At 40.8% G+C, this 139,909-nt stretch overlaps 13 protein-coding genes and 1 non-coding gene across 24 annotated transcripts; 9 read left to right on the forward strand and 5 right to left on the reverse strand.

The window, feature by feature from the left end:
- The first annotated feature begins 8,778 nt into the window (after nucleotides 1-8,778).
- LOC143134595 (SLAM family member 5-like) lies at nucleotides 8,779-29,974 on the forward strand. 3 transcript variants are annotated; one of them, XM_076295098.1, is made up of 6 exons: nucleotides 8,779-8,995; nucleotides 9,183-9,506; nucleotides 10,259-10,555; nucleotides 11,608-11,724; nucleotides 28,596-28,696; nucleotides 28,822-29,974. In XM_076295098.1, the coding sequence occupies exons 1-5, from the start codon at nucleotides 8,920-8,922 to the stop codon at nucleotides 28,667-28,669; spliced, it is 888 nt and encodes a 295-aa protein (XP_076151213.1). In that variant the 5' UTR covers nucleotides 8,779-8,919; the 3' UTR covers nucleotides 28,670-28,696; nucleotides 28,822-29,974. The 3 variants fall into 3 exon arrangements, with proteins under 3 accessions (XP_076151213.1, XP_076151212.1, XP_076151214.1); XM_076295097.1 differs by lacking the exons at nucleotides 28,596-28,696; nucleotides 28,822-29,974 and adding an exon at nucleotides 14,641-18,524; XM_076295099.1 differs by lacking the exons at nucleotides 28,596-28,696; nucleotides 28,822-29,974 and adding an exon at nucleotides 14,641-18,524 and having other exon boundaries at nucleotides 9,186-9,506.
- Nucleotides 18,600-25,362, reverse strand: LOC143134594 (L-amino-acid oxidase-like). Of its 2 annotated transcripts, none has more exons than XM_076295096.1 (8): nucleotides 25,081-25,362; nucleotides 23,666-23,749; nucleotides 21,246-21,445; nucleotides 20,978-21,090; nucleotides 20,569-20,770; nucleotides 20,381-20,449; nucleotides 20,107-20,243; nucleotides 18,600-19,993 (listed from the first exon to the last, which is right to left on the reverse strand). In XM_076295096.1, exons 2-8 carry the CDS (start codon nucleotides 23,694-23,696, stop codon nucleotides 19,222-19,224), a joined length of 1,524 nt encoding a protein of 507 aa, XP_076151211.1. In that variant the 5' UTR covers nucleotides 23,697-23,749; nucleotides 25,081-25,362; the 3' UTR covers nucleotides 18,600-19,221. The 2 variants fall into 2 exon arrangements, with proteins under 2 accessions (XP_076151211.1, XP_076151210.1); XM_076295095.1 differs by lacking the exon at nucleotides 25,081-25,362 and adding an exon at nucleotides 24,254-25,027.
- A 3,477-nt stretch (nucleotides 29,975-33,451) lies between the features above and the next one.
- tmem176 (transmembrane protein 176) lies at nucleotides 33,452-42,035 on the reverse strand. The gene is made up of 7 exons (XM_076295103.1): nucleotides 41,515-42,035; nucleotides 41,225-41,355; nucleotides 40,825-40,935; nucleotides 40,563-40,619; nucleotides 40,331-40,471; nucleotides 40,059-40,175; nucleotides 33,452-35,253 (listed from the first exon to the last, which is right to left on the reverse strand). The coding sequence occupies exons 2-7, from the start codon at nucleotides 41,345-41,347 to the stop codon at nucleotides 35,239-35,241; spliced, it is 564 nt and encodes a 187-aa protein (XP_076151218.1). The 5' UTR covers nucleotides 41,348-41,355; nucleotides 41,515-42,035; the 3' UTR covers nucleotides 33,452-35,238.
- On the forward strand, nucleotides 41,665-51,521 carry LOC143134599 (uncharacterized). Its single transcript, XM_076295104.1, has 6 exons — nucleotides 41,665-41,788; nucleotides 42,165-42,280; nucleotides 48,128-48,235; nucleotides 48,437-48,493; nucleotides 50,811-50,981; nucleotides 51,268-51,521. The coding sequence occupies exons 2-6, from the start codon at nucleotides 42,206-42,208 to the stop codon at nucleotides 51,379-51,381; spliced, it is 525 nt and encodes a 174-aa protein (XP_076151219.1). The 5' UTR covers nucleotides 41,665-41,788; nucleotides 42,165-42,205; the 3' UTR covers nucleotides 51,382-51,521.
- A 555-nt stretch (nucleotides 51,522-52,076) lies between these two features.
- vps37c (VPS37C subunit of ESCRT-I) lies at nucleotides 52,077-64,348 on the forward strand. 2 transcript variants are annotated; one of them, XM_076295102.1, is made up of 5 exons: nucleotides 52,077-52,201; nucleotides 53,098-53,206; nucleotides 56,994-57,165; nucleotides 61,912-61,994; nucleotides 62,179-64,348. In XM_076295102.1, the coding sequence occupies exons 2-5, from the start codon at nucleotides 53,114-53,116 to the stop codon at nucleotides 62,857-62,859; spliced, it is 1,029 nt and encodes a 342-aa protein (XP_076151217.1). In that variant the 5' UTR covers nucleotides 52,077-52,201; nucleotides 53,098-53,113; the 3' UTR covers nucleotides 62,860-64,348. The 2 variants fall into 2 exon arrangements, with proteins under 2 accessions (XP_076151217.1, XP_076151216.1); XM_076295101.1 differs by having other exon boundaries at nucleotides 52,133-52,524.
- A 2,052-nt stretch (nucleotides 64,349-66,400) lies between these two features.
- cd5 (CD5 molecule) lies at nucleotides 66,401-69,683 on the forward strand. Of its 2 annotated transcripts, none has more exons than XM_076295105.1 (7): nucleotides 66,401-66,614; nucleotides 66,915-66,978; nucleotides 68,111-68,500; nucleotides 68,746-68,862; nucleotides 68,964-69,014; nucleotides 69,235-69,306; nucleotides 69,395-69,683. In XM_076295105.1, the coding sequence occupies exons 2-7, from the start codon at nucleotides 66,921-66,923 to the stop codon at nucleotides 69,469-69,471; spliced, it is 765 nt and encodes a 254-aa protein (XP_076151220.1). In that variant the 5' UTR covers nucleotides 66,401-66,614; nucleotides 66,915-66,920; the 3' UTR covers nucleotides 69,472-69,683. The 2 variants fall into 2 exon arrangements, with proteins under 2 accessions (XP_076151220.1, XP_076151222.1); XM_076295107.1 differs by having other exon boundaries at nucleotides 66,404-66,614; nucleotides 69,398-69,683.
- Nucleotides 69,684-72,141: 2,458 nt separating this feature from the next.
- tmem132a (transmembrane protein 132A) lies at nucleotides 72,142-79,853 on the forward strand. The gene is made up of 12 exons (XM_076293287.1): nucleotides 72,142-72,856; nucleotides 73,012-73,226; nucleotides 73,488-73,697; nucleotides 73,954-74,462; nucleotides 74,541-74,693; nucleotides 76,919-77,114; nucleotides 77,220-77,363; nucleotides 77,510-77,712; nucleotides 77,975-78,200; nucleotides 78,417-78,608; nucleotides 78,810-79,200; nucleotides 79,840-79,853. The coding sequence occupies exons 1-12, from the start codon at nucleotides 72,721-72,723 to the stop codon at nucleotides 79,851-79,853; spliced, it is 2,589 nt and encodes an 862-aa protein (XP_076149402.1). The 5' UTR covers nucleotides 72,142-72,720.
- A 681-nt stretch (nucleotides 79,854-80,534) lies between these two features.
- On the forward strand, nucleotides 80,535-80,606 carry trnae-cuc (transfer RNA glutamic acid (anticodon CUC)). Its single transcript has one exon. It is a non-coding gene; the product is annotated as a tRNA-Glu (tRNA).
- Nucleotides 80,607-81,560: 954 nt separating this feature from the next.
- Nucleotides 81,561-88,190, forward strand: mier1b (mesoderm induction early response 1b, transcriptional regulator). 3 transcript variants are annotated; one of them, XM_076295108.1, is made up of 13 exons: nucleotides 81,561-81,577; nucleotides 82,416-82,440; nucleotides 82,522-82,667; nucleotides 82,840-83,034; nucleotides 83,909-84,029; nucleotides 84,629-84,693; nucleotides 84,776-84,848; nucleotides 85,107-85,258; nucleotides 85,521-85,602; nucleotides 85,807-85,901; nucleotides 86,447-86,574; nucleotides 87,294-87,421; nucleotides 87,777-88,190. In XM_076295108.1, exons 1-13 carry the CDS (start codon nucleotides 81,569-81,571, stop codon nucleotides 88,061-88,063), a joined length of 1,506 nt encoding a protein of 501 aa, XP_076151223.1. In that variant the 5' UTR covers nucleotides 81,561-81,568; the 3' UTR covers nucleotides 88,064-88,190. The 3 variants fall into 3 exon arrangements, with proteins under 3 accessions (XP_076151223.1, XP_076151225.1, XP_076151224.1); XM_076295110.1 differs by having other exon boundaries at nucleotides 86,528-86,574; XM_076295109.1 differs by lacking the exon at nucleotides 81,561-81,577 and adding an exon at nucleotides 81,710-82,267.
- Nucleotides 88,191-89,667: 1,477 nt separating this feature from the next.
- On the reverse strand, nucleotides 89,668-94,078 carry LOC143134603 (nucleotide sugar transporter SLC35D2-like). The gene is made up of 13 exons (XM_076295113.1): nucleotides 93,776-94,078; nucleotides 93,527-93,560; nucleotides 93,359-93,445; nucleotides 92,888-92,955; nucleotides 92,462-92,533; nucleotides 92,305-92,373; nucleotides 92,060-92,162; nucleotides 91,682-91,774; nucleotides 91,525-91,592; nucleotides 91,073-91,151; nucleotides 90,903-90,985; nucleotides 90,642-90,700; nucleotides 89,668-90,318 (listed from the first exon to the last, which is right to left on the reverse strand). Exons 1-13 carry the CDS (start codon nucleotides 93,871-93,873, stop codon nucleotides 90,308-90,310), a joined length of 924 nt encoding a protein of 307 aa, XP_076151228.1. The 5' UTR covers nucleotides 93,874-94,078; the 3' UTR covers nucleotides 89,668-90,307.
- Nucleotides 94,079-94,728: 650 nt separating this feature from the next.
- serbp1b (SERPINE1 mRNA binding protein 1b) lies at nucleotides 94,729-103,452 on the reverse strand. 2 transcript variants are annotated; one of them, XM_076295112.1, is made up of 9 exons: nucleotides 103,100-103,452; nucleotides 101,978-102,155; nucleotides 101,548-101,685; nucleotides 99,900-99,968; nucleotides 99,588-99,662; nucleotides 99,224-99,410; nucleotides 97,445-97,501; nucleotides 96,967-97,194; nucleotides 94,729-96,443 (listed from the first exon to the last, which is right to left on the reverse strand). In XM_076295112.1, exons 1-9 carry the CDS (start codon nucleotides 103,353-103,355, stop codon nucleotides 96,384-96,386), a joined length of 1,248 nt encoding a protein of 415 aa, XP_076151227.1. In that variant the 5' UTR covers nucleotides 103,356-103,452; the 3' UTR covers nucleotides 94,729-96,383. The 2 variants fall into 2 exon arrangements, with proteins under 2 accessions (XP_076151227.1, XP_076151226.1); XM_076295111.1 differs by having other exon boundaries at nucleotides 96,943-97,194.
- Nucleotides 103,380-110,452, forward strand: LOC143134604 (leucine-rich repeat-containing protein 52-like). Of its 2 annotated transcripts, none has more exons than XM_076295115.1 (2): nucleotides 103,380-103,506; nucleotides 109,899-110,452. In XM_076295115.1, the coding sequence occupies exons 1-2, from the start codon at nucleotides 103,434-103,436 to the stop codon at nucleotides 110,168-110,170; spliced, it is 345 nt and encodes a 114-aa protein (XP_076151230.1). In that variant the 5' UTR covers nucleotides 103,380-103,433; the 3' UTR covers nucleotides 110,171-110,452. The 2 variants fall into 2 exon arrangements, with proteins under 2 accessions (XP_076151230.1, XP_076151229.1); XM_076295114.1 differs by lacking the exon at nucleotides 103,380-103,506 and adding an exon at nucleotides 104,231-105,106.
- A 7,767-nt stretch (nucleotides 110,453-118,219) lies between these two features.
- Nucleotides 118,220-128,447, reverse strand: zyg11l (zyg-11 family member, cell cycle regulator, like). Of its 2 annotated transcripts, XM_076295117.1 has the most exons (16): nucleotides 128,072-128,447; nucleotides 127,654-127,690; nucleotides 127,067-127,232; nucleotides 126,127-126,896; nucleotides 125,907-126,047; nucleotides 125,309-125,485; nucleotides 123,457-123,521; nucleotides 123,267-123,366; nucleotides 123,003-123,053; nucleotides 122,685-122,846; nucleotides 122,549-122,596; nucleotides 122,158-122,361; nucleotides 121,980-122,032; nucleotides 121,703-121,800; nucleotides 119,506-119,656; nucleotides 118,220-119,371 (listed from the first exon to the last, which is right to left on the reverse strand). In XM_076295117.1, the coding sequence occupies exons 3-16, from the start codon at nucleotides 127,173-127,175 to the stop codon at nucleotides 119,362-119,364; spliced, it is 2,139 nt and encodes a 712-aa protein (XP_076151232.1). In that variant the 5' UTR covers nucleotides 127,176-127,232; nucleotides 127,654-127,690; nucleotides 128,072-128,447; the 3' UTR covers nucleotides 118,220-119,361. The 2 variants fall into 2 exon arrangements, with proteins under 2 accessions (XP_076151232.1, XP_076151231.1); XM_076295116.1 differs by lacking the exon at nucleotides 127,654-127,690.
- Nucleotides 128,448-136,200: 7,753 nt separating this feature from the next.
- LOC143133526 (phosphatidylinositol 3-kinase regulatory subunit gamma-like) lies at nucleotides 136,201-138,999 on the forward strand. Its single transcript, XM_076293288.1, has 9 exons — nucleotides 136,201-136,219; nucleotides 136,407-136,479; nucleotides 136,661-136,759; nucleotides 136,916-137,096; nucleotides 137,192-137,296; nucleotides 137,478-137,602; nucleotides 137,727-137,870; nucleotides 137,958-138,128; nucleotides 138,304-138,999. The coding sequence occupies exons 1-9, from the start codon at nucleotides 136,201-136,203 to the stop codon at nucleotides 138,500-138,502; spliced, it is 1,116 nt and encodes a 371-aa protein (XP_076149403.1). The 3' UTR covers nucleotides 138,503-138,999.
- The last annotated feature ends 910 nt before the right edge of the window (nucleotides 139,000-139,909 follow it).

A 139,909-nucleotide genomic window follows, 5' to 3' on the forward strand; every position in this document is an offset into this window, starting at 1 on the left:
ATCCCATGAGGGAAATTCGGTCTCTGCATTTTATCCCAATCGGTGAATTAGTGAAACACAAACAGCACACAGTGAACACACAGTGAGGTGAAGCACACACTAATCCCGGCGCAGTGAGCTGCCTGCTACAATGGCGGCGCTCGGGGAGCAGTGAGGGGTTAGGTGCCTTGCTCAAGGGCACTTCAGCCGCGGCCCACTGGTTGGGGCTCGAACCGGCAACCCTCCGGTTACAAGTCCAGAGTGCTAACCAGTGGGCCACGGCTGCCTCTGATCAGTCAAAGAGATAACCAATGAGGCCTAGGCTACATCACTTTCAGTGCTCCATGACAGTTGAAAATATATGCATATTTAAGGGTAATGCAAAGATTTTGTATTTAATTAGGTGTGCCGACCGATTTGAGGGCCGCTTGGGCCAAATATGCCAGGGCCGATTTTTGGTCCCAGTCCGCCCCTGATGGGAAACACAAAAGAAATTTGCATGTGAGATCATGCGAAGGCGAACCTGATTTTTTTCCCCGACAAGTCGCTAAATCCGGGCGTGGCACTGGAGTGCTATCAGGCCTGTCAAACTCATAAATATTTCAAGCGATGGGCATTAAGCGATAGGCATCAAGGTCACTAAGTGGGAATACTCAACACTCCCTCGTAAAACGTGTAATGTTTTAATCATTGTAAACTTAAAACGGGGACACTGTCCCAGGGGCATCACTAGACTAGATCTCCACAACCCCCCCTAGGGGGGTTTGGGGGCATGCTCCCCAGTAAGAAAATTTGGTATATTTTAACGTTTAAATGCATCAATCTGGTGCACTTTGAAAAGAAATTCAGAGGTTAGACTTCATTATTCTTATGGAAATATTTGTGCTGTAGCCTAAACTTCCACTTCAGAATTTTAACCATGCACACACAGTTGGAATAGTTATAATATTGCAATAAGTTATGATCCACAAAGCATATTTTCTTCACAGTTTCACAGTTCAGAAATGGTCCAAAATAGTATTGGCTACATTTCAGCATGAAATTATATCATAGTGGCAGTGCTGTTCAGACAGTTAATCTAGCTAGTTATCTTGGTCATTGTAATGCCTATCTTCTTTTTTTCAAGACAGTCTGTGCTTTACCCATATCTGAGAATGTATGATGTGATAATATTTGTCTTATGTAGCCTAATAGGGCCTATGTATTGTCAGTCTTATATCAAGAAAAAATAACTCACGTCTCATGCTTTTTTTCCTTTATATTTTTTTCTTAATGTCACTAGGAAGCATGCCAATAAAAATATAGGCTATATTCATATTTGTAGGTGATTGTCTGGAATCTGGCAATATGAGAACCATTATGGTGGGATAGGCCTACTCTGGCTAAACAATTTACAAAAATGTTTGTACTGACATAAATCGTTTACATGAGAATAGGCCTACATTATAATTTTGGCCCAAAGTTGTAGACCATGTAGTAACTTGTTGCAATTGGCCGACCGATGCTAGTTGTCACAGCTGTGCGCAGTTTCACGCGAGTCATCATTGCCATTGGACATTTTCAGCCGGTTGGAAATTGGACTAATTTTATTTTTAATTTTTATTTATTTTATTTATTAATTTGTTTGTTGTCTGTCTTGTATGTCTTCATAGTTCGAATTACAGGGGGTACTTTGGGGGGTCCCCAAAGAGACAGAAATATCAGTTTTTGGGGGGTCAGATAATTTTTCTGATATTGTGAAAAAATATCATTACAGTTGGCTACAATACAAGTCAACTCCTATTTTCACTAGGAAAAAAATAATGTAAAGTGATTTCAGACACCCCTATAATGGGCCGTACCATTTATAACCAGCGTGGCGCTAGAAGCAACGGAGATAGAGACTATGGATAGAGAACGACTTCAACTTCTCAAGCAAGTGTCAACTTTGAATGACAAAACGCTAGGTCGATTCCTCCAGTAGCCTAGCCTAAATTCGGTTTGCTGCTGACATGCATGGGTAAATGTAAGTTGCTAGCAGACGTCTAGCTTGTTGAAAATGTGCTATTTTACAACCTTCATGTATTAACGTGTTTTGTTCTTTCAGCTCATGTCACGTCTTCATACATTTAATTACCGGCTGCTTACCTGATACTTAGGCCTACCCACTGAGGCTAGTAAAGTGGACCTTGGTTAGTCACCAAGGTTAGTTAGCAAGAATCTCTATTTAAATAATTATTTTACATTGTTGTGAGGTAAAATTGATTGTAATTTCCAAGGAGATTAACTCCAGTCCATAACCTAGGTGTCCATTCTCATTTTATCTTGAATAAATGATTGTGCCCTTTTGAAATTAGTTTGGCACTGATCCTGTGTTGTTTTTATATTATGCACAAGAGGGTCTGATGTAGCTAAGCCTACATAACATCAGTGAAACCTGTGGAAACATAAAAAGAGCCAAGTAGCCTAGGCTAAATAGCAGGCCTACATGGTAGTATTTGAATTTGTTTTTAATTGGTTAGTATTGTTTTTACATTTTGGTTATAGGATTCTTATAGGTTATCGCTCTGTAGTTCTTCTGTGGTAGGCTAGTATGTTTTTTTCATAGTATGCTCCTTAGTCACATTAAAGATTGCTCAGGTTTCACATATCTCTAGACAATGTTGATTTGACACTGACTACCATAGACTATAATGGAAAATTGGTTTCTGTTTATACAGTAGGCCTAGAGAGGGTTGGATCTTACCTCCAGGTCTTATGAAATCTAAAAATAAACCAAATCAATATGTCATGAAATAGGCAATAGGCTTCTTGTAAGGTATTACTTTCACTAATTAGAATGGTATTTCAGTGCACTTAACTTCTAACTTTTGAGAGTTGATCAACACAGTTCTCTTTTGGATATATAATAACAATGAGATATTCTGTAACCTACTGATTATCAGTTTGTCGCATGTTTAGACCTTGTATGTGTGTTGCACAACACATGTTGCACTTGGCGATCACGATGGGGATTGATATGGTAGTGGATGATGGTCATAGAAGAAGTGAAGGAGCAGTACCCCCCAATTATGGTGGGGTAATTCGCACTCTGTATGTCTTGGTGTCACGGGTACGCTGGCGACTACGCCGCTCCGTCCAGCATCTTTTGCGTTTGTTATTTCTTAAATGTAGTTCTATGTCTTGGTGTCACGGGTACGCTGGCGACTACGCCGCTCCGTCCGCAATTGACCCACCCTTAGAACGCTGATAAGCCAATGACAGTCCAGCCTCAACGGGACTCGGACATCAGCTCGGACAACTCCATAGGAAACAACAGGGAGTAGCCATAAAATGACAAATGAATGGCTATTTATGGAGTTTATTAACTCAAAAAACCCCGACGGATAACCATGGTCAAACGTTTTGCATGGGGGTCGTGTAATACTGATAGCCGGTACCCCGAGAGACTAGAAAACGGGGTATATTTTCATCAACAGTAGTTTGCAACAGCTCGACATAATGTAGGCTACTAAGCCCACAACGTGGGCACAGGTTCCCTGTTAAATCCCAAGATGAAAATGCTCATTAACCAACTACTATATTCTTACTACATCAAATATTAACGTAACCTAACATATCTTAGTATCAATCTTCCACTAGCTAGCTAGCTAGCATTAACGTCAGTGGTTTTTGCACAGTGATTTGCACGGCTACTCGCCACAACTGCTTGTCACCTTGTATGTATTCTAAAGTTTTGAATACACCCCTCCATAGCATAATTAAGTCCCTTTTGATAGCTTCTGGAGGAAAGTAAATCTTTTTATCGATCAAAACGTCCTCAAAGCCTGCTTTCATATACTGTCAGCTGCCATTGTCCACAATGCATTTCTAATCAAGTCTGGTTTGTTTGTCCAAGTTTTCACACGGTAACAATGGGGGGCGGGGCTTAGCGACAGGTCAATTGTCTTTGTTAGTCTATGTGTCAATGACAATGTCTTAGCCCAGTGTTTTTCAACCTTTTTTGTGCCACGGCACACTTTTGACACTTATCCTGTGTGAAGAAAAAATAAACATACCATAGCCTAAAATTTCAAATAATACACAGATATGGCCTTATTATGGCTTCTATGCAAGACCTGCTCAATATAACAAGCACCCTCTGTTTCATTTGTAGGTGACTATATCTAATTTAATTGTTGTTTTGAACTGGATATGTGATGATTCTGTGAATACTGGATATGAGGCCCCCATTGTATAATGCCTGCATACCACAAATAGTGCAATCATACAATCAATGAGAGTATTATAAATTCTTTGATGCAACAGTTGCTTTTCTGGACCAGTGAGTGACATTTGGGTAATTTTCTGCGGCACACCTGATGATCTCTCACGGCACACTAGTGTGCCCCGGCACAGTGGTTGAAAAACACTGTCTTAGCCTATATGTGGAGCGCTTTGGGTTGCACTCTGTGCACGTTAAATGCGCTATACAAATAAAACTGACTTGACTTGACTTGACATAAGTTCATTGTTAATTTTCTCGCGAACCATTTATCACAGCAATTTGGCGCTAATATCATTGGAAAGCTTAGATTCCGGCCGTTCACATGATATCTGCGTATGATATGCTATCTGTGTGACGGGTTCTCCGCAATTTTAGTTCAACCTGGACTTGAGCAGCTGGCACGTTCGTGATGAATAGTTTAATAATTACCCCGCACAAGTGGTTTCATTTCAAAGATTCTACCGCGCTGCTATTCCACCAATCGAAATAGCCTACCAGAAATATGGGCATTCTAGAACATCTTGGAGGACATAAGAAACTACAAATTTGACTTGCATCTGATATCGCAATACACTTACTTTTATAAGTCATGCAAAATATTCTACCTTGTCTGTGGACATCGTTATTTGCAAAGCTGGTGCTGGATAAACAAATAGCGTGCATGCGACAGAGGGAAAGTTCTTTGGTGTTGCTTTAAGTTCATATTCTCTGCTATTTGTGTGTAACAATGGTCTGTTTATTATAGCCTAAGAGGTAATGCTTCGCAGAATCATCAGTAGGCTAATTGAAATCTCTTAGTGATGTGAGAATGAGCTGGGCATCTCATTTCTCATATCTGTCTATCTTTGATTCCTCCATCATTCTTACATTCCTTCATCGTTTCCTTCACAAAATGAATTAGTAGGAGGGGTTAGGACAGGAGGAAGGAAGGAAGAAAGGGCGGATGGACAAATAGAGAATTGAGTCAGAATCTGTCTACGGAGAGCCTTGGCACTTCCTATTAAGCCCCATTGTATCGAAATTGGTTGCAGTTCCATTAGAATTCCACTGGGGATGATCGCGGGCGAGCGCAGATTGAATGGGGTCTATACAGCTAAATTTATCTCTTTCACCAAGCCTGACGAGCCATACCCACAATAAAATGTAGGGTCTGGGCACTCACCGTTGGCAGTGCTCAGTCCGAGGGGCGGGATAATCGGTTGTCTTTCAAACTCCCTCTGCACGCAATAGGACAGCGCTATGAGTCCCATGCGTTTTCCCACCAGCGGAGCTAGTTGGCTCGTTCAAACTTTTGCCAACTTAAAGGGACACCAGGCAACGTTTTCGTGTTAATTACTCATCTTCGTAAGTCGGTATATGGTTAAATGACTCATTACAGGGCGAATGAAGACTCTCTCGCCCGCCCCTACTGCCTGTAGGAAGAATATCCCGCTTGCAAGTTCAGTGTATTGTACCCGCCGACCGAAGCAGGATCAGTTTACATCCTGCATACAGCACAAAGGCAGGCTAACGAAACGCTAGTGATTGTTGCAAACTTGTGTATAATGGCAGAGCCAGCAAAGAAGCAGCGAAAACCCTTGACGGAAGATGCAAATTAAAGGAAAAGAGCTTCAGACCGAGCGAGGGGGAGTTTCGTAGAGAAAAAGCATCAAGCTTGCCTGGTGTCCCTTTAAAAAAGCTTAACTCGTGTCACGTTGTTCGCCAACAGCAACATCCATCTTTGTTTTCGAGGAGCAGGGAATTCAAGCTAAACCTTGCAACTCTGCCATCAATCATTATGTTAAGCCCGCCTAACGTCTCTATACACGATGTGATTGGCCCTATCGAAGTTTAATTTTTCCAGCTTGCAAGCCAACAGAGAGTTGCTAGACTAGCCTGGCCAGCAAATTACATTTGCTGCCGCTAGGGTGCGTCTAGATTTCTAGGCTATCTTTCACCTGCTTGTCGTGGAAGAATCGGTGATTTTATTGTAGTTTATGCAAGTTCAGTATTAGCCTGGCCTTATTTGCCTTCCTACGTACTTCCGCTCGATTTTCATCTCCCTCCACCACTCCGTCTGGGATTCCGGCCATTGGCCGCGTTCGCAGCGGTAGATTCGACTCCGCGCCAATCAGCGAGCAGGAGGCGGGAGTTGTGAGAGACGACGTCGAGATTCTGCACTGTGTTTGAATTGTAGTCCTCGAGGAGTTTGGCAATGGCATAAGTTAATGAAGCAATTCAGTCCGTGCTGGCTACGCTTCCAAATATTCAGGAACTGAACTCCGAACAAAAAGAGTGTTTTACACATTTTATTTCGGGCAAAGATGTCGTGGCCCTACTCCCTATGGGATTTGGTTTGGAAACGTTTGATTTGTATCGCGCAGGAGCCTCGATATTAAATTACAGCATGTGCGGCAGACCCGGTATGAATGAAGCGGCGTGTTTTCAATGATGATCACATCTAGCTTTGACAATTGTGATGATATTGTATTGCCGAGGCTATTTGCCCCAGTGTTGGGCTTTCTGTGTTCCCGGCGTGTGCGTGTGTGTGTGCGCGAGTGTTTGTGTCTCCCTCTCCCTCCTGTGTTATGGAATGTGTCAATGAGTTCTGATGTGTTTTGATTGGGGGGAGGTGTCCGGGAGGGAATATTTAGGTGTATGGATAGGTTAGCGATTGCTAAGGGGAGGGAATAGAATAGGGGGTTCTAAGACGTCTAAGTTTAGTCAGAGTAGAAGTGGATTACGTGCGACTGAGTTGTGTTGCGTTGTGTTGTTGGCCGATGAGTGTGAATGACGAGTGATTGAGACCGTGATTTATCAGCGATCATTTTGTTGTTTTGTAGTGGACACCTCCTGTTGCCCGTGCACTAGCCTGTACATCTATAGGAAATAAACTACCGGAGTTTTGGAACGATATATCAGCCTCCCCGTCTCCTAACTTCTCATCATCGGCGTTACAATATGTTATCTTCAACCTTACTGTTGAATAGTTATTTGCTATTCTTCCACTAACTCTTACATTTGTATCGCAAAGCTGGCATGGTCATTTACATCCATCTTGTTCGCTTTGGTGGGGAATGATAATTGTTGTGGGCAATTTCTGAGTGTTGTAGTGTAGCTTACTTCACGATCGAGCTGGCGCATAACATACGTCACGGCCAAACTTTAGCGATTGGGTGAAATCAGATCCAATCGTTTCAAACTTCTACAGAGTCCACGCATCCACTTGCAAACGTTCGTCAATAGCCGAGATCCCAGACCCTTGTAGAAGCTAAGCGTACCAAGGGGATGGCAAATTGCCAGGCTAGTTCAGTATAGATTTTAGATCTAAAGTTGAATGAACAAATACTTATGTCCTTTTCATTTCTTACAGGTTGGGTCGTTGTTGCCCATAACACGCTAGCATTGTGACATCATATTGACATCATTGACATATTTGAAAGGCTTTTTAGAAGAATTATGTGATTTAAAAAAATATAATAATCAACAATGTGTATTTTCTTTGCCTCCCCTATCAAATGCAACATTCAAATTACTACTCAAAAAATTATATCCAGAGTGGATATTGAGGGGTAAAGCAGACCTCCATGCATTCTGCACTCGCCTGCGAGTGCCCTCAAGTGGAATCTGAGGAGGAACTGCAACCAGTCCAGAAACCGGAAGTAACAAGACGGTGTCAATTCTATTCCTATTAGACAATAGGCTTGTTCGACTTGATGCAGATCTGACTTGATGTGATGCATGGTGGGTTGAACACAATGCATACTGGGATGGACGCAATGCTTACTGGTTAGAAATCCTGTCCGACTTTTGTCAGCCAGGGAGGGACTTACCACTGTGTCACCATGTCACATGACCTTAAAATATTGCGGGAGTCTTAGCCTGCAGACAGATCTTGCAGTTGCCCTCCATGGTCTGCATGAGCTGAAACACGCCCTCCTGACGTCAGTTCAAAGACGTGATAGGGCCATTTGGGAGGAATCTCCTCATGACGATTTTGACAGGAGTCTCATGCTGCTTCCTTATGTTGGAATATGCGAAAATGAACAGAAATCGAAGGGATACCTTCTTATATGTGATTTCTGCAACAATGGTAGGCTAGCCTACTGAAAACGTTTGGATATTCTGTTATTTTCTGCTGTTGGTTAAATAGATAGACACACATATAAGGAAAACACTTGATATTGAATTTATGTGCTACAATGCAGGCCTGTTAACTGTATGACAATAGTGGTTTATTTAAACTACAACATAAGAATTTATTTCGTCAGTCATCATGCTCATTTTAATGAGTAAGAATGAAAGTTATGCTGTATTTATTGCAAACAAAATTCTGCGATGTCTCCCGCGAGTCACGTCAGGCAGACTGTAATCTGTCTGTCCAGTATGAGCTGCCCTCTGTTGTAGCTCCTCCCGGCTAGCCTCTGAAGATCACGTTGACGTAGAAAGCCAGACAAAGTCAGACGCAGTTCATCTCGAACGAGCCTATTCTCTGATTGAGTGCGCCTATAATTTCCTCCATTGGTTTAGCGTCCCCAGTGGCCCACTGTCGTATGCGCCGCATAGTTCACCAAGTAGGCTACCTACCCCGCTAGGGCTTCCCCATACGTTGCCATATCAATGCCATTTTTAACATTACAGTAGGCCTAATCGGACTCAAATGTGACAGCCCGAGAGTGAATTCTTATCTATCGATGAGTTAAATTCCTTGACCGATGGGCCCATTTTTGCTCATTACGAACTTCCTGACTGGATTGTGGTGCCTCAATCATTTTTTTTACGTCCGTTGTGGTAGGTAGCCTAGACTACAATTACTTCCCAAGACTTTTGACGAGCGAACGCTTTGTTGGTAGTCTATAGCCTAATTCCCAATAAACTGCAACCAAATTTAACATTAGCATAGGCCTACGTAATTTCTTGTATTTAATACATGTTTAAGATTGGCTGTAAACAATGTTACTTTTTTTTGTAATCCCAGCAGATTCTAAAGACATCATGCAAAACATCACACGAAGGAGAGGAGAAAATTGTACTCTGCAAACGGGTATTGACAGTCGTTCGAACATTATGATACTGTGGAGTTTCACTACTTCTGATAAAGAATTACCGTTTGCTATAGCCCAGCTGTATAAAGACGACGCGGAAATAATCCCTACTGAATTGTTCGGAAACAGACTGCACCTGGACATACAGACTGGGTCTCTTACTATCAAGGACATTACCTTCAGGGATTCTGGTGTTTATCAACTTCTAAAACGACAGAAACAGGATTCACACGAGAAATTCTATCTGCTCGTTTATGGTAGGTAGAACTAGGCTAAATCATTATAAGGGATAGGGACATTTGATGGAGATGGATCTTTGTATCACAATTTTGAGAATATTATTAATTTAAATGATTAATAATAGCACATTTGTTTTCATTATTTGCTCGCACATAACCCCAGCGAAATCCTCTTGAAGGCTGTTCTGTTGGTTCTGTTTTTTGCCCACAAAGGTTGATTTTTTGACAGTAAATAGGCTGTTGATTTGATGCTGTGTGAAATCCCCCAGTAGGAATTTTACATCTCCTGTGTGTATTTGACATCTCTGCATTAATTAATTTCATTACCTGAAACATTTTAAATACAGTACACCCACAAGTTGTGACAAAGCAGTACTTGGTTATACAAAAACGGCTTGCATTGTGGGAAATGTGAAACAAAATTTAATAGGCCTATATTAGGGTATAGCAAAATCTACAAATCTACAAAATTGTATATATAACAAAATTTGCACTCTGTTTTTGTCATCACAAGGTAAAAATCCATGAAATACCGTCGAAAGTGATCAGAGAGCAAAATCTAAACATTATTCGATACAGTGACCCTTGATTATTTTTTGCCTCATATGTTATACAACCTACATGTTTTAGGGAAGGATGAGGGGGATAAGTAGGAGTTTTTGTATGTTTCCCTTTAGATTTTGTATTATCATTTTATCTTATACTTGTTTGGCCACAGTCAAAACGATTGAGGCACTTTTTTCTATCATTTTTGTATTTGTGCTGAACAGGTGAAGTAGGTATACCCAAGGTGACTGTTGTACAACATTACCACAGCAGAAGAAAACTAAATACAAGCTGTTCAGTGGAGTGCACTGTGGAGAATGGGAGAGAGGTGACCCTGTCCTGGTACAGAGGAAATGACCTGTTGAACCTGACCAGCAGTCCTGATCTCAACATGACCCTCAGAGTCCCTCTGGAGGTTGAACACCATGACAACAGTATCTACAGCTGTGTGTCTGCAAACCCAGTTAGCAACCAGACAACTTTACTGAACATCACTGCCACCTGTTCTGACTTACCACCAGGTAAGTCAGCATCATGTTTCATTATGACTCCCCCGCCGAAAGGAGTTCTGAGAATATCTTGAGAACCATAGGGCCAAGGAGGAATACATTTTTGTATGCTGGTCTTAAGGGGCCATGTCAACCCATCCCATAACCACTCATTTGAAAAATAAAAAATAAAAAATGAGGTGTTGTAATCGCAGATGTCTCTGGCCGACATGGTCAAAACTGCACAAAATCGGAGGTGTAGGATCAATATGACACCCTCTGAATGCATGCCAAGTTTCGTGGAATTCCATTAATGTATTGCCATACAAATACATTTATGTGTACATTTAGTAACTGTACACCAACTGGCCTGTAGATGGCCGGACACAGTTTTCTGTGAATATCTCGAGAATCATAGGGCCTAGGGTGACAATTTTTGTATGTTGGCCTCCAGGGGCCATGTCAACACATTCCATATCCACTCATTTGATGTATAGCACCACCTAGTTAAAAATAAAAAAACAAAGTAAGGCATTGTAATCGCAGGTATCTTTGGCTGACGGGTTCAAAACTGCACAGAATTTGAAGTGTAGGATCATTATGACACTCTCTGAATGCATGCCAAGTTTTGTGTAATTCCATTCATGGGGGACCATACAATAACTTAATATACTGTATGCGTACCATTTAGTGACTGTACACTACGCATGCACACACACACGCACTCATGAACACACGCAAACACATGCACAGAAAGATATATGCACACACATGCAGGCACACAAAGACACATAAACACACACACACACAAGCACAGATACACACACACACACACAGACACACAGGTATGCACACTCACACACACACACACACACACACACATAAAGACACATGCACACACATACACACACAGTATGGCATATGCACGCACACACGCACATGCACACACACAGGTACGCATGCACAGACTCACACGCACACACAAACACACAAGCAAGAGACTTGCCTAAAAGGACTTTGAGTTATGCTGGTAGCTGCCTGGCCTGGAATCCTATTATGCTCATTTTTATATTTTCTTTTCACAGACTCTGTCAGGTCAAAGAGGAGCCATTCTTTCCTGATTGGATTGCTGCCCATTCTGATTCTGATATCATTCTGTGCTGTGTTGGCATTCTGCTTCAAAAGAAAGTTGAAGGCTGAGAGTGAGTATTGTTAAGGAGTATAGTCAAGGGAAATGTGTCTGCAGTATGAGATGCTCAAAAATGGATATACCTGTCAAATAAATTCACAGTGCTAATTCGGCCCTTGAGGGTATTTTTAATTGCGACAAACAACAACACTGATTAAAATAGACCATAGATCCAAGTAGGGTGACAAATCCCATTTGTACTCTCCTCCACTAGTTGCTAGACATCCAGACCTTCGATTCAAGCCCAAATTCGCTGCACAAAGTTTCAGGAAATACTTTTACACGCAAGAAACACGAAGACGTGCATTTGTTTGTAATGACGCAGAAGCAATGAGGGCCATAGTTTTGCACAAATTGAAGCAGAAATAGGCCTACACCAAATGTTGAAAAAACGTTCACGCGTGATAGAAGTCTTGAGTAGGTTATGTTATTCATCTATTCTGATTCTGAAGGAGAATATGCCTTTTGGAGATTATGATTGATCGTCTATTCACAGTAGTCACGGTGCATCTGTAAATGGAGGTGCGTCTTTGCGTGTATACGACGGCGTCCACTAAGCATATATGCTTATTTCGACCCTCTTCCCAACATAGCTGGAGGTGGTAGTAGTAATCGTGATGATAGTGTCCGTAATGGACGTGGTACAGACAGCAGGGGTAGTAAAAATAGGGCTCTGAAGAACTACAAAGTCACCCACGATAGGAACTGATTTGACCAGGCTACTTTATTGTAGGCCTATAATAACGGTTTGTGGTTATAGGCTAGTAATAGTTTACTGGTTTACATCTTAGGCCTATTGTTTTCCTGTTAATTTGTTATGTGGGTAATATGACAAAAAAGAAAGTAAACCTGCTCAAATATGTTCAACATCCAGTATTTACTGAAAGATGCATAATTTGAGGTGCTTGCCATCCAGTGGCAAATTAGATGGGTAAACATACCCCCTTCATCAACTTTTGTTTATACTTATAAGATTTTTACATTTACAGTAGGACTTTATCTCTGACCACTTTCAAGCCTTTTGAAACTTTAATGTCAAAATCCAATGGTGTTGTTTTCTTAACCCTGGCGCCTAAAGTTTGCCATGCAGGTTTAAATAAGTTATGAGAGGAAAGTATTTTTATTTTTTGTGAAACACACACATACCTGTTTTTATGTTTTTTTGTTTGTTTTTATAATTTGTATTAATATTTATTTTATCATTTTATTTATAATCTAAGGTTGTTAGCACAGGTGTCTAAAAAGAGATAAAAAATACTTTGCCCTTTCTGTTTGCAGTTTTGTGTACAGTAGTATTTGAATTTGTAGTATTATTCTTTAACACTGGCGCGGCCCTCCAATCAGATGACGTTGGCAGAAGTGGCCCCAAGCTCATTTGAGTTTGAGACCCCCTGCTGTAAACGGTCTCCTGTGCAGAAAGCTTATGGGTAAACTCCAAACAATTGTCAGGAATGGCAGCCGTTAGATGGGAAGATAAAGTAAAACAGTGAACCACATTGGGGATAGCATCATTGTTTAGGTCCAATGTCAGTTTGTTGTCTAATGTGGTTTCTTCCATTTTGTTGCAGTGCATGAGTAACAGCTTTTTGAATACACATAGATGAATACAGTTTATTAGAATTTTGGTGTTGTTGACAACTGAGATTTGTCCTCGTAAATGACAGATACTGACTTAGGTATACTTTTGTGATATTGACAGATACTGACTTAGGGATACTTTTGTGATATTGACAGATACATTCAGATATAGTCATTTAGCTGATGCTTTTATCCAAAGCAACTTACAACAATCAACAGTCAGGATAGTAAAGATTAAGCATGTCCTCCTGTTAGTACAAAGAGAGGAGGTACTCTCAGAAGAGTTGGGTCTTGTGAAGCAACATACATGATCAATGTATCAAACAATCAATTGATCAATCGGTCGATCAGTTAATACAGTCTCGCCAGTGTTTTCTGGTACCTCACACAGCTTTCTAGAGCAGGGCGATAAACTGTCTCTTGTGCAGATAGCTTATGGGTAAACTCCAAATAAGGGTTGGGAATTGCAACAGTTAGATGAGAAGATTAAATAAAACAGTGAACTGGGTGTGCTTTGTGGTGGAATGAATAGATTTGTACAAAATAGTAGATTTTAAACATGTGAATTAGAATCAGATCTGATCCCCTATTAATTCATAAATCTAATCTCATGATTCAAGGGACAACATGATAAGATTTTGTATACCTTGTGATCACTAGGTCAGGGGTCAGGCTTGACATCCATAACCACACCACCCAGCAGTTTTGATTTGATGATGTTTGTTTGCATTGTGTGAAAATGTTACTTTGACATTATGTTATTACAGTAGTCCTCCCTGTCTACATTCTCCTTTTGTGAATAAAAAAGCATATTTACCTTGGCTATGTTGAATAAGGAGAGTTTAGTGCATGGCCACAAAGCTACCTTGAACGAGATTAGCATGAGAGAGAGCTAGATATATTCTAAAACGTACCATCAGACAGTAATAATAACTTCAATTTATATAGCGCCTTTCAAGATACCCAAGGTCGCTTTACAATGAGGGGGGAGGGGGGGGGTAAGGGGTCCTCACTAGTAACCACCACCAATGTGTAGCACCCACCTGGGTGATGCACGGCAGCCATTATGCGCCAGAACGCTCACCACACACCAGCTTGAGGTGGAGAGTGAGGGAGTGAATGAGCCAATTACAGTGGGGGATGATTAGGGGGCCAGATTGGGAATTTAGCCAGGACACCAGGGAACCCCCTACTCTTTACGATAAGTGCCATGGGATCTTTAATGACCACAGTGAGTCAGGACCTCGGTTTAACGTCTCGTCCGAAGGACGGCATCTCCTACAGTGCAGTTTCCCCGTCACAGCACTGGGGCATTGGGATCAATCTTTTTTTTTTTTTTTTTTTTGGCCAGAGGGAAGAGTGCCACCTACCAACACCACTTCCAGTAGCAACCCAGTTTTCCAAGGAGGTCTCCCATCCAAGTACTAACCAGGCCCACACCTGCTTAGCTTCAGTAATTCAGCTAAGACAAGGTATCCATTGGTATGGCTGCTGGCTGAAGGTAAAATACTCCATTGATCCACTCTATGCCATCTTTAAAAAAGGTGTCTGATGTGCTTACTTCTGGCCACATTTTCACAAACAAACCAATTATGTACAATACTCTTGGACACAAAATTGTGTTGTTTATGTGGATTTGTTGGATAAGGAGAGTTTGGTGCATTGCCACAAAGCTACCGTGAAGGGGATAAGCATGAGGTGGCACTATATATCTGCTAAAATGGACCATTTTATTCCCCAACCTAACTATAGGATAGTGAATAAAATAGTATCTGAGCATGTTTTTGACAGACCGACGTTGTATATGTTGACATCAGAGAACAAGGTAAAATACTCATCTATTCTATATCATCTTTAAAAATGCTGTCTGATGTGCTCATTTCTGGCCATATTTTCACAATCAAGCCAATTAGGTGCTACAGTACATTACTGGTGGACACAAAAGTATGTTGTCCGCCATCAGCCATCAGTCAACAGCCAATCCACAAGTACAATATAAATTGGCACCGTTTTGGAAAACGTCTACGGAAGTGAGCACATGTCGGACAAATGATGGTAGCTAACTGAGTATATTTTGGCTGAAATAGATAGCCTAACATTGATCATTGAAATTAATGGATGTGGTACATCCTCCCTCTCTCCAGTTCTACATAATACCTCCATGGGTGAAACTTGTTCTGGATGGCATCCTTGATGTCTGACATCGTAGCATTTTGACATACATCTCTTCAAGAAATGTTCATGATTGCCGTTTATTTAACTATTATGTCATTCATATTTAAATTTAGTAATGTTCTCCATTTGATGTCAGGCTTTGGTGAAACGTCCATTGTTTTACACATACCTTGTTTCAGACCACACAGGCCCAATGGAACATTCCACTTTCACCGTGCTTGTCTGGTTCTATAGATACATAGACACTAGTGAGTTATAAAGGTTTCTCATGTGGTTGTTGGGCCTGCTGATAGATGAGAGGCACCTGGGTGTTGGTTATAAACCGCAACAGCAACATAGCAAAGTAGACAGAATGACATACTTTATGCTACCATGAATCTAGTGTAACATGCAACAGCTCTTTTGGTGAATGCATCTGTTTTATTAATCCTTTTTGATCACATTTTGACACATCACCACATGCTCAAATGAGATCTGTCTAATAATCAGGTGCCAGCAACATTTACTGTGAGTGCATTACCAGGTTTATCCAGAGAGACTGATATTCTGTAAGGATATCCAGACTGATATTCTGTAAGGGCCTTTTACATATTGACAAATGTTGATGATAATATTTATACGCATGTTATAATTGTGAAAATAAGAGTCATCTGACCAACATGGCGCCAGTTGGCCAAACACTCTTTACGGCTCTGTAATGAACAAGCTGCTGGTGCCCTCCTGTGGTGAAAGACAGTATTGCATGCCCCTCAGGATTATGATGATGTTTGAAGAATTAGGCCTACTTACTCAGAAGCAGAGAACCATTCTGCCCCAAGTTCAGAAGGACCAAACACATATCTGTATTAATTCTGAATTTGACAATGATTCTCCCTACCAGGGACTCTTGTGTTTGTAAAGGTGCTGTTTGTGTTCCTTCAGAACAAATATTCTACATGAACCACATTACTGATATCGTAAGGATAATACAGGCTTTAATATGGGCGCAGACAAACCTTGTTTCATAAAAACCTGACAAGTACTGTAGGCCTACTATGGTTCTGAAAGAGACTTTTTAATGGCCAGGCAGCTTGGAATGTACCACTGAAACTACACTCTACTCTGACCAAATACAGTTCTCCCAGTGCAGCATCATTCAGCATTCATTTATTCTTCCTCTACTTATATCTTTGGGATGTCATTGTCATCCCTGTCATTTATGCACTGGCATGTCATTTATGTCCCACAACAGCCAATTTAGTGTGACAAGCATATAGCCTGCTCGTTAATTTTCATTGGAAGAATGGATTGTTTTTCTAAGGTATTGAATTAATTATATCACTCAGGAAAAAAAGTTTTGCTATATCATGAGGTTTAGCTTTTGTGAGTCCACACTGATATATCAAACAGTTTATGCATTTCAGATGACTGATAACCAGAGAAAGTAATTTGGAGTTGATGCAATGTATCTAGGATGGTCTTATGTGCCGTCTTCTGGTTACCTGTAGGCTGCAAACAGGAGAGAAGGTGGGCTGCAGCAGATTAAACCACAATGGCATTACACTCGCATAGAAACTTGGTGCAAAGTGCAGAGATGCACACTCACTTTGATGCCCAACTAAGCCTATGTTATGATGTTTACTGTGGCTAGTATGAGAAGATGCACTGTTGCCACCACAGTGGTCACCCTGGGTAGCGTGTCCTACGTGAGAATGGAGGGAGTGCAGCAGCAGACCAAACCACAATGGGGCCAGATGGTCACATGGTGAGACAGAGAAGCCAGACGCCTCCGTATCAAACAGTACAAACTTGCCTAAGAGTCTGTAGGAGTGTCTTTTGCACTGATAAAAGCACACTTTTCATTGTTAAAATCCAGTACTAAGGTTATGGGTAGTCAGACAGCAGCTGTGGTAGCATTCCTGAGAAACACACTCAAGTTTACTCACTTTACATTTCTATTGGTTTTTATGGACAGTATGATGTTTTCTTCAAAGATTTCCAAATATTTGAATGACTCTACCTACCCTTTATATGCAGCTGATTATCAGTGACACAGGAAGCAAAATAGGCCTAGGGTATCACCTAGTTATTGCCATGCATCAGACAGTGTGCACTTTTCAGTGTTCATTCTTCCTCATCCAAACATACTGCTATTCTATGTTATATATGTTAATATGCTAATGAAGAATACTCTGAAAGGTGCACCATGTTTAAAGTGAAGCATGGCCATGGCCAGGTGAAGCTATAGGGCTATGTACCTTCCTCTGTCACTTTAAATCAGTAAAATGTAAAGGAGGGATTAATTTATTTAAATATTTGGAAAACCGAGGAGAAAACATCATGACCTCCATAGAAATCCATTGAATTGTAAGGTTAGTTAAATTGAGTCTATTGTCCTTATTAGCCTTACTATAACAATGAGAAGTGTTCTTTTTATTAGTATAAAAGACTTGTTGTGAAGGGGTGCAATATTCACTTCTCACAGCATTTTGGTGGACTTTTTTTGTTAAATTTGGGGAAACAAATTGTTGTTTTAGTTGTGTTGAGCTATTGAAATGGTGGTTTGTTTGTTTTCTCAACAAAAAAAACTCCAAAAGTGTGTATTTTGCTTGAAACATTTCCAAAGGGGTGCCAATACTTTTGTCAGTGACTGTAAGTAGCCTAGTCCTTAACCATGCAGAATTAAACATCAACAACCTTTCACTCTTTCAAACAATCATCCCTCATGTAATACTCAACGAGGACCCATCAGTTAGTGCAAGATACCACCTATTAGGTCTTATTTCCCTTCAGATTGAAATGGACACAGTGGCAATGCTCTGTATATGCTTTCACAATGGTTGCTAAAAGGAAACAAGACCTTAGATGAAAAACCTGATATCCTCTAGTAGTGACAGGCAATACACATAACAGCTGAACTTGAACTGTGATCTTGAACTGAGCGAAGTAAATCATTCCTGTTATTGTGACTTGAATTTGGGACCTTGATTTCCGTATGTGAACTGTGGTATGCTTGTATAACTCTCATTTTGAGAGAAATGTGTTTGCATGCTTTATGTACAGTATATATATATATATGTATGTATGTATGTACTGTATGTATGTATGTATGTATATGTATGTATATATTAAGCACATCATATCACAAATACAGTATTTCTTATAAAAATATTTTATATGTTGTACAATTGGTGTTTTTATCATTGTTTAAACAAGCTCATGGAGATTTCACAAAACAAAGTAAAAGAAATCAGAACACAATTCAGTTCATTCTGACATTGGTGTCAGACAGATAGCAAAGTTAGCTTGCAGAACAAATTTACAAAATTATCATAACACAATAAAATAAGGCCTGTTCGGGAATCAAACCCAGGTTGAGTGATTGTCATCTGGGCATACAGTACGTACCATGACACTCACTTGCATTTCTTTAACCTTTGAAACTGAAATGGGTTTTATATCCCACTACTGTATCTGGGTAAAACACACAAGTCTAGCACATCATACACATTTGTGACACCTCTGCAAATCCTGATCACTTGAATTAAACTCTACCTCACCACAGTGAACTGGATATCTTTGAGATGAGATTTCAGCTGTATCTCACAGACCATTTCATAGCCTGACTCTAAAGACACAAATGGAGTATTAAAGTTTCAATAAATTAACAAAACTTGCTATTATTACCCTAAACTGCACCACTACAGGTAATTCCAGCAAGACTTCTGACCTAGCACCATTGAATGACCCTGCAGTGCAGGACAAATTTGTGTGAGGATCATGTCGCTTTACCAGCCAGCGTGTTGATGTTTTTAGCAGCTCTTAGGGCAGACTTCATGGAGGTCTCTATCCAGCCGTGGGGCAGCGCCGTGTGCTCGCCTGCAAAGTGAATCCTTTTCTCGCTCTGGAACAGCGCGGAGGCGTAGTGCGTCTTCTGGTAGGGTGTGAAGATGGCAAAGGCCCCCAGGCTGTACGGGTCCAGATCCCACTTTTTCACCACACCCCCCGTCCATTTGCTCCGGATGCCCTCCCCGTGAATCTTCACCAAGTCATCGAGCATCAGCCGCATCAGGTCATCATCCCTGATCCCGTCTAGGAGACTGGCGTCATCGGAGCAGGTGTAGGACGCCAGCAGCGCCCCGCCCTTCCCAGAGAAGCCGTGGCTCGGGTAGTAGATGAACCGCGCCGGCCGGTCTGTTATGGACCTTCCGCCGAAGATTCCGTCACTTTCCCAGAATTTGTCGTTGAAGCTGAGCACCACCTTGGTGGAGCTGGAGTAGTGCACGGAGCGCAGCGCCTCCATCTTAATGTCCGACAACCGCGGCTCAAACTCAATGAACAGAGTGGCTTTAGCTGTTGCAGTGACAAGGACATAATCAGCAGTGACATGGGACAGATAGGGGGGTTGGCGTGAGTCTTGATAGTACACAGTGGCACCACTACGTGATTGGGTTATGCGTTTGACTTTCGAGTTTAGAAGAATTGGGCAATGGAGAGCTTCATAAAATGCATTGGGGAGTGTGTCAAAACCACCCACAAGTTCCTGATACCTGAAAAAGAGACAGATACTTTTAAAACGTGCTCAACTCAACACAGTGCACCTATATATCTGTGACATTGTTGTTTTGAATAAGCATTGGGAAAATTAAAATAAAATTCTTACACAATCTTGTCCTGTATATCAGACTGCAGATACAGTGCCTCTATCAGCGACGTATAGAAAAAGCTGTTCTCATTCAGGATGTCTCCAATCATGCGCAGAGCCCCACTGCTCAGGTTAGTCTCTTTCACCAGGTATTCCTGAAATGGACATTTTATTTGCATCTGTCATGTTTCTTCTGTGTGAGGGGGGTAATAAGTGTTTGGCAATGTCAAAGACTTGTCAGATTGAGGGGCTGTGTGGCTTTGGAATAAGAACACTCTCAATGCAGGCCTACCTTTACAGAAAAAGAGTCGTATTTCTTCAGTGCTTTTTTGCAACCTTCTCTTTTAACATCCTCACTAATCTGAAACCAATAGAACCATTTCTTATATAATGTAGACCGTATTTTGTTTCAAATATGCTGAATATTGAAATTGGATGTGAAAAATGAACACATATATATTCAAGGTAATGTCAACTGACCTTTTGAAGTGCTTGGCTGAAAAGTTGTTCAGCTGATTTTCCACATTCACTCTCAGCCACATGGTACTGTAGCACATTTGGGTTGTGTTGCACTTTATAGGTTCTTTCAAGCAATCCATTGACATAGTAAAATGTGTTGATGTTCTCTTCAATAAACGTATTCAACGGAAGGCCGAATTTGTCTACAAGTGCTCGTAGGATTCTGTGAAACAAATTACATTTGCTAGTCTGAAAGTGTTTCTGTTATATGAGGACATTTGGGTACAGAGACAGATTGAGTTGACAATTAAAAGGAATCTGTTACGTTGTTATATAGCATTAAGCTAACTGTATGAATGTTAGTAAACTAAGTAATGAAAGATGTATCACACCATCTACTCCCATAGAACACAACAAAATGTCAGCTCACTTGTGCATGCTTGGGATCCGCATGGCTCCCATTTCAGCGTACCAGCCCTCACTCTCATTCCTATAGGTCTCCACTCGGCCACCTATTCGAGGACTGGCCTCAATGATTGTCACCTAAATGTAAAAGATAGTGGTTATCTTATCTCCAAGCAACAGTAGTGCTCTTAAAATGAGGGAATATTTTCTCTTTTTCATGTAAAGACATTAACACAGCAACATGAACAAATAAGTAACATTTAAAAGGGTGTTTAAAAAAAAAAACTGGGCACCTTATGTCCAGCATCCTCCAAAACCTTTGCTGCAGTCAGTCCAGCCATGCCTGCCCCAATTACAGCCACATGCAGAGGCCTCTGAGGAGGAGGCAGGCCATGCTTTATAATGGCCAGAAGTTCACCATAATCAGGGTCATGCAGACAGTGGAAGAGAGGATCCTCAGCATTACCAATGCTAAGAAGGGTGATCAGAGCAACTGCAAAAGATCAGAACATGTGTTGATCAATCGGAATGTAATCACATTTTTCTAAAATAGACTATTTATTCATTCAGACAGGAAAACAAGATGCTACACTGGACTCAAATACAGGCTACACATTCAATAACAGATTGCCTCTATTACATTGTAACACTACAATCTTACCATATAGTATACTCATTATAAATGTAATTAAAAATGTATCAATCCACATCCCAATCACACAGGCCAAGCCCTGATGGTGCCCTGAGCGGAATTTGATTTGTGGGCCCCTCTACCACCTTATTGCTACCAGTATGTGCTAGGCATTCACATCACTGGCGATATATATATATATATATATATATATAATATAAAATTAACCCTTAAAGTTAAAGGTGTACCGTTCATTGAATTCAACAGAATTGTTGCGGAACAGAATCTTATGTTAGAATGTTCAAAAACCCACACCTGTCCCTCACTGACTGAGGTTCTTGATGTCTGTCCAAAGGATATTTTACCAAACATTAATGGCTTACTTCAGTCATATACCCATATCTAAAATAAGCACTGAATTCTGAGTTTGTATTCTGCCTTTAAATATGGTTTATTTTTTCTACTTAGATCTTCATTTAGCCTAAGTTAAAAAATGAATCATGGTGCAGCCTCTGGAAGTGAATTATTCTTGCGAGTAGCATATTTTAACGTTTTTGATTGTCATGACGTGATGACGTTAATTTTGAGAGTAGGCGCTATAGCCTACAGTAAGAGTAAGAATACGTAAGAGTAGGCCTAGTGTTTACATTTCCATTGTAATTTGCATCCAACCCGTCATGTCTCTGTGCCCCTCACTTTTACTGGCCACCTAAAATATTAGAGTAAGTTTTAAAGTCCGCACATCCAAATGTCTGACCTGGGAGCAGGACAAACAAACGACCAGACAAAAAAGAGAAAAAGTCCGATTCAACCAGGGTTTTCTGCTCCACCCTTAAGGTGATTACCCGAAACGTCACGGAAAAATAAAAACAAGTGGGAGCAGAAAACCCTGGTTGAAGCAGACTTTTTCTCTTTTTTTTCTCTCTAAAATCTTAGACACCTTATTCTGGCTACGCCATAGGCTATTCTCGTTGGGGCTAGTGGCATATACGCATACCAGCCATGTTGCTGCATCTCCAAAGCCTAATATCCGTAGGCCTATAACATGACTTTTAATCTCAAAATTACGAATCTTATAATTAGCCTATGACTTTGTAGAAATCAAAACACAAATTGCGAGGAATGCAAAAGTAGCCTATTGCGAGAGAACGCAAAGGGGGCTTTACAAATAAATTCCAAATACTAAAAGATAATTAATTTCCCACCATGGTCCTTCGATGGCGCCAGAATATAATCTTATGTGTCTCTGGAATGTGTTATTTTCATACATGACATCATCTAAGATTAAACATCACAAACTGCTGCTGCGCCGCACCAATAGCTTATCATCATGACTTGGTGAACAGTGTTTTCCCCGACCCCGGCGTATTCTACTGTCAGTGACTGACTCGAGAAAGGCGAGGTTCTGTGTTCCATTCATTCATTTTCATTGGGGCGTGCCCTGTCGTGCTTCTGTCTGTCTATGTCAGGGCAGGCCATTGAATCTCAGCACAAAATTAAAGACGCGCAACAGCGCCACGTTGGGTTTTGCTTTCAGTTTTGTTTCTTCACAGGCGCGCACATTCAGACCAACTAGGCAAATCCCTGTTAGGACATGTTAAGAGAATCTGACTTAAGGTAAGCGATGACGTCGCGTTTATTTGCGTTTATGCTTAGCATATGTTTCTTAGTCGAGGTAGAGGCTTTTATGCCAATCAATTTATGATATTTGAACCATAGGCCTATACAAAAAACATACCAGTTAAACATTTAAATGCGAATGATTCTATCAAGAACACAATGTCAGAACCCCCCCCCCCCCCCCAAAAAAAAAAAAACCTGCCAAGTACACTGCCAATAATGTTAAAGCTCACGCCTGTTGACTCCCATAACATGTGGAGATCTGTCAATTAGCCTATATCGACGTCTTTCAACTAATTGGCTGAATAATCCACAGGCGTTGCTGTAGCCTGGGAAGCTGTGTGCGAAGTCCAAGGATATCTGTCATGCGACTAACAGGACTATTATCACAAAAATAGGGCTTGTAAACTCTCTAGTCTAGTGTAACCTACCATTAGATCGATGGATAATGTGCCAACTTACCATATCGACAAAGTCTCCAGTTTTGAGGCATCTTGCAAGTAGGCTACTTTTCCCTCTGAGCGTGGATTTTTGGGAAATAGAAACCTAACATAAAAGTAACATAAATTGCGCTCAAAATGTAAGAGAAAGGACCAATCATAGTAACTTTACCTCGACAACAACCTTATCAAATAATGTTGATTAAAACAGAACAAAGTAACACACCCTGATGGATTCACCATCATTATCAACTAATCATCATCGTCAGCATCATCATCATCATCATCATTAACATCAACAACAACAGTAGGCTACTGTGGATGGATGTAAGCTTATAGGCTAAATGTAGGCTATTTAGTAGTACCTAACAACACATATGCGGCGTCGCCATGTCCAGTAGGCTATTGGCACACCGGTTTTTACACATGCAGCCTATCATAACGTATCACTTTCCTCAAAGCTTTAATAATATTAAAGAAATATGGCTCGGTAGCCTACTTTAGCAAATACACAGAATTGCTTTTCCATTTTCTTAATAAGACCTAACGCAGGCTATAGGTAAAACACCCAAGTAATCGCCCAAGACAGAAAAACCTGAAATGTTCTTACTGATGTGAAGGCTGTCGTTTGCTCCGTATCTCTCCGGAGTTGGCCTAGGCTACTACTATGCAAATAAGCACGCCAATTTATACACTGTTGGCTCGTAGAAAACCGAAACCATGGGTCAAACAATGAATCAAATCTCAAAGCCCACTTGGAAAAAGCCCCACTTGTGCCATGCTTTTTCAATGGGGCCAAAGAACCGCCCCCTGCAGGTTTTCTCAAGAAATAGATTTACTCTGGCACTGAACTGAGGAAAACACCAGGACAGAGTTTAGACAGAAAGTGTTAAAACATTAAGGAGGAGAGCAATGACTCCAAAACACTTGCTGTTTTAAGGTGTTAAGTGCTGATAAATAAATAGTTAATTAAATAAACATGGGAATAATGCAATCAAGCTATACACAAAGGAACAGTTTGGTTACATATAATAACAGGTGTTCAAAGTGCAATAAATAATACATCTCATCACCACAGATTTGATCGTAAAATTACACATCATGGCCTACCCAAGGGGCAAAACCCCTTATTTTTCCCCCCGGAAATCACACATGATGTTGCAACAGGTTGTTACACAAAAATTAAATCTAGAAAGGATCACAACCTGGCCAACAAGCTACTGGAAACCCACACAATGTGTGTCACTACTGCATAAATAGCCTTTTGAACCTCATTACGCAGTCACAATCAAATGCATTTCCGTTGATGCTCAGCCTGATATGCAAGTAGCCTACTCTGTAAGTTGTAAAAATACTTAAAATATGACGATTTTGGAAATACTGCAGGGTTTGCTTTTTTGATGTAACGTTAGACAGAGTAGTTGGGTTCGGTCTCACCTTACCAGTCCTCGGCTGAGCTGAAGGGCCCACCTTCCTTTGCCGTCTCAAGGTTGGGAGGGGTGACTAGCCCTTAAAAGGACTGCAGGAATATTGCTGGCCGCCTCATGCCATTGGGTTCCTTTGGCCTTGTCCTGGACACCCTTCTCTCGAAGTGCTTGTGGCCGAATCGAACAATTTCACTTCTGATACCAATGTAGCGAGCAGTGAGGGCAAAACTCACTGTGTGTGTATGAATTGATGGATTGGAGGTCTAAACAGGCAGCAAATGGCAATGTTACAGTACTGAAGAACACTGGATTCATTTAATAAAGGAACATTTTATTCAGACAATATCAATTCCACTTTAATACATTAGTAAAGAGAGAATAAAGAGAGTGAGGTTTAATGACTTTGTTGATGTATTGGGTTGTGTATCATTGGCTCTCAGCAGGTGCCTTCATTTCCCACATAAGTTAATAAAGAGAAATTAGCAATATTTTCGGTTAACTACTTAACTTAGTCATATTTGTATTTAAATATACCATTGCATTGCTATTTGTATGTTTTAATAGCAGCTACACTAGCCATTTGCCCTCCAAACAAATCTCTCATATTGCACTGGAAACTCCCATCGTGGAAAAAAACGGTCATGTCTTTTAGAAGAGGTAGTTCTGCTATTTGCCAATTGCTGGCATGCTGTATGTTTTGGTAATTGGGTAGCTGACTACTGACTACTTTTGAGGTAAAGCTTCTGTACCTGCATTTACTTATTGCATGCACACCGTATTGTATTTTATACATTTGCTGTAATAACATTGCATTGATGATTGAGAATTTTCAGTTGTATTCATGTTGACTTAACAGATTGAAATGAATGTTTAGTTGATGAAAATATTTAGGATAGTGACATTTTTTGACCATTTTGGGAGACAAAAAATATGGCCGCCCGCCACAAATGTTCTCAGTTGAGGAAAAGAGTTTAATAAAACAAATATAAGCACAGTATTGGTTGTCTTTACTTACTTTAAAAGGGCACTTCATTGGTGTTGCATGATGTACATGGTGTTGCATGGTGTGCATTTTTGTGTTTGAGAAACTAAGAGAAAAATAGTTACCCTACACTATGCAATAAGATCTGTTAACATTCCCATGAATTGTCAATGGGACAACTTGTAACACCATGTCAATACTAATATTTAATTTTGCCTACCTGCAAGGTCATAACACTGTGGTAAAACAGGTTTTGTTCTTTTCAGAATATGATGTTTTTTTGTCAAAACTAATCTGCACACACACATTTCCAGTTGGCCTTGGGTATTGGCATGTCTGAGAAAAAAACAACACGACATCTGATAACTAGAATATAATTCCAAGGAATTGCCAGTGCATGCAAAGCAAAGTGAAACAAAAAGGTGAAATGTCAATCAAAGACGTGAGAAAGTGGGCAAGAGAAAAGTAAGAGATCCAAATGAATGGAGAGACGCAGAGGCATGCTGTGTGTTTTGGTGATTGGGTAGCTGACTACTGACTACTTTTGAGGTAAAGCTTCTGTACAGATGCATTTACGTATTGTATGCACCTTACTGTATTTTATTTGCTTTAAAGGTTGTAAAGGTTGTATCAGCGATTGCAGGCCCAAAAAAGGCCCAAACATAAATGATCACATTCATCTAATCCTTCCTAACGGTCCGCTAGATGCCCGCCCCATAAGCAGGCCGTCAAAAAAACGCATCTCTGTAGACAGCCTATCAGATCTGCACACAAAAACAATTGCTACCAGCAAGTGTTGTCAACCACTCAAAGGCAAAATAAAGTGTTCCAACCAATAACCGATGAGATGCACGTTCAGGAGAGTTCCAGTTGCACGGGACGGAGGGGGAGGGAGTAGCAAGCTAGCTCTCTGTTTTGTTTGAACATCAACAGAAGTGACGTTACACCGCCATCGCTGATACAACCTTTAATAACATTACATTGATGATTGAGAACTTTCAGTTGTATTAGTGTGTTCTTATCCCCTTTTTAAAGGGCACTTCTTTGGTGTTGCATGATGTACAGTACATGGTGCGCATGTTTGTGTTTGAGAAACTAAGAGAAAAACGGTTACCCTGAGGTAACGCTATAGGATCTGTTAATGTTCCCATGAATTGTTAATGGGACAACTTGTAAAACCATGTCAATACTAACATTTAATTTCGCCTACCTGCAAGGTCATGACACTGTGGTAAAACAGGTTTTGTTCTTTTCAGAATATGATGGTTTTTTTGTCAAAACTAATCTGCACACACACATTTCCAGTTGGCCTTGGGTATTGGCATGTCTGAGAAAAAAACAACACGACATCTGATAACTAGAATATAATTCCAAGGAATTGCCAGTGCATGCAAAGCAAAGCAAAACAAAAAGGTGAAATGTCAATCAAAGACGTGAGAAAGTGGGCAAGAGAAAAGTAAGAGATCCAAATGAATGGAACACAGAGAAAAGGTTCCTTTTAAGTTGCTGCACAGAGCACACATGCTGCACTACATTATTGATTGCACTATAGGTGCTTGATCATCAATATTCCTAGTTCAATAGAGAGAGACAGAGAAAGCATGTGTTAAGTGATGGACCTGCAAAGTATCATGTCAATTAGGCGAAACAATTTATTTTGAAAAAGAAAGAACAGTGGGAAAGGAAATTGTGGTTTGACTGAATGGCAATGGTACAGGAATGATTTGAATAATTATTATAGTTAGACATAATTATTATAGTGTAGTTAGATGGTATGCAGAAGTAAGTACTGATTACCAACAGCAACAGTTCAGTGTAGTTTTTGGTCCCATTGTCTTTCAAGAAATTCATAAAGTTCCAAGTTATTTAGGTAATTCAGATGTTTCTTTCTGTATACAGTAGATACACACCAGTTTGGTTTGGTAGATGTTGTCCCCCAGACTCTCCTCCAGAGTCAGCCATTTTTGTTTCTAAATGTTGTCCATGTGAATTCATCATTTCTCCCTCTGTCATCACCCAAGGCACGGCCTATGTTTTCACATGACACCTCACCTCCTTCATCCCCTCTTCCATTGTAAAATGTATTTTTACATAAAACTAAGCAGTCGATCTTGAAAATGAAAAGTTCATTATTAAAAGTACTTCAGAGCCATAAGCTTGTAATACACACATTTACACATTTTAAAAACTGTAATCATGAGTGATATTGGATACTGTCATGACAATTGGATACTGGTACACGCATATACTTATGGTCCTTGCCTGGTGTTGGCCCGAACGGTTGATTGTAGCCGATTGGAGAGTATTGTCTTGGAGAGATTGTGATTCGAATGGATTGTCTACCAAATTGAAACAAAGACAATGACATCACACTGAGTGGTGATTTGACAAAACTGACAATATCCCCCTTAGTGCATTGGTAGTTTCTGGTTTTGTATTTACAGTATATTTTGAAACTGGAAGCCTACATTTTCCCTTTCAGCCTGTTAACCTTATGTATCCATTAGTAAGTTTGATGTTACCATTGCTGTGGTTGTTCATAGGAGCTGGCCTAGATGTTGGTGTTGCAATAGAAAATCTTGAAGGGCCTGGGACAGATTTCTTTACCTGGTATTAAGGAGACAAGCAGCTAGAGGATGGTGAGGTAATGTTTGCTGTAGGTGACAAAAAATGTTCTAGCTTAGAAACCGCATAACATCACGTAGAGCACCTTTAATTATATTCATGGACAGGGTCAATTGTAATATATGCTTTCTTTCTCTTTTACAGACACTTGACTTTTACTGCCGAAGGTACAGTACCATCAGAGCAGATATAATTTTGTTCTTAACTGTAAGACGTATACTTTGTTAAATGTAATGTTCCCACCATTTAAATAAGATGAACTTGTTAACAAATTACTGATGATGACCTTAAATCTAAGAAGAGGAAGGTGAAAATGTAAGTCATAACTTAGTGTTATTTGTGGTGCAGCCCATTACATTTTAGTATCGTAAACTCCAACAGAGTGCCGATTTGTGTTGTCACTAAGCTAAGCGGGAACTTGCGTTCAACTGGTGCAACTGACTGCAGGCGCTTGATTGCCGTATTATTATGTCACAATGGCCTATGTTAAGTCTTTGACAAAAATGTCTTAGTTTTTATTTTATGTCTCAAAAAGTATAAATCACACAAAAATGAGAAGTCATAGCAGAAAAGAGACACAAGCCATCCTTTCAGTGTATTGATTTCAAGTCTCACATATTGACCATGAGATTTTTCTGATGCAAATGTTGTTTCCTCCTAATGTTATAATTTGATCATTAAATAGTTGAATTGATAATGGAATCTGGTCATTTTATAGTTTGCAGGTTAGACATGCACATACTATATGCCTAGTCTGTGATTACATCTGTGGGGGGGACATGTATATACAGAACAGTCATCTGACAGCCTTCTGCAAAAGTTGAAGGCCAGATGAAAAACAGAGCCTGGCAGCTATACTGTAGGACCCATATCACTAGTTAAGTAGTGGCTATGTTCAGTAATGACTTATAGGGGCACTGTACCTCTTAACAGAGGAAGGCACACTTCACTCAGATCCAATGTGCATGATTTACATAGTGTAGTTTTTTTTTAGTTATACATGGGAGAGATGTTAAATTCCTCATGCTGTTAGTTGGGGACTTTCTACGGAGGCCAAACCTATATTAACAACAGCGTGAACTACAACTGCCCTAGCCACACTTAACAAATACAACAAGGATGCCTTTGGGACCATCAGTGTTTCATTATGTCCACAACACCTCGAGGAGGCTCAACAGTGCCCTGGATCCTTTGAATGGCTATCCTCTAAAAAGTCCAACAGAACTGGACAGTCCTATATAAAGCTCATAAAATAATGTTATAGTGTTTCACTCAAAACATACATCCCAGCACTTTGGGTTAGTAGATGAGTAGTTAGTAGATGAGTAGCTCTTCACAGTAGGCCTGATAAAAAAACGTACTCACTTCGCTCATTTCGTGCCTAACAACACCCCTCAGCTGTGCTATATTCACGATATAGAATGGCCTCTCAGGGCTTATTGCTTAATTATGACACTAGTTCTCTTTGTTAAATGAGTGATACATTTAGATGCTTGTTTCCATCATGAAGATGGTGTTGAGAGTATGAGCTTGGTCCTAACCAGGTTTTCTTCATTCACTTAAAAAGTCATTTGAGCACAGAGTATCAGGAAAGTACGCAGAGAGAGTAAATGAACTGTAAATGAACCAGCACAGAATATCAGACTGTTTCAATGGCAAGGCAGTTCATTTAGGTTGAATTTCAAGAGGAACTGAAGTTGAAAAGAGAACTGAAAGTCTGCTGGAAATTTTTAATGAGAACAATGTCTATGTGGTAATGTCTGATCTGATAAAGCTATCACACCCATCCTGCGTCAGCAGGTGGAACTTTTGAAAGAAGAAGACAGAGAAAAGACCAAAATAAGCCAATTTCTGTGTGGCTGGAAAATTCAGAGGAAGTTGTGATACCTGTTGGAACCTTTAGTGAACCACATAGTACTTCAACTACATTAATATTTACAGTGATTGTAGTTAAATTACTTTTCTTTTTTTTAATTCAGTTAGCTGAAATTACATTAAGATCAAATTAAATCTGATTACAACAAAAACGTAGCATTCCTCTCAAATTTGACTTGTCAGAAGGATTACATAATTTTCAGGAAACTGGTGGAGTAGTGCATTGTGCATGAAATGCACAGCGTAAGTTCAGACAGACCGCAGTGTCACACCAAGCTTCACAGAGTCTGCCAGTAACTCGGCTGACTGCTCAGCTGATCACTCAGCTGATCCACACTTGCTCAATGACCACGTTGGTGATCATTCAGGGCATCTTTTAAATTGCCTAAGCCTGCCTACTCTTGCAGCTTCTCCGCCAGCCTTTTTGTAACCCACCTCCACCCCATCTGCTCCTACATCGGACTAATGTACTTATTCTTTTCTTTTTTTCTTTTAAGCACATTGAGTGACATTATTTGTATGATAATGTGCTATATAAATAAACTTGAACTTGAACTAATCAATGTCTAATTGCTGTCATTGATGCTCTGTTCTATCTCTATGGGGGATTTACAGTACCCTCCAGAATTATTGGCACCTCTTTTCTCCTCTTTGACTCACCCCACTGTTTTTCTATGGAGTTTAAATCAGGGGACTGAGATGGCAATGGCCAAAGCTTGATTTTGCGTTCAGTAAACCATATTAACCATCTGGACTCTTTGTTGTGGTTCATTGACCTGATATATGATCCAATCATGACCAACGTTTAGTATCTTGGCAGAGATTGACAGATTTCCTTTAAAAATGTTCAGGTTTTTCATGTTGTTTGTGATACCATGCACCTTAATTAGATTTCCAAGGCCTTTGAGAATAAAAACAGCCCCACAATAGCACAGCCTCTCCACCATCATTTTCATTAAGTATGGGGTTCTTTTCAGTATAGTCATTCTTCTGTATATGCCAAACACACCTAAAGTGTTCCTAGCCAAAGAGCGCAATTTTCATTTCATCTAACAATAGACCACACTTCCAGACAAAGTCATTGTACCATTCGGTAACCCCTGCCGTTTACATTGGTAATTAAATTACTGGACAGGCGTTTACCTAGCATGCCCTCTAAATGAGCTATTAGCAGTGAGGTCACTTTTGAAGATTGTTTGGGGGACACCTTTGTCTGTAACTCTCCAATAGTGGTCCTTATGGAATTTTTTACCTATCTTACCATCCTCCATACTGTACTTGGGGGCGAGATAACTATGGGTCTTTGTCCAAGCATGTTTGTTACATTTCCAGTTGATTAGAACCTTTTAATCATTGTTTTAACTGTAAATATAGGCATTTTCAACAAAGTACCTAGTTTTTATAGACATTCACTGACTTACAAATGTCAGCACACTTTCTTTTTATTTAAGTTTAGTGTATTCTCTTGTCTTTCTTATGTTGAAAAATGACAAGAGGATTTAGCCTCTGTGTCACTTAATTTTCATACCTTAGTAAAAAACAAAGTAATTAACTACCTCTGAAAGTTCACAGACACTCTGATTAACTTAACAAAGTTAAAATTAGATAGGGAAATGCTTCTGTGGAAATGTATGTAAGATTTTCTAGGGGTGCCAATAATTGTGAGCAACGTGTTTTCGTTAAAAATATTTTTTTTTTTTTATGAGATTTTCTTTTTTCTCAGAATAAATTTTCTTCCCTTCAAGGGTGGATTTTTGCTTGTTGTTTTCATTGTGAGAGTACAATGAATCATCAAAAGATTGTGTTTTTATGCCTGTTTTTAGTTAATATTACCAAAGGTACCAATAATTCTGGAGGGTACTGTATCTGGCTGCTCTCCCTAGGCTCTCCATGTTTGCACATGAAGGGGCAGAGGGATCCCAGAACAGAGCCATACCGCTAAATGTAACTTCATGCAAATTATAATACAAGTATCTTTTGTCAGGGTGGTCCTGACTGAACGTCATCATATGGGGGAGATTTGAGCTGACCAACCGATGTTTATGCTTAGAATCTTGCTCATGGTATTAGATTAGCAAATAGATTTTCAGGGTTCTCACTCTAAATCAAATATAAAATTCCCTTACAAAAATCCTGAATTGCCATGACAATATACTGACCAAAGATTTCAGAACAGCCACATAGGGTTCAAGAATCTTTGACTTTTTTTTAAAGCAGTAGATGGATAAATGGGCATTGAATAAACAAATTGGGGTAGTCACAACCACTCAAGCAAGCAGTAAAATGAACAACCACACTAATTCTATGTGAAAATGTATTAGTATTAATGTATTTTGGCAATACATTTTAAACTGCTACAACAAACTTCCCTGATACTCCATGACTGTGGCCCAAATATGACACAATTCCCTGACATTCCATGTCTAGAATAGACTTTATCAGAAATGCCATGATATTCCAGAAATTCCATGACCCGTGGGAACCTTGGATTTTGTGTTATTAGATAAACTTTGTGCATTATTTAAAATTAAAGCCTATACATTTCAGAGTAATGTTTAGTTGCTTTTTCTTCTTTCAGTTTCTCTCTTGTGTAGATTTGGGTAGCTTCCAGGGCTAGCTTTAAAGTCCCTAACATTACTCCTACAATTCATGTGACAGTTTCCCTAGTTTCCTGTATTTCTTAAACCAGACTCCCACATGTAACACATGTCTCTTTTTGTGTTTATAGTCATATCTATGTTATATATATATTGCATGATATATCGTATAGTTAGTTATTTTTCTGATTGCTTACAGTTTTTGCCCATTTGGAGACAGCTCTGCTGTCCATTGCTGATACTTCTGCTCAACAAATCTTGAATGTAGGATATTTGACATTCAAAAACATACCTTAATGATACACCACAATTTATAAAGGAATGACATTTAAAAAGCAAAACACTACCGATCAAATGGATAAAAGAATAATTGTTAAAGAATTACAAGATTTTCAAGGAAGCAAACTATACTGTAGGCATTGAATTTTAATGCCCACGTGATGGCGTGCTTTCACTGCACTTCAGGCCTCCGATCTGAAAAGCCCAGAATTCATCAATATTTTAATTGTTTCAATTTCAAATTGTTACACTTTCAAGTAATGGTAGAAAATAAAGGAATGTTTAGGTAGGCTAAATAGCCTACATGATATGACATGACACTCTGATATCTTACTTAATTATGCAGTGAACCATACTACTTTTCAAAATACATTCACCACACTGAAACATTAAAAAAGTTAAAACAAACCCTAGACCGATCTAAGAAGCGGTTGTGGTGAAAGACATTTAACAAATGCCTAGCACCCCTCTGACTGCTTTCACTCCATTTTAATCTCTGTCCATTCTGACTTAAACATAAACATAGTCAACCCAATAAACTCAGTCGATGATTTGTTACTTCACTAGAGCCATAACATTTCTAAAAAATAGAACAACAATGTTCTCTGCTTTCAGCATTAATAACAATGATGGACATTTTATTGGCCACACAATCTACTGTATGGCTAGGTTTTGGAATTTAAATTCAAATTTAAAATATAAATTATCAATATCATCAATTATCAATCAAATATAAATTTAAATAGAGCGAGCAGCCAGAGTTTACAAAAACCTCCTTACTTTACCTTGGTTCTAATGCATACACACAGCAGCTTTTGGAATGATTATTATTTTATTGATTTCCATTACAAATTGTCATAATCACTGACTACCACACTATTATTGGTAGCATGAAAACTTCACTAAAAAATACAGTTAAACTTCTGTCTGTTTCAATGATGTTTCTTTGTTTAAATGTTTCTTTGTGTCTGATAAATAACCTTGAAGGACTGAGATATGGTTTTCAAATTTAAAGGGACACCAGGCAAGCCTGATGATTTTTCTCTACGAAGCTCCCCTTAGCGTCTGTACGTGTCGATACGTGTGCGAGCCCTCGCCCGGTCTGAAGCTCTTTTCCTTTTCTTTGCCTCTTCCGTCAAGGGTTTTCGCTGCTTCTTCGCCAGCTCTGCCATTATACACACGTTTGCAACAATCGCTAGCGCTTCGTTAGCCTGCCTCTGCCTCTGCTGGGGACGCAGGATGTAAACTGATCCTGCTTCTCGCGATGTCTAAGACTTTGTGAGACTGAAGGTCGGCGGGTCGGATACACCGAACTTGCAAGTGGGATATTCTTCCTACAGGCAGTAGGGGCAGGCGAGTCTTCATTCGCCCTGTAATGACTCATTTAACCATATACCGACTTACGAAGATGATTAATTAACACGAAAACGTTGCCTGGTGTCCCTTTAAAGCACTTTAGACCAGTGCCTTTTAAGTGATGTGAGCAGAGCAGACGTATCCAATTACAATTCCCTCTACGCCCCTCTAGGGGATGGAAGATGAACATTATTGGTAGCTCCAAAGGGTAATCATCCTGTCGCATTAAGTATGCCATGTGATATACAAAAGGCTGCTTATTAGGCAACAGCTACAAACAACAGCAAGAAATATGAGTTTCCAATGAAAGCAAAGATACCAGTAAACAGTAACATAACAAAGTAAAAAAGTAACTTTAGAGTTATACAAAATGTTGTAAAATGTATACACATATAGAACATAATGAGGACCACTAGATGTCTTGATGTGACCACTTTAGTTGTTCTGTGACACCTTAGCTGCTGATTCTCTGAAATAAAAAAGACAAATACAGTAGAATCCCTGCTGTTTCAAAGAGCTGTATGTATTCTTCTGTCTCTAAATACAGTGCTCGATCAGCCGGTAAGAAGTCATGCTGTCTACTATTGGCTGTCCTGAAACTTAATCAATATACTGTATGGTAATGTATTGGTTCACTGAATCAAATTTAAACATGCACAAGATGAGTTCTATTTCATACTTCCAGACCGCCAGAGGCGGAAACAGAGTGGAAATATCATGCGCTCGCGCATTGGCTACGAGAACTTATTGATTGGTTGTCATCTTGTGACCTCATGACGCCCTAATATATATCTATTGATACGTCATGATCTTTCTCTTTTTCATTCTCGTCTGGCAGAGAACTTTTCTCTAGAGACTGGTGCAGCTTAATTATTGGGCTTAGCAATGTGCTTCCCCACCTAGCTGTCTGCGTTTGGATTTACCGTCAGCCCAACGAGTACATATTGGTTTCCAAGGTTCCCTCGTTTGGTGCCTACGATAGCCTGAGAGAGCGTTGTTGGAATTAGGATTTCCACACCAGGTAAGTTAGCTACAAGGCTACATCTTGTAAACATTCCCATCGCTGGCGAGTACCTATTGGTTTCCAGGGTCCCCCCGCCTAGTTTTATCAATCTCTACTCCAAACGAGTACCTTTGGCTTCCAGGGTTCCCTCGTTCAGCGACGCTAGCATTCCCGCCTCTGGAATTGCGTTTGCTTACTGTTACCAGCAAGCTATTGAATCATCTCACTTAGCGTTGCGTAACGACCTAGCCTAGCTGTGACGGCTTTGTGTTGTTTCTCCACGCTTCTGGAGCTTGTGTGTTATGGAGCATCCTGCTTTCTGCTCACAATGCCTGGTTGGGATGGACATGCTAGACGGACATGACCGCTGTCCATTGTGTCTGGGAAAGGAACACCTGAGAGAGTCGCTATCTAATCCCTGCGCGGAGTGTAGCATTATGCCACTTGAACTTCAGGGAGTGAGGTGTCATCCGTAGCTCTGTCACTGCGTGACAATATTAAAAGAGCACTTGCAAAGTTGAAGCTGGATTTGCCAGTGGCGTCGACAGGCCCTACCAACCTACTGTGCCGCTCTGTGCCCGGGACAAAAGATGGGCATCTACCACACAGCAAGGATTTCACCAATGTTGTATCAGCAGCTTTCCAGTCAGCTCTGTCATTTCGGCCAGATCGTGTTGCTCGTATGCTACTGGACATGACTGCACCGGACGCTGTTGGTCTTGGCTCGATGCCACCCTCAGAGCCCTGTGTGGCGTCTCTCATCGTTTCACCCGATGAAGCCTTGCGCCAAGATGTGCGTTGCCCCAATAAGGAGTGCAGGCGTACTCTGATGATGCCCTGGTCAAAATGTACAACACTGTGGCCAGACTGGGTGGTGTCGGCAACTCTATGGGCCATCTCTTGCTTTACATTCCACCTTAGACTCTACTAGTCATGATGATTCTGTATCTGGCTTGCTTGATGCTTCGCTAAAAGCACTCGGCGCTGTAGCTAGTGATTGCGGCAGAGCCCTGGGCCTTCTTGTTCATGCAAGACGGCAGGTGTGGCTAGCACAGTCGCCTCTGCCGGAAGTTTGCTGCAACAACCTGCGCCAACTGCCACTGATACCGGGCCACCTGTTCGGGCCAGCCGCACAGGAGGCATTGAAGAGAAGAGTGCGCATTGCTGAATCTCGCTCACATCACGTTGATCGACGCAGTCTTTAAGGATTCACAGGCCGTCGTACGCCCGCCCCGTCATGTCCCTGTATCTCAGCGCATGCCAGCAAACTCATTTAACAGGCTTTCCCGTGGTCAACACACCAGACCTGCCCCCCCAACACATCGGGCTGCTGCAAGAGCATGCTCACGTTCACTGCCTATGAGGCAGCCACTATATCAGCGCCCCCCCAAGGCTAATGAATCAACAGGCAGACGCCGCTGACTGGCAGGGGTCGACAGCAACTTGCTTTACAGCACCCCAGCTGCAGCGCTGGAGAGACATCACAACCAACAGTTAGCTTCTCGAGACACTCGAGAAAGGCTACAGGTTGCAGTTTCGCCGTCGACCTCATGTTCGTGTGTGTCACACTATAGTAAGGGACCAACAAGAAGCTCTTGCCCTCACTGCAGAAGTTCAGCAGTTACTGCAGAATGGTGCTATAGAAGAGGTCAGAGACCCTCAGGCTCGTGCAGAGGTTCTACTCCCATTACTTTTTAGTTCCAAAAAAGGATGGCGGGTTCAGGCCTATCCTGGATTCAAGGCGTTTGAACACGTTCCTCAAGCGCCTACTGTTCCGGATGTTGCGCACTGCCTATGTTATTCGGGCCATAGAACCAGGTGTAACAATAGACTTAAAGGAGGCCTACTTTCATGTGCCTATCGCAGTAGAGCACAGGCAGTTTCTCAAGTTCAGCTTTCAGCACAGGACCTACCAATTCAAGGTTCTTCCATTTGGGCTTTCTCTGGCCCCCCGGGTCTTCACAAAGTGTGTTCAGGTGGCTCTTACCAGGGCAAGCGACAGCCGATGCCAACCGCCTTTTACAGCATGTTACGGCGCTTGGCCTCAAGGTCAACTGGGAGAAAAGCTGTCTCACCCCTGCTCAGTCAGTAAACTTCCTTGGCATGCACTTGGATTCGAGAACAATGCGTGCCACTCTCACCAGAACCAGAAAGGAAGCGATTCAACATGCCTTAGTGAGAGTCCGCAAAGGGTGCAGACTCCCCTACATTCAACTTCTGAGGCTGGCGGGGCTGCTTACTGCAGCGACCACAGTGATTCAGCTTGGGCTGGTTCACCTACGGCCGTTTCAGCGGTGGCTGATTGCACTGCGCCTATCGGCAGTTCACAACAGGCGAACCTTAGTGCAGGTGACGAAAAGCTGCAGCTCCTGCCTACTTCGGTGGCGACAGGAGGACTTTCTCCAGTTGGGAGTACGGATGGGTCCGCCTCCTGCACGCAGAGAGGTGATCACAACGGACGCTTCCCTCACAGGCTGGGGGTGTGTGTGGCAGCATCAGGGGGTGAGCGGTCTATGGGACCCGAACCTGAAACGGTGCCATATCAACATTCTAGAGTTGCAAGCAGTCTTCCTGACGCTCAAGCATTTCGAGAGTGTTCTGATGGGAAAACATGTGTTGGTCTGGACGGACAACACCTCGGTGGTGTTTCACATAAATTATCAGGGCGGTACGAGGTCCCTTCCATCTCTTCATCTGACACAGGTACTTGGGCAGAGATATGCTTCCTCTCCCTACGAACAACGCACATCCTCAGTCACCTCAATGTTGCGGCGGATACCCTGTCTTATTTATCTTATTTATTTGCCTCGAGGGAAACAACACATTGTCTTCTGTGGTACGCCGAACAGATGGAGACGGAGTCTCTGGGCAGAGATGCTCTGGCTCACGAGTGGCCGAGGCTGTACGCCTTTCTACCAATAGCATTGATATGGGCAGCGCTCAGTCATGTGCGGGAAATGGATCACTTTTGATAGCCCCCAGGTGGCCAAGCATGCCGTGGTTTCATTTGCTGCTGACACTTACAATGGGTCCACCCAGTCCGCTGCCCCTGAGGAAGGATTTGCTGTCCCAAATGGGAGGTTCGCTGTGGCACCCCTGCCCGGAGAGTCTGAAACTTTGGGTCTGGCCACTAGGGGGAACCAAAGTCTCGTGGACTGTTCGGAAGGGGTCAAACACACTGTTCTAAATGCCCGGCGTGCTCAGTCCACTAGAGCACTGCAACTTTTCGTTGCTTGGTGTGCTACTCATATGCTAAACCCTTCTGAATGTCCTGTCACGGCAATACTTGAGTTTCTACAAAAGATCCTGGATGAAGGACGCTCTCCAGCTACTTTGAAAGTATATGTTGCTGTGTTGGCGGCCTATAGGGCACCTATAGAAGGCGTTTCCTTAGGCACTTACAAGTTAGTAGTGGCTTTCCTTAAAGGTGCACAGCGGTTGCACCCACGCACACGTGTTGATTTTGCTTCTTGGGATTTAGACACCGTTCTTGATGGCCTGTGTTCACCACCGTTTGAACCATTGGAGCATGCAGATATTAAATGGCTCTCCATCAAAACAGCATTCTTGTTGGCAATCACATCTGCCAAGAGAGTTAGTGAACTTCATGCCCTCTCTGAGTGCTCAGTGTATGCGATGGGGTCTTAATCACAGCTAGGTTACTCTGTGGCCTAACCCTGCTTTTTTACCCAAGGTGCTGTCCCCACAATTTGCTAATCAGCCGCTGACCTTGCCTGCATTTCATTCTGTTGATGATTCACGTTTAGCACTGTGTCCAGTATAACTATAGGCGTGTGATTTCTGTGTAATTTCTGAGATTGTGTTTCAACCTCAGTTAGATTTTTTTAGCATCAAAAAGGATCAGCTTGCTTTGGTAAAGACAACAAAAGAAAACTTGCTCACTAATGCTGTATTGATAAATTATAATTTTATATTTCAATATAAAAAGTAATTTTAATATATAAAGTATTCCCATTTTCTTTTCATTTGTATTTTCTGGAGAGAATTTGGAATTCTGTACAATTTGGGGAAAATATCTAACTGTGATTTTTCTGACATATATTGTGATTTGGTTTGCAATATAATTTTTGAAAGTCAAGCTTAAGTTTGATATTCCAAATTTTGCCACTTCTGATTGGTGATCAAATTGCATCAGTTCAAATTACCCCTTGTATGTCCCATATCACCAATGGTGTATAGGTTGCCTATATAATTGTATAAAGTATTTTCTCGGAATCAAGCAGAAACACTTGGCATCGAAGGACCCTTACCTCATAAATGTCAAGGTGCTTCCTTGCTTTGTATAAAGTAACTGTCAGGATGATAGAGATGATGGTTTGGATCATGGTGTAGAATGCCAGGGATGTCTTTACACCGGTACTTAACAACTGAGAATTTGCGTGTGAGAGACAGAAACATATGTACACAGAGGAAAGGAGAAAGAGAGACAGAGTTCATAAGACTATAGAAACCCTCAGTAGCATTATTTCAGTACTTTAGTAACAACAATGCACAAACCATAATTCTGGCACAACTCACTCACCATAGCATAATGTTTGTGTGAACACTCTTCACGAGAAGCACAATATTCTGCTGGGTGCTTGGCGATGTCAGTGAAGTAGATGATTAGGGCAGTGGCAGATGTTAGCACGGCTGCTGCTGACATGGCGACACAGGAGAAGAGCTGGAGAGGAGAGAGAGATACAATTTAAGAAAGTTGTCTGTGGGGTTGAAAAAATAGAAATAATCTGATGTGCAAGAGGAGTTGAACTCACATATTTCCTGTTGATGTATTTTTCTAGCGTTATGGCAAGACACCCTGCAATGACAAACTATTGAACATGTGAGAAGTGTGAAGCACATACATTTTGTACTGAAGGCCTACACCGGGCCAGCCTGATTATGGTTAAATCATAGCTATATTATCATTGACTAACTTAAAAACACTTAACTGGATACTTGTGGACAGTTCTTTACACTTAAAATAATAACAATAATATTTTAGTTACCAGGATATTTAGATAATAAGAATATTACCACAAGGCCACTCCACAAGGGCACTCCAAAAGTTAAAATCTCAGTGTAATCAGTAAACAGGAGTGGGATGGAGTTCATCATGACGAGTAGTCCCAGCATCAACTGGGAGACCTGACAAGAAAGAACAGGTGAGTTATCTGAGCTTATTGTGGTGCATACACATGTCATAGGCCCAAATTGTAATATATGAAGTATAACATGTTTAATATTCATGTTGAACTTTTAAGCCATGGGTGACCATCTGCAGGAAATCACATGTACATATACACCATGCATGCATGCATAATGACTGTAAACGTACATGATTTTAATCTTTATCACGTGTACCAATTGAAAACAAAAACAAAACGTATCAAACTGAGTTGAACAAACAAGGTTGTAATATCGTGACATGACTTACCCCTAAAGCTTTGGATTGACTTTTCTCGAGATTTTGCAACAGAGCTTGTTTATCTACTAGTTTATCAGCAACAACGTCCTCACCCACAGTGACAGACAAATCTCTGGATATTGATACTGCCATTTTCAAGTCTAAATAGGACATTTAAAATGGTTAAGTAATGTTGTAAATTATACACATGTGTAGGCCCATAGGCTAGGCTACGTGATTAGAAAAGGCTGAATAGGACATCCGCTTTAAATATTAAATATTGTTGACTAATGCGCCTCAGTTGTGAAAAGGCAGCTTACCTGGGGTTTGATGAAAGTTCGACTTTTAACGTGGTCACAGTTGTAAGCTAATTTTATTCGTGGGTACAAGGCACAGAAATAAGTTGCGTAATATTGAAATGGTTTACCGAAATCTGTTCTTTTTTGTGTCGACCACTTTCACCCCGCCCTTGTTGACATGAGGGGTCTCAAACGCCCCAGTTGCGCATTCACCGTATAGCCTACGCTAACGCTTGGGAAGAAAACCAGAATTTGATATAGGCCTAGCCTACAGTCATCAACTGTGGCAGTCACGGTAAGAACTCGAATTATTTGTTAGCATCGCCTAGTTAAGTGGTCGTGCGAGTTGGGATGCGCTTTCAGGGATGCACTCACTTAAAATTGCATTCGGCAGAACAACCTTAAAAACAGACAGCTTTGCTATTTCTTTCCAAGGGATTTAACATTTTAAATGGCACTTAACTTGGTAACCAACATAAAGATTTTTAATCTAGGCTATTTATCAAGGCTAGTTTCGTGAAAACCAACATGCGTTTTCGGTCTAGGAGGAGTTTCTCTTCTCCATCTGTGCCACATTCCATTTGCATCCTGTTTCGCAATGTCTACACTAGGGACAGCATATGGTTCTGATCAACTCTCACTCCTTTTTTGTCTTCTCTTATTTGGCACAGACAATTACAGACTGTGTTGCCTATGAGGTTAATCTCCCACTATGATGGCATCAACGCAAGAGGGGAGTTCCCAGTTGTACCGCATCTTTCGCCTGTATGACCCAGAGGCTGCTGCAGTAAGTGCAAATACACTGGACATGTCTTCAATATTATGTAGGTTTAAATAATTATAAAAAAGGTGTATGCTCAACCCACACCTGTAAGGCCAATGCTTGAAAATATGACCTTTATTGTAAAAATCGAATGCTGCCTCTATCTTTTAGGCTTCCATTGGGATGAGACAAAGGAAAATCCTCTTTGAAGTAATCTTGTTATGCCATTTGCAATTATCACTTCAATGCTTGCTTGGCATAGTAATGGTGTATCAAGATAGTCAACTAAGTTGTTTTAAAGTATTTCATGCATTTATGTGGGGTTAGCCTACTGTATTTGGTGAAACTTTGACCCAGGAACCTTTCTCTTTCAAACATATTAGACTAGGCAGGATTTTGGAAAATGTGCTTATTTAAAGTCCCGAAGGCAAATCATGTTCATTTTTGGCATACAACATTTTTAGGGGTTTTGAAGGGTGCTGAATTCAAATCTTCTGTATGCCAGGCTCAAAAATGTCCCATAATGCCTCAAAATGGAGAAATCCAATATGGCCACCGCCGCCAGGTCAAAATCTAATTAATCACTTATCTTTTGGACTGTACAAGGTAAAAACCTGAATGTAATGTGCTCAGATTTAAGATCAAGACTAGAGAAAATGCTTGAAATTAATGTACATGGTTAAAATTGTTGTCTCGGATAATGAATAATTCATGAAAAAGAGGACCATGAAACAGGTTGATGGCTTTCTGAAGAATTTACTTGAAACATGTTTAGAAGCAAGGTTGATTACTGTATTTTAACTATCTATTTATATTATTTATCTGTATTTTAACTATTTATTTAGTATTTGAATAAAATGCTTGAAACTCTTAAGCTAAATGCCGAACTGTTACTACTAGATTTGCCTACTAATGAAATATTGTACCTGAGGCTATTGTTTTGATGTCCAGTGTGCTATGATGACATGTTTACCCATCCCACCCCTACCCTTACCCCTACACACACAAATACCCATATGTAACCCTGAATGAGGCCACACCCTCTACCTATACACTGAGGAGGCGCTTGTGAATTATATCGCTTCCCTCACATGATGCTCAGCAGTAACAGGTAAACTATAACATAATATCTTAACAATTTGTTTAGGACCATGTAATACGTCTGTAATAGCATGTGAAGATTGTTATGTGAGGATTATGTATAGGCTAACTGAATAATTAATATATTATAAGAAACTAAAAACACGTTAACTAGTTAGCCTTTGTGAATAGGAAGAAGCTAACTAGAGCCTCCACTCTCCAGGATGTGGACCCCCTCTTGACAAGATGTTGCCCACAGCATTCAAGGCCCCCGGCACATGAACTGCTCTGAAAGAGCTGAACAGGGGATGAGCCCAGAGCCACAGGTCTGTCGCCAGGCTGCAAAGACCTGGAGACCCCAAGCCCCCCTGTCTGTTGATGTAGGCCGCAGTCACCATGCTGTCGGTCCTCACCATCACACGGTAGAAAGTGCCGGAGGGTGAGGAGAGCGGCCCTCAGCTCCAGGATATTGATGTGCTGGGATAGCCAAGGTTCTGTCCAGAGACCATTGATGCCCTGTCCATCGAGAACGGCGCCCCAACCTACTGGGGATGCGTCTGTAAATACGACCCGGCGACGAATCACCGGTCCCATGGCACTCCCCCTCTCTGTGTTGGCGGGATCTCTCCACCAGTGTTGGGCCCTGTGAAGCCTGCGGGACACAGTCACCTTGGCCTGGGAGGGCCTTGGGGCACAGGCCTAGGCTCAACAGGCACCTCTGGACTGGGCACATGTGAAGGAGGGCAAGGGGGACTACCTGCACCATTGCCACCATAAGGCCCAAGAGGCGAAGGCAGAGTTTCCACTCTACCTGGGCGTGCAATGTGAATCGACTGAGACATGCGGCGAAAGACTGCTGTCTCGCCGGTGAGAGAGTCACGGATGCCCTCCTGGAGTCCAGGACCATGACCTGGGAAGGCTGGAGCCTGCTTTTCTTGGGATTGAGGCGCAAGCTCAAGTCCTGAATGTGCTTTAACAGCAAGGCCACGTGTAGTCGATATTGCACTTCTGAGGTTGCACAGATGAGCCAGTCATCTAGATAGTTTAATATCCTGAGCCCCCGCTGCCTCATGGGTGCAAGAACTGCATCCATGCACCTGGTGAAGGTTCGGGGGGCCAGAGAGATTCCAAATGGGAGGACTTTGACCCGACCCTCAAACGCAAACCTCAGGAACCGCCAATGCCCCGGCCAGATGGGTATCTGATAAAAACCATCCTGCAGGTTGATGGTAGCAAACCAGTCCCCTGCATTGATGGCCTGCCGCACCCTCGGAACTGTGATGAATCTGCACCTCAGGGACCGGAGGTACACCTGAGGTCTAAAATAGGACGAAGGTCCCCTGTGCGCTTGGGTACAAGAAAATAACGGGAGAAGAACCCCGCTTGGGGGTCTGAACACCTGACTTCCCTTATCGCCCTCTTATCCAGGAGGGTGGATAGCTCTGCACGTAAGGTCTGAGCGTGCATGGCACTGCTCACCAAGGTAACCGTAGGTGCCCTCGTCACACAGGGTCTGGTCCTGAACTGCAGGTGGTACCCATGGGTAATGGTGGAGAGCACCCATGGATCCGCTCCTAAGGCCAGCCAAGCCTTCCTGCATCGAGCTCAGAGGCGAGGCTGGCTGGCCCGCAGATTGTCAAGAACGACGAGGGCGCCTGGAGGGGCCACGGGCACTAGCACGCTTGCCCCCCCGGGGATTCCTGAAGCCGCTGCCTGAAATCAGTCGGCCCCCAAGACGGATGCCCCAAGGTAGGTGTGGTGGCTGAGGCGTGAATGCCCTAGGGCGCCTAGCACCCCTGGCATGCCTGCCAAGAGACCCTGACACCTCTTCTGCACAGCGGCAGCTGTCACGCGCCTGCTACAACAGTGTGGTTGCCTGTGGGCCGAACATGGACCCAGGCTCCACCGGAACTCTCAAAAGACGCTCTCTGTCTGCCTGCTGGAGCTGAGATTGAGACAGCCAGAGATGGCGTCTAGTTCCCCAGAACTGAGCCAAGGAGTGGCCCGACGCCACTGCCTGCTTAGACACTGCAGCGAGGCACACAGAGGCTGACTGGAGCTCTCTCAAAATAGTGGGATCACCGGCACTGCATCGCATTTCACCTCTCACCAATTCCAAAAGCTTGTAAGGAGATCACCTCCTGTGGTTGCTTCAAGGGATGTCTAAGCCAGCGCTGCAGTTGCAGGAAAAGTGGCATGTTATGCATGGAGTCATGCAGCTGCAGCAGCACCTGTCAGAACACTGCTGGAGAGGAGGAGGATGAGGATGATTAGGATAGCCTAAGGCGGGGATCACATTAGCCAGCGGCAAGCGACAGGTTTCCTATTGTTCTCTATGGTTACGTAACGCTAGCGTTGAACAAGCTGAGCATTGAACTTGGTTTAACTTTCAAAGCGCAACGCGGGCGTATTCAACTGACAAACCGTTTGTGTTGCTTAGGAACGAGACAAAACGTATTATGGTCTGAGTGTTGCGTTACGTTTGCCGCTGCCGCTTGCCGCTGGCTAATGTGATCCTCGCCTAGAGTAGCCTACCTCTTCATACCTAGAAGTTTAAAGAATTAAATTAAATAGAATGGATTAATTACTAAATAAATAGGTAAATATGCATTATTAAATACATAGTTAAAATACAGATAAATACAGATAAATAATATAAATAGATAGTTAAAATAGGCATTTAGCTTAAGAGTTTATTTTTCTTCAAATACTAAATAAATAGTTAAAATACAGATAAGTAATATAAATAGATAGTTAAAATATGGTAATCAACCTTGCTTCTAAACATGTTTCAAGTATATATTTTCACAAGAAATAAATCAGTTGAAGAGTTCAGATGCAAAACACAAAAACCAAAAATGCCACCTCTGTCAAAAATAAGATAACAATGGTGAGTGAAAGCTCTTCACACATAGGCCTATGCTAATCAAATAATTTTGCTTCAAAACTCACTAAATGACACTTTCCTCCTGGTCTGAAATATTGATTTGTAGGTAAAAATGTATAGGAGCCTGATTAAAAAAAAATTGAATTTAAAAGAAAAGTGGTCAGACGGATTTAGAGGGTTTTGCATATTCAGTTCTTATTTAGATCTCATCTGTTGGGACTCCTATATGGCACAATTATTGTCACCCCCAAATAACAAAATGTAACATTTTTATTTCATTTCATTTCATTTCTACTCAACCTCTTTAAAGCGATGGTTCAGAGTAATTTCACCCTAGGGTCCTTTGCACCATGACCTCGAGCCAAACACCCTCCCAGAACCTGTTTTCCCTTGGTCGAAACCTGGTCGAGTAGCGCTGTCAGAAACGAATGAGTTTCTGCAGTCGTAATGGTACCAACTTTTATCTCGTAAATTACCCCACTAATAATGCCCTGAATGGTACGAAACTTCTACAGTAGTACAACTATGTTCTTTACTCATAAAACGAGGCATTGAAAAGTTTGTAAATACACCAGGAGTTTATTTAAATAACATTTGCCTGATCGATGCTACTATTCCGCTGCGTCAACCTTACTTCCGTGATTTGGGGAAAGCCCGTAAAAGTCCTGGCAGGAAGCAGGATGTAGATCCAGGAATGCACTAATATTTTGTTCGTAGTACCAGTTTGCAACAATTATTAGTTAACACTAAGTTGTAAACACTTCGGGAAAAAAATATTAAAAACTGGATATACCAAAAAACGTTGATGTAATCGCTTCCTGCCAGGACTTTTACGGGCTTTTCCCAAATCACGGAAGTAACATTAGGTACCATTCTCCATTATCTCCCCTCATTGCCCCATCAGCTCACCACATTATATTTATATTATATGGTTGAAAATAATAGCCAACAGACATTGTCTATGTAGGCATATTCATTTTGTAGAATCTTTTAGAATAAGTGAAGATACGTTCGAGCGCACTGCTGTCTGCCTGCATCTATTTTCCAGTAAGAATTTAAGCTACTAAATGAATGGAAGAGAGTGGACTAGATCAAATAGTTTGAGGGAGAAATTACACAACTAGGCCTACCTGATTTAAGTTTGGGTGCTGAGCCATATTCCGTTTTTCACCAAGCGATAATCCAGCCATATATGCCATGTATTTGGAACTTGCAAAAAGGGCAGTCGTTGCACATTAATTTATTAGATATAGCCTACCAGCCAAATGGTGTATCTTACTGTATATTGGAAACATGATAATATAGGCTACTAATAAAGCGGGAGTACCAGCAAGCAGTGGCCTACATGACCTATTGTTCTAATACTTTCATGAACTTGAACTGTCAGTTTGGTTAGGCCTGTTTGATTAACGATCATCACGCATGAAGTTGAGATTAGAGATTAATTTGACTAATGACGTGACACCTCTCTGAACTCCAAATATCAATTCAACACATTATTTTAAGGATACAATGATATTGTTTTGGACACCCTGCATGACGTGTAAATGATCGCCTAGGTATTTTGGCAAAAATTATTGAGGTAGGTGTTTTTCAGGCTATGTTTTCGATTGTAACCCAATGGGCTATATTTTGGCAATGTAAAACACATGGTCACTGGCGAATATCTTAAACAAATTTCGGGGTTTGTCCAGTCCACATTGCGGGTGGTTTTGTTATCAAACGTCGGATGCCTGGCACATCTATTTTTCACATAGATCTCTGTTTCTCAAGGTCACGAGTACTGTCAATACGAACCCCCCCCCCCCCCCCCCCCCCCCACACACACACACACACACACACACACATTCAAGGATAAATGCAGAAAGTAACCAATGTGTGATCCTTTATCATTATTTCTCCAGGTGGTGTCAGTCGTTCTTGGGCTACTTCAGGTTCTTCTGGCAGCACCAATTTACTTCATGATATTCAAGCCTTTCCTCTATGTGGTCCCTTTGATAATTGGAATATTGGTATGTCATCATTTGTTTAACTAACTGGAGGGAAAATATATACCGCATCGAAGGCACAAGGGAATAATTATTGTATTATTATAACTGTTATGCTTTTAGGCTTGATCTTGATCCTTTTATCTGATATAACGTGAATTCTTGCAACCCTGCTGCTGTGTTCTGATTGATTTCTTTTGCATCTAATATATTTACTGTCTTAAGTTTGTAACAGGAGGATCATTTGCTTTTGCTTGCTCTAAATATCCTAACAGACGATTGGTAAGTTTATATGATACAAAGTTTTACTAGTGGCTCCCCTATATTATTTCATTAGCAGTGCACATTGGCACCATTGTTGAAATTTCATGGTTTATTATGATGAACTGATATTTCATACATTTGATAGCATAGGTAAAAATCATATAGATTAATGCTATAAGCCTTATCAGCCAAATAGCTATACATGTGAGTAGTGTACAATAAAAGACTAATGGCGTATAGTGGGAGTAGAAAAGGGTAGGAATGTTAAGTCTGAATGGTTGTCATACATATTCTGGTGTCCCAACACAAAGTTATCATCTATATGTAAATGTAAAATGTAAATGTAAATCAGGTTTCTAGGCCAAGTATACTTGGGTATACAAGGAATTTGGTCTCTGCATTTATCCCATCCGTGAATTAGTGAACACACAGAGCAAACAGTGAGGTGAAGCACACACTAACCCGGAGCAGTGAGCTACCTTGCTACAGCTGTGCTCGGGGAGCAGTGAGGGGTTAGGTGCCTTGCTCAAGGGCACTTCAGCCGTTCCCACTATAGCAGTTATCATAAAGTCCAAAGCCTAAAAAGTCAATCTCAGAAAAAGGGATTTTGGCGATCAGAAACGGATGGTCAGAGGTGCATAGTTTATAGATATTGTGTTGTAAACAGACATAATTGGGCGGCTCAGTTTGGCTAGATGCAAAAACTGTGGACTTTCCATTGTATTTTAAAGTCACATCACAACATTAAAACATAACCTTATATAGCGGATTAGGCCTTGCACTGTACTGTTCTTTTCAACTGAATATGAAACAAAAAACTCAAGTACCTAAATATTTATCAAATGTGTATGTAAGTGTTAGTCTAACCATTACTTAACTGTTAAAAAATTGTGAAAAAAAGTATGGCCTCAAATGCATTCTTTTGTTCACACAACATTTACTGTCATAGAATGTGAGCAAAACATCACATTCTATGACAGTAAACACAAAACACACAAAACATCTATTTTTTAAGGAAAATACTACAAAATTGTCTTCTTGCCTCCTTTTAAACTTAAAAGGAGGCAAGAAGACAATTTTGTAGTATTTTCCTTAAAAAATAGTTAAGACAAATTGATTAACTACCAAAACAGTTGTCGATTAATGTAATAGTTGACAACTAATCGATTCATTGATTCATTGTTGCAGTACACATATATTATAAGTCATTATTATGTTGTTCTTGTTACATACAGACAAGACATACAAATAAGTATTGAATGCGTAAACTACATTCATCTTCCATTGAGGCTATTCACGTGAAATTTTCATTAGCCATTAGTATTACAGTAACTCAATTGGTAATCCACACATTAAAGTCCATAAGTAGAGTTATGTAATAAAGTGGAATGGGAAAAAGTATTGAACAGGCTAAGAAAAAGCAGTACACCAAGGCAAGGAACGAACTGGAATCTGAGAGTAATTCCTTTCTGTGCAAATGAATATAAGCTGGGGTAACTTTAAAGGGCACCAGGCGTGTTAATTAATCATCTTCGTAAGTCGGTATATGGTTAAATGACTCATTACGGGGCGAATGAAGGCTCTCTCGCCCGCCCCTACTGCCTGTAGGAAGAATATCCCACTTGCAAGTTCGGTGTATCCTACCCGCCGACCGAAGCAGGATCAGTTTACAGCACAGAGGCAGGCTAACGAAACGCTAGAGATTGTTGCAAACGTGTGTATAATGGCAGAGCCAGCGAAGAAGCAACGAAAACCCTTGACGGAAGACGCAAAGAAAAGGAAAAGAGCTTCAGACCGAGCAAGGGGGAGTTTCGTAGAGAAAATGCATCAGGCTTGCCTGGTGTCCCTTTAAAGGTGCTCTAAGCCATGTTGGGTAACGTCACTTCTGTTGACGTTCAAACAAAACAGAGAGCTAGCTCACCCCTCCCTCCCGTGCAATTGAAACTCTCCTAAACGCGCATCTCGTCAGTGAATGGCTGGAAAAGTTTTTTATGTTTCATGGTCCAGGCTGCACCAAGCTGTTTTTGTTGCCGTTTTTGGAGCCTGTGCTGTCTACAGAGACCTTGTTTTTTTACAGTGTATTCAGGGGACAGGCAGCTACCGGACTGTGAGGAGATGTTTGCTGTATGTGACAAAAAATATTTTAGCTTAGAAACCATGTGATATCGCTTAGAGCACCTTTAATTTTTTGATTTTTTATATGTGTGGATTACCTGTGAATACTAATGTCTGGTGAAAATGGCATGCCTCACTTTTTCAGTTACTATGTATTGAAGTACTGTATTGAAACTATTTGTATACTGCTGTAATACCACTGTACTGCTCTCTACTGTAGCTAAAAAGATGTGCCTACAGTAACATGGCTTGTCTACTGGGCGCCCTGGTTGCTGTCTGTGTCTACATTGTGGTCCTTTGCAGTGAACTGCCTCAGTTGTGTTTAAATGTTGATGAACATGATGGCAAGTGGGGACTAGAAAGAACTATATGTGAAGAACAACTTCCAAGAGTGAGTGACTTCAATTTTTCCTAGTTAAAAGATCACAGTAATAATGTTAATGTCATTTTGGTTGATGATGGGATCTGTTTAATACTATTTTGCCTTTTGTATGTTGGTGTTGATTTTACATGAATTTACAAAAAAATTTTAACATGAGAAACATGTTGCAATGTGCAACAACATTTTGCATTAACTCATTAAAGGGTCAATAGTTAATTGATTGTAGACATGTTTACCCTGCAAAACTGTTAGAATGTAATCTTTTTGCTTTCTTTTTGCTGTTTTTCCTTTATAGCTGCACCGATTATTCCATGGAATTGTTGGCTCACTCTTGGTATACAACATTGCAGCCATGATTCTTCACTCACTTCTGTCATATTCTGCAGTGAAAGGTCTAAAAATAGACTGAAAATGGACTGCCTGAAAATCTCTCTCACTCTCACTCTCTCTCTCTCTCTCTCTCACACACACACACACACACACACTCACTTCAACTGAATATGTTGTAGTGTCATTGTATTCTTAATAAAGGTAAATGTGTGGACCAGCCTTTGCAGTATATGCCATTTTATTTTTGTAGAATTCAGCATTATGGCAAACTCGTATGAACTCTAACTAGGTGACGGTGGTTGGTGCTACAATTTCCACAGGAAAACAACACTAGCCGTTGACATAATAATTTGTCTCTGGTTGCAATGCCTCCCTGCTGGCATTTCTCAGATGGAATATTCCCGTCACGTCGGGGTTTCCCTTCGAGTCAGCTGATAACACGGATACACCATTCACTACACAACGGGTAACGTTATTTTAGATATTGATGAACGTATTTATCGAGTAGACGTATGTCATGCTACAGTTCAAGGCAACAGTAATTACTCATTAGATTAGAAATAACATATGACGTCCCATGCCTTTTTAATCATGTATGGGGTAAAGTAATAAATTAATTGGTTATACTCCCCCTCTGTGTTGTCTGATGGTTGAGACCAAACATGGCGCTGGTTTATGTCAGTCCGAAGTAAAACTTTCCCTGATGAAAAAGAAACCTCTCAATCATCATAACATTTCTAGCATTGCTTTTGTGGGTTCTCAGTCTATACTCCCATGTGGATATAACTTGGTTCTCCATTTCGAATTATATTGGACAGCAGACAGATGTTGACCCTTGTGGAATACTGAGCTCGAGCGGTGGGCTTTCCTGAAGTTAGCTGTAGCTAACGCTCACGCAAGCAAGTGCCTTTCGTTGTAATTATATCGTTTTCGGTTTAGCCAGTAAGCTTGCTAGTTAGCTCACTGGCTGTTATTAGCTTGCTAGCTAGGTAGCTCCCGTCAAAATCGAGATAGATCAGACCAGATTAGTTGTCAACCATTGGTAAAATTTACGTCACGGTGGACATCTCCGACATTATCGATAACGTTATAGCTGCTATATGTTTTTGTTTTGAAATTGAGGTCAGTGCTTCCGTGTTTATTTTACGTCATCCACCTCCAATTAAGTTGGATGCCCGTCAATGTGTTCCATGCCACAATATATTTGATTTGCTAGCAGCAAGTAAGTAATGTTAACGTTGCATTACAATTTTGTTTAGAAAAATATATGCATGTGTCATTCTAGCCTGCAGTTTCGATCCCAAAAGGTATACTACCCCTTGCATTTACGATTGTCGACATACTACAGTAGGTTAAGAGTGAATTAATGTTAACGTTACCTAGCTATAACGTTAGTCAGTAGCCTGTCAATAGCAATTGGTTTACTAAACTTGCTTAAACATTATCTGGGGGTTCGCAAACTTCACATTAGCTTGGCTCCTTAGACGTAGTATACCAGTTTAGCTATTTAAAACAATGGACGCATAGAACGCGGAGGTTGTCTTAGTCCAGTGTTTTCACTTTAGAGTGGTTGATACTTAATTTGACTTGCCAGTGGTATGTTATGATCATGATCGGAATCTAGGCCTACTGCAGTGACTGAAACTCCGGTCTATCACATGATATTTGTAGGATTAGTGGTATTTCTGAACAGTCTGATTGTTATAGACACCGCATGTTGCCTTAATTGTTGTGCCGCTCTCTGTGTCAGCATTTGGTATGTAAACCCTACTGCTCACTTCGCTTTTTACCACAGTTCTTCTGGCAAATTAATGGATAAGCTTCAGGACCTCAGCCAATCCGAGTTGCAGGATTTGCTGGACAACTCGGAACGGGTGGAGTCGATGGCACTGGAATCAGATGAGGTGGGTTATTTATTTCTTCAGACACCCTGCGAGTGAAAGAAAACCACAAATAGCCGATAACAGTGTCAATGTGGCCTCATTGTTTGTGTATCCAGCAATTGTGTCAGACTTCAGTCTATGCAGACCACCAAACCAAGCAGACTCTTATGATTTATTAAATCCAGGGTCATTAAGTGTCAAACTCAGATAAGGTGGTTGCTGCACCATCACACATTTTGTTCCAACCCTGCTACACCATGAATGGGTCCTTAAACCAAGGCTTATAAAATATGTCTGTTAAAATCCTATGTCTTCATATTTTTTAGCCTTTGATATTAATAAATGTATGTGGAAGTAGCCCAAAGTATATGCATTTAATTTAGTGTACAAAGTGCCAATGTTGTACCATAGATAAATCGCTAGTAAAAATCACTGTTTTATCCCAGGGACAAGAATGAAAAAGCAGAGGCATACAATGTAATTAACTAAGTATATTGATCTATGAATGAAACATGGTGCAACACTGGCATTTTGTACACTAAAGAGCTATCACTGTATCAGTATCACAGTATTACTCATTTTGCACTTTGTTCCCAAATCAAGTGCTTTATATAGAATCAATGGGCATGCAGTACATACTTCTAATGGCCAAGTCATGCTGAGAACATGTTTGTCTTCCATCCTACAAAGTTTGGTCAGTCTAGGAATAATATTTCTCAAGATATTCTTGCCCAAACAGGGCAGTATAATGCTACATATATATATATATAGCATGTGCTATAAAAAACTATTTGAAATGTTTTCTAGAGTGTAGCCTACAGATGTGGTGTTTGTAACTACATACTGATGCTAGAGATTTTGTGGATTGTGCTACAAAACTATCATCCTCTGTAGCATCAATGCTATGAGCAAAACAAAAGTTAATCTCCAGATTATAGAAGCCAGAGATAGCTTCTAACATCATGCATTTTGAGAGTATAATAGATGTAAAAATAATCAGAAAACATTATAATTTAACAAAAATATAGTACAGGTGATAGTTTGGGGACCTAAACAGTATGTGCAAACTTTGAACAAAATATGAGGCAGTACAGCAACAATTTTCTTGGATTCTGTCTGATTTGACACAGAATGACCCTCTAGTAATTAAGGAACCATCATATACTTCATTGTGTATTGGCAGAACAGGGTTCAATTCAAAATGTAATTGATAATTACTGCTAGCCCTGGGAGGCGTGAACATGATTCAGTTAAAATTCCTTTAGACTGCATCTATGTGGGAAAACTGTAAACATGTTGATTAAGGTGAAACATGCATACACTAGAAGAAAGGGATGGCACAATCATATTTCCATTCTCTGTGAGTCATTAGCCTATTATTAGTGTTACAGTATTATGAGGGTGATAGAAACAGATACGTTCCTGCCTGCTCACCAACTTGAAAAACAGGAAGATTCTGATCTGGACATTCTGATGAGTAACTAGGAGAGGAGTAGACTGGTATGTTTGTATGCAACTGTTTAGATGTTTACAGTAATCAACAGTAGGCTTGTTTGTGTACGGACCATGTTTCAAATTCGAGTTTACATACAAACATATCAAAGTGTAACACTGGCGAAAATTGACCCTAAGGTCTTTTTCTGCATTAAAACAAATCAAATAAGCTGTGGAGACAGTATTGTTGGTTGATCAACCACTACAGAGCTTGCCCCGGTATACACTACAGCCCCAAATCGTAGTTAGTGAACCCAGAGTTTATTACAGAAGACTGTTAAGAAGACTTACCAACTGTCCCCCTACATGTATACCAGCTCCTCTCGAAGGAAAATCTGTATAAGTCGATTATCGAATGCAATGTAAAACGAGGTAGCCCATTGAAGATGTGTTCCAGAAAAAGCGAGTATACTTTGTTGTTTGTGGCAGTTTGGCCAAATATAAGTTAATAACGGACAGTAAAAACTTTTAAATAGTTTGTATAAACTATACATTGCATGTAATTATAATGCATTGCATTCAATAATCGACTTTTACAGACGCCAATTTTATCAATCAAATAATGTGTGAAATGAATCAGTGATATAGTCAGGATATTATCAAAGTTACAAGTACTGAAAGCATATGATCAATCACAGTATTTCAAGAAACACTGTGATTGATCATATGCTTTCATCAGAGATTTTTTCATTTTCAGAAATGAAGCAGCACAGCTTGACTGGTCTTCACTATACATTTTGCATAATCTAAGGAGTAAATTTGGCTCCATTCAAGTGCTGTCCACAGGGATATTAACAGGGCATGTTAAAAGGAAATTATGGCCTTTCTTAAAATTTTTCATGCTAGAATATTTGGCAGTGTGTTGTGGGACGTCAAAAAAACCAAGTGATTGGACTTTGAGTTTCCCACTACAAGACCTGTTCCTCTTTGGGTGTCTTTCCTGACCTTCATATTTAGGCCTAATGCTGGAAGTTTGTCGCCAATGACAAAATAGTGGCAAAATCAAGCTGAAATAGTGTAATCTGAACCAGGCAGAAAGTGTCAAGCAATGCTCCGGCATCTTTTTTATTGGTTCTATGCCTGACCAAGCTTCTTCTCTGTGATCCTAACACCTCAATTTAGAAATGAACCCATTTTGTTAGCAACTATACTGTATCAATAATTATTTCCAATTAAACATTTCTTCTAGTTGCTATTTTCATTCATTTTGTATTGTACTATTTATGGATATGAAAATAGTAAGAGCAAAACAAAGCATGACTACATTGAACCCAAAAATGCACAGTACATATGGGAAATGCCTTAATGTATGGTCATTCAATTTCAGTGTCCGATTAGTGCAATAACAGGTTGCATTCCCAGAAGAAAATGGTCACATTGTGATGCGATCACATCACAATTGCACCAGTACTACCCTCAATAGTGGTGCTGCTGCTGCAGTCTTATCTGATTTGACATGTGATGTGACCAATAACATTTTATAAGTTTTGATGCTCAGAAGAAGACCAGTTTCTTCAGTCGTACAAGCATAATTCCAAAAGGGATTTCTAATGATAAATTCTACAGTGTGCTTCTGACCCTGTCTAGCTTATTTGAAAAGAAAAACAGGCATGATTTCCTTTCAAATTCATGAAAATTGCTCTGCTATTCCAAACCTTCGAATGGTAGTGTATATGATTATTTTTCGGTAATGTATATGATTTTCTTTTGTCACTAACGTTGCGCAGAGAGGACAGAACCTAAATCAGTTGTTTGCTCATTTGCATAATATCCCCAACTAGATAGTTGAGGTATCTATCTCCATGCATGTGACCTAGTTTACAATTTGCATAACACAAGCCTTAAAGTTTCCATACAAGGACGCATTTTATTGTCAGGCTGGGCGCATCATGTTATCCCTGATCATCAAGGGCTCGCAGTAAAGCCACATAGGGAAATAACAATTTCAAAACAAGACGTGGGGTAACTGAAGGTGATATAAGGTGCTAACATGAAAATCCACCATTCCAACTGCATTGGAACTAATATGCCGTGCCTGCCAGTTTTATTTGACTTTTGCCAACACATTTCTTGAATAGTCTGCTTACAGAGACTTTACAGATGGTTTGTTGAAATTCAAATTTAGTCTTTAAAATTGTTGTTTTTGCTGAACGTCACCAAACCCTTAACCATAAATTGAAAACCATAACATATGGAATGTTAAAACGGAAGCCTTGTGGGGCCAACTATGATGCTGAGAATGGAACTCTCTTGAAAGGGTCTATAGGAGACCATCCAAGTAAGGTCTGACTCGTGTTCATCTGCTTCTGTACAGATTCAAAACATCCAGCTGGAGCGGGAGATGGCCCTGGCCTCCAACCGTAGCCTGGCTGAGAGAAACCTGGACATGAAGCCGAGGCTAGAACGAGAGAGGGAACGCCTGGTGGAACGTTACTCAGAGCTGGAGGAAGTGCAAGACAGATACAAGCAGCGGTGTGCTCTTAGAGGTAAGCGAGTGGTTAGAGAGAGAAGAGGCATATGTTGGGAAATGGTTAAGAAAGTTTGGAAACACCTTTCTTAAGAGCTGCCTTCTTGCATGTTCAGTTGGCCCTCAGTCTTAAGGGTAATTGTCACTGGAGGGAATAATAAGGGCAAGTGGAATTGGAGCTCATGTGAACGCAGTTTAACAGCTCAAGTGAAGCACCCTGCCTCTAGTTCTTTCTGTCAACCCTCTTTCCCCACCCCAACCATCACAGCAACAGTACACATCAACATTCCAACGGGGAGTATTTAACAAACAGTGTGCACCATGAGTTAACAAGAGCGAAGTCAAGACAATCCTGTTTTTCTTGTGACAGTGTAGCTTAAAGAATTTCCATTGTTCTGGTATGCCTCACATACATCATCTAATGCAGTGTTTCTCAAACTTTTTCAGACCAAGGACCACTTAACTAATAAAAAGAAACTCACGGACCACTTAGCTAATGATTAGACCTACTTCAACAGTACACAATAGGCCTAGACCCTACTCACTGAACCACCACCTTGCTTATTGTCTTTGCACCTTGCTTATTGTGTCAGAAGATTAATATGATTTAAACTGGCATATCTTACATAGGCAGTGTTGCAGAACTGTTTAGATTTACATACAAGTTGGTTCAATATGGCAAACAACTCATCTATATTATATTTTACCACGTCTGCCCGCGGACCACTTGGGATAGCTTGCGGACCACCAGTGGTCCCCGGACCACACTTTGAGAAACACTGATCTAATGTACAAAGTTATATAGTTTTATTATAACTTTGTACATTATAACATTTGTACATTATAACTTTACTCACATACATCATGTACACACAAAGCTATATAGTTTTATTATATATTCAACAAAAGTGGTAGCCTAGAAATCTAGACGCGCCCCTAGCTAGACCCCAGGGCTAGTCTAGCAACTCTCCGGTGACTTGTGAGCTCTAGAAATGAAAACTAAATCTGGCATTGAAATCGTGTATAGAGTCGTTTGTTGGGCTTAACATAATGATTGATGGCAGAGTTGCAACGGTTTGGCTTGAATTCCCTGCTACTTGAAAACAAATATCCTATTGCGTCCTATTGCGTGCAGAGGGAATTTGAAAGACAACTGATTATCCCGACCCTCGGACTGAGCACTGCGAACGGTGAGTGCCCAGACCCTACATTATAATGTGGGTCTGGCTCGCCAGGCTACAAAAGTGGTTTAGTTCACAAAAACTCAAAATATGAAATTTGCAAAAGTATGTGAACCCATGTAGTTAATTTCTTGTAGCACCTTCCTTTGCAAGCACTACTTCAACCAAATGTCTTCTGTATCCATTAACCAGTGTCTCATATCTGGTTCCGCGGATTTTTGCCTACTTCTTGAGAGGTTGGAGGGACAACTGGCATGTACTGCCCGCTTCAGATCTAGCCAAAACATTTCTATTGAATTCGAGGTCTGGACTTTGACTAGGCCAAGGTATCAATTATCTTTATCTTAAGCCATTCCTTGGTCATTTTACTTGAATGCTGACAGGGTCATTATCCTGTTATAAAATCTATTTCCTCCCTAGCTTCTGGTTCTGAAGACTGGTTCAGATCAAGAATTTGTTGATAGGCCTGAGAATTCATACTTTTCTGGATGATATGGAGTCATTCAGGTCCAGAGGCAGAAAAACAGCCCCGCACCTCCACATTCCCAACACCATGCTTCACTGTTGAGAGGGGGTCTTTTCTTGGTATACAGTGTTGGCTTTCCTCCAAACAGGACCATTTGGATTGTGACCGGATAATTCTATTTTGGACTCACCTGTCTAGAGAATTGACTTCCAGAAGGCCTCTGAAAGTTGAATGGGCCAGTTTTGTTGTTTCTTGAGAGCAGGGCAGATGCCTTAGCACTACAGTGGTTTGGTGGATTTCCTCTCTCTTTTAGTCATGACTGTTCAAACCCTTTCCAAGGAAGTCTGTTTGATTAATATGTTTGATGTTAGTATGTTTGATATGTTTAATTGATTCAACTGAATTTCAGCACCCAAATATGTTTTACATTAGTTACCTATTTGACTTCACCAATGCAGCTGGGGGTTCACTTACTTTTGTACATTAATTTCATGATTTTTTTGGCTTCTTATGCAATCCCCTCTAAACAAGTCAATGCATTTGATAAATGTACACATCTGACAGTTCATTAAAAACTTTGATAACAAAAGAAAATTGATTAAACAGAAACGTCCCAACGGTTCAAGGGATTCACATACTTTCAACAGAGCTGGACAGTAACGAAGTACATTTACTTGAGTACAGTACTTGAGTACAGTTTTGAGGGATCTGTACTTTACTCGAGTATCATTTTGGGGGAGTACTCATGACTTTACTCAAGTACATTTGAGAGGCAAATATTGTACTCTTTACTCCACTACATTTCTATCCTAACCTTGAGTACCCATTACTTTTAAACTATTAAAAAAAGGAAAAAAGAAAAATATCAGAAATCCTCAATTTGTTGTTTCCCTCTCAAACGTGATTGGATTGTGCAGGCGCCACTGATTGGGACAGCCTATCAGCAATCACCTTCAGCTTTCCGTCAAAGTCAACTCCATGGTCAGATTTAGATAAGAGACAAAACCATGTATTTATGTACAAAACCAATAGTATTTTGTATTTGAAATACGTATTTTAAATACATGTATTAGAAATACTGCCCATCCCTGGCAACATGGTAAAAAGATGAAAATGACTTGATTTTACTTTCAATTCCTTTTACATTCTCCAAGGTATTAACATTAACATTTTTCATAACTCCATGCAGGACGTTTCTGTACATAAATGTAAGCACTGTGGCAGTAGTAATGCAATATTTAGAAAATGTAGGCTACTCTTGTACTCTTGATACTCAAGTACTTTTAAAAACAAGTACTTTAGTACTTTTACTTAAGTAGACATCTGACTGTTGTACTTTTACTTGTACTTGAGTAAAATTTAGCAAAGGGTATCTGTACTTTTACTCAAGTAATGAAGCTGTGTACTCTGTCCGCCTCTGACTTTCAAGCAGCACTGTATGTATGTAGGAATGTATGTATGTATGTATGTACAGTTGTGCTCATAAGTTTACATATCGGAACTCCCCCCATTACCGTCGGTCCCGTATTTCCGCCATCTTGCGTGTATGTGTCACTTAATATCCATTTCTATACAAAGCAAGATGGCGGATTCCTAAAGAAACGCAAGCACCCACACCATAGGTGTATCTAAATTAGCAATGCACCAAAAATGACATTTTACCGTGACTCGAAGAGCTGTTAACAGTGTTGTAAGGCTGCGTGTACACATCCGCTTGGAGCTCCAGTTGAATTTTAATTTCATGACAAGAATTCTCGGTCTAACCGTTCATGTGCCGTTGAAACGGCGTAAATAGGCGACTCATCAGGCCAGCACTATAACTCGGAGCGTGGTAAACAAAATCGGATATTTCAGGGAGTAAATGCTCCCGTTAAGAACCAAACCAGATTTTGTTAAAATCTACACACCTATGGCTACTGAAAGATGTAAGGTTAATTTAGCACAGTGGTCGCCAACCCGTCGATCGCGATCGACCAGTAGATCTTTTGGACTTGCCCAGTAGATCCCGAGAATAACAGGACAATTAAAAACAGTCACCAAATTTCCACATGTTCGCCAACGTTTACAGGGCGTAGCCTACATTTCAGCGCGGGATAGGATAGCGCATGATTTATTCAAGACCTAGCCATCATAATGTGAGAAATTCCTGCATACATTTACAGTGCTGTCTGATAACGTTAATCTAATAATGGACCAGCGTGGTAGATCTTGCCTTTGTTCAGGGCGAGGTTAGGGATCTTGGGCTCAAAAAGGTTGGTGACCACTGATTTAGCAAATGTTATTTTGAAGTGTTAAAAAACATTGTTGTTTTAGAATTTCCAAACAAAAGTGGTGATAATTGGGGGTGTTACGATACCCTGTACATACACATGCTAAGGTTGACTAAAAATAGGAATAAAAAAAATTATCTTTTGGAAATTGATCTTAAAGGTTGTATTGGTGATTTCAGGCACAAATGATCACATTCATCTAATCTTTCCTAATGATCCGCTAGCTGCCTGCCCCATAAGCAGGCCGTCAAAAAACCATGTCTCTGTAGGCAGCCTAGGCTCCGAGATCTGTACACAAAAACAATTGCTACCAACAAGTGTTGGCAACCACTCAAAGGCAAAATAACCGACGAGATGCACGTTTAGGAGAGTTTCAATTGCACGGGAGGGAGGGGGAGGGAGTTGCAAGCTAGCTCTCTGTTTTGTTTGAACATCAACAGAAGTGACGTTACCACGCAATCGCTGATACAACCTTTAATGCCTTAATTAAAAAATTAGGAAAAATCCAACCTTTAAGGACACCAATTTTCTTTGTGAATGAATAATCGTAAAGAAATATCGTAAAGAAATAAATGTTCTTCCTTAAAATACAGGGGCCAGAAGTATACATACCCTTATGTTAAATTTCCATAGAGGCAGGTAGATTTTCTTTTTTAAAGGCCAGTAATTTCATGGATCCAGCATCCTGAATTAAAAAAGCCCCACATCATCACATACCCTTCACCATATCTCACGATTGGCATGGGGTACTTTCCATAAGTGTGTGTGTGTGTGTGTGTGTGTGTGTCCGCGTGTGTGTGCGTGTGTGTTGATGTTTGAACTGGATACTGACCGTTCTCTCCTCACAGACAATGTAATGGGGCAGGTGTCACCGGAGATGCTGTTCTCCCGTCTTCAGGCAGAGGGCACTAGCACAGAGGCAGAGTCTGAGGTGAGTGAGAGTCTGTCTATAATCAAACTGAGCTACAGTGTCGTAGAAATAGAGTAAGGGGGTAAATATGAATTTGTAAATGTGCCAAAGTAGCATTTATAGGCATTACATGTCTGCATATGTTAGTTACTCCCTGAATTGTATGTATGGTTATGACATTTTGTTTTCTATTTATGTCTTTCAGACATTAGCAGAAGAGTTTCTGGAAGGTTCTTTGTCTCTGGACTCTTTCCTGGATCGCTTCCTTTCCCTCCGCTCCCTTGCGCACAAAAGACGAGTACGGATAGAGAAGCTGCAGGAGATTTTACGCCAAAAGAGCCAGGCGGCAGGTGACAACGCGTCCGCCATGACGACAACGCCCTGCGCCAACCAGGATCCAGCGGTGACATCCTCGCCCTGGCAACCAGGCCAGACGCAGCCGCAGCCACAAAGCGTGGCCAAGTCCAGCGGCAGCTTCTCAAACTCCCCCCAGAATCCCTCCGGCTCGGCTCTGCCCTACAGCCCCTTCCCCGTGTCTCCCCCATCCCAGCCCCCAAGCGCTGCCGCAGCAGGCCCCACCAATCCCCCAGCTCAGTTTCCACCCTACCCCAGCCCGGGGTCCTCTTTCTCCCCCGCAGCAGGATATGCAGCCTCCCGGCCCAGCTTTGGCCCTGGGCCCTGCCCTTACCCCACCCAGCCAGCTTTCTCTGGCCTCCCCGGGCCTCCCTTTGGGCAGTTTGGCCCCAGCCCAGCCCCCTACCCTTCTGCGTATCCCTACCCAGCGGGCTACAGCTACCCCACTGGGCCCAGCTTGCCGCCCTCCCAGCCAAACGCGGGAAGGCCTGTCTATCAGTCTGGATTCAGGGTGCCGCAGTCCTACTCCTGAGTCCCTCTGTCCCTCTCACCTTCCCCTCTCCCTCTGTCTGGCTCTCTCTTTCGGTCACTCCCCAGCCTATGATGCTGTCTCTTTCATCCATTGTTTCTCTCACTCTCCTTCTTTCTCTCTCTCTCTCTCTATCTCTCTCTCTCTCCCCCCGCCCCCCCTCTGTCACCTGCGTTCTATCCCTCTATCCTCCTCGCCCCCTCTTGTCACGTTTCCTTCGCTCCTGGCATCAGATTTGTGGTTTGCCCTACCTACCTGCGTTTCTTCCTCTTCCTGTGTGAAGCTTGATGGGTGTGCAAGCCTTCGTTCACACTGCACTCCTTTTGTTCTTCTCCTCCTTTCCCTCGCATTCAAACGGAGGCCCCCCATGAGGAGTCTAAGGCAACGCAGCCCGGTGATGAGACAGTCCTCGTCCTCCAGCAGGCTCCAAAGCACTCCTTATATCACACACATCATCAAGTCGGACTTCTTCACAGGACACACCTTGGAAGCAGTGATTGCATTCAAAAAATGTAAATGTTTCTTTGTTTGCTGTCAGAAAGTGTTCGACTGTTCTGACTTGTTTTTTTTGTTTTGTTTTGTTTTATAGATCAGTGTAGTTGTGCATTAACATTTAAGTGTTGGGAATTCATGACACTACACTGGTAGTAAGTGCAGCATCAGTGACAGGCTGTGAAAACTCACCACTCCGATCAACAGTCTATCCCTCCTTTATGTGCAAATGCTAGATCTGCAGCACCATGCCCTCTCTAGTCACCTGATATCCTATTGTGACATCCAGACCATACGTGGCCCTCAGAAGCTTCCCCATAACAGAAGTGTTGGGGCTCTACAGTTGTTGTGTTGTCTTGATCTCAGACTGTCATCTTGAATGCCATAGTTGGCCATAATCACAACTCTGGTTGCTTTCATCTTTTCCTGGTTTACGTTGACGGTACCTCCCTTTCTCCCCCCATTGTTCCTTCATCTGTCCTTCTGATAAACCTCTTCCTCTTCCCATGTACTGCTTGACAACATAAATCAATGCTTGACAATGGTGAGAAGACATAGTTTATTTCTGTAAGTTCACTACCATTTGAGAATATATGTGATTTGTATGATAAATGAAAATACTACTAACAGGAATCATTAAACAAGGGAAGTATATAACATATCTTATTCTACTTCTTTAGCACCGAAAGCACACTGAAGGGAACGACAGATGGGGCCCTAAGGATGGGTGTAAAATGTTGGGTGAAGAGGCTACGCAGCACCCCTCTGATTATGCAGCAACCAGCACTCGTGTGCTAGGGGTATGCGATATTGAAAAATAATATCTTGATATTTTCTGAGATTTTGTTGTTAACGTTAATTAGGTGATATTTTGCATCTTTAAAAAGTTGTTTGTACAACTCATATAAGTATCTTTTTTCATTAGAGATAGTGCTTATCACATTTGATAAAATTTGGTGACACGAATGCTATTTTGAAACAATAAAACACGTTAAGCCTTTTCCTTATTCTGGACGTCAATGAGAGAACAACATTTAACATACTAAACTTGAGTTATTATTGTAGACAATATATACTGCACAATATATATCGCACACCCCTACCATGAGCCCCCCCATGTCAGCTAATGCACCTCCCCAGTTCTCCTCTATGCAGATGTGTGTTACTGTCGATGGTCAAGGCAGCAGAGTTGAGACATTTTAGTTTCGTTTAAAGAGAAGAGTAAAAGTCCTGGTTGATACAGGCTGTATTAACTGGTGTTGTGCAGATCTGTTTTGGGGTTAAAATCATCAGTTACTGGATAAGCGGTTGGGTTGGTGGGGGATCTAAACCAAAACAAAGTTTATTAAACGGCACGTTCAGGTGTGCGTAGTGAAAGGTCGTCATGGCACTATGCATCACTCTGAGGGTGTTCCGTAGCCTCGCCGCCAGGGCCCCCCTGATGGCAGTGCACCAACTCACTCACCGCCATCACAGACAGGCAGGCCGATCGCCGGGCCACTGAGCTCAGGCTGGCACTCCACTGGCCTGCCAAGCCAGCACGCCTCAGCCCAACCCAGCTCCGCGCTGAGGCTCCCCACACCAGTCGGCTCTGACCCAGTCCCAGAGCAGGTGTCCGGCTCTTTTTATTTTTGTACTTTGAAGCAATCCTTGACTAAACCAACAAAGAAACAAAAAAAAAAGAAGAAAATGAGAAGAAAACTAAGATATCAACACGGGACTGGTGGGCATTTCAATCAAGCCCACCTTGCCACTGGCTTTAATGAACCAACAGACTCAGTAATTACGACTCAGGTGGTGCGAAGCCCGGGCACCTGGCCACCGGCAGGAAGGAGCTGTGCCGAGGCCCGTGATCTGATCGAGGGTGGGGAGGGGGATGGGGTCGCTGTCGTAGAAGCACAAAGATGTGCCTCGTTAGGGATAAAACAAAGACAAATATCATTTAAAAAAAAGAAAAACAAGAATATATTGGTTTGGTGGTGATGACTGTAGCCTGTTTCAAAGTGTTCTTTTTTTGAGTGTGAGTAATAAAACACTGAAGTTGATTTATGACAAAAGCGACTGTGATGAGTTTATCATGTTCTTGTTGTTGTCCACGCCCTAATGCGCACACACATGCACGCATAGCCTAGTAAGACTGTCGCGACACCACACACTAATCATCACTGATTTTGTGTTCCACTCAAAAGGGATTTTTTTAATGTTTTTTTTAGGCCTACTCCGCCTCCCGCCTTGTTTATGTGTTTTGAAGTTGCGTTTGACTATTTCTCCATCTCGCCCCCAACAGTATGTGTCATGTCCCACAGTTGATTGTTGAGAAGTAACCCATCACTACGACAGGAAGTAAAGTAATTAATATGACAAATTGAACATTTATTTGCATCTCATTGTGAGCAACAGGTCAGAAAGTCGTTGGTGACTGATACATGTCACTGCTGGTGCCAAAGCTAGAAATTGGCGAAGATGAGCAAGTGATAATGACAAAGTCCCATCTCACGTTTACACAGAACCTCAGGCCTGATGTTTTAGGTATCAGGAAGTGATAAGCCTGTGACTAGGTGGTTGATGTATGAAGAGGCGACAATGCACACATTGGGGTTTTTTCACCAGGTCTACGGCTCTGGTAAACCAGAGGCGAAAGATGAAAAAGATGGGGTTCGAAGCAGGAGAAACAAAAGCGTAGACCGAGAGGAAGAAATGAGTAATGGCAGACTGAAAGTGAGCATGCACGGCCCTGAATTTTCGATCCCTCTGGTGGGAAGTGATGTGTGAGGACGGGGGTGGGATTAGGCGTAGAAACCTGACTAAATGAAATGTAGTAAATACATTAACACTTTTAGACTGGAACCAGAGGTCATAATAAGTCCAGAGCTGCAACGACAGTGAAGGAGAAAGTTATAATACCACCATTGAACACCTTCACAGGCATTAGGTTTGTCCAAAATTGTGTCATCAGTCAATTAATAATGTTAATTTTTTAAAAGCATCTTTCCTGCTCTTTTTCTTTTGCATTTTAACATTTCAGCCCACTCAAGTGTTTTCTCTTCTAGCCGTCTTGTTCTTCCTGGCTTTGATGTAAGGAAGTTCTGCATTTTGCAGAAGACATCAAGTCAAAACACTGAGACGGAGTGATTCATTGGAGAGAATGTGAGAGAGGCCTGAGAGAGTGGGGGAAAAGGAGAGAAGAAAAGTATACACCTCTGCACATTTCCTTTCATTTCAGTTTGTCTATCATTCAGTAAACTTCCTGTCATCACTGCTTTGAGGTAAGTCTTGTTTTTGTTAAAAAGTAATTACATTGTAGTGAAGGACAAGTGTGAAGCCATTGTCACAATATAAAGACAAACTAAAGAATATTACATAAAGTTTTTATTCTTGTACTGATATTATTGGACCGTATGATGCTTTGCCGCCACTTGAGCATTTAACTTTATTCTAATGTATCAAATACAGTATACTTTCGTTGGCCTTCTGCTTATGTGTGTAGTGTTATCAGGATATACGTATATAGTTATTTTGTGTAAATATGTGAGTTGAGCTGATGGCTTGGTCCTCCGTTCTGTCAGTTTGAAATGGAACGCTGGCTGCAGCTGCTGGTGCTTTTTCTGGGCCTGCTTCTTGTTAACACAGGTGAGCCTATGTGCATAGAACACAAAACACTTTTTAGAATGAAATCACGTGCAATGAACACTTACAATAGATAGTAAAGCAGAATTGTCAAAAATCAGGATTTATTTATGGATGACAGTGGAGGGATGCACCACTTCATGACTGATGATATGCATGCACATTTATATATTTTAAAATATCAGTTACTAAGTAACAATATTATCTGCAAAGGGGGTTAATGTGTAACTTTGTACACTTAATAAGACATCTCATCTGTACTTAAATTCTAATGCCGCTGACTTGCATGTCGGGTATTTTCAATTTTTTTTCTTTTTTAAATTCCGATGTATCCAACAGACAGATGATTCACATAATTTGTGGCATTAAATCCCAAAGATTACAGGGTATATTTTAATCCAGGACTTGACAGACCATAACAGTCGGGTGGTAATCTGGGGTTATCCTCATTATAGGGGTCCTAATCTGCAATGACTAATAGACTTTTTAAACCTGACCCCACTCACGACAGGTCCCACATACAGCTCTTTTGTGACTTTGGACGGAGTATTTACAGGGTGGCTGAGCATATCACTGTATGTCTTCTGTGGGACACCATATACAAATTGTAGCTATATTACTGTTAGTATTAGTATTAGATATTTAAAAACAAATAGGCACACCCAGGCCAGGTGAAGGTTGATTTTTTTTAGGTTCACAGTAGGCTTGTCAAAGTGTGGTGTGCTTCAATGAAAAATGCTATCAAATGAAGCCTACAGTCAGCTCGAATTGTAATATTTGTCAATCTTACGCGACATGAAAATAAAGAATTATGAACTACCGTAAATTTATATCACTAAATGTATATTTATGTTTAATCATGGTTACCAAGGACATACAATAGACATACTGTATATTGCTCTTGATTAACACATTTGCAAGGATGATTTAACCTATTGCATATGCTCTCACCAACTGCCAGACATCTTTGTGAAAGTGCCTTAGACCCATAAACCAACGTTTTTTAATGTGTGTTATGAGCCTACTTTTTATGTATTTTCAAGTAAAATCATCACCAGTCAGTGAGTCCATTTTCAGAACTGTATCTTGCCTTGCAATGACCATAATAACTTTGCTTATTTTATCTGTGACACAGATAGCCAAAACCTAAATAATGCCACATCCACCAGTCGTCCACCAACCGAAGCAACAAAGGCCACCACTGTGCCCACCTCCCATCCCATAGCCACATCAACAAGAGCAGTGGTGGCTTCTGCACAGCCATTCCGTGAGCTGGCCCTGGTGAGAGTGAAATGGTCAATCCCATGCAAGGGGGCCGTCCGCCTCACCTGGCCCGAAGGTGGAGATGAATCTGTCTGCTTTTTAAGCCCATACAAGATCAAACTCGTAGGTCTCTGTCCCAATATGAAATGTGGACATTTCCAGGCCTGGGGATCCTCTGGGTCTGTGACCGCCGGCCTGTATATTCATAGGAATGGGACAATGGCAAGCCAGAATTGCACTGCGCTCCATGTTCAGTGCACAGGTGCGTGATGGGTTTTCTCTGGGTTGTATATGTAAAGCTAGCGAGGGCATGTCGATCACATATTAAATTGCCTAATTGTTTCAGACCACCAAATCAACCAAAGGTACGTCTGTGCAAGAGCAGCATACATATCAAGTCCCTCCGCACAAGGCCTCATGAAGGCATCAAATGTACCTTGACGTAATTGCCATAATGAATCTCTCTATCCCTTCAGTAATTTCATAATTCTTCCTCTTAACCATCAGGCTGCAGCGGGGAGGTGGTTGCATATAAAGCCATCACAGGTCTTCTTCTTGTCCTGGTGCTGGGAGTCCTTCTGCTCCGCTTCGGGAAACCTACATACACCGCCCTCCGCAAAAGACGTCAGTCCACTGAAAAACATTGCGTTAGCTGTTGTCATGCTCATACTTCACATATACCTTTAGTGAATGTGTGTGATGTGACGTGTGTTTCTACATTACAGTGTCTCAGAGTCAGCAGACGCGATGGATTGGCCCTACGCAAAGCCAAAGTGGTGGGTCAGACACACACACACGCACACGCACGCACGCACGCACGCACGCACGCACGCACGCACGCACGCACACACACACACACACACACACACACACACACACACACACACACACACACACACACACACACACACACACACACACACACACACAATTAAGTTGAAATTAGGATACATGGATAGGATAAATGTACTGACGCTATGTGTATCATGCCATTAGTGTACTATAACAGAGAGCAGCAGGCCGGCCTGCAACCCAACAACAACACATTCAAGAGACACTCCTATCCAGGTGGGTATTGCTATTTCTTTTTTTCCTCACTCTCACACATATATATTTCACTCTCTGTTGATATTTTGTTATTCTGTTTTTCCCCCAGCAGCGTTGGAAAAGCTCACAGTGACTTCAAGCAGAGAGCCTTCGTCTAACCGGAACAGTGACTATTCATACAATTAAATGAGAATCTTTTTCACCGTTTTGTTGTCATTATCTTCATCACCAAAGTGTTATTTATCTGAGTGATGCTTGGCCTTATTTTGCATTGTGCATTTTTGCTGTTTTGGGGGGTTCTTTTTTGGGGCGGGGGTAATTTCATAACCATGTACATAAAAGTATGTTTCTTTGAATTGCATTTTCTGAAATAAAGCCCATTCCTGAGACAACACAAACTCGGTTGAGTAAAAGAGTTTTTCACACAGATTGAATCACAAACTTCCAAGCTGAGCAGCTATGACTGGGAGAGCTAGGCTTAGGTGAGGAGGGTGGAGGAATGCACACTTTTGCAGATGTGTGGTTTCCTGCTGCGTTTTCTGTCGTCTTCCTGTTTGTGTTATTTCTGTCATTTACACACGCTTCTTGCTCTAAATTTATTTCATTATGCCCCGTGCCCCCCCGACTAACCTCATTTTGGTGCATCCTCTCCCTCTTTCCCACCCCTTTGTGTCTGTCTAATGCATTTGTGTTGTTTTCAGGGCTTTTACTGTGGTGGTTTTGGACCATTACACAGAGTGGATTGGGGGATTTTATTACTGCGTTGCTTTTTAATTGAGATTTATTTTGAGTGAACAACTGTGCCTGCCTCTGTAATTTTAATGCTTCAATTTTTGACAAAAAAAATAGCATTCAGCCAATAATCTTTGGTATGTGCATGTGTGTGTGTGTGTGTGAGAGAGAGAGACAGAAAGAGAGAGAGACAGAGAGAGAGAGAGAGATAGAAAGAGTGTTTGTATTTGTGCTGTGTCTGTCTGTCAGTCTGTATATGGGGTGTGTATTTCTTAAGGTAGAATGACACAGAGAATGCAGATTATGTATTAACTCTGATAGAAAACACTGCTTGTGTCCTTTTAAATGGAACACTCGGTTTTGTGTATATGTTAGGTGGCGTGAGTCGAGATGACACAAGAGTGTGTGTCTGAACACGTGTTATGTCTGCGTGGCATACCGAATGTGTGGTGTGATGTAGTGTGGTCATGCTGAATAATTTATTCTGTTGATGAGCGAGAGTGAACAGTGTGCCGGACTCTTAGGCTGGCCACGGTGAGGGATTAAAACTCTAGTTTGAATAAGGTTCCATCATGGAACAATGACAGATGACAACAGCTTACATGCACAGATTAACGGCGAGGGAGAGAGGGACAGAGGGAGGAGAGTGAGTGAGAACAAAGCGAAGGGATGAAGATAAATGCATACCACCCACATTCAACTATCCGTCCCTCTATCACACGTATCAGAGGCATTAAGTCGGCACATAAAAAAGTAAAGCCAAAAACAAAATCACAGAGCACATGCACTTTCAAATCTCTAGTGCTCTCGATCACGAAACGGTCCCATTTTCACACGGAGAAGAATTACTATGACCGTGCTAAGTGCAACCATAGCCTGTCAGTGCAACTGTCATGTGCAACCATGTCAGTGAATCAGAAGTGACATGATAATAGAATGGTCAGGTAAAACTACTTGGGGGGTTTTGGCTCACAAGAAAACAAGACACATTAAGTTGGAGGAAAGATTGTGTGGGTTCATGTGTGTCTGAGAGGGAGTGAAAGAGAGACAGAGAGAGAGAGAAAGAACTATTGTAATATGAGTGTCAGCGGTGCTTTGTGAAATTTAATGCTATAGGTTTACACTAAGCCTCCTGTGGTGAGGACATTGCCCCTAAGCTCCTTCTGTTGCCCTAGCATGGGTATCAGCACACAGAAGTGTGTCACAGCAAGAGCTTGATGAAACTGAGAGATTTTAAAGGAGTGTTCCTTTCCCCACTGTACCACACTCAAGAGCAGCCTGCCGTCTAAATATCAACCTTGTCCCAACTTGGCATTGCCTGATAAACTTGCCTGGTAGCATTGTCTACGAAATGGAAGAGAGTGCACAGTCCACTGCACTGGGCCTTCTGCCTCGTGATAGCAAGAGGGAGGAAAGAGGGGTTTAGTGGGGTCACTTACAGATCTATCCTTTAATCAGAGGATAATGAGAGAAGAAAGAAGACGATAAAGATGTATTTAATATGGGCTGCTTAGAGTTGATTCCCTGTGGCAATTTAAAGGACACATTGTCAAGGGTTAAGGGGCGCACTAGCAAGGAACAGAGAAGAAGGAATATTCACAGTATGAGAGATTACGGTGGAGTGAAGAAGGAAGAATACACAGATTTTAAGAATAATTCACAGACATCTTTTCATTGTATTTTAATTTTCAACTCAAATTCTTGTAGAAAGAAAAAAAAACAATTTTCGACCTAATCTGTACTACAGAAATTGAAAATATTTATTGAATAAAATTATGAAGAGTGGAGCTGCCCAAAGGAAACCGTAAGAAAAGAAACCGTGAGAACTATGGGTACCGACTATTCAAGTGACTTCTGAGAAGGTGATTAATCAGTCTGGGAATGATTCAGTCCTCCTTTAATGTGAGGAGTTTATCGAGAAAGGGTGAGAGAGAAAGAGAGTGTGAAAAAGAGAGACAGAGAGAGAAGAAAGATGGAAAAAGAGGGGGAGGGACAGGGAAGAATAGGGATTATTTGCTGTTTAAATGAATAAATCCGTATTGTGTGAATCTAGCACAGAGGGAAAGCAAAGGGGGGGGGGGGGTAAAAAACAGAGAGCAAAGCAAGAGTGAGCTGGAGCAGGCAAACAGTGATACTGACAAATCCTACCGAGCACATTCTCAGGGAACAAAATGTTTTAAAGCAAAGGAAAAGGACTAACAATTATGGCAGTTCTTGTACCACACGACCTTAATGTGAACAAAAAATATCTCTGACCAATTGTGACAGAGGGGAAAAAAGTTTTTTATTTTCATCTCAGCTAGATCTGTTTCGTGTAAAAGGAATATGTTTGGAGAGCACAATGACAGTGAATATCTCACAGGCCACTAAAGCATCCCGCCAACTAAAGTAGAGAGGACCGCTCCATATAAGGTAAGTTAATGTGTCGCTATTTTAAAGAGTGTAAAAAGGTGCAGGAAAGTGTATTATTCATAGACTTCTATTTTAAATTAATACGTTTTTTGTATTGTAACATACAACAGGTGTCCGACAAAAGGATAAGGATTCTCTATTTTCTTTTATTTAAATTTGCAGATTAGATTTTTTCACTTAAGCTGCACTGCATTGCCAGACAGCACAGGAAATGACCAACATTGCAACTGCACATTTTGTGCAACATTAAGGTGCAAATTGTGTTGGCCTACAACACAATTGTGCATATTGATGTGTGACAGGGTGTGTGAGCCCATGCATGTGTTCCTCTGCACAGATGCAGGGATGAGTGTGGCTGACTGCCCCAGTTCCCCCTGTGAAAGAGGGGTCACTATGGCAATACTCTTCTGCTCCTGTTTTGCCCTTGGTGAGTGAGTTCTCTGAAAACAATGTATATTAATGACTGTGTTGCTTCCACTGCCCCCACCCAACACACACACACACACACACAAACACACAAGAAAGTTCAGAAACCTAACGCTCTTTCCATACTTACTTGGTGTCTCCTCCACCTCTCTGAAGCTGGTGCACAGCTGCCCCCACCAGTCTCTCTGCCTGCGCAGATCAGCGTGCCCCCTCCGTGGAGCGCCCTCTCCCTCTCGCAGGCTGATCTGGGGGTGATCTTCTCCAACTCCAGCCCCTTCTCTTACAGCCAGCCCCTGCTTCTCATGCCTCCTCCGGGGACCAGCTCTAAGGCAGGAGTCCGGGCTTCCTTTGGGCCTTACTCTGTCACACAGGTACAGTCAGACAGGTTCAGCTGAATCAGGAAGGGTGCCTTTCTTTGTTTTCTAAATCAGATAAAGTATGATGAACCATGTTAACAGCTATGTAATATCATTTGAAATCTAAACTTAGATTCAGTCCAAAAACATTTGTTAAACATTTTATATTTTGATGTATTAAAGATACCACTTTCACAACAGCTCATCTCCTAATCTGGATTTTTGTCCCAACTGTTCCACTTGCTGAATCTCTGGTTTTGTGTTTTTGCTTTTAAGCTGGTCTCCACACCTGTCCTTCCACTTTCCCCTCCTCTCTCAGCATCTCTTCTCACAAAAACTGTCATGAAGGCCAAAGAAGGGGAGAAAGGAAAGAGGTCTGAAGTGAGAGTGCTATTTCACATGAGGGGAGATGTTAGCAAGGGAACCTGCATTACTCTCCATGCGTTCAAAGAGACAGAGGAACAAAAAGCAACCTGTATAACCCAGGTAATGTCACTGTCTTGCACAGTTGGAACACTTACTCAGAGACAGTTTGGACTACGTATTATTGTTGTCCTGATGCCATATTAACGCTAAAGCATAAATATAACCTACAGTGTGAGTGGGTCTAGCACAAGAGTTTTATTTTTATTAGCCAACTATTTTCACTAGCTAACTATTTTTACTAGCCTATTACCCTGCTGTGGTAGTGCAGTGTCACTGAATGAAAATCATCGTCTTTCGTCTCACTTATCTCTGACAGTCCCCACTTGGCCTCTGCGTAGTTTCCCTCACCTTACCCAAGGACTGGTTTGAGCTGGATCAGTCACCACATACCAACCCGGGCCAGAATCCCAGAGCGAGATACCGGCACAGGCACCGACAACGAAACCGTGCGCGACGGCGCCAAAACGTGCCCAGCGCACTCCGGGACAACTCTGCCCCTGCCTCGGATCGCATACAACTCTATTATTCCTCGTCCGGCGCTGTCTCCGACTTCAAGACGCCTCCCCTGGGATGCGCCGAGGACGATACCGAGCCGCTGCAGCAGAGGCTCTACTATGTGGGGGCTGTGGCTGTTCCCCATAGGGAGAACGATCGGGATACGGCCAGAGGGACAGTGGTGTGTTCGGACGGGCAGGGCGAGGAGGAGCTGAGGCTGGATTACAATGTTGTCGTTCGCTTTTGTCGAGGTCCAGTTCGCACCGGTCAGCCAGCTAGGATCTTTGTCAACTTGAGGTCAAATTTCACGGGAGACTCCGTAACTATTAGGTGAGTGGATTAGTTTAGGTGAAGTCTGATGCTGTGGTGACTGTGTCGGAGTCGTGATTTCTGACTGTATTGCTGCAGGCTGAAGGTGAAGAAAGGATTGGTGTCCGTGATGGAACAGCCATCCATGAACTCTGACCTCTGGAGTGTGGTTTTAGAGAGAACCACAGGCTCCAAGCATGATACCGTCTCAATAATTTGTCACAAAGTGGGAACTCAGTCTGCTTATCTAAGGTAGGCCTATGGGTAAACTGCACTACACTGATCTGCATATTTTGTTTTTCAGTCTGTTTTTCAGTTCAATCTAAATTGAGGTAATACTTAGGATAATATTGCAACATGCTTTATGTTGGAAACGCTCCAGTTCACAGGTCATCCTTTTAGAAAAATCTGAAGAAAAAAAACAGAGGTGCTCTTATGCCAAACTTGTGGAGAGATTTGAAATAGTATGTCAATATCACTGATAAAATAGTATCAATATCAATATTACTAAAATAGTTTTTAAATTAACTGCGGCCATTTTACGTGACTTTAAGCATTTTGGTGAAGAAGCTTTTTTGTCCAATTTCCAACCTCATCATCTGATGTGACATGCAGACGTCACTAGCTTTAAGGCAACTGTAAAGTTGTAATAATTGTATGTAGTATATATGTATAATCAGATCAGATGTATTGTATGTACTTTCCCTTTTACAAGGCTCTGAAAAAAAGAAAAAAAAAACCTCCCCTTTTCAGTGCTCCTCATTCAGCTAAATCCAGGTATATGCAGTTGTCAAAACTACTATACAGAAGCGTCAGAATGCTTTTTTGGAAAAATGCCTGTTTTCATCTCCTCATTTGACCATGTGGAGAGTCATCATATCAGAATGTCACCAGTATTCTTATTCAAAGGATAACCTAACCTGACCTAACCTGAAATTTGAAGTTGTTGCTGAGGTTCTTTGGTAACATGATGCCCCCCCCCCCCCCTTCAAAATATGAAATGTCTTCGATAAGTGGCACGAAGACACTGTGAACAAGTGGGGTTATTTGTTTGCCTAAATAATATAATGTCATATACACATTCAGATTATTTAGCCTATATTTCAGTTGAATGATTGTTTAAATATTTGTTTGATGAAAGCAATTATTTCTCATTTGCCAGTGTTGTGACTCCCTGTGCCCCCTTCAGGCTCTGTGCAGTAAGTGCAGTGCAGGCCTGGTGCTTATTTAAAATTATATATAAAATGTTTTGTCATTCTTTTTACATAAATGTAAATTATCTGAATGTTGCATATAGGTGCATATTTGACAATATTTTGAGAATATGTCAGCAAATAAATTGTGTTTGCACACTGTATTCCACTTTGTGACGCTGATAGAATTTCAAGTACGCCTATTTAATATTTTAAAATTATCATCAACTCCAGATCATCTTCGTATACACAAGGATAAACAGTAAAAATTAAAACAATCCTGTTAACTGTCCAGATGGTGAAATGAAGAGATGAAAATAGGTAATTTTCTATTCAAGCACATTTCAAAAAATATTCTGACACTCCAGTAATATAGTAATGACTAAAGTTACTACATGGCCTAGCACTGCCGCAAGTGGCCGTTTTTATTGCTTTTAACTGATTTTGTAAAAAATATTTTTTTTCAATGAAAAATCCTACTAGTTGAATATCGAGTTTAAAATGTATGGGTCAAAATGACCGTTTCGGCAGTTCTAGTAGTTTTGAAATTCTTGGCGCTTCTAGTGTTAATCTATATATGACTTGGGAAAAATATGAGGGGGTTTTCTAGCATAGTTTACTATTTGAATGAGAAGTCGTTTTTTTATTTTTTTTTTAGAAATTATGGCCAATTTCAGGGCAAGAGATTAATTACATCAGATACATTTGATCTGATTACATTTTTTTTAATTCTATACAGAAAAGGTTAGTTCAAGTCATTGAGTTTCAAAGCTGTGGGTGTCATATCAAAGGTGGCATAAATGTTTGAAGTTGGGCAATAGGCTTGTCGGTCATGCTTAAAATGACTTAAAACTTAAAAGGCTTTCAAAAAACTGTTGATACAGATTTGTCTTTTTCAATTTAATTTTTAATTTTCAAATTTACATTTTTCTGACAGGGTGACCTGTGAGCCTCTGGGTGATTTGACATGGAATAACCCATGACTGCAACATCTGCACAATCCAAGCATTATGGGGCTTATTCTTATATTGATTATTATATTTAACGCTTTTGTCCAATGCGATAACCAGATATGTTCTATATTCTAACAAAACCTATACATATACAAACCATAACGGTGTAAGAAAAGCAATTAAGAGCAAGGTGAACAGATGAGTTTTTAAACATTTCTTGAAAGTCATTTCTGTTGTAAAGTGTAGTTCTAGAATAACTGTATTAAGCACTCTCAGAATAATATCAATGACATTCAAACTGTCTCACTGTCTGACCCCACTGCCCCCTCAGTCAAACCGACCTGCTGGAGGTTGCTTGTCTCTTGGTTGATGGCTTGAAGAGGAGCTTTGGCGTGGCCATGACCGTGACCACTGTTTGGTGGACGGAGTACTCAAGTCGTAATACCAATGTATCCCCACATGGGGCAGTGACGAGTTTCCTGTCTTTCACTGACAGAGATATTGTGGGCATTGCTCCCATCACAGAGGTAAGCACCTGTAACAGACTTTGAACTTTGGAGTCCAGTGGAATACACAGAGTTTGAGCCGTCAAAGTGTTTGAGATTCTTTTACTTTCTGTTCTTCTTCAACAGAGCAGTACAATCATAAATACAGCAATTTTAACCAGCCAGCCAGTGACCCTTCCTGTAATTGTGTTGGCTGTTGGGGATGATGGAAAGGTATCTGATGTTACTTCTGCAGTAAGGTGTCAATCTGCTAACGAGGACATCGTCAAGGTAACAGGATGGCTCATGGAAAGGATCATCAAAAACTGTCAAAGTTCATGTGTCAACATTCTTATTATATTCCCAGAAGAAATGTGTCGTATCTTTGTGCTGTACATTGTTGGGTGTCTCATTTGCATACCGCTCCCAAATGATAGGTATCAAGCGACTGCTCCACCCTCTTTGTTGATGGGAGTGAATCAGGAGTGGGCAGCACGTGTGTAGAGGTGGAGTTCTTCCTGGGTAGGCTCAGAGGCTCAGTCTGTCTGTCAGTTTGGGCCCCTGTGGTCCCCCTACGTATCTCTCTCTCAGACTATGTCCTCAGTGCCATCGATGGCTGGAGCTTCTTCAACCAGGGCAGGTAGGCTCCCTACAGTTCATAGCGTCGCTCTGCCCTCTGCTGGAAGGAAGAGTAATTACCATAATGCCATGCACAGGATTCATGTTGCTGTAGTGTAAACTATACCCATCACTCCTACTATCACAAAATATGGGGAAGTTTATACATATCTTGGTTTGAATTTTCATTCCGTTTTTGTAACATATTCTCTATGACTGAAAAGATAGTAGCTATTTGTTGTTTATAAACTCTAGTTAACCACCCCTGTGCCTATTTCTTTCAGGTGTACTCCAGTTTTTCAGAGATCCACTGTACAGGTCCTGGCACAGTTTAGTGCTCATTCCTCTACCAAGAAGGGTCAGCCAACCTACATGCTAGGATCACCTGACTGGTTTGTGGATGTGACAGAGCTTGTTCGGGACTGGCTGCGTGTGGGAAATCCACGGGTTGCAACACTCAACAAGCAGGGATATCTGGTTGGCTTGGAGCCTGGAATAACTACACTACATGTTAGTATACAAAAGAGGCAAGCCAAGCACTTTGGAGATGCTGCCTTTATAGTTAGGACTTAGGACGAATGAATGTTCAATGGAATGGATATGTGACTTGCACACCTGGATATGTAGGCTTACCTTGCATAAGTGCCTTGCATTTTCTGTGCCCATACCTTATTTCTTTATTTTTTTATGTTTTCCCTCTTTCCTCTTTCACATAATCAACCTCAGGTGATTTCAAGCCAGTGGGATGGTGTGCTTGGCAGTGCTGAAGTGGTGGTCTCATCTGAAACAGTGACCCCAGGTGATCTTTCAGTGCAGCTGGTTGGTGGACTGGGCTTGGTCATCAATAGTAACCCTGCTCACCAGTCTGTTGTTACCGCTGCTGTAACAGCACACAATATTCTCTACAACTATGGACAGGTATGTGGAGATACTGATCTGACGTGATGCCTTTAACAGTTTCTTGGACATGGATTAGGCCTACTCCTAGACTAAGAGAAGTTTGTAGTCTTGGACTAAGCTTAATCCACGTACGGGAAACTACTAGTATGCTTACTAGTATGTTTACTCTTTGGCCGTGGCATTTAAACCCCTCTTCTTCCACACTACTCTGTTTCTCAGGAGGCGTCTGCTAGTGTTTGGCTCCAGTTTAATGATGACACTGCCATACTGGTTTCAGCATTCACCAGTGTTCCGCACTCCTTACGTCTTTCCTCGTTGGCCGAATCTGTAGTTGCTGTGACACCGGAGCCTGTGCAGCGCATCTTGGCCCAAGGCGAGGGGGGTGGGCCTCTGGTCAAAGCAGAACTCCTCGTTTCCACCTGTGAGCCAGTGTCTAACGATATTGAAGCCAATGTGGTGAGAGATGGGGGAGGAACCAGAAGACTGGCCAAAGGTTCTGGTTGGATAAGAGTGAACCTGGACTCAGAAGTTTGGCCAATAGGGGGCGACTCCAACTCTGACATGTTTGATGTGTCTGACATGCTGTTGGAATCTGAAAAAGACTTTTACAGTAACTTTGGTGACAAAGTTATCATAGGAAACATTACCAGTGATTATACTGCCAACACTGGTGATGGTCTAATAACCAGGAATGATTTAGAACGGGCAGTTTTGACCCCAAACAATCAAGAGAGTGCCGTTTATTTCTCTCCTGGAATGGGAAGAGGGAGAGAGCAGGCTGTGGGAGATAGGGATCTGGAAGTGGGGTTAGGAGCAGTGCTCTCTCTCATCTGTCTTTTTGCTCTTCTCTTCCTGGCCAACTGTCTGCCCTGCGCTCTTCGAGAGAGGAAGAAGAGGAAGCAGAGGGTAAAAGAGGGTCAAGTACCACAGGGAGTACAGGGAGGGATAGAGGTGGGACAGGATGAAGGTGAAGAAAAAGAAGAGTCTAAACTAGATGAGCAGGTAGCAAGACTGAAAACAAAAGTGAAGTTTTGTAAGGGAGATAAAATACATACAATACACACAGACATAAAGTCGAGAGATTGAATGAATAAATGAATTGTAGATAAACATTAAACAGATTAATTAAAACATATCAAGATTAAACATGTAGCCTATCTATCTAGCACACAAGCAAAACAGCCAAACACCAATGTACATTGTATGGCCAATACAGGCAACCAATGTCACATGCCTCAACATATTGCAGGTGAGAGGAAGTAGATGTTTCTCGTTTGTCTGGCATCATGTTCTCCCACTGAGTAAGCCTAATGGAAAAACAGGCTGCCAGGTTACCTGATTAGGTGCATTTTATTATTCATGTACAGAAAACCTGGCTTGTTAGGCTACTGCAGAATGTTTTCAGTGGTTGGGCGGCTTGGAAGGCCCTGGGGATCAATAAAGTATCTATCTATCTATCTATCTATCTATCTATCTATCTATCTAAGCGGTGATGCTCGAGGAAAAGTAGGCCTAGGCTACGTTATGTCTCTGGACATGAATGTGCCATTTCATTTCACTAACTGTTTGACTGGCCAGAGACGACTGGCCTAGGCTATATGTCTATAATGAGCGGTAAATTAATTGGCTAACACACCACTAATAATTCAGAGGTCAGCAAACGTTTATAAATTGTTTTTGAGTTGTTTCCAATTACTGCATTCATGAAAGTTTGTAAGACTTTGATCATGTTAATGTAACGTTAAAGTTATGTTATCCGACTACCAAACCTGTTCAAACAGCCTCATGATTTGACTTTGCAAAGATGTGGAAGCGTGGTGACTGAACTGTGTTATTGAGGTATATTGTCTGCATTTTATTTTGGAAATAAATATTTATTATCTTTTCTGTTATATTTATTCTGCAGTTGTTTATCTATCTACATGTTCCATATATACATGTGCGTCCCTGGTGGTCTAGTGGTTAGGATTCGGCGCTCTCACCGCCGCGGCCCGGGTTCGATTCCCGGTCAGGGAATGACGTTTTTGAGAGGAAGATAGCGTTATTTCAAGCTGCTCATACCCGTAGCTCACAGTTTGTAGTAAGTTTATACCAAGCACAGAAAAGCATCTTTCTAACAGCGGCTACTGGAGTATACAATAATACCACAGAGGATAGGAGAATATCACAGGAAGTGATTATTAGCAGTAAGGTGCTTGTGTTAGTGTTGTGACCAACCTTTTCGGTTCATAGTATAATACTTTTCTTTGCTCAGCACTGTTATGAGAGAAGTTGGCGTTTGCTGGACTTGTGAAGAATCGGTAACAAAAACACGCAATACATAAACCTACATAAGCGATCTATAAAGTACCGCTCTGCTTGGCCAGCAATTACAGCAGAGTGGCGCAGCGGAAGCGTGCTGGGCCCATAACCCAGAGGTCGATGGATCGAAACCATCCTCTGCTAAATATTTTCGTTTTATGAATATTTTTTTAATGCATCTGATGAGACCCTAAAAATTGACGTTTTAGATTAAACAGGTTGTAAATAGATTAAACTAAGGTAAAATGTAATGTCATGATAAATAAATCATGTGGTATAATGTCATAAAATAAACCATTCATATGTGAGCGAGCAAGCAAACTGATTGACCAATAATAATACATTCCTCGTCCTCATTATTTTTCAGCTGTTCTTACTCCGTGCAAATAAAAACGTGATTAACTGGGAATAATTACATTTTATATTAATTTCATAATGTCGCTTAAGATTTGTAGAATTTACGAATACATTATATTCAATGAATACCATATTTTCATAAGCGTACTACATACAGAAGGTGTGGGACAGTAAAAGCAGAGACTTATTAAATAGACTAGTAAAAGTAAAAGGTTTCAGAGTGGGTGGAGCATAGAGGTAGATGGGGAGGAGAATGTTCATCCGGGAAATACGACTGACCCTCTCAACGTGACCGAACGTGACCCTTTAAAATCGCAAATATGGCGGAGGTAAGATGAGAATTTTAAAGATGCTCTCTAATATAAGTTATTTTATTTTCCCCCATTATATGTATATTAAATGAGGAAATGCTTAGTAAAACGTAAGGAGTCGCATCGCTGTGTGGCCAAAATATTTGAAGTTGTTTTAGCTTTATATTCTGAAAAACTTATTGGCTAATCCCTGCCAGGATAGCTTGCATAGCCTGCTAACGTTTCCTACGTTTGATATCAGGAGTTAATATTATAGACTGCTAGTTGCGTAGCTTTGTGGGGACGAGCGAATGCATGTTACGGTTGTTCTTAGGCAAATGAGTGGCCTCTTTTATGTGCGCTTATTTTTCCTTACATTTGAGACATATCAATGTAGATAGAATTCGTGCTCACATTATTGAAAGACTGTTGCCATATTAGCCAGCTAGATAAAGGCAGCCAGCAAGAGATGTTGGCTAACTTAACTTAATTAACGTAACCAGCTAGCGAGCTAACATGAGCAGCAAAGCCCTTGTCCAAACAAGTTCATCAAAGAATATGTGGCTTATAAGTGGTAGACGTGTTGTTCAAACAGTGCTTATTCAATTCCAGTGGGTTTCCTTTTTTTTTTTTTTTTTGCTTAAATAAGTTAACTTTGCAAAGGTTAACGTTACCTGCTCGGCTTATTACGTTACAGGGCGCGCTTTTTTGAGTGTTACCTTCGTCCAGGTTGGGCAAAGATGGAAAGAACAAAAGCCGCACAAATACACTTATTGTCCAATAAATTATATTCATAATTGTTACATAACAGCCAGGACTTTCTTGGTTGATAATCACATGCAGGTCTCTAATATGTTTTCTTTTCTTCCCCCCCAAGCCCTCCTGTGGGGATTCAAGTCCAGGTAAATAATATGATGGTAAATTAATTGAACCAGTCGCATCGATATTATGGTGTCCTTTTCAATACGTGTTAACATTTTTAGGAGTCTCGACCGGATCGGACAACATAGATTTCGATCCTTCACCTGATATGTTAGTCCATGATTACGACGATGAACGGACACTTGAGGAGGAGGAGATGCGGGAGGGAGAGACCAACTTTAGCAATGAGATAGAGGACCTGGCCAGGGTGCGTTGCACACAGCAGACATCGGACACTAGACTGTTAAGAGTACTCATTACCACTGTATACACAGTAGCGCAAGAATTTCTATGTGTTCTTGGGGTTTTGTCAGGGTGGTGCTTATGATTGTTATTATTAGTGGCAGTGTAAACATACCAGTGGTCCTTGTTTTGAATAGGAGGGAGAAATGCCCATTCAAGAGCTCTTAAATCTCTATGGCTATGGGAATGCTGTCTCCCTGGAAGAAGAGGATGAAGAAGAAGAAGATGAGGAGGAGGATGAGGAAGATGCTGAAGACGAAGATGACGATGAAGTAGAAGATATTGTTAATGATGAGAGCAGTAGAGGTGCTGCAGAACCGAAAAGAAATAAGGTCAGCTTCCAAACGCTTTCAATTCACCATGGCCACACTAGTATTTATGCTTTTTGTAAATACATGTAAAATATGTGAAATGTTTTTTATTTTTTATTTTAACAGGCTTCTAATTTAACCTTTAGAGATGATAAATATGTGCTTATAAAAACACAGATTAGGCAAACAAGAAAACATTAGCCGCGTTTACATGGATGTTTTTTTTTCCAATCAGATTGAAATGAATCTGATTAAATATAAAAACGAACCGTTTACATGAACGCAAAATAAACCGATTGGCGTTTAATCTGCGGTTACATGGAACACACATTTAATCATTAAGAAGTTCCTAGTTGTATTGCCGCCATGGAAACTCATTTGTTTACGTCGCTCTGCATTATTACCAACACCTGCGCAGAAAAAAAGAAATGTATTCCAACAATTGGAGTACCTGTTTACATGGGTGGATTTTACAATCGATCAGATTATCAGAACGGAGTACACCACCTCTCAAGATCAGATTGGAAATCGGATTGGGCTGAATCCCATCGGTTGAGGTGTTTACATGAGGCATTTTTATTCCGATCGAGCCGTTACTCAGTTTGTAATCAGATTAAAAGTGTCCATGTAAACGGGGCAACTGATGATTTTCCAGGGGGTTCAAATACTTTTGCAAGCCACTGTATGTCTGAAAGAGAAGTATTAGCAATGCATACATGCATAACAAAGGTGGGGAGATTCACCCATGAGCATGTGACATTTGTGTCCTTTCCTGATCCCACCCTACTTCTCGGTCTCTCTCCCATTCGCTTCCCGTCACTCTTGACTGTCCTTTACCATTGATGGCACAAGGCCCCAAAATATACTTTAAATAAATGATTTTGTATGCATTTAGGAGGAAAGGACCATGTCTGCAGATCAAATTGAGGAGTACGGACCCTCCACTGATGTCTGCACTCATTCTATCAAATCTCACGGGACTGCAGAACTCATTCGCCCTCAGAAGTTCTTTGAAAGTATGTGAATATTGTACTATAATAGTTGCTTTGTACTTGTTTGAAACTCCCTAAAAATAGTTCAGCAATGTTATCTGTTCAATAATCACACATAACTTGTGAAATGTAAAAAGCATAACTGCAACTTGGCCAGGGGACAACTGACAAATGTCCTCCCACTTTTAGGGCTGCTCGATTATGGCAAAAATCACAACCATGTTAATTTTGGTCAGTATTGAAATCAAATTAATTTAACATGAATACTCAAGCATGGACTTATCTGGAATAATCATACATTTTCTGAACTTAAACATACAATAGATTAAATGTAATTGAATTATTATTTGATTGAAAAAAATAAATAAAAAACCGTGTACAACAGTTACCGATGTAAAGCAAAAGGATGCACTGGATTTACAACTCGAGACAAACAAGAGCATTGTAGCAAAATGGAATGCAGCAAAATGATCATTATGATGATATTGTTTTCAGAATCCTTGGATTAACGATTAATTTGATTAATTGCTCAGGCTTAATGTCACATATGGGCTGCCACATCTGAAGAACTGTGTGGCTGTTGAAGAGATTGTTTCAACCAGCTGTTCCTTCTTTTTACCTAGATAATGAAGTTGAAGAAGAATCGGAAGATGATGAAGATTATATTCCTTCTGAGGACTGGAAGAAGGTATATGTTGTTTGTTGTTTTAACAATTTTTTTTTTTTTACTATTGTTATAAAATGTAACTGTTGTTTGTTTGTCTTGATAGGAAATCATGGTTGGCTCCATGTATCAAGCTGAAACTCCGTCAGGACTGTGTAAATATAAAGATAATGAAAAAGGTGAGATCTATGCTCCGTGTTGTCTTGTTTTCACACATGAAGATAATACTAAAAGGGCAACATACTGGATACATGAAATGGATTCTTCATTGTGTTTGTTGTTAATACAGAAGGATGAGAACTTCTGCTTTCCAAGACATGTTCCAGTCTGTTTATAACTTTTAGGTAGTAGTATTTTAAACTTGGTGTTTGCACCAAGATATTTATAAAAAAATCCTCCGTACTTAAAATATTTGTATGTGTATGTTTTTTTGGCAGTGTATGAAAATGATGATCAGCTACTGTGGAACCCTGAATTTCTTCCGGAAAACAAGGTTGTGGAGTTTTTATCCGAGGCTTCAAGACGAACAGGAGAGGAGAGGGGAGTAGATGCCATCCCAGAAGGAACACATATCAAAGATAATGAGCAGGTAAAACACGTTAAACAGAGTTGGTAATATTAGATTCAATTTAGGACTTTATTGTCTAGTGACTAAATTACTTTTTTATTATTATTTATTTTTTGTAGTAAAATAGAAAATGAAACTGTGCCTAAGGCTAAAATTGCATCTTGTAAGTCCAGAGGGGATAAGGCACATGCTACAGTCATTTGAGCAATCCATACAGGACAGAAATCTACTCTGGAAATGTTTCAGATGAAGGTAGTGATGTGTGTCGCTTCTTTGCCTCCAGGCCCTGTATGAGTTGGTGAAGTGTGATTTTGACCCTGATGAAGCCCTTAGAAGATTAAGGTTTAATGTGAAAGCTGCAAGAGGTGAGATCTGATGCAACAGAGGACCAATGAGCTTGGTAATTTCTAGTAGGTTTTAAGGTAACAGACCTTCACTCCTATTTGCACAGTGGACAGCAAGGCAAACATACCACCTTTAAGATAATTGAACAGAAATGATTGCTAGATTTCGGTTTATGTTCAGATGTGTATGTATTCCTGAGTGTGGTTTGATGTATCTTTTTACAGAAGAGTTGTCTGTCTGGACAGAGGAAGAGTGTAGAAACTTTGAACAGGGCTTGAAAGCCTATGGGAAAGATTTTCATTTAATACAGGCCAACAAGGTGAGAAGTGTGTTTTAAATCATAAATTGATTAAATGAGATTGTAGGGCACTAATTTAAATCCGCAACGCACACTACGTATGGCTACTGTGCTGTGGAACCATGCAACGAGAACAGGCGGTGATACCAGTATTTGCTACTTTATTGATTATATGTTGAACGGCGCAAGGTAGGTTAAATAGGTAGAGTAATTTGTAGCATTTTTTTTGCATCTACAGAGACATGACGCAGGTTGACTTTAAATAAGAGTTTGTCGTCTATGATTTTTAGAAGTTTTACTTGAAACGAATAGATGTGCTGAGAACCTCCGTGTCTGTGTGCTGAACCACCAGTGTTTGCATGGTATTAAATCAGCAAAATATTTTGCCCAGTTCATTATATTAGCATTAGTTTGTGCGGGTTGGTATTAACACATTGCATTGCTCATTGTGTGTCATTAGAGCCTTAAGATTTTATCTGTTTGTGTTACTCGTTCCCTCTGAAAATTGATTGAATAGATTTTAATAGCCATGCCATTTTTTTGTTCATGCTGCATTGGGTTTGCAGGTGAGAACAAGGTCCGTAGGTGAATGTGTGGCTTTTTACTACATGTGGAAGAAGTCTGAGCGGTACGATTTCTTTGCACAGCAAACTCGACTTGGCAAGAGGAAATACAATCTTCACCCTGGAGTGACGTAAGTGACCACAACCCCTACCCAGTTACAATTCCGGCGCAAAATTAACCTGGGGGTTAATAACACATGTATACAGAGTTCGTCCATTCTCTGGGATATGTTTTCATGCTAATCGAACGTGACCAGTTTTACCACAAACCGCTAATAAGCGTTTAGCGCTAGTCGGGGCACACGCAAAGTAAAAAGAAATCGCTATTTCTATACCACTAACAAGGCTCAAAATTGCATCACACTTCCACGGTAGCATAATGAGGGGCCCTACATGTAAACCGAAGCATTGAGAACTTTGTAAGTGTACAGACAGTTTATTAAAAAGATAGTTTAGAAACAGTACCGTTCACGTATACAGGCTGGCACCATCTTGGGAAAACAGTCACGTGATGATTCAGCTCACGTTGTACGACGTTGGACTGGAGCAACACGAGCTGAACTGTCACGTGACTGTTTTCGAACCCGGTACGAATGTGTTATTAACCCCTAGGTTCATTTTGCGCCGGAATTGTCCTTTAACCATTGCCATTTAGTAGCTGAAATAGTATTAACTTATTTATTAATTATTAAAACCTCAGAGATAGAATTGGTCTTGCAGATTTGTGCCGTCGCAATGAGAAAAGTGATTACATCGAAGGTCACTCTTTTGGCTGAGCTGTGTCAGTGGTCAGGGCTGGCTACTGTATGTTGGGTGTGAGTGTTGACCTGCTGTGGCCGCTGTGCTGCAGGGATTACATGGACCGTCTGCTGGACGAGACTGAGAGCGCCTCCTCCAGCAGGGCCGCCTCGCCGCCCCCCACCGCCTCCAGCAGCAGCACCAGCCAATCAGAGCGGGACGACGGGCTCAACCACAACGGTGAGGACAGACCCCAGCCGTTTCCCAGAAGCCCCCACACCCGGGCCTGCACTTATCGACTGTCCGAGAATCTCTACTTAGTTTGATTTTGACCTAATTGATCATTGGAAAAATTGTCTAACTACACAACACTGGGAAAGTTGAATGAATGGAGATTTCTCCCTCTCCTCCATGCACTGACCTTGACAAACATATCCTTTGGCCAAAGGGCATGGCGTTGTTACATTACAAGTTTTAACTTGTAACAATACAAGATGTTACTTTAGTAACATAATACAAGTTGTTACATTCATTACCTGCGATGGTCTAATGGCTCCAAGTGCTTACTGCATTTGCTTCTGCTGATGTTTGTTAGGCGTGAGCAGCATTGGAGCTGGGATGTACCCGTCTGCGCAGTTCCTGTGTGTTGGGAGTGAGGTCAAGAGTGAGGGTCCAGTCCAGTCCAATGGCCCTGACCACATGCACACGTCGTCGGCCCAGGACTCCAACGGCTGCGACCCCGCTGAGATGCCCAGCTCCAATGGCAACGGGGCGGTGGGGCTCCAGAATGACTGCCAGGTGTATGAGCCACTAGCCAAGAAGTGCCGGACTGACGGCGAACCTCTGGCCGAGCTGGAGGCCTCCCGGGCAAAGGAGGACTGAAGTAGCACACACACACACACACATGCACCAAATCCCAGACCAAATTCAGAGCCAAGATGATAGGCAGCACTCTGATTGTACCCAGCACAGTGGCCCTCCAACTCTAACCCCCTCCACCCCCCACCCCCCACCCCCACACACACACACACGCACACCACCCAAACGCAAAGCAAAGGAGTGGAGAGGACAGAGGGCAGCTCACATCACTCCCGTTTGTTTATATCATCCAGACCCTATCTTCCAGGGGCTGTCCATACAGGATGGAAGGAAACATTTTTTCTCTGTTTGTATGGAAGATTGTCTGTAGTATTTTTATAACTATATATAAATATTATATATATATATAATATATATTTTCTATAAAAGTATATTAAGTGGTTCACTTGCTGTCAAAGCCATTTTAACTAGGGAGGGGGAGTGGGAGTGACATTTGTAGGGTTAACTTGACTCTGCTACTGAGGTTTAACTGTGGAGAGTTCAGGCACATGAAGATGCACTTTTATTCTTTTTGTGTTCATATTCGGAATGAAATGGGTGAGATCATGTTATTGAACACATTTACGGTAGTTTATAAAAAATAACTTGGAGTCTTAGCCCTGCAACCCATTTTGTTTTTAAATAAGCCAGCAGGGATATCCCTAAGGTTTGTTAGGCAGTATTTGACATCAGTGATGTCTCTTTATCAAAACACGATAGTTAGCACACTAGCTCTATTTTTTAATATTCCTAGCTTTCTCTGGCTTTTTCACAACAAGAAACACTTGTTTCTTTGTGTTAGAAAAGCATGTATAACATGTACTTGACATGTAAAGTTTGTATAGATTTCTTAACTTGTACAGATCTTTTTTGGGTTTTTTTGATAGCCACACTGTAAATCTGTCTTCGTTCATTGTCTTTTGTTGAAATGCCCACAAAACACATCATTAAGAAAGGACATATTCGACTGGATCTTAACTTATGAGCTATTTCCTCAGTGAAACAGACGGCTGAATGTTGGACATTTCCCTGCTGCAAATTACTGTATTGCAGTGGTCTATGCCTCGTGGGCCTTACTGGTCTGAGCTTTTCTTGCAGTTACAATGTTGACCAAATTAAGGATAGATAGACCTGATGTAAAGATGAACATTACTCGTACTGATTTAATGCTGGAATTTTAACTTGTGTCTTCAAAGCGTGTTGTGTGAATACTACTTCATGCATGACTTGCTTTGTTGTTGTTCTTGGTCCGTTGTGAAGCTGATGTAGGAGCACTGGAACTGTCAGCAATACTGCTGAATGAAATGACATCTGTGAGAGTTGAACAAGAAACTAAACACATTTTTAAACAAAATGTTCAGATTCTAATGCTGAAACCTAAAAAATAATTTGTTGTACAGCCAGCTCTGCTTTCCTCTTGTTTTCTCTGCTGTAAATGTCCAAGTTACATTTAATTTCTCCATGTTGACATCAGTAATGTACTGTATTTTTTTTCTTGGATTTTACCATTTATCATATTAATAAAAATGTTTTTTCAGGAAGGTCAGTTAGAATGGCATGAGTGGTTAAAGTGAATATAATGGACCAGTAAGAAATATGGTTAACCACCAGATAACAGTCTTGTGAGATACTTGTGATATTTTATCACTTCATACAAGAAATTGTATGAAAACGAATCCTAGATACATTACAGATGTTGATACTGCCAGACTTGTATTATGGTCTGTATCCTTTAAGAGAATTTGGCATTCCAGATTACTGACTGTTACTGCATTTGTTGGTTGTTAAGTGACTTAGTTACTTTAGATTGGGTCACTATTTAATTCAAGAGAGCACAATTGTTTACTATTAAATTTAAGAGAGCACAGTTGATTGATTGTGTGCATTGTCAGTAAACGGTAAACCATTTATGCAACTTCACGGTGCAAAATGCTTCCCGGACTTTATTTGGACAACAGCACATCTAAAGAGCCCGATAACTATAAATAACACTTCTGTTTTCAATGTGAAATTGAACAATTTGATCCATGTTTAGGTTCAAATATGCCTACATACACACAAAATTAAAATAATTTCAATGTTCAGGATAAAAAAAGTGTTTAAAATGTGAGGTATCCAAGTGTTTCCAAAATAACACTTCAAAGTTATGAACACATCTGTGAATTAGCTGTAAAACATAAATGCCTCAGCAGTTTCCTTGATGTTGTTGCTCTATATGGTGGTGGTTGGTGGACACTCTTCAAAGTTATTCCAGCTTTTTTAAAAATCTTAAGATTTTTCTGAGGGGGGAAAATATATTTATATTATATAGTATTTTGAGCAGAGCTAATAAAAATGCATTTGAAAAATGTTAACACAAGTCTACACAAAAGCACAAATGGTATCATTACATGTAATACTTAGAGTAGAGACACATTTGGTGACTACTATGTATATATTAATTAGATGTTGTGAAATGTTCAGTATCAAACTACAAAGAATACATTGTCAACGTAATTGCCACAGTGACTGATGTGCAGTCTTCATCATCTCTTGTGTTTCTAGTGACTAGTGCTAATTGAACAAGACTGTCTGAGTGTAAATGTTTGGGGGGGATACTTACTTTTCTGGTTTTGTTCCTTTGTGAAGGTGATGTACGAGTACACTAAACTGCCAGCAATACTGTTGAATGAAGTATCAATACATTAACGTTGGAGAACGCATACACTTAATTGCATTTTTAAGCATATTAAGCTGTTTATCTTGACTCAATTTGATGGGCTAAATAATAATGTTCACCAAAGGTATACAGGTGTCATTAAGACTAACAATGTCCACTGTGATGCATCACTTGTAAAAAAGCAGTCACTGAAATTATCTTTACCTAATATTTAATCCAATGAAGTTAACCCAGTTAAAGATGTAATCTCCGCCAAAGAACATCCCCATGTAGGTAACCAAAATATTCTGTAGAAAGTGAACAGTGATATTTTAGACATGCTATTAAAGTTCTCAAAGTTTAACTTTAGTCTAAATACTGTACATGCTACTTACTTTGATGCAACCCACAATAGTGGTTGTCAGTGCAGAATTGTATTGAGTGCAGAGCACAATGGAATACATTAAAACAAACCTGCAAACATTAAAAAATAATTTTGTAGGTTACAAAAGAATAAATCAACTGCACACTGTTGACAAAAAAAAACACAATATTTTTTTCACTACAGTAAAATATTTGGCCTTTGACCTAACTTTCTAGATACCATTGGGTGTGGTTTTTTGATAGGAGAAATGGTCTGTGGCACAAAGCCAATGTTTAACTGTTAGTCATGTTTTCTACTAAGTAAAAGAAGTGTAGGGAACAGGACTGGCTAAAGTCAAATGGCACTTTTTGTGTTCCTACCGTCCATGTTTCACAATATGAGGTGATTAGGTGATTAGAATTCAATGAATATCAATACAGTAAATTCTGACAACAATGTCCCAGCAGAAAAAAATATGTTTACCCCATAACAGATGACAGTATAAACTGAGTAATGAAGAGAAAATCTGACCAGCCATCATAATCCAGCGCCTGAAAAAATGTTGAAAACAGATATAAAAGTATACTATACACGTGACACACCAAAAAAAGTAAAATGATGCATATTCAAACAGCTTTACCTTTTGCATGTCCCCAGTAAAAAACGCAAAAGCAGTAGTGGGAATGAGCATGAACAGTGCGTTGTAGTATAGTAGCCCATACTTGCCCAGTTCCTGAGAGAACATTTACAAGATGGACTGAAACATTTGTGTGTATCATTAGAAACCATCTAAACATCACATTGTCATCTTTTCACAAAAAACCAAAGGTCATAATCTTATTGCATTATGCATCATGTTTTTTGTTTTAAAAAAAGTGCTTATGTCTACTATAACAATGTAATTCTGTGTATACAATTCGTATATATTTATTTTATTTTTTATTTTATTTTTTCAGAGCCAAAACAAACACGTCAAGTACTGTAGTTGTGTGCTCATAAGGTGAAAACAACCACTAACCTCGGAGTCAAGCTTTTGCTTCATATATGCCCCATTGGCCGCAGTCAATACATTGTTGACTGATATGAATATGTAGCCTTGCAGGTCAAAGGCCAAATCAGAGCTGCAACACACAGACCATGTCAAAACAGAGATATTCCACTCATTTACCCACTCCACATCCCCTTCTACTGAACCATCAAAATAGTTCATACACGTTTCTCTGTGGCTAATGATTCATTTCTTTTCACAGATGGAGAGCCTACCTTGCAGCAACTAAAGCTCCAAAAATCATGGCAAGTACTGTAAGCTGAATAGCCTGAGAAAATGTCTTTCTGAAAACATAAAGATAAGTTCATTGTTAGTTTATATAGTTTATTTTTGGTTTTGATATTTCAGGTAAAAAATGGAATGAAAACATACTTTAGCAGAATCCCCTCTGCCAGCATTGTAAACAGAATTGAGAATCTTCTGAGCACTGTGAACATTGGGAGACTTGGAGACAAAAAAATAGGCTACATGATAACCAAGTAGTACTTAATTTCAAATGAACAAAAGGTCTTTCTCCACTTTGGTAATGCTGACCATGCAATGAAAGTAGTGTTTCAAAGATTACACCCACCTGTTAACAGCTTGCACTTTAATCTGACTGCACTGTATGATGTAGGCCTATTTGTCCTTAATAAAAGCACTAAATAGTAAATACTGTATCTAACACCATATATTGCAATAACGGTGTGTTGATACACACGTAATGCATTAGACAATGATTCCAAGAAGTTACATTCATTCCGACCATAAACTGTTTGGGGTAGGCCTACTTGTGTGCAGTGTAGTGTGATGTCTTACTTCAGTTGTTTTGTCCCAAACAGTCCTGATATTTGATTACCGACATAAAGAAGTGGTAGAGGAAATGTCTGCATGAAGAATGATTTGTTTGAAAAACATGATAGTGTTATTGGCACAAGCGTCACATTTTGCTCTTGCAGTAAAATAACGATTATACTTGCAACTGATCTATGGAAATCTACTACTCTTGCAAAAAAATCTAATAACATTTTTGTTCAGGCTATGTGTGACAAGATTTGATCTCTATGGGCTGGATGCTGATATTCTGTGACTCATGTCAGAATACAAATGTATTCATGTGACCCAGAAGCCACAAGCACAGACAAATTACACATAAAATCACATGTGATGACTTCAGAGCAATAGTGGAGAGCAATGATGCCATGACATAATGGACAGTATAGGCTGTTAAGACTGTAATAGGGCCACACCTTTTTGTTTACTTGCAATGAATGAAGGTGTCTCACTCACCTTGCGTGGTATGCTTTTATCAAAGTCAGGGAAAGTTATCACTTTGAACGTTTTTCCCATCCCCAACACAATGACAGTGGCCAGCATCTGAGAAAAAACAATCAATCACTGTTAGAATGCCTGGCCCTGCAGTTTTATCCTCAAAGGAAATATTGCTGAATCACGTACCTGTCCAATTCCCACACAAAGCGACGAAGGGAATCTGCAACAAACATTTGCTGCGTCAAGACGTGCATTTTTTTTTTCAATGCTACCCAGTGAAATTTCTCTACGACTCAGCAAAAGTAGGTTTATGATGGCTTTATAGTCCGCTAATATCAAATTCAACATGAAACACCATTGCATTGCACAATCTTGGTGACATATTGCCATACATTTTTAGTCTGGGCAAAAGTTTCGCCTAAGTTTTTAGCCTACCTGTAATTCGTCAGGACACTTTTGTTCACGACAACAATAAAGAACGAGCTAAGTCCATAAAACCCAGCTGCAAAAAGTTTTAGAAAAGCAGACGTCATGGTGGAGGCTTTTCTTCTCTGCCCAGCATGCAAGGCAAAAGCCACATTGACTATGTTCTGACTTCGGTGCTCCAAACTTCCGCAACAATATTCGACTTTAGACTCCCATGTTCTGTAATCGCAGAACGGATTTCGCTTCTGGTCACTGGATTGGTTTAAGAGTGACGTATCCGCTCACGTGATCTGAAGTGTTCCCTGTATCTCGCACCATACTCATGTTTTTATATGTTCTGAGGTTAATGTACTCACTAATTTACAAAAGGGCAGTGTTTCTCTTCTCCCCTAAGTTGACAGGATTCACAGAACTTCCTCTAAAGCTATTTACATTAAAGGTTTTACCATGCTTTCTCAGGAAGGCTAGGAAAGTGAGTAGAACAAGACTGGCAGACCTGTCAAGTGCAGGGTGAGGTCCCTGCGAGTTTGCTAAGATGGGAGAATGACGTTTTGCCACATTAAATGACTTGAATCCTTCTTGGATGAGACCACCACACTTATAGCTACGAAGCTATTATAAAGTAAATAACATAGGCTACATCTGATTTAGACAAAAGCAACAAATGAACATGAAAGGAGCAACCCCTGATGAAATACCTGGTAGTAGATAAGAAACATGTAATTATTCTTTTTGGGCAGCTTTTAAAACAAGCAACTAGTGAGAATTTCATCATTGGATAGGCGTGCCCATGTTCCTCCTATCCTCTTATTTCGCCACCTGAAAATGTCCAAGACCGAACCAAACAACACATTTACAGCAGTGAAATCCAGTACAATCTGTGGAAATAAAACCAATACAAGTGATGTTTTCTCTTTTTAAAACCACTTTTGACACCAATCCACACACTACTCACGGTGGTGTACATTTAACACCTCTAAGTACTTTATTGAACAGGGATGTTTGCAAGTCTCATTTGTCCAAAACAAAATAAAATATATCAATGTCACCCATGTCTGCATGACCAATACGGCTCTTCGATTGAGAATCAAGATCTGAAACTTTTCACAAAAGAACACAAGTGCTTGGGATGAGAGTCAATCTACAGCCCTGGAATTTAATTTTCCCCATTTCACTTTCCTTGTGTTCCATTGTTCTGTCTTAACTTAATACGCTTTTGATCACACGTGAGCCAAGTGATACTGCCATTGCCCAGGTGCAATATCAGACATCCAGATATGGGCAAGACTGGCATTTATTCTTTTAATAGCACTCTATTGTTCCACACTGAATTATTGTAATTCTGAGAAATTAAAAAAAGGAAAACAAAAGGCAGAGACCACAAAGAAGGGGGTGGGGGTTGGGTCATAAAAACAATCCTCATTGTACTGTTGACAATTCGTGCGTATATGCGATAATGGGATATGTTATTACTAAGTGCAAGATAAATCCACAATATAACCTAGAAAATAAGCACTACAAATTATCAACACAAAACTAATTCAAGGAGAAACTGAGTTGCTTTACCTTGGGATCTAGGTTTGGGAGGATACGTTCATGGTAGATGAGTACTTCAAAATATAAGTCCTTATCATTCACACACTCACTCAATACACACGTACACACACTCAAACACACAACCAATCCTGCACACAAGCGCACACACATCCACACAAGCACAAATATATATACACACATTTCTTTTTCTGATAGTGGTCCTAAGGTTTCTATAAGACAACCATTACAACCTACAAGGACCAGCCTAAATTTACACTGGTCCATGGCTGCCTTTACAAGACCAGGGACACATCTCAACGATGGTCAGGGACAAGCACAAGTACTAAGACCACTGGTCCACACAACGACAAAACAAAGCTGTCAAAAAAGAAACAAGAAAAACAGTAGCATCTGCTTTCAATGGCAAGCGCTGAAAGAAAAAAAAAAAAAACAGACCAAACCCCACACGGCTGGATAACACCATGTCAGGGTTTTCAAAACTGTACACACAAGTATGCCTGGTCTTCTACAATTAAATGATTGGAAAATGGGAATGGAGGTCTTACTCCTGGAATATCACATCGCCCAACATTCCCCTATAAGTTTAGCCCAATGGTGATCCCCGAAATCCTCTTAAAATTTTAAAATCATTGTGTGAGGGTGGCGAGGCCAAAATGCTCTAAGCATAGCAGGAGCCAGCAACACACTTCAACTGTTTTGGAAATGCATACATTCAAGCAGCAATAAAAAATAAAATCATGGAGAATGCACAATCTCTGAAAAAAAAAATACTGTATGAAACATCCCTGCTATCATGTTTCTAAATACAAAAACTCTACCAATAATTTGCTTCAGTGTAACAAGAGAAGTCCATTTTGCTCTTTTTTTAAATTTCCTTTTAAAAGGGGTAGAATTCAGTCCTCAGTGTTAATGGTATTTATGACAGTCTGTATCATGGTTAAAATCTTTTTTTTTCCCGTTCTCTTTTTTTTTTTTAAGAATTGAAGGATCCGTAAGCATGCAAGCCTCGTAGAGGAGGGCCCGGAGGGGCATCTTGGGTGGCTGGTATCAGTGCTGGGATTTAGGCCAGGGCTGGGAAGGCCTCTGGGTCATCCACGTTGGGAACAGACACGCCACTCGCCTGTGGGCATCAAATGCAGAGAGACCACGTTAAAACACACCTTTAATCCAAGATGATGTGTCACTGAATATTATTATACGGTATTCTATATACCCAGATACATTTTGGAAAAGCCGTGGGTCTCAAGATGGGTTCTAGCTGTGCCAAGCACACAAAATCAACAATGAGGCTACCACACACTAAATGGATGAAACAAGACTTCCAACTGATGTCATGGTATTACACCCATGTACAATTAATTAAGCTAAGGGTGTTGTGCCAGCAATGGTATGGCAGAATCAGTTGGCATATCAAAGCCTTCCTGAATCCAGCAAGGAGAGGTCAATAACTTTCATGTTTATGTTTCTTAGCAGACACTTTTGTCCAAAATGACATAATAACAATTAACATTACAGCATCATTAAAAGTAGTCCATCTATATTGCACAGATGTCATGCGACAAGAGAATTGCACTGCTATTATTTAAATTTCGTAAAAAAAATAAGAATCCAACACATACTTTGTAATTGTTCCCCCCGCCCACCTTCTCAGATCGACCTCCGCCACGGCTTGGCCGGTTGCCGCCACCACCGCCGCCTCCTCCTCCTCCTCCCCCTCCTCCTCCTCCTCCTCCTCGGCCGCCCCTGCCTCCACGGGAGCCCCCACGGCCACGCCCAGGGCGGCCCAGGTCTCCAAAGTTGATCTCCAGCTGAGAGGTGATGTCATTGGCTGGCTTGCGGAAGTGATGCTCTCCTGCTCCATCGTCAGCACCCTGAGAACCAAGACAAAAAACATGGGCCATTGAGGGTGGCAATGGGTAACCTGCACAGGTCTATTGACATTAACCACAGGGAGCGGTTTATTGTTTTCATTTAACCGAGCAACAGTAACAACACCGTTATGACCGTTAATTCAAGTTAACCATCATGGATCTATGTCCCATGCAGCAGTATTAATGGGTCACTGAAACATTATTCACACAGTGGAATATCACAGAGAGACTGTAGCAGCGTGGCCCTCACCTTCTGGTATGCCTCGGCTTCAGCTTCTCCAGAGTCAATCAAACCACCACCAGCTTTCTGCATTACATCAAGAGAGTAAATGATTGCAATGATTCATACACCTTAATATTTATTTCAAGGACCTTATGAGATGAGCTAAGATAAGCTTACAGAAGAAATGAGTCACACCCCATTAGTGTAAACTACACAGCCAATACACAGACTTGGTGTAAAGCTCTCCCACAGATTAATAACTGACACATGAAAATGTTAACCATAAACCTGACTTGTGTCCAATCAGAGCCGTATATATAGAGTTTGGTGGCCTGGGTGCCATTCCGAACTTAGTCCCGCCCACAACATTTGAGGTCAGGACGTTCGGTCTGGCATTACTCCATTGTGGAGCAAGTATGCTCGCCCGAGATCGGGTGGACCAATCAAATCAGGCTTTACGATGATGGACAGGTGAGCAACAGCGCCTGGTCATCACGTCATCTGAGCACGCTTAGATTAGGCTTATGTTTGAAACAAAAACGCTGTGTCTAGAAGAATACGGCTTTTAAGACCCCATATGGAAAATGCATATTATTTAATGAGATTTTATCACTGAAAACGATTATTTCTGAAAACTTCGGCCAAAGTTGAGATGTGGGAAAACTCATGGTTTCACTTTCATCAAGGGAAAACAGCACTGTTGCATTGCGACATGTTCCCTCGTTCGTTTGAAATCTCTGATTGACCACCTGTTCGAGGGATCTGCTACAGCCTTTCCCAGCTGTTTAACATGTTTGTAGCATATCAGTGTTCAACAGAATTATTTTTAAAAACGGAGGGGATATAGGCTATCAGTTTTTTCCTAATAGCCTACCCTACTACGTATCATTTTGATTTCGCTAATGAGTGTTGTAGGCTAGGAGTTGTTGACGGCACTAACTTTTACAAAAGACTAGAAAACAATGTTAAGGCATTTGTGGAGAAGAAGGATGATTCATGTGCTTTCTTCCTACACCTCACGGTAAGCTATTTCGTTGCTCTGATTGGTTAGGTCTATCCAATTAAGTGCAGAGGCATTCCCCCCCTGTATCGGTTGAAACACGCCCTATATATTCTGACTAAATTGAGTATGACTACGTCAGGCTAAGAGTTTGGCCAACTAGGGAATCAAATGGGCGCTATGTTGGATACCAATATATCTGTATTGGCCTTTTACATATTGACAAACGTTGATAACAATTGTATGCCTGATATAATGGTGAAAATAAGCAATTTATTTCAACATAGCATATTTGCCCCATTGGGTTACACTGTAGTCATCTGACATTGGTATCCAATAGGGCTGCATGATTTGGGGAAAATATCTAATTGCGATTTTTCTGACAGATATTGCGATCGCGATTTTTGAATATCAATGAATTGATTCAGTTCAATATTCTAATGTCGCTTTAACTTGTGCCACCCCTGATTGGTGAGCACGCCTGGGGCACAAGAAGCACAGCACCCTCGACCGACTATGAAGCTCACCAATCAGAATTTCTGTGCCCCTCCCACACTGCATAGACCCACCAACCAGACGTGGCATAGACAAGGAGGATGAAATTAATATAAAAGTCAGAAATGTGACAAAAATAACTACACACGATTATTTTATAGCTTTTGCGATTAAGTAATTGCGTGCGATTACGATTGCGATAACTGTGTAGCACTAGTATCAAACATGGCGGAGTTGGCCAAACTCTCTCAATATAATGTCCAAGGTGTGTCTAGCGCCCACTATTGTGAGAGAAGAGAACACGCTCTTACCACAGCGACATCCTCGCTCTTGGACTTGTGCAGCACGTATCCCTTCTTCCATTGGCCGTCGTTGCCTTCGTTGGGCTTGCGGATGTTGAACTCTACCTTGGTGCGCTCCTTGTTCTGCATAGCTTTCCATTCGTCCAGGGTCATTTCCTTGGGTCCCTCTTCCTTCACTTCCTCCGCTTCATTTTCCCTTCAGAAATAGATGAAAACACACAATGCCCAATGCTTAAACAGTCTCCTCCCCTCTTAACAACATGATTCACACTAATTTCTTCACAACCACAAGACAGACCCGCTGTGTGTCCAACCATACTGCTCGTATACATTGGGGTCATTGCGTTGGGGCATATTAGAGGCGCACACTCACTTATTTTCAGAGTCAGCAGGCGCATGCTCCTCTCCTTCATGGGTTTCCTCATTGGTAGCCGTTGCATCCTGTTCACTACAACGCGAAACACAGCACACCATTCACGGCCGTGTCATTCTTTTCCACTAAAGCATTTCTTTGCTACTGGTTACTGCTACTGAACATGCAAAACAAAATTGTAGACTTCACAACAGAGAAATAACAGTGTTACATGGCTGAAGATACATCGGTATAGATGCTATAGGGAAGACTAGATTACTTTTACTGATGAAAGTCTTTGGAAGGGGAAATAGATGTGAGCAACAAACATACTTAGCTTCATCCTTCACATTGCCCCAGTTGTGCGATCCACTCCCACCACGCTTCTCCTCAGATTTCTGCCTGTTGGCATAAGGACAAAATGTTGCAGCTTACTTTGTAAAAACATTTCTGCATCCATTCAAGCCTGAAAAAAACACACTGTAGTTCAGCAGGAAAGCAACACTCCTGAGACCTGAGACCAGACCTGAAGTCCCATCAATACATGTCACTTCCAACTAGGGGTGGGCAATATACCGAATATACTCGATATACTGCAGTTTGCTGTATCTGAAATACATTAAAGTGCTATATCACAAATATCGAGTATTTCACCGTCATCATTTGCTTGCTTTAGCATTTCGTGTCCCATCTCTCTGCGGGCAGATTAGGCTACTGTCTATGAGTGCATCTGACTCAAACCTGTCTCAAAACTAAAAAACACAACCGTGTCTTATTTATCAACCAATAACCAAACGACTAATTAAGAAATGCACCACACGGTACCTTACCTTCTATCCGATGTAAGCCATCATCATTCATATGGAGACATATCAGTGACAGATTGAAACAAACTAAATGTATTTGGAAAGTTCACTAAAGCCATGAAGCCATGCAAAAACTCTTTTTCCTGAAGAGTAAACAGACAGAGAGGCCTTTCAAAGAAGCAGGGGGCAGAAGAAGAGCCAAATAACAGGCCCTGATGAATGCTTTGCAAATAGGCTGAAATAAATTAATTGACATACCCTATTTAGGTGTGTTGACATTTTTGCATGCACACTTTTCCCTATGATAAATTTTCATAGTAGGCTACTGGCAAGAATTCAAAACTACTTTCACCCCTGCCTTCACATGCAAATATAAAATGACATGCCAATATAAAATAAAAACCACCTGTGAATAACCAAGAATGTTTTAATGCAGATATTATGTTCAGGGATGGGACTGGTATGATTTTTGCAATGTAAGCACATAATGTATCGGAACTCCCCCTATTTCCACCGGTCCCGTATTTCCACCGTCTTGCGTGTATGTGTCACTTAATATCCATTTCTATACAAACCAAGACAGCGGACTCCTAAAGAAACGCAACCACCCACAACATAGGTGTATCTAAATTAGTTATGTACCAAAAATGACATTTTACCGTGACTCGAAGAGCTGTAAACAGTGTTGTAAGGCTGCGTGTACACAACCGCTTGGAGCTCCAGTGGAATTTGAATTTCACAACGAGAATTCTCAGTCTAACCGTTCATGAAACGGTGTAAATAGGCGACCCATCAGGCCAGCACTATAACTCCGAGCGTGGTAAACAAAATCGGATATTTCAGGCAGTAAATGCTCCCGTTAAGAACCAAACCAGATTTTGTTCAAATCTACACACCTATGGCTACTGAAAAATGTAAGGTTCATTTAGTAAATGTTATTTTGAAGTGTTCTAAAACATCGTTGTTTTAGAATTTCTGAACAAAAGTGGTGATAATTGGGGGTGTTACGATAATAATGTAATTTATGTAAGCACATAATGTAATCTAAAAACTGCTGCCCTGAAAACAATGCAACAAATCTGGTAGCTAGTATTCTGTCTATAATGGGGTGGAATGGAAAAGTGACCCTAAACTTTAGTCTGGTAGTGTAACCCCAGCGATCATCCATAACTTACGTTTTGTCACTGCTACTGTGTCGGTCAAATTCGCGTTTGCCACGTGAGTCAAAGCCATCACCCCGTCCCATTCCACGTCCTCGGCCGCGCCCCCCGCGTCCTCCGCCACGTCCACGTGGAGGCCTGTCTGCAGAGGGTCTACAGAAGGGGAAGGGTTACAGTTATGAGTGCATTAGAGAAAGAAATGTCCCATAAATGTCTTGGGTAGTGGTCATTTATCTAGGCACACACAACTTGTACCCATGCTACTATTTTATATTGATTTAAATTAAATATTTGTCTGTCTATATCCCGCCAACCCACGTGGCATTTCTACATAATTTTGCAGATTTGTAAATGGCTCCCTTTCTATGCAGGTGCAATTGCCACATGACTGAAAACAGCGTGTATAACACTCCATCCAATATGTTTTGGAGAAAACAATACTTACTTGTCCACTGGGAATTCGCCTCCTTCTGGCTTGTCTTCAGCTGGTTTGTCAAAGCGTCGCTCACGTGGGGGTCGTCTGTCTGGCCTTCTGTCACCTTGACGACCCTCCCCCTGACCTCCCTGCTGCTGGGAACCAGCCTGTCCTTGCTGCTCTTGCCTCCTACCAACTCTCCTCATGCCTAAAAATAGATCACAACCCCAAATAACTCCAGATCACAAACGCAAGGTATGTGGAATGCATTCCAAACGTGTTTTAGCGTTTGGTAATTCATATGTAAACAATATCCAATTACTAACAGTTCCCATCAAGATCTCTCAAATTTAGCATTGTTCACCGAGACAAAAACACAGGGGAAGAGCACAATATTTTCAGTTAAGTTATTTTGAAAACCTGTGTTGTCATCTGACAGACATAGGATTGACATATTGTTACGCAGAGCTAGGAAATGAGCCAGCACCACACACACGGCAGACCAGACTTAACGCCTCTTGAAACAGGTATATCAAACTTGCATTTCAACTCGAAAGGAATGTATCGTGCTTATTACAACAACAACACACACACACACACAAAACAAGCTAACGTTAGTGTGCGACCATTATAACATTAAGACTGGACTGTTGCTTTAGATGCCTCGATCACTTCCAAAGCAACACAGCTTGCGAACCTGGTAGCCTGAAACTCGAAACAAAATACGGGCTACATTATCTTGGGCGTGATAATGTATCGCTGGCTACTTGGCTCGCTTGCGTACTGGCTAACGTTAGCTAGGTGGCTATCCAACTAAAACATCCTGCTTGACAGTTATAGCTAGTTTGGTAGCAGCTAATGTTAGCTAGCTATCAAAGCAGTCGAGTCAACACACTGCGTGTAAACATGCATTGACGCACATATCTAGCATCACTTGTCAAATCACCAGTCTTTGCCATTCTAGTAGACTGTTGAAAGGGAGGGAGTCGACAGTATAGGAAATAATTACTTCAAGTCAAACTATATTGAGATGTCCTCTAACTTGTTCATAACATCAGACAGGAACCATGTTGACCTCATGATATTTTTTTCACTGTGGATTCATCCACGTTTTAAGCTTAGCTGCAGAAGTATTTCAGAACAGACACTTACCCTCCTTCTTTAAAGGTACTGGAGCCTGCAAGTCCTCCTTCTTATCGAGCAAAGGGTTCTTCCTATCTTTTTGTGACTCTTTCTTGGGTTGCTTGGCAGCTTGCGCCGCGGTCTTCGTAGAACCAGAGGCGGCCCCATCTTTTTTCTTGTTCTCTGCAGCTTTGAGTATTTCAAACGGGTCCGATTCATCATCCAATAGTTGGTCGAACCGATTGGTTACGACGCAACCAAAGCCTTCTTGCAGATGTCCGGGCATGATGGCGCCCCTTCAACGGGATTCTCCTCCGATTCTACGAGGCTTGATGCGAATACTTCGGGGTAAAGCTGCCACAAGATGGCCAGGGAAGACACCTCCTTCTCTTCCGGTACGCTCAACATCCGGGACATTGGCTTTGGCGCCATGTGGGGTATGTAGTTCCAGAGAATTTGTCAATTCAAACAGGTTAGACAAATTTATTTTACCTTTAAGTCCAGATTTTATTGAAGTTTTTTTGTCTCAACATGAAAATTATATATTTCTTGTACAGTTTTGAGACTTGGACTCAAGAAATGGTGAGACTCATCTGTTCACCTTGCACAACAGCCTAATTATATATTTTATGGTTTGTAGCCTAGCCTGTATAGCCTAGTCTATTTTTTGTTCAAAATTCATATTATTCATAGTTGATATTTGATGTTGTTATTATTTATATTGTTGGTAATATTGTTATGATGCTTGTAGGCTCATTATTTAGTAGGCCTGGCTTTAGACAAAAGGTCTGCCAAATACAGGCCTATAACCTATGCAAATTGGATGTAATTCGGATTTAACGTTCCCAAAGGGGCACGCAAGTTTCTGAGTGTTTTTGTAAATGAATTGCAATTAGGCTACTGAAACAGCCTACATTCCGTGATGCCGCTCGGTCTAAAACCTTGCAGTCTGTGGACTGAATTACTAACAAATTAGCAGCTCTTTCGCAAATGGTTCAGCAAATTGATCCCATGCAAATAGCTTAATCTAAACAAAAATATAGCCTAAGTGCCTTCAAAAATAGGGAGCGCGTGGATGGGTTAATTGAATGTAGTCAGGCTTGTAGCCTTCTCAACTCTTATCCAGTCTATTTTTGAGTGTCTTTCTCATCTCTGTTTGGCTGGGAGGGGGTGCTAAAGCTGAGGACATGCTTGCATTACAGTGCTACCCATTTCAGTAGGGCAGTTATATCTTCGATTCGCCCGAATTTGTAAGCGGTGGGAGCGGCCACTTTAAAACAAGATAACTGCAGTTTTGACCTTGCATACAAACGCGATAATCAAATGTGACTACGATATCATATTGGCGAGCTGCAGACACCCAGGAACTTTATGAAGATTACAAAAATATCATGCTATTTGCCAACCCACTGGTCACGCAGTGTCGGATATTTCTTGTGCTGGTTCTCTGTTGGAGAGGCGCTCCATCCCCAGCGCTTTCCGCGGGGTGCCCTGAGCGGTGCGTGTGCGACGAACAACTCGTTGTCCAGTGTTCGGGACAGCGACTATCTACCTTCCCAACCAACCTGCCCCTTGCCACGCGGCAGCTAATTATTTCCAACAATAATATGGATGAGCTGCCAGCCCTGCAGCTAAATTATTTATCCGATTTGGTGTACTTGGACTGCAGCAGCAACTCAATCCGAGAAATATCTGAGTCCACCTTTGGAAATCTCCGCAAGCTTGTCTACCTGGATTTGTCTTACAACATGTTTGTAAAGATTGAGGACCAGACATTTGGCCCCTTGGCAAGTTTGGTGATGTTAAGGTTAACGGACAATCCTTTGCTTTCAGAGATACACCCATCGGCGTTCGTTGAGAACGTTGCGCTTCAAGTGCTTGACCTCAGTCGAAATAATTTGACCATGCATAATGTTACGTCGCTGATAACTCTACCTGCTCTACGATCGCTCGGTATAAGCGGGAACCCATGGAACTGCGCGTGCGATATTGAGGACCTTTGCTTGTGGATGCAAATAGACACCTTTAGATTCCAAGGTATGCTTGTCTGTAAGTGGATGTCAGAAATGTTGGCAGGTAGCCTACATTTGTCCTCCTTAGGCTACCCAGATTAAACATAGCTATAAACCAATTTTGTGTGTTTCAGAGAAGGCTATTGGTTGAATCTGACCCCATATGAGCATCAGTATAGATAGGCTAGAACTTCAGCAGTTTGTTTGCCTGAAGTTTTCTGCAAGAACTCTTAATTATTCACCAGGATCTCAGTTTCAGAATGCGTAATTCAATATGCCTAGGGTTGGGGTAGTGTCACCCAATTCCCCTAGACTGTAAAATGTTGCTCAGAGAGAAGAAGCCTCAAGTTAATGCCTCTCCTATTTTCTTTCCCAAGAAAAACAAATACATCCAAAACACCATAACATCAAGCCCCCTCCCCCATTTGCGAACTGATTCCCTAATGTGCTGGCCTAGTTGAAGTGCCTAGTTGTGCTGGCTGTTTCTATTTGAAAGGACACAGAAAGAGAAAGTAATATGCGGTAGATGATATCATGCCATATTGTCATTCATGTCTTTTGGCTCCTATGTTGGGAAATAATATCCCAGACAATCCAAAGAGAAAATGAGAGCAAAGGAACCTAGCCCCTTTTCAGCACTGAAGATTAACATATCATTATGTAAGCAGAGGCTGAAAATAGCTGTTTTTGACAGGGACGGTTTGAAGTCAGCTGTAAGGCGGTTGAGTTTAGCAGAGGTACTTAGCACATGATGGGCTATAAAGAAGATTACAGTTCACATTTTTCTGAGTTTTTTATTTTTTATTACAGAATACTTAATGTAAGCATGCAAATGGAAGGCTTATGAAAAGCAATATTATGACATTATCATAAAAATTGATTTGCATCTCAGCAGTTGCCTCTCAAGCATATACTTTCCCAGTGAGGTATAGACACATGAATAATCTTCTATCAGACAGAAACACAGCATTTCAGATGAGAGGGGTATATGACTAATTATTATCATATCAGTTAGGTTATCATGCTAAACAACAAGTCTCCTTACTCTTTTAAACTGATGTGCAGTTGAAGTCTTGATGTAGATCATGTTTATTCTCCTGAATCATATCACTGAAAGTATAGAAAGAGCAGGAAATATTTTAAGAGACTATGTAGCCTACCGCATAGAAACTCCAATTCCTGCTTATAAATTCCACAGAATGTCCAAAATTAGTGCCACAACATAGTATCTCAATCCACACTCATCCTCATATGCAGTGGCACAAATATGTGTACTACTTCAGTGACCCAAATCTGCAACAACAAGTATTCCTTGTGGCACCCAAATGTGTGTGTGTGTCCCCGCATTGCCACTTTGACATTACACACTGCTAATATGTCTATTTTACATGTGTGTGAGTGTGTGTGTGTGTATGTAAAATGTCTGCACACAAAATGCTGCTCCCAAACTGATTTAATGCACAGATGCACATGCCCACAATTAGTTCTCATATGGGCTCGGTTGACAGTTGCAGCACCCCTTATGGATGGAATTTCATGTAATTTGACCTTGTGACCAATATACCTCAAAGAAATATGTAGTCTTGGGCACAATAGTTTTAGGAAATCTTTCTTTCCGAACTTTCATTTGCTTTTGGTCTCCGCAGCTTTTAGAGGGGTCCCTAATCCTTATCAGCCTACTGGGGCTACATGCTAGGGCTGGGCGATAAAACGATAGCGATATGTATCGCAATAGACAATCGATATCAATAAAAAAAATAAGTACATGCAATTCCACCAGAGTAGGCGATAGAAGTACCTCAACACAGACTCTCAATGAGTCTTTGCCCCGTGCACACACACTCTCTCTCTCTCTCTCTCTTTCTATCTCTCTCTCTATCTCTCTTTCTCTCTCCCCCTGTCAACAGGCACATCCCTCCTCATGCACATGTAATCCAAACATGCAAGACGACTGGCTAAATTGCTATTAAATCCGGTTGGCATCATTAGCACGCTGCACGAATTTGTTCAAAAATGTTGCATTCAAATTGACTGCTAAGTTCTAATCATCTCAATCCCGATGCAAATGGAAAAGTATTTTCCAAGACTCAAACGGGCTTGTCCCAAGGAGAAAAAGTATTTATTTGAAACTTGAAGGAGAATTCCGGTGTGATTTTGACCTAAAGTGTGTTGAAACATAATACGGAGTGTGAATGTACTGTATGTCTCATAGCTCATCTCGGCTTGTCCCCTGCACTCAGAAATCTGGCGCTAGTTAGCCAATGCTACCAACAGTTTTTCATTGGGGGGTGCTTCGGGCATCGGCCTAGCCATGCAAATAAATCACGAGTACGAACGAACAGGTATGATAAGGGATAAGATTCCAAAAATAATTCAGTGGAAATGCATGGATTCAGTTGCTTCCATGCATTTCCACGGAATTATTTTTGGAATCTGATCCCTTGGCTTATCATACCTGTTCATTCGTACTCGTCGCTCCACTTATCGTGACTAAATTCAAGATGGCATCGAACGGTAAAATTCCTTAAAGTACTGTCTGTATAAATCGTCTTGTAAATAAACTACCAGTGCTTTTTCAAAGTTCTTAATGTCTCGTTTTAAATGGCAAGGCCCTCGGAAGTCTACCAATGAAGTATGGAGCTACTTTGAGCCTCGTAAATTGTGTAAAACAGTGATTTATTTGCATGGCTAGGCCGATGCCCGAGGCACCCCCAACGAAAAACTGTTGGTAGCATTGGCTAACTAGCGCCAGATTTCTGAGTGCAGGGGACAAGCCGAGGTGAGCTATGAGACATACGTTCACACTCGGTATCATGTTTCAACACACTTTAGGTCAATATCACACCGGAATTCTCCTTTAAACACACGTGGGGAAACTGAACAGTCTAACCAGTAAACTATGATAAACTAGCAAATTAAATATTTCCAGGCTTCAACCAGTGCTGCTTTTCATTCAGACTTATGTGCACATTTATTTATTTGAGTGTTTTTCATGATTGTGTTGTTATTTCTTTTCCCTGTTTGCTTTGATTGATAACTGAGGTGATTAAAATCAGAGGAAGGTTAAAGGACAAGTTCGCTATTTTACACTTAAAGCCCTGTTTTCAGATAGTTTATGATTAAATCGAACGTTTAAGATTGAAAGTTGGACACATGCTGCTGTCCTGAGAATTTTCAGTTTCTGTGGTAGCACCCCCCACCTCCACAACGGCTGCATAGGTACACTGGAACAATCCTTCCTAAAACGCATTAAACTTTCATTTACAAAGACGTGAAACTCACCGAGTGGTCAGGGGTGTTCACTAATATGGTCACACAAAAATCGCTGCAAAAGATGGTTTCCAACAGGTGTTTTACCATTCGTTGTAAAACTGTGGAACTATTTTTCCAAACGCCTCACACCCGTACATTCTTCCGTTGAGAGCTTGAATAATAGACACTCCAGCCCAATTGGTGGCGATAATGCAGCTTACACCGTACACTTGCCAATTACAACCAAACCACTGGCATTTCATTGAATACACAGAAGAAGCAGAAGATCGCTGTTTGAAGTATTTTGCAACAGACAGCTAAAAATGGGGCGATTTTGTGCAGTTTCGAATTGCGGGAAAATTTGTGGCAAAAAAAGTTGTCACAGACTTCCTTTCAACGATCCAGAAAGGCTAAAGTTGTGGCTGGAATTTCTGGGGTTGGATGTGAGCACACCTGTTGAGGATCTGCAGAAACGGGATCACCGTGTCTCTGCGGTCTGCATTTTACTGAACTTCGCTGGAGGTCGAAAGAATTTGTAATGTCCATAACCTGTCATGTTCACATCATAAGCCTAACACTAACCCTAGCCTACATGAATAATTTGGCTACATGATTTTGTACGTTTACAATTTTTTTGGCTGTGGAACTTTCATGATGAAAGCCTACGTGAATCATTACGTTATCATTCACATCGTGCAAGTTCCAAGACATTTTAGCATTAGCCATGGACGTGACAATAATTTGGATAGCGTAGCCTACAGTATGATACCGCGACTGCATAAGACTACAAAAAGAATACAAACCCGTTTCCGGCGGCGGAGTAACACATCCAATACAAGTCAATAGAGTTGGACAAAAACTACGATAAAACCTGTTGGAAAGCATCTTTTGCAGCGATTTTTGTGTGAGCATATCAGTTAACACCCTTTACCACTCGGTCGAATTAAACGAAAGTTTAATGTGTTTTAGAAAGATTGTTCCAGTGGACCTATGCAGCCGTTGTGGAGGTGGGGGGGGGGGGGTGCTACCACAGAAACCGAAAATTCTCAGGACAGCAGCATGTGTCCAAATTTCAATCTTAAACGTTCTATTTAATCATAAACTATCTGAAAACAGGGCTTTAAGTGTAAAATACCGAACTTGTCCTTTAAGTTTAAAATAGTCTTTAAATCTTTTTTTCCCTTCTGGTCCTTATCTAAAAAAAAATCAATAATTATCGATATCGACTGATATGAAATGCTTATATCGTGATACAGTTTTCAGCCATATCGCCCATCCATACTACATGCCCACCCAGTTGCATGTGCCCCAGTGTTTCAGTTTCCCAGGAATCACCAACCAAAAACTGGCGGGATAAAAAACATTTCTCACAAAACATATGATTGTGATGCATTAGTAGCAGTCATAATAAAGAAAATATTAAATCAATTCCAGACCATAAAGAGTAAAGCCTGAATGGCTAATTGTGAGTGCATTGCTAATTGTGCACTAATTTGAGCTGAAGGATTTTTGCTCCTGAATGTTAATTTGGTTCTCCCGTTTTTGACCGTGTGCTTTTCTTCCAGATGAGGGACAGACGGTGTGTGAGGGCCCTCCGGACTTGCGGGGCCTCCGTCTGGCAGAGCTGGGTCTTCATCTGCGGACGCAGTGCCACCCAAGTTTGGGTCACCAGGACTATCTGTTCTTCATAGCTATTGGGTTTGTCATTTTTGCAGCCGGCACTGTACTGGCCTGGCTAACGGGAGTGGTGATGGTGGTTTTCGAGCGTTATGTGAAAAGGGAAGACGGCGAGCTTGATTCAGAGAGGGAAGAGGTGAAAGAGGAAGCAGGAGGATGACCAGAACTTGTGGGAAATCTAAATGAACTATGCAAGACCATCATGAAGTTTTTCTCAGTCGTTTGGTGCTTTTCTCAGATCAGAATGGAAATTCTCATAACTATTAGTTCAACCTCCACAACATTTAGTCATTTGTGCACATCATAGTAGCAATTTCTCCTTCCTCTGAACAAATTGCAAATGCTTTTGAACATGTATCAGTTGCTTTGTCATGTCAGTCAAAATGAACTATACTACTTATGGATGCTGAATAGTCGTTCCCAATAAAACGAATAGTCTTCATTTCATTGCTTGAGTCATTACATACAAAATTGGTGAACTAGTTATCAAATTCTGTCACAATGCTGTAGAATTGCAAAGAGCATATACAGTAAAACTGTGAAACGTACATATTCAGTGTCTTGTACTCACTTACTCCCCTAACTACAGCAATTTGTAACTTTACTTTTGTAACTTAGTTTTCAAATGGCTCTACAAGTACTGTATAGTGCTGTCTCGGGCATTTTCAGGTAGTGTCACCGAGTTCTGACCTTTTTTTGCATGGGAAAACACTGAGAGCATAAACTGTCGTAATGAAAACATGACAAAGCCATTTGACTATCTTGTTCATAAATGATGGTGTCAAGACTTCTCATTTTGATGACACTGGCAGTTTCATTGACATAAATACTTGCTTTTGAGGAATGGACTATCCATTTTGAGCAAGTGACGTGCTTTTGCAGATTATACACTAGGTTTTGCAGTTTGCACTAATTGTTTTGAGAAATGCACTAACTGCTATGCAAATGTTAATAGTGATGTGAGAAAAGCACCAAAGCGACTGAGAAAAACTGTAACATTTGCCAGAGACTGGAGAAAAAAAAACTCTGCCCCTTCTTCCCCCAGGCTGAGGCTTCTGAAGCATCTCCATCCATATGGCTGATATATTGGAAGCTCTATCCCTAAAAACTGTCGTATAGGCCTAATTAGCAAGACCTCTGAACTGTTACCCAGGTTGTTAAATAAGGCTATCTTCAGTGGGGCCTGTAGGACTACGTGACCACAGTAATATGCACTTTTTTAGCACAGTAGAAAACAATACATAGTGAAATAGTAAGCACAGCAGTCCTTCAACTGTGATATAAGTAGTATGATATTAAACGTTTGAATGGATTTAATACCTCTGCAATATTCTCTTCATACAGATCAAACGTGGTGTTAAAATGATATCACAATAAACAAATGTTCTACCAAATAATTTTGGCAAAAGTTAAATGAAGACCATTGTGGTAGTACATTATATTAATGTTTGTATAACATTAATGTATAACATCATACAATTAATACAGGCAATTTTATGATTGCTTATGTAACGGGTGCCAGCTAGCATAGCTGTGTGTGTGCAACGTTAGTAAACCTCACTCCCCGATGCCTTAAGAGTGGCATGAAAGCTTAGCAGCCTGGGCTTTTAGCTCGATTATCAGCACGCTCGACTCCCGATCCGAGGTGCTGCTGTTTCGCGGGTTTGAGTCCTGGCGTGTGCAGGGCTGAACCACATAGGTTCAACACAACTCAGGTTACACTTCATTTATGATCATTTGTATTTCTAAGTAAAGTGTGATGTCAACATTTGATGTGTTACGATGTAATGCTGCCTCACTTAACACTAACCTGTCATTGAATGACACAGAATATGTGACTGGGGTATTTGTGGTAGATTTTACAGCAGCTCTCTTGGCAATATGGTAGAAGGATGCCTTGCAATCACATGCTCTGATATACTTTAATAACAAACATATTCTGCTATGGATATCATGCCTGCTTAATGTTACTAAAATAGGAGTTTCCATACGCAATGTTGTAATTTGGTGCTTTTAGACAGCAACAAAGCCAAACACATTTTTTTGCATGTGTCTTAGTGATGTTCTGGAGGTATATCTATTTATAGTTGTTCATTATAATTCATATTCTGCTTTTTCAGATCAATAGATATTGCAAACAATGCCAAGGTCAATGGTCAATCTTTCAGGGAAGTGCTTGACAAACTGACAGCCTAATCTTATATAGAAATGAATCCACGTGGTGGTGAATCCATGTGTTCTTTACAAGAGGATCTATGTCTATGTCTGGCCAATCTGTTTCAGTACTGCAGCTGTCTTTGTGAGTTGTAAGGTTACAACCAGGTTGTAAGTGGTGTTTAAGCATGGTGCCATCTGTCCTTCAAATTTGTGGTGCACGTTTGAGCAAAATTTTGTGAGTGCCCAACCTTCATAGCCTAACACTTCTACAACCCCAAAACAGAAAAAGTTGGGACGTTGTGTAAAATGTAAATAAAAACAGAATGTCATAATATAGAAGTCTTGTAAACCCATATAAAAAGGACATAGACAACATATCAAATGTTGAAAATGAAAATTTGGACTATTTAATGGAAAGTATGTTCATATTGAATTTGATGCCAGCAACATGTTCCAAAAAAAGTTGGGATGGGAGCATGTTTACCATACCTGTCAACACTCCCGTTTTTCCCGGGTTTCTCCCGTATTTCAAGGTCATCTCCCAGCACCCTCCCGTTTTGTTATTTCTCCCGGAAAACTCCCGTAATTTGCATGGCCATCAAACTTCATTTTAAAATCATTGATCCATTCAGGTTGCCAGATTGTGTATGAAATACACCCCACACATACACAATCAATTAGTTTCAATTTCAAACATTTTGTCATAGGCTGGCATAACCTGGCAACCCAAAACCCAAATAAGGAAGCGGGTGCCGACAGCGCAGCCTGAGTCTCGTCGTAAGCAAGCGGGCTAGTTGAATGGCCTACTCCAGAACTAGCTGTTGTGAAATTGTTGGGAATTTAATTGATTTAACACATCACATAAACTATTATTGAGTGTTGTTGATACACTGAACTTGTGCCCTCGGAACCAAATCTGACAGCAAGCAGCTTTGGAGTTTTGGAAGTAGGTTGCAGGCAGGCAGCTGGTGGATACATAACTGGCATGCGTACATGTAAGGTAGGCTAATGGTAAGGTAAAAGCAACGACCGAAATGCAGTGTTGAAATGTATGAAACGTATTAAATATGCAAACACAGATCCAGTATAAACACTGACACCCCCCCCCCCCCCCGAAAAAAATCTCCTGTTTTTGGAAAGCTAAATGTTGACAGGTATGATGTTTACCACTGTGCTGCTTCACCTCTTCATTTAACACAATTTTGTAAATGTTTAGGAACTGAGAAGACCATTTGCTACAGTTTTAAGTATGAAATGTTGTCCCATTACTCACCGATATAGGATTTCAGTTGCTTTACAGTATGGGGTATTCTTAGTCATGCTTTTCATTCCATTATGCACCTAATTTGACAAATCTGGACTGCAGACATGCCATCTTAGCACCTGGACTCTTCCTCTATGGAGAAATACTATTTTAAGTATGAGCAGAATTCATTTTGGCATTATTTTCCTGAAATATTCAAGGTCATCCCTGGAAAAAACATTGCCTAGACGGCAGTATATGTTGATCAAAACCTGTATACATCATTCAGAATTGATTGTGCTTTGCCAAATGTGCAATATGCCCATGCTGTTGGCACTAATGCTCCTCCACACCGTCATAGATGTTGGGTTTCGAACTGAGCACTAAAATAGGTTGGATAGATTGGATACACGGATAGGCCCTCTCCTCTTTAGCCCAGATGAGTCCATGATTTCCAAAACGAAAGGCAAACTTTAATTGGTCTAACCACAGGACCTTTTTCTACGTTACCTCAGTCCATTTTAAACAAGCTCAGGCCCAGATAAGAGGGTGGTATTTTCTGTATCATGTCTCAATACAATTTTAGCTGTTACAATTTTGGCTGTAGTTTTGGGTATTAAGTATCAAACTGGGCACATAGACAATGGTTATCAGAGATTGTCTTGAGCTAATACAATGACAGGTCTGGAAACAGGTCTGGTGTTGATGCAGTGCCATCTGAGGTCTAAAAGACCACGACCATCCAATTTGTTTTTCAGCTATTTCCCTTGTTTGCAAAGATTTCTCTGGATTCTCTGAATAATATTATGTCCTGTAGATGATGAACTCCCTAAATACATCACAATTTCATGTTAAGAAGCATTAAAATGACATTGTTTCATCATTTGTGCACACAGGTTTACACAGAGTGATAAATACCCCTACATCTTTACTTCTAAGAGACCCTGCCTCTCTTGGATGCTCTTTTTCATACCCAATCGTGTTGCCAGTTACCCTAATTAGTTGTGAAACATTCTTTCTTTTGTTTTCTTTATCATTACACAACTTTTCCAGCATTTTGTTACCCCCGTCCCAACCTTTTTTGAAACATGTTGCTGGCATCAAATTCAAAATTAACATATATTTTCCATGAAATAGTCAAATTTCTCATTTTCAACATTTGATATATTGCCTGTGTCCTTTTTGCAACTAAATATGAGTTCGCGCAGCGAAGCGGCGGTCATATAGGTTTAGTCAGATTTTTTTTCTTTTTTTTTTTTTTTCCTTTTTCGCATGTCCAAATTTCCGTCAAGGATTCCCGGGACACTGAAAGACCGGGGTAGACGAAACTTGGTGGGCATGTAACCCCATATGGATAGCATGGAACCATCGTTTTTCGTTTTGATCCGTAGCCCCCCCGCTGGACTGTACCCCCCGAAAGGACGGTAGGGCAGACACAGTTTTCTGTGAATATCTCGAGAACCGTAAGGTTTAGGAGGACCATTTTTATTGTATGTTGATCTCAAGGGGCCATGTCAACCCATTCCATAACCACTCATTTCATGTATAGCGCCACCTAGTTAAACACAAAAAAGTAAAAATGAGGTGTTGTAATCGCAGGTATCTGTGACCTAACATAGTCAAAACTGCACGAAATTGGAAGTCTATGGTCATTATGACACCCACTGAATGCACGCCAAGTTTCGTGGAATTCCGTTCATGGGGGGCCACACAATAAATTAATTTATGTTACTATACACCAACTGGCCTGTAGGTGGCCGGAGACAGTTTTCTGTGAATATCTCGAGAACCGTAGGGCCTAGGAGGTCCACCTTTTTTTTGTATATTGTTCTTAAGGGGGCATGTCAACCCATCCCATTACCACTTATTTCATGTATAGCGCCACCTAGTTAAAAATTAAAAAGCAAAAAATTAGGTGTTTTCATCACAATATCTCTGGCTGACATGGTCAAAACTGCACGAAATTGAAAGTGTAGGATCATTATGACACCCTCCGAATGCATGCCAAGTTTTGTGAACTTTCGTTCATGGGGGGCCTTACAATAAAATAATTTATGTGTACATTTAGTGACCGTACACCAACAAGGATTCCCGGGACACTGAAAGACCGGGGTACACGAAACTTGGTGGGGATGTAACCCCACATGGATAGCATGGAACCATCGTTTTTCGTTTTGATCTGTAGCCCCCCCGCTGTACTGGACCCCCCGAAAGGAGGGTAGGGCAGACACAGTTTTCTGTGAACATCTTGAGAACCGTAGGGCCTAGGACAGGGGTGGGCAAACTTTTTGGCTCAAGGGCCACATTGGGTTTTGAAAATTGGCCGGCGGGCCACACAACCCCCCCCCTCCCCCCGACGACACACGCCTAAAAAAATACATTTTTTATAGCCTATAATTTAGTATGAAAAGTATTTGTTTTAAAATAGTGCTAATTTGTTTTAAAAATACTGCTAATTTTATGCTGTTAAACAAATGTATAAATTGTACACTATCGCTTTAAGACAGTCGCTTTAATTCACGTTTATTTCTCAATGATCTTCTGCCTGCTCCACTATGGCTAGTGCTGTACCTACGGCTGGGCCCTCTCACAGTTTTTAAATGGTCAGTAGTGGGAACTACTGTTGCCTTCATGATTTCCTTTTAAAACTTTCTTATAAGGAGGAGATATCAATTATCAACAATCACAAGCCAGCTGGAACCTGCGGCTCTCTCTCCCTCTCGTGAGTGCAGACGCTTTCCCAATTAAATGGATTGCATATGTTCACGTTAGATCTGCTGCAAAGGAGATAACTAAGAGTTAAATTAGTTTTACATGATGTTATCTCTATTTAACATGATGTTTTGACATTGACATTGTAAACGTTATCTAAGGAGAGTGAAAAGCAGTTTGCAGTAAAGCTAACCAACGTCTATCGCAGGAAAAAAATAGCGAGCAGCCTGATAACTAGCCTAAATGAAATGCTCGGCGGGCCGGATGAAAGTGCTTGGCGGGCCGGATCCGGCCCGCGGGCCGTAGTTTGCCCATCCCTGGCCTAGGATGACCAATTTTTTGCGTATGTTTGCCTCCAGGGGTCATGTAAACCCATTCCATATGCACACATGTGCATAAACAGATACACACGCACACACATACATTCACAGTAATCCTACGTATGACACATACTCACACAGTAGACATATATACGCATGCATGCACATGCACACACACAGGCACATAAACAGGCAAACACACAAGCACATGCACATGCACATGCACGCACACCCACACACACACATAAACATAAACGTGTACATGCACACAATTCAAGAATTTCTCAGAATTATGAACAGGCAAGATGGGGGTGGGGTTGTATAAAATCAATTTTACATGTAAAATTTATGAACTAATCATGTTTTGGTACTTGTTGTCTAGCAGATACCAGTTAGAATTGAGTGTGGCTAATGCAATTTAGTGAGACAGTTAGAATCATATAGGCCTTTCAGCGTGATTTATTTTGTCATATTTTGTACCGCTCTGCGGTACATCTAGTTACATTCTGTTTTTATTCACATTTTACACAATGTCCCAACTTTTTATGTTTTGGGGTTGTAGTTAGATGCATCTTAGTGAAGGACACAGTTCTGTTGCTTCCAAAGGTCATAGGACATTTAATACATAATAAGTCAGCTGTTTTGTTCATATTCACCACAAATATTAGCAACATACAAATGTTTGTGTGGCCTTGAAAAGACACTGGTTTCTGTCAGGTATCATTCAGGTATCATATTTTAAAACAAAGTGTCACACAGAACTATTTGTGAATGACCAGTCAGCTAATGGTAGTCTACTTTGGCCACTTGGTGCACCTGGTCAACATGGCCACTGTAAAACTACTAAAGAGTGAAAAGTGAGGCTAGAGAGGCTGATCAAGAGCAATGCCCCTGATGTATCCGGATTGTACTTTCTATACAAATTCAAAACCATTGCATATAAAACATGAGAATGATAGATATGATACTTTTTATTGCTACATACAACTGTTATGACAGTTTAATTACCAGTTCAGAGGGTCAAGAAATAATTTAGTTTTACACAATGAACAAATACTGTACATTATATAAACATCCAACATTAAGAATGCGAAGTGATAATGGTCTTAAACTTTTTAAGTAGTTAAAGGGACACCAGGCAAACCTGATACTTTTTCTCTACGAAACTCCCCCTCGCTCAGTCTGAAGCTCTTTTCCTTTTCTTTGCATCTTCTGTCAAGGGTTTTCGCTGCTTCTTCGCCGGCTTTGCCATTATACACACGTTTGCAACAATCGCTAGCGTTTCGTTAGCCTGCCTCTGTGCTGTGGATGCAGGATGTAAAATGATCCTGCTTCGGTCGGCAGGTACGATACACTGAACTTGCAAGCGGGATATTCTTCCTACAGGCAGTAGGGGCGGGCGAGAGAGTCTTCATTCGCCCTGTAATGAGTCATTTAACCATATACCGACTTACAAAGATGAGTAATTAACACGAAAACGTTACCTGGTGTTCCTTTAACATGGGACTTGTCTGATAGTGACTAAATTGATAAGACAGTGCCTGCTATATTTTCTTATGCTATTTCACAGCTATTATCTATCAAATGGACAACTATTTCAGCACACATTCACATTTCACAATAATATATAATTGTGTGTAGAAAGGGGAAAATTGGATTTAAAACTGGGTGGAGAACATTTTAAACCTTTAACATTATGTTGATGGTAGTTAAAGGTGCTCTAAGCAATGTTGGATAACGTCACTTCTGTCAAACAAAACAGAGAGCTAGCCCGCTACTCCCTCCCCCTCCCTCCAGTGTAATGGAAACTCTCCTAAACACGCATCTTGTCATTGATTTGCTGGAACAGTTTGTTATGCTTTTATGGTCCAGGCTGGACCAGCTTGTTTTTGCTGCCGTTTTTGGAGCCTGGGCTGTCCACAGAGACCGCGTTTTTTTAAAATGTATTCAGTGCCAAAGGAATCTGCTTGCATGTGAGACCATGTATGCAATACCAGGATTCCACTAAATCTTACTTTACTAAAACGTGTGTGTGACAAGCAGAGTATAGCCTACATACATCTGCACTCGCCTAGTATTTGAATTCATAGGCAATGACAAAACAAAGTCTTACACTCAGTTATTTACTTTCACTATTGACAAGTGGTTACAGGTGTTGGGTGTGAGAAATGTAAATTAGGTTTATAGGCCAGGTATACGTTTAGGGTATACGCCAGGTTTATTGCGTATACCCCCACCTACGTTTTTCTTACTGGGTCAAGGATCGAACCGGCAACCCTTCGGTTGCAAGCCCAAACCCCTAACCAGTAGGCCATGGCAGCCCCCGTGAAATGAACAAGACTTGCGTTGCTTGGCGCCACAATGTGCGGGGTGGTAGATAGAGAAATAAATCAACTCTTTTTGAGATCTCACCTGTTTTTTCTAATAGCCCTCTTCTTGTCAGCCCAAGTCCAATTTCAGTTCAAGTGGAGATCTCAAATTACTCTCAATCTATTCTTAATTTCTATTTTTCCAAAGGGTCTCCTTAGGGTCCCACTGGAGAAAGGGCTATAATTTGATTGGCTTTAGGGCTCAAATATCGACAACCTTTTGCCAAAATGGCAGAACGTATAAAAAAAGTTCACTTTTCAATGTAGAGTCTACAGCCACACCTTGATGTCTACTGACATCAGGGCATCTGTCTGTATACTGTATGCTGCACCGCATTTTGGGGACAACCACTTAAAGTTGACGTCCATTTTTACAATACCATCTGTTTCGTTGGTTCAAGAGCTATCAGCAACTGTCCGACATGAAATGTGAGCTATCTCACGTGGGAGCTGGTCACAAGGCTGACAGTGTCCAGGACAGGCAGAGGAAGCTCTCCACTCTGATGTATTTAAACACTGTTCCGACACTCCGTAGACAGCATGCTAAAGATCAGCCCTCTCTAGAGCAAGAGAAGAGAGATGCATGAGAAACAAATATTGATGTGGTGACTCTTAAAAGTGATGTTGTACCACAATATATACTGTATGTATGCTTCTACACATGGTCTTGTTCAGTCTCGAAACACTAACATACCTTTCTCGGCGGGCTTGCTCAGCTTGTTCTGAGATACCCACAATGCTCTCTGCTAGCTTGCGGACATCGTCATGAGTGTCGGGGTGCAAAATGAGGCTCTTTAAAATGTCCAGGCCCCCCTCCTCCTGGAGCATACTGGCATACTGGGAGGCTGACAGAGGACAAAGATAATGTACGAGACAATGTCAAACAAATTCATTCTTTGTCTGGGAAATCACAAGGTCTAACCCTAACTACCAATATCAAAGATAGATAGATAGATAGATAGATAGATAGATAGATAGATAGATAGATAGATACTTTATTGATCCCCAGGGGAAATTCAAGGTCTCAGTAGCATACAGACAACACACATTAACTAACAGCAGAAAAAGTAATTAAAAGTATATAATATAAAAACACAACTAAGCAATAAGGACAGTAGAAAATAAGGATATACTAAATATACTAAAATACAAATTATACTAACTAACACTTAATCTAAATCAATTCTAAAAACAGTATCCACATAGTGGTGATTAATCAATCAAAAGGCGCTTGCAATGACTGAGGCAGGGACTGAGGGCTGTATTTTGCACACCAGCACATGGCGTAAAACTCGTTTTCCACCCGCGCAAAGTTTAATTCGGTATTTTGCACGTTTATTTTTTTCAACATTGCGCCCAGGGGTGTGGCAATTAACAACCTAGGGACGGGCCTGGCGCGTTGTCTAAAAATCGCTATCGACCTAAACCTGGTCAGAAGTCAATGGCGAGTTGTTCATATGCTATTTTAAGAGCGCATGTCAACAGTCATATTGGCAGGTGCATGCACCATCCTTTTATTCATGAACGCACACCAGCGCACATCCATGCAAAGCATTACAAATTGCACGATTACAATGGGAAACATAATTAGAATAAAGATATTACGAAATACTGTACATCTCATGATGAGTAGTTATTCACCATCATTTGCAAATTGGTAATGACGGTTAAAAGTGATTAGGGGAGAGGCGAGAGACACGTATGGAGCACAGCTGAAGACGCACTGTCACAAGATATAAGCAACTCCTCTGCATGATAAATGTTGTTTTATTCAGTCATTTGAGCAATATTAGGGTAAGTGTGGCTTTTTCCAGCCTATGTTTTCGATGGTAACCTATTGTCAGTCAATAGTGAAAGTAACTGCATATAAAGTGACTGACACCTTGGTGAAGTTAGTTTCACTTTGCCAATGAGTTCAAATAATAGACGAGTGCAAATGCGTGAAGGCTATTGTAGGTTTTAGTTAAGCATGGTTTAAGAATGACTATTTCATACGGTCTCACAAACAGCCTCCTTCAAATGCGCCGTTGAATGCCAAAATACCGATGCATTTATTTGACATATTGCGCTTTGTGGCGTTAAAAGGAATGACTGATGTCATTCTCATTGGTTTAAATGATGTTACGCCCCAAACACACCCATATGACTGATTAAAAAACCTAAGAACCCCTTGTTACGCCATGCGCTCCACGTTTGATAACGAAACCCCTCCCAATGTGAACTGGACATCCTACTAAATTTGAATAGACTTTTGACGAGTGACGATGCACTTTAGAATGTCATGATAGGGCCCTGAGCCTGTGATTCTCTGTGCATAGTAAGGTAAGGTAAGGTAAGGTGCTCTGTGTGAGTGAGTGTCATAGTAATAGTGCAAATGAGTCCAACAGTGCAACAGTGCAAGAATAAAGTCTATATATCTATATATATATAACTATTTTAAGAAAAGGTATAAGTGTGGCCACAGTTCGACTGTGGCATGGAGGGAGGGGTTATGCATATGTGTGGCATGGAGGGAGGGGTTATGCATATGTGCGCTCAACTAATGATAACCTTCATGTCTCAGATTTCCTTCAAGTTCTACCAACAAAGAAACAAATAAGATTTACCTTAATTAAACCTCTTATGAACTCTTATCTTGCTGACAGGATCCAAAACACCCATTAATCCTACTAACAATATTAATGTCTCACTAGTAAGTGTTTTCATAATGACATATATTACAGAGGATATGATTAACATTAAGATGGTAGCAACTGGGACTGTCACAGTGGACTTAAATGTCTTAACTAAATGGTCTCTTGGGCGAGAATTAAACTTGAATTGGAGGTTTGAATCTGCCCAAAGCACACACCCTGCCTATGCTGGCTGGCATCCCTCTCCTGCACACTCACCATTTTGTCTACAGACCAGGTGCACTGCCCAGGCTGCCCAGAGCTGTACTCCAGTGGGCTGGGAGCTGTTGAGCAGAGGGTAGAATGGCTGGAATGATCTGCATAGGAAACCGATCATTAGTGTCATTAACTGTTACAATACATTATTTATATCAGTATGCTAATGGAGACCATCCAGCAAATTGTAGAAGTCATGGATGTAAGAGGATATGAAAGATGGATTGGTCATTGTAATGAGTCAGATGTGATACAATTGTCCAACATATTTTTCACATACCTATAGGATACCATTTCATGTTGGGGTGGGGTCCATGTCAGGATGGCAGAATGCTATAAAGAGATAGATGTCACTTACTGGCTATGACACATTTTCCCAACTATACATTGCAAACTTGTTAAAAACCAACACATTAACATACACATATTAGTAGCCTACTACAAACACATATGAATACCAGCTTGGACAGGATGGTGTCACGAAGCTCCAAGTCCAGGGTCCAGGCTGATACTCCTGTGGAGGTCAAGTTGGCCAATATCCCACCTGCAAAGTAACTGACCCCAACCTCCACGTCAGCGCCCCCCAGCAGAGTGAGCACGTGCTCCAGGAGGTCTTCATCCATCAGGTCAGCCCTCAGCTCCACCACCTCTGCAATGTTATTCTACGGAGCAAAGCAAATTGTGTATGTGAGGGTGGGTGAATGAGTGAGTGATGAGTTACAATGTATATTAAATAAAAAATATGAAAGTACGTTTTACGATTTACAGTCAAAACTGAGGATTTACCAAGAAAACACAAAAACAAGACATTTAGAGCTCAGTGTTCATTCCAACAACAGTGCCACTCACCAACAAACCCATGACTTTCTGCTGGATACAGGACTCTGTGTAGTAGGACTGCAGATTACAGGATAGTTTAAATTGGGCATAACAATAAACACAACAGATAAGTCATGATACTTTTCTGTGAAACCTTCTAAATTACCTCAAGCACTTCTGTATACAGCTCCAGGCCCTGGCATTGGAGGAAGTGGCGGCAGGCAGCTGGGCTCTCATCTGTGAGGTTCCACAGAGCACTCAGAGCGAACTTCAGGGTGGAGTCCACCACCCCAGCTGAAGCCTTCTGCTGGACAATGCTGAGGAGTTGCTGAAGTCACAAAGAAACATATTATATAATACATTATAACGTGGTATTACATTATATGTATAAACAGGTAATATAAAAAGGAGTGAAGTAAATTTGAGTCTATTGAAAAATATGTGGGACGTAGCCATTAAATGATACCACTGGCGGAGTACATACCTCCATGATAAAGGCCTCAGCACCGAGTCGTGTAGTCTCCTCAGTGGTAAGCTGTGGAAAGCCACACACCAGGTCCACATGAAGGACTGCACAACACTCAGCCCACACAAACAATGGCTCCACTTGTTTATCTTTCACACAGTTCCTAGATTGATGTTTAAACAGCACCCTGATTTCACCAAATTAATTTAACACAAAAAGGATCTTGTAAATTATGTTACTGACACTTTTCCAGGATAAATCCATAGTTCATCCTCTCTGTACCTTAGACACCAGTATGGAGACAATTGCTACAGCCATCCTCTGAAGGGTGTGGTCTTCACGGCTGCTCAGCCAGCTCATAACCAGCTTAGCTGCATCAAATCTGAACAGACACATGCCAAATCGTTACAGTGTCGAAAATGTAAAGCCGACGGTTATCCTAAAGTTTACATAGAGATACGGACTGACTGACCTGTCAAATGGGACATCTTGTAGAATTCGGTCATTGCAGAGTGAAAGCAAGCAGTTCTTTTGTAACTGAGAGGAAGAGGAAATATTCTTTCATTACTATGTTCTATCCATACAGATATTATGTGTAACCAGATCTCCAATATTACTGACTCCTACTTTAAAGAGAAACATAAACTAAAAAAGAAAGGTGAGAGTATACAGTACCTTACATGCATACATCCATAAAATTTGGGAGTGATACAACATATTAAATGTCATGCACTTTGAACATTTACATGTTACATATACATTTACTTTGACAAGATATTGGCACAGCCATGTATTGTCAGCTAAAAACTTTATTTTCCTTATCATCCACATGGGGTACAAATATGTAGCCTGGGTGCCATTCCGAACTTAGTCCCGCCCACAACATTTGATGTCGGGAAGTTCAGTCTGGCATTGCTCCATTGTGGAGCAAGTATGCTCGCCCTAGATCAGGCGGACCAATCAAATCGGGCTTTATGATGATGGACAGGTGAGCAACAGCGCCTGGTCTATCACGTCATCTGAGCACGCTTAGATTAGGCTTATGTTTGAAACAAAAACGCTGTGGCTAGAAGGATACATGGCTTTTAAGACCTCAAATGGAAAATGCATATTATTTAATGAGGTTTTATCACTGAAAACGATTATTTCTGAAAACTTCGGCCAAAGTTGAGATGTGTGAAAACTCGTGGTTTCACTTTCATCAAGGGAAAACAGCACTGTTGCATTGAGACATGTTGTTCCCTCGTTCGTTTGAAATCTCTGATTGACCACCTGTTTGAGGGATTTGCGACAGCCTTTCCCAGCTGTTTAACATGTTTGTAGCATATCAGTGTTCAACAGAATTATTTTTAAAAACGGAGGGGATATAGGCTATCAGTTTTTTACTAATAGCCTACCCTACTACTCTTAGATTTCGCTAATGAGTGTTGTAGGCTAGGAATTACAAGGATACAAGGATACAAGGAAGTTTATTGTCACATGCATATAGTTACTGGAAGTAAGAAATGCAGTGAAATTATATCTGGTGTCAGCCTAGTTGTGCATTTATGGGGGGGGGTTAAAAAGTGCAGTAGAAGAGGGGTTTAGTAGATTAAGTGGCAAGGGCTGCATAAGAAAGGTGGGGGAGAATTGGGATTGGGGGGGCACCAACAAGGAGCACCCAAGAGCAACAGGGGCAAGGAAAAACTCCCTTACCAAGGAAGAAACCTTGGGCAAATCCACGGCTCAAGGGGCTAACCCAACTGCCAGGGGTCTTGGTGTGTGTGTTGGGGGGATGACAAGGGAGATGGGATAGTGTGCTGTGTATGTGGGGAGAGGGCAGTGTGCAATATGTGTGTTGGAGAAGCTTCCTGATGAAATAATGTGCTGTGTATGTAGGGGAGAGGGGGGGGGGGGGCAGTGTACTGCAAGTATGGTGAAGGGACTTACGGCACTAACTTTTACAAAAGACCAGAACAATGTTAAGGCATTTGTGGAGAAGAAGGATGGTTCGTGTGTTTTCTTCCTACACCTCACGGTAAGCTATTTCGTTGCTCTGATTGGTTAGGTCTATCCAATTGAGTGCAGAGGCATTCCCCCCCTGTATCGGTTGAAACACGCCCCATAATTATGTCCCAATGGAGCAGTATCAGACTCATATTCTGACTAGAATTGAGTATGACTACGTCAGGCTAACAAATATACCAAGGAATTGTCAAAAATGATTATAATTATATTGTAGTTATACATGCATAAGTCTGGTAAATGTTGTACTGCTTATGCATAATTACAAGGACAAATACATGTTTGTGTGAGTGTGCAAGTTTTGTAGTGTGCAAAGGAACCTGTTCATGGTTTGGAAAATGCCTCATGGCGATCAGAAGCTGATGGACTGTGGTTCTCAGAAGGCAAAGTGGCATGCCCAGGACCTTATCTTGAGTTGTGAGATTGAATATGCAGGCTGTGGCCACCAGCTGGACATGCAATGACTGCTCATGGCTTTTCATTCCCATAATTACAAGCTGTGAATAATAGAACAATACTCAGTATTTAAAGTATGCAACTCAGGGCAACATTTGTACTATCATTACAATTTTCACTTATGACTAAATTAATGATTTCTTGAAATGAATTTTCTTTCAAATTAATAGAATTGAATTCAATTCAATTCAGCTATGCTAGAATTCTGTTTCTTGGATACTGGTTACTTGCTTTTGGTCCAGCACTAATTAGATAACATTAGAGGCACATTATATAACACCCTATTTGTTTTTTATCTCTTTTTTCAGGACAATATAAAATAAAAAAGAACATCACAGCTGTTACATTATTACTAATTTAACTGGAGAACTCACAACACAGAGAGTTCTCTAAAGTCTCTCTACATACACAGCTACATAAAAAATCTGTGGACAGCAATAGCATTAAAGAACTGCACTGTGCCTTCAAGACATCTGACTGAGGTTCGTCCGTGTCATTGGTCAGGCTGTAGAGGTGAACCAGAGCCTCTCGTATGAAGCACTCCCTCTCACAGTACCTCTTCAGGGCCTCACTGATCTGGTGGATGTTGGCCTCTCCAGCAACCTGGAAAACAAAAGACAATTACTATCAGCCTGTGAGTCTCATGGTATTCAGGTGTTTTTGTATACGTCTCGGTACGTGCCTTCAGGTTGCTCTTAACAGTGAAAAAGTCACTAAAGCCTGCTCCAGTGGCTAGCAGTCCAATGAAGGTCATGTTTGGCCTTGCTTCCAAAAACGCCTGGACTGCATTGTCTGTGATGCCCCTCCGGCCTGACATGTCGAGCGACAGGAGCGCCGGTAGGATGCCGGGCTTCTCCAACAGCTGCTCCACCACGCCGTCCCCGTCGCTGGTCAGTCTGTCGTCGGACAGGTCCAGGTGCCGCAGCCGTTTGAGCCGGCCCAGGACGAGCAGGAGGCGCGCAGCGGGCATCTCCAGGTGTCTGAGGCCGTGGGCCGACAGGGACATCAGGGTGGCCTGACAGTCCAGCAGTGGCGTGAGGTCAGTGACGCAAGTGCTAGAGATGTCCAGAGCCTCCAGTCGAAGAAGGGTACAGAGGTCCTGCAGCCCCGAGTCGTCCAGCTCTGTGCCGGCCAGAAGCACTGTCCTCAGGCCCGGCATCGAGCTGAAGCTGAGACGCTCGTTCTCGAGGAACCCCTCTCCCATTTCCAGTCTGCTCAGGTTGAGCCGTTGCAGGTTGTCCGAAGACTCAGTGTTGGCTGTGAGGCTGAGCAGCACATCTGATACAGTCAAGCCGCCGTGAACTCTGGAAGCATCCAACTCCTGCAGTCTGTGAGGCTGCGTGGCGAGGCAGAACGCCTCGGCGGAGAGGTGCGACGCTCGCAGGCACACACGGCGGAGGCGCAGGTGCTCATGGCTGCGGAAAACTCCGATGGTGCTATCATTTAACACACCTGGTGTCAAATCGTAGAAGAGATACACATTACAATACATATGAGCCAGTTCTGTGCCACGCCACTGACTAACACACTACCTTTAAAACAATAGTGGCACAGTAGATATAAAAAAAAGTGTCCAGGTCACTCATTCATCTTTGTCCTTCTCTCTGTGCTCCCACACTCACCTTCCTCCGCCATCTTGCTGAGCAGCTGGTCTGCAAGCAGCTGGGGAAAGACGGGGCAGTGGTGGAAACAAAGCGATCCATCCTCACGTTTCACACAGAGCTGCTCCATGCTGTGACAGACCCAGGCTAGACAGATGTCAACCAGGGCCGCAGGGTTATCCTCTTCCTTTATGCAAACAAGCATGACAAATTCATCTTCTGACGAATGTGGTTGAGTTTATAGAAGATATACAGTATACAATTAAAATGATACTTTTCATCACAAGAATTTGAGAGGACTGTGGCATCAATCATTCACCCTTTCCCCAAGTTGTGCATGGGACAGGGAGAGAAGGAGAACATAAGTTTTGACAGACCACTTGAAGTTGAGGCACCATGTGCTGATTTTTTAAGGAATTAAAAGGAATTATGCAATTTCAACAAAATGGATTCTAATAGCCTGATTTTGTAGAAGCCTAAACACTGCTTTTAGGTGAATTTCCAATGGCTTAGTTGAATGATTCATTTCATAACCCATTAACAACAACAATTGAAATAATTATTGACATGATAAACTGCAACACCAAAATATTGTTGACAATGTTTACCCAACAATTTAGGAGTCTACGGGATGGCGATAAAGGCCTGCAAAAGGTAATAACTGACAGTTATTATTTATAGGCTACAGATACACGCAACATGTAATTGAATTGAAATGCAAATTATAAACATTTACACATGACTGTTTTCAAATGACCAAACATATGAACTGGGATAACATTTCCAAATGGTTTTGACAAGCAGTGAATGTCTGCATTGCCTTGCATGCGCAGCAGGTCTTTTACCAACAACAGGACACTCAGAAGCAACCTAGCCTAAATCCTTTTAAATCTTCTAACTAATCCCATAGTAGCCGCCAAGAACACGCACGACAGGTTTTCATAGCCAGTAACCTTTAATTCTTTAAAATCATTATCATGAGTGAAAATTCAGACGACTAAAGGCAGTAACACGAAGCCAACTCACCATAGTGGAATAAAGGTAGCAGATCTTGACAACCTGCAGAGGAGGCTCGTAGAGGAAAAACTTCTCGTGAAGTGCAGTAAGCTTGTAACGCTACTAACTTCACATTATTCTAAACCCCGTATTCGCCCATTCAAATAGGTCTAAGTAAACCATTCGTATGCAACACAATCTATACGCGTAAAATTGTTCATTTTCAAAATAGAACACCATAATTCGATACTCTAGCTTCGGCCGTGTCTATCATGTTTGAAGCACTTGACGACAGGCTCTCAATTGGTCACTCGGGTGTCAAACGTCATGTGTGTGCTATATTTGTGCGCTTCCACATAAATAAGTAAATAACATTTCACGGGCAAGTGTACGTTTACCATTTAGCAATTTCAATAAACATAAAAGGAACATAGATTCTTAAGAGCAAGAGGTCGCATTGATTGGGCTATTTAAAGGGTAAAATAACAACGGACTGGAATACCGTATACCTCTTATTAGTAGGTCTAAAATAGCATACCCTCAGTTTTGTCAAGGTGATAGGCCTAAAGTTCACAACAAAACAAGATAATACCTGATATACCGTAATTACGACTTACTGTCCCAGACATGGCAGCATGTTATAATTCAAGGCGTCCATAGAGTGGCAGTGCAGGGCTATGTTGTATGATGCAGCGTTAGATGTACGCTTTGTTTCAATAAGACAAACCTAATATCATGCACTTGTGTTACTATTAACATAATCAATGATGAAACCTCAAACCTCTTTGAGTAAAGGACATTTGATTACTATTATTTATTTTTGCTTGGACTCAGTCATAATGTACCATTCATCCATATCTTTGGGAACATGAGGTTACTCTTTCAAGAACATGATGCTTTATGCTGAGGGTTAGTGGACCATTTTTATCATCAATTTCTCGGACTTGGTGTCAGCAGACTGGCTGTGTTGAAATTTGCTGAATTCACAATTTGCTGAATTCACATAACCAAACTCATATCAGAGAGAGAGAGAGAGAGAGAAAGAATGACCTTGCTTCTGGTAATACGTTTTCAGTAAGTGTAGCAGCACTGTGCACATAAACATCTTTCAAGGCCACATGTCTAGAGAACGTGTAAGCTGTCTGTGAACACTGAGTCTTGAACCGCATAGTCACAACTTTTCCCGGATTGAAGCAAATTGTAGGTCACATTAGAAAACTTTGAGCAGTATGGCTACATACAAATGCTTTATCTTTTATTTTTTTCCTGAATCATTTACATGTTATACATATTAATACATATTAATACATATTATATATTAATAATTTACATAACTTATAGTTTGACACAAAATATTGGTACCCTATATCCATGATGTGTACACCATAAGCCCTAAGCTGCCATCAAATGTTAATTTTTTAATTTGATTTGACTGAGTTTCGACTGAGTCATTATATTTTATTTTCTTAAGATCTCAACTCATTTATATCAATATCTAGAGATTACACATCTCAATGTTTTCCCAAGATAATGCCATAAATAATTTGATATCTCACGTTTAATCATCACGTTTAATAAATCTTTGTGGCTGCTGAAATAGCTTCTCTTGCTGGAGGAAATCCCACAACAAAAACATTTTGGATTATCACAATGTGTTTCATTTCACATTGACTCAGTCAACAAGATGCCACATAGCATGCCTTTGCTTCTAAGATGAAAACAACAGGGTTTGTTTTATTTAATTTCAGATATTCGTAGGCTACATCACACATCACCCTAACCCTAATCCCCCAAGGCCTCAGCGATGTGTGACACTACAACATCAAGCTGACTGCTCCATCAGCTCACTGGATGTCTTAAGTTATGCATTCCTTTTCTGAGATGTGGAATTATGCTGTTATATATCAGGAAACTGTTTTGTTATCTCAAGACAAGTTGAGAATCCAAGAAAACGGGGATCAAAAATAAACTGATGGTCTTCAAGGACTTCTATGCATATTACACCAAACCTATTAAGATTTGAACTTCTCATTAAAACTAGTTAAGAAAGGCTTCCATCAGTTTACAGTTGCTTGGTTTTGTATGATTTAATTGAAGAGGAACTGGCCTACGCGATCATATAAAAATACACATATAGCGTTTTCATCATTCCTGAAATGATTGTGTCTCTCCACCTTTAGTTTTGAGAAAAGCATGAGAATTCCAGTCCATATAGCCAGGGTGACAGAGTTAGAGCAGGTATATAAAGCTCATGCTGCAATTGTTTAATAAGAACAACCCCAGAAAAGATAGCAGGTCAGTTGTGTTGTGTCCTGTTTTGTAGTCGTTCAGGAAGATCAGTAATCTGTTTTATGCTCACAAAAGTGGGCCAAGGAGGTTGTCTGGAAATATGTCAACTGGTACGTCTGAGTTTTGTTGTGGAAATTTGTATAATTATAAATATTTTTTTTTAGAAATTTTTTTATTATTCATTTCTGTGAGTCATCATAATTAGGTACAGGAAGTACATAAAATAAGGTAAAAACAACCTCAATGAAAAAAGGGAACAGTTTTAGAATTTCATCAAATCAGTATTTCATCTCTACTTTTACACAATATGCTTCCTTCAATACTTTTTTAGTATTTATTATTGATCATAACGACCCACCCCTACCAACCAACCATCCATCCTCCCCCACCCACACATGTTCCACATTCACTCACCCACAACAACAACAACGACAACAACGACGGAGACAACAACAACAACAACAACAACAAAAACATAAATAAAGGGGTTCTGAATATACATTTTAGAGGGCATTATAAATTTGGCTCCATTGGCTATCAAATTGTTTATTTTTATTTGTGTCCTCTGACATTGATCTTTCAATACACAGGTAATACTTCATTAAGGCCTGCCAGTTCTCTATTGAAGGAGCTTCCTTATTTTTCCAATTTTGCAATATTAGTTTTTTAAAGATAAGTGCTCCTAGTTTTTATTGACACCATTCCAACTCTGCAATGTCCTGCCAGAAGTTGTATTATGCTCACGAAGATGACGTCACTGGCCCTTGACATTTCTGCCATATTGGATTTTATTGAAAACTAAACTTTAACAGGTCACAAATTTTGTCACGAAACTTGGCGTACATGATCCTCAGACCCTCACAAAATGATTTTTTGATTTTCAAAAGCATTTGCCCATTCCAGCTAAATGAAATCGACTGTGTAGCCGCCAGGAAGCAGGAAGTGAGTCATATTTCAGCAACCCTTTCACATATCAAAACCAAACTTGGTATATGGACTCCAGAAATGTGGTGCCCTTTGATCTCTAGGGGGCGCTGCATTTAGCCATGGCGCTTTGGCGCTTTGAATGTTATGTGAATGCACATAACTTTTGACCCATATGCCCGATTTTCAAAAATGAGGTACTGCTGGAATCCTTGGATCAAGCAGAGTTCAACTTACCCTATGATGTTATTTTCTGCAAATTGGATTTTAGCAAAAGCAAAACTACATTTTCACAGATCACAAATGTTGCCGCCAAACAGGGAGTAAGGCATATCTTGGCAACACTTTCATGTATCAAAACAAAACTTGGTACAGGAACTCGGGACTCCATCATGACCAGGGCTGTAGTGGAGGCTAAACCCAAGTAAATATAGTTCATCCACCTCTGAAATGTCAGAAATAGAGTTTATCCACCTCTTATGTTTATCCACCTCTCAAAGTTTATTCACCAATTGCAACATTTAACATTCAAAAATCACACTGTATTATCCACATTCAAAATATGTACACTCATCAACACTCTAGGAACCATATAATATCACTGGTATGCAGTGATGCCAGTAACTCATTACTTAGTAAGGCATTACTCTATTGTGACCGCTTTTTTCGGTAACAAGTAATCTAATGCACTACCAGTAATCAGATTAAACCAGTAATCAGATTAAAGTTACCAAGTCACTTAGATACTATTTTTGTCATTTTCCTTAGTAAAAAGATATATTTTTTGCTTTCTTGTCTCGGCGATTAACATCATGTACTGTATGCTCACGTTTTCAGTATGAGGACAACTCACGTGTAATATATTGTAATACAGCAACACAAACGTAAACATCAATGGAGGGAGGAGAGAGATGCGCGTTTTCTAGCTATACAGTCATTATTTTAATTTTGTGTCAGCTAAACATGACAACATTAAGGTACGTCGTAGGCTACACTCTGTGCTGGCAACAAAGTTCTGTCTAGCAAGACACTCCAAGTCTCCCAGAAGTTCTGGGAGTCTCCCACATATTGATAGCGGCTCCCTGACGCCCGCAAATTAGATAAAATCTCCTGGAATCTAGAATGTGTGTGCATCTGAGTGTAGCGTGCACACAATGGAGAGGGAGAGAGATGGGTGGTGCATGTGTGCCAGCATCCTGGTCTGTTTCGCTAAATCAACCAATCAGTTTTTTAGTGTATTTTATCTCTTTTCTCCCGAACTAAATTAATCAGTTCAGTGTATCTAGGAACAGGAGCGTCATGGCAGAGTCAGTGCCCCCAAAAAAGTAACATTTAAGACCCATTTCACATCAGACTACACAAAAGTGTACCCTTGTTTTATAAGAGTAAAAATAATGATATACACTGCACTGTTTATAACAGTGACTTTAGCATTGCCAATGACGGGGTAAATGATTGCAAAAGACTTGTTGAGGTGAGTTTAACAAGTGTCATTTTCATTAATATTATTCAGGCCTATACTAGATGGCTAGTTGCCAAGGTTACATGAAAAGCCCAAACGACCAAAATCTACATATTTTATTACCACAATTTCTATCTATAGGCCTTACTTATTTGGTGTACTAACTAGACATTATACAGTAACTAGACATTATTGAACAAGCATATTCATTTATATTTCAGTATCTAAGTAGGCTAAAGAGATACCTCTCTGAAATCACTTTTTTCAGGTTGGGATGTCTGCTATACATTGTTGACATTATTGTTACTGTAAAATGCACTTCCATTAAAGTGAATATTGGCAAAACCGGTTGTCATTAAGAGGTGGCGGGGGTGTCGTCGGCAGCTGCTGAATGAATAAAGTAACTTGTGATCTAACTTAGTTACTTTTAAAATCAAGTAATCAGTAAAGTTACTTTTTAAAGGAGTAATCAGTAATCAGATTACTTTTTCAAGGTAACTGTGGCAACACTGCTGGTATGGTTATAAACATTGGACAATAACCTCCACCATCATCAAACATACTTTGAATGCCTTTTTAAGAAATCCAATAAGGTTGGGGCATGGGGCAGTCCACCTTATCATGATCACAGAGTTCATAGTTTACCCACCTCTTATTTTGCCACTACACCGCTGATCGTGAGGACCCACATAAAATGTGGTGCTCCTATAGGGGGTGCTGCAACTGGCATAAATCCATTTCAGACGTGCGTTTACGCATGTAACTTTTGACCTGTGTGGCCTATGTTGACAAATTATTTCAATGTCTTCTACCATTGGTGAGCCGCACCTGAGCAAGCACACTTTGCAGTTCCTCAGAAATACATTCTAGTTAAAATACAGTAATCCGGTAATGTCACAATTCAGATTTGGGGAGAAAAGGATTCCTTACATAGCAGTTTTGACATGCCTTTGCAGTGGCAATGATGCAACATCTGAGTGCAGGTCACAACCTAAGTATAACTAGACTTGAACTTAACTTATCATTTTGTTGTCATAATTTCAACGCCCACAGATTATAAAAGTGATTATAATTTAGCACTACCCAGGTGTAGACCTACAAAATGCTTCAGTCAACCTTATCTGCATGAACTCCAGAGCCTTCTTCGGAATTACATTTCTGTTTAATGCATGAGGCAAACGAGGCCTTGTCTTGAGATCTTGTCAACCTTCTTTTGGTCTCCATCTGTAAATATTTGTCTTAAAAATTTATTTTCTTTGTCTCACAAGAAATCAGCTCTTACTGAGATAACCCCTGAAATAAACATTTGCAAAATATAGCCCTCTTCTTGTCTTAGCCCAATTAAAGTTCTACTTTAGATTTTCAAAATACCCTTATTGTCTACTTCTCTTTTTGTTCTCATTGCTCCTTATTTCTCCTATGGGGGTTTATAGTTTAGGAGAAAAAGTTAAATCTCATTTTTAAATTGTGTTACAAGGCGTTGTGGAGATGGAACATTGAACCCCTCCTTTGTCATGTAATCCTGTGGGTCGACAGGTCAGGTGAGCACGACTCAGGGTGGCCTCTAGCTGGGTAGTCCTGCAGAAGCACCGGAGCCTGCTAAATCTCAGCTTAGCATCTCAATCTTGATCCCTCCAGAGCTGCCTAAAACTGAACATAATGCCATAATGCATGCACACACACACACACACACACACACACACACACACACACACACACACACACACACACACAGTGTTTGGTCATGCTTTGTCTACCAGCATTATGTCTTCATTTTTTGAAAGCTCAAGCAGAAGTGTGTGGTGGCATTCCAGAGCTATTTCACTCTCGTCCGCAGCACATAGATTTCCAAGGTAAATGGCTTTTTAGCACAGAGGTTAATAGTTTTGTAGCAAAATCCATAAAAATCTCTAGCATCGGCATATCGTTACAAACACCTCTGTAGGCTACACTCTAGAAAACATTTTGGTGTCACCAGTGCTAAGTTGGTAAATCATTTTTTTTTGTAGTGCACAGCCCTGTTTGTCATTCTACATTAATAGCCTACTGGCTTTGACTGCCTTTACATTTACATAATTGATTAGGTTGTTGGTTTTAAAGTGAGCTACAAGTTAAGAAAGATACTAAAACATGAACTTTTTAATTATGTATTTATGCATTGAACCAAGACAACACAATTGATGTTGCCCTTTAGCCTATCTTTGTTTTTCATAAAAGATGGGACGGATAGAACTTAAGGAGCTGACTTCCAGTTAATTCAAAAATACCATAGGACTTGACGAAAAACAAAGATAGGCTAAAGGGCAACTTCAATTGTGTTGTCTTGGTTCAATGCATAAATAAATAATTTAAAGTTCATGTTTAGGCCTACTCACATCCTTGGAATAGGCTAGTGTCTCATCCAAATGAAGCCTGTGGTGTGTGGACTAGGGTAGGAAGGGGGGGTTCACCTGCACCCGAAAGGTATATTTTTTTAACCTAGTTTTTTGCAATCCTTAAGGAATTTTGATGTTCCCCATGCAAATTATTGTCCCATAGGTGATTTTTTTTGTATCATCTTTTGTGTCCGTGCTTGATTTTCGGCTGTGAAAAATGAAAACTTTAAATCTACATAGAATCTGAACAATACATCCTACAGACACAATCCACCCCATTTTCTCTTCGTCTTTCCATGAGGAATTGATATTTATGAGGATTGTCATGATTAGATGATGTATGGTGGTATTAAAACTCAAATAAACACAAATGTAAAAAATCGGTGACATTGGATCACTGGAACTCCTCCCCTATGGACCCTATTGATATGTGATGATACACCTTAAGGATTACAAAAAACTAGGTTAAAAAAATATACCTTTCGGGTGCAGGTGACCCCCTCCTTCCTACCAGACTATAGGTGTAGGCCCCTGAGCTCGAACAACTCAGAACTAATGGATTAAACCATTATTCCTTACACATCTTTGGGTGAGTGTTGAACACAAACTTTCGAATATTTTTCAAAATGTAGCTAAATGTATGAGCCCACAGTATATGATTGCAAGATTATTTTTCGAAAACGGGACATTGTAGCATTCTCAGTTTGTGTGGTGCTGCATCCTGCATCAGCGTTTTTGTTAGAACTCTCACCCTCTTATCTGTCAGTAATGGTACGGTCGGATTTCATCGTCTTCCTAACCTTCTAGTTAGTTACTTTAACAGTTCATTTTGTCATCATAGGCACCGAGTAGCCTATTACAAACGTGTTGTAACGACCATTCAATATACCAAATTAGAGCTGTTTGAATATTGACACTCAACTTTTTATCTGTTCGATGTTTAACTTCTAACGTTAGCGTTTGTCTTTTGTTTTATCAATGTTCATTTTTATTCAGTAGGCCTAGTAGGCTAGTGCTATTTCATAGACAATGTTATGTTTTGTTGCCTAGGTTATAGTTTCAAATGATTGTGGACGATGATTTCTGAAGAACTGTTGTTTTACATAGAAATGGACAAGGAAGAATCAGGTAGGTCTGATTAATTGTGAACAGTAGCCTACAACCTGCAGGAAATATGCTGAACAGGGACAACCCCATGGAAATCAGTCTTACCTCTTTTTTTAGTTTTTTAGTTTTTTCTTTTAGTTTTAGTTTATTTCTGCAACATCAGGTTTTAAGTCCCTGAATCACCTTATCCCAAATCCTTCTCAAGCAGGTCTTCATCACTACCATGAGGCTCTTAGGCTTCACAGAGTGGATGCTGAATGGTACTGGGGTGATGTGTCAAGGTGAGCATTGGACAAGTTTTCACATCGCCAATTGGCTGATCATTTCATTGTGGCTCCTAACGAATCATGTGTGTGTTTACGTAAATAGGTGTGTATTTTCATTTGTATTTTGTAATAGTTTTAATTGGTTTCTCTGGACTAAATCATGAATGGTAAGAAAACTGTATGTTTTGTCCATCAGAGAGTTAGTAAATGAGAAGTTGCAAAACAGGCCAAATGGCTCTTTCCTGGTGAGAGATGCCTCCTCTAAGATCCCAGGAGAATACACTCTAACTGTGAGGTAACTGCCACCACAATACCTGTTACTTTAATTCTTCCCACTGATATGTGAAAAATATATTTTTGTTCTGTTAAGATATTGCTTCCAAAATAACTAGATCAATGCAGACAGCTTTACATTGTGTGGACTCGTGTTGACTATTTGATGATGCTTCAGGATAAATGGCGACCAGAAGCTCATAAAAATCCTTCATCGAGATGGGAAATATGGATTTATAGAACCTCTTAGCTTCAACTCAGTTGTGGAGCTCATTGGATACTTCCATAACCGATCACTGGCCCAATACAATCCCGCATTGGACGTGGCACTTGTGCACCCTGTCTCTCGCTTCTGTATGGTATGTGAGACAAAATATCCAGGATGTAGTGATAAATAAAATGTCCAGGATATTGTACAACTGTAATTGTATGTATCTCCCCATCTTGTTCTCAGACTCAAAAAGCAAAGGAGATTCCTGAAGCCACCAGGGAATGTTATCAGAGTCAGTGTGACCAAACATTGAAGGAATATAATCAACTTTGTGGATCTTACACACAGGTATTTCTGCTGATAAACCATTGAACTGTTTTGGTTAAGAAAGTATGCAATTCACGGGTCCCATCACCTGATTCTGTCAGGACTCTTTGGATGTTTAAGTGTCAACCAGGCACTGTAATGTCTAATGGTAATTTACATCATAACCTGTATCAGATTACTGACTGATGTTGTCATGCTCTAGGATATTCAGAGAATTACAAAAGCAATCGATGATTTCAGTGATATTCTTGCTGTGTTTGAAAATCAGTGTAACGTTAATTCGTCGGAGCATCCTCACAAAGAAAGAGTCATGGCAGATCTGAACAGGTGAGTCTTTATATTTGTTAGTTGAGCTGGTAAAAATAGTCCTTGACCTGTAATGTAAGGAATTGAGTTTAATTTGTGATTGTATTTGAGTTTGAGCCTTTTTCATTTGTGCATTTTCCCAAAGGGTCAAAATGCTATATAGTAAGCTAAAGTTTTGGCAAGATGAATGTCACCATGGCAAGGTGCCGAGTCCTGTTTTGTCCAACAAAGAGGATCGCACAGAGCCCAATCTGAAGCAGCTTTGTAAAATCATCAGTCTACATCTGACGTGAGGAGCAGTTCATCAGCTATTGTCAAAATTATACTTATTCTTATGCTTAACGATTTCACCCCAAATGCACTACTGTTTCTGCAGGCCGCACTTTCTGGCCGCGCAGCAGGACTGCTTGTCATTGTGGGAAGAGACAAGCTGGTTTGTTGGTGACCTGAGTCGAACGGAGGCAGAGGAGTTGCTCCTTGGAAAACCAGAAGGAGCCTTCCTCATTCGCCAAAGCAGCAAAAAAGGCTGCTATGCCTGCTCCGTGGTGTGAGTATTTGCGAGTACTTTTGAACTATTTACACTCTTCTTTGAGTTTCAGGTTGTGTGTAAATACTACACATTAAACCACCTTGTAAATGCTGAAATAAAATGACAAACATATTCAGGAATTTCTGCATTTTAAAGATGCTTTGCTCATTACCGGTATCACACTGTCTTGTAGGGTGCACCAGGAAGTTGGGCATTGCATAATTCACTGCACACCCGATGGCTACGGCTTTGCTGAACCCTACAACCTGTACAGGTCACTGAAAGACCTGGTGTTGCACTACCATCAAACCTCTCTGGCTCAGCACAACGAGGCACTGGACGTGCGACTGGCCTACCCTGTCCACCTGCTTGTGTCCAGCCTTCATGGATAAGACTGAGACGCCTAGAACACCTCTAACCACTTGATACAACAGCCACTTTCCAGATGTTTTGGACATGTTTACACTGATCATATTCACTTGAGGGCTTGAGGGATGAAAAGAATGTATTCAAATGTGAGATTTTTTATTTCAGTGTAATTACTGTTTGAACTATATCCACATTGTACTACTCATTTATAATTTTTTGGGGAACTATCCTAGACATAATGGATGTTAGTCTGACTGCCAACCTGGATATCTTTCCTCTATTTACTTTTGTAAGTAAAACCAGTTAAGGTATAAAAACACTGGAGGTTTTACTTTGATTCTTTTTTCAGTGCATTGGGCATTTCAGTAGCCTGACGAGCCAGACCCACATTAAAATGTAGGGTCTGGGCACTCACCGTTCGCAGTGCTTAGTCCGAGGGGCAGGATAATCAGTTGTCTTTCAAATTCCCTCTGCACGCAATAGGACAGCGGCAGCGCTATGAGTCCCATGCGTTTCCCACCAGCGGAGCTAGTTGGCTAGTTCAAACGTTTGCCAACTTAATAAAAGCTTAACTCGTGTCACACTGTTCGCCAACAGCAACATCCATCTTATTTGTTTTCAAGTGGCAGGGAATTCAAGCCAAACCGTTGCAACTCTGCCATCAATCATTATGTTAAGCCCACCTAACGACTCTATACTTGATTTCATTGGCCTGATTAAGTTTCGATTTCTGGAGCTCACAAGCCAACAAGCCGCTAGGGGCGCGTCTAGATTTCTAGGCTAGCATTTCAGTACACAATTTTGACTTTGTATTATGTATTGGTCAAAAATAAAACCCTCCAGTTTAGTGCCAGTAGAGATGGAAGAGAATACAACACTGTTTCCAAAAAGTTGGGACGCTGTGTAAAATGTAAATAAAAACAGTATGTGATAATCTGCAATTCATGTAAACCCATATATAGTTGCAAAATGTGCATATTAATATAGACAATATTTCAAATATTGAAACATTTTGAATTTGATGTCAGTAACCTGTCTCAAAAAAGTTGGGATGAAGGCAACAAAATGCTGGAAAAGTTGTGAAATGCAAAAGAAAACATGAGGAGGAACATCTCACGACTAATTATGTGAACTGAAACCATGATTGGGAAAGATATAAAGGTGTGGAGGTATTCATCACCCTGATGGACTGGGAACATTATAACAATATGCAACAATATAAAACTAATGCTCAATGCTTCTCAAATTACAAAGAATTTAGGGATTTCATAATCTTAAGTGTATATCATTAAAAATATTCAGAGAACCCAGAGACATCTCTGAATACAGGACAGGGCTGAAAAACAATTTTCGGAAGGCCGTGATCTTCATTAAAAACAGCTGTTTCTGTAATGAAAATCATTGTATGGGCTTTGGAAAACGTGCATTGT

This window comes from Alosa pseudoharengus, unplaced genomic scaffold (genome assembly GCF_046254945.1).
Source record: "Alosa pseudoharengus isolate Yale_2024_CS ecotype anadromous, Long Island Sound unplaced genomic scaffold, YU_APseudo_1.1 YU_APseudo_1.1_scf_2, whole genome shotgun sequence".
Classification (NCBI taxonomy): domain Eukaryota; kingdom Metazoa; phylum Chordata; class Actinopteri; order Clupeiformes; family Clupeidae; genus Alosa; species Alosa pseudoharengus.

Excerpts from the sequence above, each read along its gene's own strand:
- LOC143134595 (XM_076295097.1), top strand. The coding sequence starts at position 8,920 with ATGGGCCCATTTTTGCTCATTACGAACTTCCTGACTGGATTGTGGTGC. Across the intron at positions 8,996-9,182 it reads TTTTTTTTACGTCCGTTGTG|CAGATTCTAAAGACATCATG; the intron begins GTAGGTAGCCTA and ends TTGTAATCCCAG. Across the intron at positions 10,556-11,607 it reads CTGTTCTGACTTACCACCAG|ACTCTGTCAGGTCAAAGAGG; the intron begins GTAAGTCAGCAT and ends TTCTTTTCACAG.
- LOC143134594 (XM_076295096.1), bottom strand. The coding sequence starts at position 23,696 with ATGCCTCAAAACTGGAGACTTTGTCGATATG. Across the intron at positions 21,446-23,665 it reads CTGGAGACTTTGTCGATATG|TTGCTCTGATCACCCTTCTT; the intron begins GTAAGTTGGCAC and ends GATCTTTTGCAG. Across the intron at positions 20,244-20,380 it reads ACGACTCTTTTTCTGTAAAG|GAATACCTGGTGAAAGAGAC; the intron begins GTAGGCCTGCAT and ends TGTCCATTTCAG.
- tmem176 (XM_076295103.1), bottom strand. The coding sequence starts at position 41,347 with ATGGCAGTATCAATATCCAGAGATTTGTCTGTCACTGTGGGTGAGGAC. Across the intron at positions 40,620-40,824 it reads CCTTGTGGAGTGGCCTTGTG|TTTGTCATTGCAGGGTGTCT; the intron begins GTAATATTCTTA and ends CATGTTCAATAG. Across the intron at positions 40,176-40,330 it reads CACACAAACATTATGCTATG|TTGTTAAGTACCGGTGTAAA; the intron begins GTGAGTGAGTTG and ends GCAAATTCTCAG.
- LOC143134599 (XM_076295104.1), top strand. The coding sequence starts at position 42,206 with ATGATGGCATCAACGCAAGAGGGGAGTTCCCAGTTGTACCGCATCTTT. Across the intron at positions 42,281-48,127 it reads ATGACCCAGAGGCTGCTGCA|GTGGTGTCAGTCGTTCTTGG; the intron begins GTAAGTGCAAAT and ends TTATTTCTCCAG. Across the intron at positions 50,982-51,267 it reads GTGAAGAACAACTTCCAAGA|CTGCACCGATTATTCCATGG; the intron begins GTGAGTGACTTC and ends TTTCCTTTATAG.
- vps37c (XM_076295102.1), top strand. The coding sequence starts at position 53,114 with ATGGATAAGCTTCAGGACCTCAGCCAATCCGAGTTGCAGGATTTGCTG. Across the intron at positions 53,207-56,993 it reads TGGCACTGGAATCAGATGAG|ATTCAAAACATCCAGCTGGA; the intron begins GTGGGTTATTTA and ends GCTTCTGTACAG. Across the intron at positions 57,166-61,911 it reads GCAGCGGTGTGCTCTTAGAG|ACAATGTAATGGGGCAGGTG; the intron begins GTAAGCGAGTGG and ends CTCTCCTCACAG.
- cd5 (XM_076295105.1), top strand. The coding sequence starts at position 66,921 with ATGGAACGCTGGCTGCAGCTGCTGGTGCTTTTTCTGGGCCTGCTTCTT. Across the intron at positions 68,863-68,963 it reads CACCGCCCTCCGCAAAAGAC|TGTCTCAGAGTCAGCAGACG; the intron begins GTCAGTCCACTG and ends TCTACATTACAG. Across the intron at positions 69,015-69,234 it reads CCCTACGCAAAGCCAAAGTG|TGTACTATAACAGAGAGCAG; the intron begins GTGGGTCAGACA and ends TCATGCCATTAG.
- tmem132a (XM_076293287.1), top strand. The coding sequence starts at position 72,721 with ATGTGTGACAGGGTGTGTGAGCCCATGCATGTGTTCCTCTGCACAGAT. Across the intron at positions 74,463-74,540 it reads GGAGACTCCGTAACTATTAG|GCTGAAGGTGAAGAAAGGAT; the intron begins GTGAGTGGATTA and ends GTATTGCTGCAG. Across the intron at positions 77,364-77,509 it reads CTAACGAGGACATCGTCAAG|GTATCAAGCGACTGCTCCAC; the intron begins GTAACAGGATGG and ends CCCAAATGATAG.
- mier1b (XM_076295108.1), top strand. Across the intron at positions 85,902-86,446 it reads ATTTAATACAGGCCAACAAG|GTGAGAACAAGGTCCGTAGG; the intron begins GTGAGAAGTGTG and ends TTGGGTTTGCAG. Across the intron at positions 87,422-87,776 it reads CGACGGGCTCAACCACAACG|GCGTGAGCAGCATTGGAGCT; the intron begins GTGAGGACAGAC and ends GATGTTTGTTAG.
- LOC143134603 (XM_076295113.1), bottom strand. The coding sequence starts at position 93,873 with ATGACGTCTGCTTTTCTAAAACTTTTTGCAGCTGGGTTTTATGGACTT. Across the intron at positions 92,163-92,304 it reads GGAGCTTTAGTTGCTGCAAG|CTCTGATTTGGCCTTTGACC; the intron begins GTAGGCTCTCCA and ends TGTGTGTTGCAG. Across the intron at positions 91,593-91,681 it reads TTACTGGGGACATGCAAAAG|GCGCTGGATTATGATGGCTG; the intron begins GTAAAGCTGTTT and ends ACATTTTTTCAG.
- serbp1b (XM_076295111.1), bottom strand. The coding sequence starts at position 103,355 with ATGCCCGGACATCTGCAAGAAGGCTTTGGTTGCGTCGTAACCAATCGG. Across the intron at positions 99,663-99,899 it reads AATGTGAAGGATGAAGCTAA|TGAACAGGATGCAACGGCTA; the intron begins GTATGTTTGTTG and ends TTCGCGTTGTAG. Across the intron at positions 97,195-97,444 it reads AAGCCGAGGCATACCAGAAG|GGTGCTGACGATGGAGCAGG; the intron begins GTGAGGGCCACG and ends CTTGGTTCTCAG.
- LOC143134604 (XM_076295114.1), top strand. The coding sequence starts at position 104,461 with ATGCTATTTGCCAACCCACTGGTCACGCAGTGTCGGATATTTCTTGTG. Across the intron at positions 105,107-109,898 it reads AGACACCTTTAGATTCCAAG|ATGAGGGACAGACGGTGTGT; the intron begins GTATGCTTGTCT and ends CTTTTCTTCCAG.
- zyg11l (XM_076295116.1), bottom strand. Across the intron at positions 126,048-126,126 it reads CTGTTAAGAGCAACCTGAAG|GTTGCTGGAGAGGCCAACAT; the intron begins GCACGTACCGAG and ends TTTGTTTTCCAG. Across the intron at positions 122,847-123,002 it reads CTGAGGCCTTTATCATGGAG|CAACTCCTCAGCATTGTCCA; the intron begins GTATGTACTCCG and ends TTGTGACTTCAG.
- LOC143133526 (XM_076293288.1), top strand. Across the intron at positions 136,760-136,915 it reads GAATACACTCTAACTGTGAG|GATAAATGGCGACCAGAAGC; the intron begins GTAACTGCCACC and ends ATGATGCTTCAG. Across the intron at positions 137,097-137,191 it reads CTGTCTCTCGCTTCTGTATG|ACTCAAAAAGCAAAGGAGAT; the intron begins GTATGTGAGACA and ends TCTTGTTCTCAG.